Genomic DNA, 142,760 nt, shown 5'->3' with positions numbered 1-142,760 from the left:
TAGGGTGTGGCTGTGACTGGCAGCTGCTGCCAATTAGAAAGTCCCTTCTTCACCAAGCCATTGCAGATGGGTGTGTTAATGAATTTCACCAGTGAATGGGTGTCAGCCATATGACATCTCCAGTTAAAACCACACCTCTGACAAGAGCTGGGGAGAGGGTTAGTGATATAGAATGCTCCGGCAACTGGACATTCAGCCCAGGGTGGGGATTGTTTTGTTTCCTGGTACAAGTTATTTTATTTGTGTCCCACTGTGTACAAACAAATCTGGTTTCTCACACTGCCCTGTAGGGATCAGAAGACACAGAAAATGGGGTGGGGGGTGATAGATAGGTACCAAATGTATCATGTCCAAATGTCACTTACTCTAATCCAGGGGTTCTCAGACTGGGGGTTGTGACCCCTCAGGGGGTAGTGAGGTTATTACATGGGAAAGGGAGGGTCTCCTGAGCTGTCAGCCTCCATCCCAATCCCCACTTCACCTCCAGCATTTTATAATAGCGTTAAATATAAAAAAAGTGTTTTTAATTTATAAGGGGGAATCACACTCAGAGGCTTGCTGTGCGAAAGGGGTCACCAGTACAAAAGTTTGAGAACCATTGCTCTAATCCCTACTGAGGTATTTCAGAGGTCTTTACATACTAGAAGGTTGGCCTGCTGTAGGAGTTCTCCCCCAAAGCATTCATCTCTCTCTATTGAATCCCACCATCTGCCATAGCAGAGGCTGGAGCATGGATAATCAGATTAACAGTGACAGAGACAAAGACATTAAACAAGACAGCTGATTCATTGCACTTATAGTCAGTGAAAACAGGGTGTCAATAGGTACATGTCCATTTCTGCTTGTGGTTCTCCCCATTTACCTGGGAGATTCCCACACACCCAGCTCTCTTATTTATTCACCAATGGGGCAAAATATACTCTGTTCCGAATAGGAAGAAATGTTAGAGTCTATGCCTCCCTTCCTCCAGCTGATCTTGTAACGCACACACATACACAACCCTTATTAAAATGTATTTATTGCTTTGGGGAAAGGACCCAGCTCTGTCAATAATCAGTAATTGATGTACACAGCTCATTTAAAGCCACACTCTCCACTCAGGTATTTGTCTCTTGTTAGCAGAGCAGGGCTGTCTCATAGGAAACAGCTGAAAATATTGACTGGCCAGAAATCCAAAGGGTCCACTTTCCCTCAAACCTTTCTCAGTTTTGCAGAATGTGGCTTGTTCCAGCAACGGAGATGTATTATCACTGTAATCCATGCAGGCACCTTGTCCAGAGTGCACATGCACATAAACCACAAGCGTAAACCAAGTCATTGTTATACCTGGTCTTCTTATCAAAACTTTTCAATTCTAGGAGACAAGCTCTGGCAGGTAGGAAACTGGCCATGTGCGCACACTCCACAGAGAAGAAGCTCATTGAAAGAATGTTTAGGTACCAGTACAACCTGAGCCCGTACAGAAGGAGGAAAGTATATGAAATTGCTCAGGTGGGAACGTTATGCATTATAGCAAAGACATTAACTGGCTTGTCCCTGCTGCTTGTACCCAAAGAGTTGTCTGTTTATAATTGCACACAATTTTCAACCTTGTGTAACTAGCACCATATTTAATACCATACAAAAAGCTAAAAGGAACCTCCTGTGTTGTCATTCATTTATTCAGATTTATTGCCTAAAGTGCATATTAAAACTGAATCTCCCTCACCCTACTACTGTAGCAATGTCATACAAAAAGTTGGCCTCCTATGCCATCTTCCCACCTAAAAATATAGCTGCAGATCCAACAAAATGACAGGGAGAAGAAAAATAAGATCAATATGATGATATTTTCCACCACAGCAAGCAGATGTGCCATACTTCCATTCTTAGAGTCATGCTTAGGTTGAGTCTCAGCCAGGTAGCCTTCGTCTTCCATGCCCCATTCATTCACACCCTGTCATAGCTTCTCCATTGCTGTTTCAGAGGCAGAAGAGCTCAATGTCACCTAGGTTAATTGACTATTAGCCACTTTATATCTCTAACAGACCCATATGCACGCTGAACATGAGCTAGGAGCCCTCTAAGCTAGGGAATTACTATACCCATTTCACCAAAGGGGAGCTAAGGCACATGGCAGGTTAAATAACTTGACCAAGGTCGTAAGGGAATTCTACAGCTGAACCAAGCCCTGAACAAATCTTTCCCCAAGTCCCAGTCCTGTGTCTTTTCAACTAGATCATCCCTCCTACCCAAGGTGCTCACTAATACCTGATGTTGAGCTATGTCAGTGATAACAATACCCCTCTCAGAATGAGCACAGGCTTCTGTTAGAAGCCAAATCATCCACCTGCTTGATGGCTATTGTCTGTTAAGTTGCCCACATGCAGACTGCTGGAAGCATTTGAATGGCCTACAGAGAACAGGTTGAGTTTCAGCTGTGGGACATAGCACACAGAGTAGACTAAGAGATGGAGTCAATATGGGGTGGATGGGAGAAGCCCATGACACATACACTAGGCCCAAGGTGGGGGGTGTGGGTGTATTACCTGTTCCCCAATCTCTGGCTAGGTTATGCCTTGTTCTAGCAATCTTATTGTAGGATTGTAGTGTTTATTCCCTGCTTCCAGAATGTACGCAGTGAGTAATTCAAAGAGAATGGCTTCCATAGAAAGCTTAGACTACCCACATGTCTGAGCCTACAAGCTTCCAGAAGAGTGAGGTTTAACTTGCTCATGTCCACACTAAAGAACAAAGGATATTTTAATGACATTTCCCCCACCCCCAATTCTGTTGCTGAATGAGCCTGGCTCAATTCCAGTTTCTTGTTACATGGCTTTGGTCATCTTCAGTGTTGCAGAAGCCAACTAACTGGGATGTAGGCAAAAAACCACCAAATAGTTAACAATTCTGTTCTCTAGCTTGTCTTAAGTTGGTACCATATTTGTGTGTTTGCTTTTCACTCTAGACTTGCAGTGAAAAGTGAAGCCCCTCATTGAAGATGCTACGAAAAGCACCCTGGGGCAGGGGGTGTGTAGCAGGGCAAAACAAGACAAATAGGAAGCTATCTCAATACGGTTTAATGATTTAGTTCTGTAATTGATTCAGTGCAGTATGCCACCTATGTGTGCTTTAGACAGGAAAATGTAAGCCTGTCTTATGGCTATTTCCATAAGAAACTGTACCTGAAGTCTTAGTGATGCATCATCTCAGTTTGTTTTGATGCCTGGCTCTTGTGTGGCAAGGATGAGACAATGTTTCCTTCTTCTCCAAGCTTTTTAGCAAGTCTACCCAGCAACCATGACACTATCTTGTAGGGAGTCATACTCCATGAGTCCTGAAATGCTCCCTGTTAATGAGAACAATCTTTCTACAGGAATGAGACTAAAACAAATAAAAGTAGAAACCAAGTTGCTGGACAAATAGCACATTTTTATTTTGAGGCCATGCAGATATTGCAACTCACAAGCAGCTGTAATAGACAAGAGATCAGGGCTGCACTCTTGACAGCTTCAGAGTTTGGAGCTCAGCTGCTCTCCCCCAGGGTGAGCTTGTCGAACAGGTACTCTCCCATGCCGTTCTGGGGCACTTCCAGGCGCTTCAGGTTGGTGATGTGGTCTCCCAGCTGCTTGATGGTCTTCACCTGCTCCTCCAGGTACTCAGACTCCAGGAAGTCACAGAGCTGCAGGAAACAGGGAGGGCTAGAATGGACTTCCTGCTCAGATATACAGCACAGCATGGTTTTATGGAGTTGCCAGCTATGCACCAAGCTGCAATGCCAGCCAGGGAGTGACAGCTAGTTGTAGTCAAACTTTCTCAGTCCCCCAGCTGCTCTTCTCATGCTAGTCCCTGAGAGTCTGGGGAGGGAGGCTCAAGAGGGCATTCTGCGGGCATTCAGTGCCTACTTACTGAGACAAACAAGTAGGCACTCATGCTACAGTGGTGGCTCACTCAAGTACCTGGATAGATTATAGTAGCTTGATTAGACCATAGAAGAGGGAGTAACCTTGATCTATAGCTTCCCCCACCCCATATTAGGTCTTTTGTATGGCAAATAGCTATACAAGACAGCTTTGTCACCCCTCCATTTGTAGCTATAGGGACCAGTCATTTCCTGACTTGGTCTTGTGACCCTGCCCTCCCAAAACATTGTCTGGCTTATTCTTTTACAGTAGGTTGGGATAGTTGCTTTCTATTTGTTTATTTGTACCCATAAGAACCAGACGGTGTAGAGGGAGACTTTCTATCCATGGGTATGTTAGACCAATTCACTTTTGATGCTCTGACCGCAGAAGTCAGACACTCCCTAGTTTTAGAGAGGTCTTGGATCTGCAGAGGCCAGCTAATAAGGATTCTAGACCATGTCAATATAGTATCCAAACCACAACCACTCATTAAGAGCAATTCACTTCTCCTCTTTACTCACATGAGGGTCATTCTGCTCTGTAGCCAGCTTGTGCAGGTCCAGCAGGGCCTGGTTCACAGTTTTCTCCAGCTGCAGGGCACACTGCAGGGCCTCCAGGCTGTTCCCCCACTCATCCCGCTCTGGCTTCTGTGCAAGAAAGTAATATTCAGTCTGGTCCTGCCTCTCCAATTGCATTCTCATTTATCCAAAATGCTATTATCTGCACCTCTACATTATCCAGATTCCTTCCTTGTTCCCCCATCTGTCTTATGCTGGGGAATAGAAAGGAGATTTGGATAATGCACAGGTTCAGACAAGAGAGCAGAGACCCTTAACCAGGACTGCGAGAACCACAACTAGTCCCCAGCTGCATGCAAGGCCACCCTGCTGCTGAATGGCTCATGCCCCCTTGATTATCTGAACTCCCAATGATCCAAATAGTCCTCAATGCTATTAGATAATCAGTATATAGCTAAAGTCTTAATTTACTGGAATATGTTGTATTAAAAAAAGGTTTCCCCTCCCTACCCTCAAGTGTAGGGAAAGCAAATTGTAGCTAAAACACAGGGGAAGGGGAAGAGATTGTGTGGAAGCAGGAAAGGGAAGGGAATGGAGAAAGTTCTGTGAATTATCATACCAGCTAGAGTGCTCACAGAAATCTCTAGTACAAGGCGTGGTGTAGACCACAGTAGAATGTAATTCTAGCCCTAGCCTTCAAAAGAGTTTTACAGATATGTGGACAAAAAGATATTCATCTTGTGCTGATCCATAGGCCTCAGAAAGAACACCCTCAATAGATATGAGAATACCTAACTTATGCAGTACTTAACAGATCTCAAAGCACATTACAAGGAAGTTATCCCCATTTCACAGATGGGGAAATTGAGGCACAAAAAAGTAGTGACTTGCTCAAGGTCACCCACCCTGGGAATAACAAAACCAGGAATAGAATTCAGGTCGCCCGAGTCCCATTCCAGAGCTCCATTCATTAAGCCCTACTACTCTATGTTTTATTCTTGAAGGGCCAGTGAGTCATGTTTATGCTATGGAAAAGTTACTTGGCAGCAGAATTTAGGGCAGCAGTGTGATCCCTCAGAACCTCCCCTTGGATTTGTTTCTCACCTTGATGTCCTGCAGGACAATGCGCCCCCCTCGCTTGTTCTGGTATATCAGAAACTTCTCTGCATGCTCCATCTCCTCCTGGGACTGCTCTGTCAGGAACTGGACCACATGCCTCAAGGCCACATCATCACGGTCAAAGTAATAAGACTAAGGAAAGTATAAAATATTAAAAAAAGACATCTGTCATGTGATAACAGAAAAACAGTTCCTTCTAATGTGCAATAGAGAACCTCACTCTAAGGAAAGTTATCCCCTCTCACTCTTCCTCTGTGAAGAAGGCTATACACAGAAACTCAAGCATCTCTTACCTATTGACAGTGGAGTACATACATATGCAAATGAAGGCCTCCCCACTTACCCTACCAAGAAGCATTACTATCATACTCCTGATAGTGTTGACATAGGGACCTCAGATTGTGAGTGAGTGTTTGTAGCTCTTCCTTTGTCTGTAATAGATTTGCTGCATGGGCAATGGCCTGTTCTTGCTGCCTTATACCCATGACTGTAACACTAATGGGTACCTCACAGTTCTCAGGAGCGGCCATAGGGAAAAAGTGACTATTACATAGTTTTGCTAGTTTTTTTTTTTTTAAATTCACCATGGTTCATTTACTCAGTTACAAACAGTTACCTTAATAGGTCTATAAAGGACATTTCTGTCTGCTTTCTAACAGCCTTAGCCTCTGAAGAACAGAGGAAACACTCACCATGGACAGATAGACATAGCTGGCATACAGCTCCAGGTTCACCAGGTGGTTCACAGCAGCCTCACAGTCAGCATGGAAGTTTTGGCGCACCTGGGACTCCATTCCTCTGCTTGAAAAGTTTTTGCAGTATAGTGTGATCAATAAGCTAACACTTAGGGCAACTTCTCTTCAGGCACTACTGCACAAAACCCACAACTCCTCACCCACACAAAACCTGTTCCCCTCTAGCTGCTATTAATAGTGTTCAAAGCCAGGTATGGGTATCAATGACAGCTGTGGCTGCCCAATGGAAACACCCTTCCTCACCAAGGAACCAGGTGGGGCTGTGGGTGAGGCTGTTTCTCAGTTTCCACAGGTAACGTGACCTGGCCAATTAGCAGAATGACCCTGCAGCCTAGGCTGGCCAGATAGGGAAGACAAATGAGGAAAGTTCAACAGACACATCCAGTTTCCCAATAGCTCTGTAAGGAAGGGAAAGAGGAGTAGTGGGGGTGTTTGGAGGACAGACACTGATGATGATAGTGGCCAGATAAGTACCTAGATACTTAGCTTAGGGATATACCTTAAATTAGACAAAATGCTCTGTGGAGTGCACATCTTTCCTATGACATCTCCAAAGGGGGGCTGTCATAAATATAAAGGGAAGGGTAAACCCCTTTAAAATCCCTCCTGACCAGAGGAAAAATCCTCTCACCTGTAAAGGGTTAAGAAGCTAAAGGTAACCTCGCTGGCACCTGACCAAAATGACCAATGAGGAGACAAGATACTTTCAAAAGCTGGGAGGAGGGAGAGAAACAAAGGGTCTGTGTGTCTGTTGGTATGCTGCTTTTGCCAGGGATAGAACAGGAATGGAATCTTAGAACTTTTAGTAAGTAATCTAGCTAGGTATGTGTTAGATTATGATTTCTTTAAATGGCTGAGAAAAGAATTGTGCTGAATAGAATGACTATTTCTGTCTGTGTGTCTTTTCTGTAACTTAAGGTTTTGCCTAGAGGGATTCTCTATGTTTTGAATCTAATTACCCTGTAAGGTATCTACCATTCTGATTGTACAGGGGTGATTCCTTTACTTCTATCTACTTCTATTTCTATTAAAAGACTTCTGGTAAGAAAACTGAATGCTTTTTCATTGTTCTCAAATCCAAGGGTTTGGGTCTGTGGTCACCTATGCAAATTGGTGAGGATTTTTACCAAACCTTTCCCAGGAAGTGGGGTGCAAGGGTTGGGAGGATTTTGGGGGGAAAGATGTGTCCAAACTGCGTTTCCCAGTAAACCCAGTTAAAGTTTAGTAGTGGCAGTGGATATTCTAAGGACAAAGGATAAAATTAATTTGTACCTTGGGGAAGTTTTAACCTAAGCTGGTAAAAGTAAGCTTAGGAGGTTTTCATGCAGGTCCCCACATCTGTACCCTAGAGTTCAGAGTGGGGGAGGAACCTTGACAGGGGCATGAGCCCTTCTGCTATCTGAAATGTTACCTAGCACAGCTGGTGTTATATGGAGAACATGGAAAGGACCTTGAGGTTTATCATAAGATAGGGCATGGGAGGAAAAGTCAAGATCAGGAAGGTCACAGCAGCAGGGACTGTGCTTTTCTTTATGTTTTTACAGAACCTAGCACATTGAGGGTATTACCAGAAATGAATAAACAACAAAAAATATAACCTGGACAAATGGGAAAACCTGGAGCTCCAGAGACTCCAGGAGAGAGTGAGGTGCTGGGGGGGAGCCAGCAGCCACATGGTACATAGCAGCTGGGGCATCTGAGATTTGGCAGCAATGGTCACAGAAACAGAAAGCCAAAGGTAAAGCTGAACACAATTCATAATATGGTATTACACTGGAAGGTGTCAATGACAATCAAGGGTTTGTAGTGGCCAACCGCAGCATGTTGTTTCATGATTACATTTCCGGTTGATGGGGTGAGCAGCACAAATATGCAAGCATTTTGAAGAAACAGGCAAACCTGGGCTAAAGGACTCCTGTGACCCACCTGCAATGATTTGACAGCCAATATTTTTCCTTCAGTAAAAGATTACAGTATTTTCAACCTTCCTTTGCTGCCTTTTATTCCAAATGGTTTCTGGCTGCATATTCACTACATAATACAGCCTCCTTCCCCCCCAACACGCACCCCTTATGCCAGCATTTGGCTATATAGCAGGTCTGTCTGCAAATGGCTAAATTTAAAGAGAGCCAGTGGTAGGAGCTACTGTCTCTCTAAGTTGTTCCACAGATTTTGATTCTCTGCCTTTCACTTCTAATAAATGGATCTTAGCAAGCAGGGGGAAGAAGCTGATCCTGGCTCTGCTCACCACCTCAGAGGGTAAAATGAGAGGAGACCCCTTTGAATTGTTATGCACAGTAGAAGTAGGAAAATCAAATCATGAATTTTCTGATTAGCTTGTAATATCAAATAGTCACCCTGTTGACATTCAGCCAGCTTGACAAGCTACTTATTATGGACAGTGCCTATTTACAGAGCTAACATGTGCAGGATGTTGCACAAAGACAGCCTAATACACTGCAGATGCAGAACTTGAGGCAGGTGCAGCTCAGGTGCTGAAACAGATTTCCAGGCAGACCAAGTTATCTCAACAGGTCTCTCCTGTAAAGGGCAGCAAGAAACAGAACAAAACTGGAAACAACTCATCCCTGCCATTTTTTCCTGTTTATTACCTATCTGAAGCTAACATCTGAATAGAGCCCAACCTTCAGCACCTAAGTATTAGGCCTCCCTAAGTAACCAAGGTGGCATAAACTCTTGTGAGGTGGCATAAGAGAGGGGAGAAAGAATGGCTTCCTATTAATAAGTGGAGAAAAGTGTTGAACTCTGTTCCTTACTAAAGAAGAGGGGAGCCCATGGCATTTGACAGGTTTCAGAGTAGCAGCTGTGTTAGTCTGTATTTGCAAAAAGAACAGGAGGACTTGTGGCATCTTAGAGACTAACCAATTTATTTGAGTTTAAGCTTTCATGAGCTACTGCATTTTCCACTTTTATGCATCCAAAGAAGTGAGCTGTAGCTCACAAAAGCTAATGCTCAAATAAATTGGTTAGTCTCTAAGGTGCCACAAGTCCTTCTTTTCTCATGGCATTTGGTTTACTGCTATAGTGTCTAGCATGCACTCTCTCACACACCTACAGATAGCAATGAAAGCTAAGCAACTAATGGGCTGTCTTCCCCACCTACCTACACTTGCCTTTGCCCAGCAATATGGTGCCTGGTTCTAGGTTGCAGGGAAGAGGTGACATCTGAAAAATATTAAGCCTTGCTGTGTACTTGAGCTCCTCTGGCAGGAAGCTCTCTCACTGCAGTTCTCATAAAGCTAGCACCAGATCCCAGTACATGTGCAGATTATGTCTGTTTTAGACCAAAGAAGGGTTGTTGTTTTTTTTTTAAAAAAAACAAACTGTTGTATATAGCCATGTCAGAAGACCTCGTGAGACAGTACTAGCTGAATGCTTTTTAGCTGCTTGCCTGGGCACGTTATGTTACATGGCATTATTTTGCCTAAGCAGAATCCTGGAATAGAACTTTTCACTCAGTACCTGCAGCAATGCTTTGAGTGTACCTCACTGATGTAGGGATACTAGCTGGAGAGTCAACACTATAACAGCCTTGAGTGGTAGGCATAAATCCAGCTTCTCTCTTAAGTGACTTTACGAAGATGCAGAAACTACTGCACCTGAAAATAAGCTGTATCTGTTAAGCTGACCACTCATGAGTTAAGACAGCAAAGGATGGGAATGAACCTCAGCTGGGATGGAGAGCATTACCTTCCAGATGTATACTATAGTGGGCACAACCAAGAAGCATGTTATTTTATCCACAGTAATTGCTAAGGCACTCACTGGATGTGCAGCTCCTGTTAGTGTGTGTAGTGTAATTAGTGACACCCATTGAAGCCAATTTAACACACTAAGAAAGGGCAAAGTCAGGTTACAACTGACAGCTATGTTTTATTCATAGTAAATAGCTCAATTCTTATTTCCTCTGCATACAGATGAGTCACCAAATAAGCAATATCCCTAGAGTCCCGTTCAACTGCTGTCCTCCAGGGTTAGCTTGTCAAACAGGTACTCTCCCAAGCCATTCTGGGGCACTCCCAGGCGCTTCAGGTTGGTGAGGTGGTCTCCCAGCTGCTTGATGGTCTTCACCTGCTCCTCCAGGTACTCAGACTCCAGGAAGTCACAGAGCTGCAAGAGAAAAGCAGAGGGTTAGGAGGACTATGCTGGGTTACAGATTTTTGTAGCCAAGTAGTGTCAGTCACACTTCAGACTTTTCATGGCATAATCTCAAAGTGAGACCTCCCATTTTCAGGGATGATTCTACAAAAAGAACCACTGACCTCAAGCCTGGATGAGGTTTCCAATAAGGAATCCTAGGAGGTGGTAGCAAGGAACATGCAGAGTCATTGTATAAACCTCATGCAGAGCAAAAAAAATTCCCAATCCCATCTAAGATTAGAGATCAAGGAAGAGCAGGCCATAATCCAAGGCATAATACAGCAGATTAGAGCCTTAAGTGTAGGGAGAGGCAAAACATAAGCAGTGGTGAAGGGCAAAGAATAATGAGAGGCAGTCCAGGAAGGGGTCTCTCCAGCTCTTGATTTATGGCATGTTTCCTCTTTACCCCTTCCCACCACAGACCCTGTAATTTCTCCTCAAGTGAATCACAACGTTCAAATTCTGAACCTCTCCTACTCTTCTCTCTGTGCGAAAGGAAATAGTAATTGCTATTTCCTTTACTATCCAGTCACTCACATGGGGGTCATTCCTCTCAGTAGCCAGCTTGTGCAGGTCCAGCAGGGCCTGGTTCACAGTTTTCTCCAGCTGCAGGGCGCATTGCAAGGCCTCCAGGCTGTTTCCCCACTCATCGCGCTCCGGCCTCTGTAGGAGACCAGCAACAGAATGGAAACATTTGCACTATTAGAAGTGGATCCCTACTTCCTTCGTCTAGGAGTTACCACATTTGCTTAGCTCCTTGCTATACTCTTGTCATTCAGCAATTTTATTCTCATTCTTTTGCTTAGAATAAAAGCATTTTTTCCTGACACAAACACTTTAGAATTATCAAAGGGCCACTAGCTGTGCAGTCTTCTCACACACATAAAGGACACTTCAGTCATTGGAAAACAGTAAGTTAGAACAAAACAAAAATAGCGTCCATTTGAAAACAGAGCCCAATACATGCTAGGTAAGAAGCAGGAAGTAAAAGTTTATTATTCTTCAAATGAGCACCAGGACAATGGGCTGATCAGGTAGCCGATTAGGTCTCTTTTACAGAGGAGAAATGCCACTACCAGCCTATGCATCAGGTTCACGCAGCAAGAAATGCTGAGTTACTGTCCTAGAATCTTCATTCTACTCTCCTATTTGGGGGATTACTGACTGTCTCACCTTGATGTCCTGCAGGACAATGCGTCCCCCTCGTTTGTTCTGGTATTTCAGGAACTTCTCTGCATGCTCCTGCTCCTCATGGGACTGCTCCTTCAGGAACTGGGCCATGTGCTTCAGGGCCACATCATCACGGTCAAAGTAGTAGGACTGGGGAGGAGGACAGGAAATGAATGACATTTGACAGTAATAAAGCTTCATGCCACAGGAAGTTCCTTGCTGTGAAGGGACTATTCATGTGGCTTTCATTATTCTAGGTAGCAGCTCTTCAGCTGTAGCGACAGATCCTTCCCCATACCTTCACTGTGCTTACCTACTACAGGAAGAACCAAGCTATACACCTTCAGATGAAGCCAGACAAAGAATTATGACCATAGTTCTTTGATACCCACATCAGCCTCACAAAGAGAAGGGCTTCGGAAAGCCCTCCCTATACTCCAGAACATACAGGGAGCCTAAATCCTTTCTACTTCATCCACATAGCTCACTGCCTCACGTGCCTGCTGGACATTCTCAAGGCAAAACACGACATACGGTGTTTCAGGGCTATACAGGTGAAGTATTGATTACTGGGTTTACAAGTAGGAAAGCTACATAGAAAAAGAGGACTAGAAGAGCATGACCCTTTTTCTGCCAGATCCCAGCTGTATAAAGTTTGCCAGTCAGCTAACTCTAGGGTGTAACTCTACTCAGATGTTTTAATTTCGAGCTTTCTGTGGGAGGCAAAGAGTCTTTAAGCAACACCATTAGACAAAAGAATCTAGATGCTAGTTTTCCCTCATTCACTTAACAGGTCTGAGAGTTGTTTGTGCTGTTATAGATAAGGATCTCTCCCCACCTCTCACATGGAATCATTTTCCAGCTCTCTCTGATGGTTATAAAGAAGAGGCAAACCATTACTTAACTATGGCTCAGGAGCAAGCAGTTGTCCAACATGAAGATATTTCACTAGCCACAGAGTTAATAAAGGGACAGGATTAGTGGTTCAAGAATCAAAGATGAATATAATGAACCTTCTAGATCTTGAAGATGAAGACTCCATCTCCAAGGTTACTAGCTGATCTATAGACCCCTATAAGGGAAATTTTTACTTTGGCCTAAAATTGCTTCAGGATCAGCTACTTGGAAAAGGTACTCAACCCAGATAATAAGAGAAACCTCTAAAACTTATTTTAGTATGAGAATGTGAATCCCCCAATGCAAAAAAAAAAGTCACACCAAGTCCTGCATTTGCAGAAACACCAAGAAACACTCACCAGGGACAGATAGACATAGCTAGCATACAGCTCCAGGTTCACCATGCTGTTCACAGCAGCCTCACACTCAGCATGGAAGTTCTGACGCACTTGAGACTCCATTCCTCTCTTTGGAAGTTTAGCTATCCACAGACTCTAGGACCAAGCTCTAGACAACCCCTGCCAAGACAAGACCACAGCCTAGGCCTTCACAGTTGCTATTAATTCCCTTCAGAGTCACATGTGGGTGTGATTGCCAGCTGCTGCTGCCCAATGGAAATCTCAGTTGCATCAAGGAACCAATGAGCAGCAGGGTGGGGTTGTTCCTGACTTCCCACAGATGAAGGGATGATTCAGTAATATGACTTGACCTGTTACCATGACAACCCATTTGGGGTATGGCAGCCTGACCCGGAGCGACAAGTTCAGCAAATAAATCCAATAACACCCTGTGAGGAAGGAAAGGACAGAGGTGTTAGGGGGTGTCTGGAGGAATGTTTATATAGCTGCTGAGTCACTATGATAATATAGGCTATATAAATGCCCACACAGAATAGATACACAAGAGATTAGATACATGTTCCTTGGCCTGCACATGGCTTTCCATTTCTTGTGACATTTCCCAAGGAACGCCAAAGCCTTTCAGATGTCTGAAATGCTGCTTAATGCAACTCCCTGTTCTGTTCTATGGAGAACTCTGAAATCCCCTCTCTTGTTCAGATCTGTCTCTAATAGGCTGGGGTTTCTCCCAAGAGAGACTGTGGTAGGAAAGTGCAAAGGCTGGAGCATCACAATAGAGTGTAAACGGGGATTGTGCCTTCCCTCATATTTCTGTAGCACCCAGCTCGTTATGGGCACTACAAAGGAAAAAATAATAACAGCAAAAGTACAACCGGAAGAGGACAGCTCAAGCAGAGCAGTGGAGACCTAAGGGAACTGGAGGGACACAAGAGGAGCCCCGGGGACATGGACAGGAGCAGCCAACATATGTGAAAATGACAATGATTCCAACAAGAACAGCCATCTAACTATTCTTGTGGCAATGCAAAAACAGAATATCCTGCATCCCACTTCTTTTACAGAGGTCTGTTCCTCCCAGCTAATGTCAATGCAGCAAGTCTGTCTGACAGAGCATTGCAAGGAGTGACTGAATTCTCAGAAACCCAGCTGCAGGCAAAGGTCCTGGAACTAAGGGTGCTCCCGCACCCTCTGGCTTGATGTGGGTTCCATTATACACCAGGTTTACAGTTTGGTTCAATGGCTCTCAGCACCCCCACTGTGAAAATTGTTCCAGTATCCCTGGCTGCAGGATCCAGTTTTTCCTCAAAGGGTCACAAGTTCAGGGACACTGGGAAATCCCTCTCTCTGCCATCCATATTTCTTAACCACAAAATTTAAAAACAAAATTTGAAGCACACACTGATAGGTCTTCTCTTCCATTCATTCCTAGGAAGCAGCTCTTAGCATGTGGAATGGATCCTGCTGCATACCAGAGCCGCATCAGAGAAGAAAGCGACAGATGACCCTTTGGATAATGCATGCAGCGGTGGGATGTGGGAGTCAAAGAATGGAGTTCCTGAATAGTCTGTAAGGGCAATACTCCATTTACATAGAATATCTCACATATTAAGCCATCTTGGAAATCTGTTCCTCCCAAATTAAACATAGACTTAAAGCAGGATTCCCTTTGTAAAGCAACTTCAAAGAGACTGGGAGTCACAAAATGTACCTTGACACTGAGCAATGAGTTGTAGAAAATCAGTGACCCTGAACAAGGCTGCTGGTACCAGATCTCATGGGGCGGGGCAGCAGAAAAGGAAAAGAGCAACACTGACAGCCACTTGGCCCTGCTACTCTTCTAGTTATCACTATGCTAGAATATGAGACTACACAGAGCCCAGCTTTCAATAACCATGTGTTTATTAACAGCCTCTGCGTAGATGTAGCTCTCTGGTGCTGTATTACTCCATGCAGGATATTTGAGGACAAACAGGTTTCAAGCTGTCACTTTCTTTAAATCTTCAGTTGCATCTTCTATAAACCAAATGGCATCAGCCCCATCTCTAACTTCTCAACAGAGATAATTTAATGTCATATTCAAAATTCAGCTCTTTTTGGGTAGAAAGACGCTATTCAAAAGGCACCTATCACCATAGTATCGACTAAGCCAAGAAAAAAAACCCTAAAAAAATGGAAACAAGGTTTTCTTTTTCTCTCTCTCTCTCTTGCTCCTCCCCCTATTTTGGAGGACAGATGCCCTGAGTGTTTGTCCGTTCCCCCCCCCCCCCCCCGTCCGTTTTTTTTTTTCAAAGTACTATTTTATCTCATTTACCCCGGCAAGGAGTTCTGTAGCTGTGATCCTGCCACAGAACAAAGGAGCAAGATTGCACCTTTGCCTCCTGACATGTATATACAATACTAGCCTGAAGCAGGTGAGTAGGTTCCAGCTATAGCCAATATATGTATCTAGTATCCAGTGAGAGGATGGTCTATGCAGGAGAGATCTCAGAGACCCACTCACATGCACAGAGATTTCCTGATTCAGGCTGAGTAGCAAGCATATGCAACAGCAAGTGGGTCTAGCCTCAAGTAAGTGAGGGGAGGGATAGCTCAGTGGTTTGAGCAATGGCCTGCTAAACCCAGGGTTGTGAGCTCAATCCTTGAGGGGGCCATTTAGGGATATGGGGCAAAAATCTGTTGGATGATTTAATTGGGGATTGGTCCGACTTTGAGCAGGAGGTTGGACTAGATGATCTCCTGAGGTCCCTTCCAGCCCTGATATTCTATGATTCTATCGTGGTCACATGTGCACCCACAACCAGGGGATTTCTAAACCTAGTCATACTAATGGCACAATTCCTCAGCTATCAGGAAGCTCAGTCCACTACTCACACAATTACAGTTTGACATCAGATGATTGATGGCAACGTTCTTGTATTATTTACTCTTGCCTTGAATGTCTACCCCACTCATTCACAGTGCAGCTCCTCAGCAGAAGAGGGGGTGTTCTGCTTTTCCTTTATCATACACACACCCAGAGCAGTATCCAGTTATCCCACTCCACTATCCCAAATAGCTAGTGATGCACTATGACTAGTAGTCATCCTCACAGAGACTTATCATTCAAATGCATTGACTTTAGAGCACCAGGCTTATAGCTACAAAGGACATGGGTAGAGGAGACACTTGTATGGCAGCAGGTGAATATCCTGCTTATCCCTCTTTGTGGGGCAATAAGGGCCTCAAACTACACGTTTAAATGGCACATGTGCCTGGTGTGGGATGCAGCTGCCATTTATGCACATAGGGTCACTTCAGGAGGATTTGATATTATACACTGGCAGCTGCACAAGAAAGTGGATTTTAGAGTTTAAGTATAGTTTGGGCTTGTAATGAACCAGGCATGGCCAACAGCCATCCATACATTATGTAGCATACAGTCATTTCTATGTCAGCCCCTGTTGGCAGGGGCTCACAACACTGACAAATTTAATTAGAGCACCCTGTAAGTCAAGTCAGACGAGCCACAGGTGAACACCCTGTTTTATTTTCATACATTGCAAATAAGGCAATACATCCATGCACTGGTGAGCCAGCACCGTGGACTGGTTCTACACCATGAAGTTCAGCTGCTCTCCCCCAGAGTGTGCTTGTCAAACAGGTACTCTCCCATGCCATTCTGGGGCATTCCCAAGAGCTTCAGGTTGGTGAGGTGGTCTCCCAGCTGCTTGATGGCCTTCACCTGCTCCTCCAGGTAGTCAGACTCCAGGAAGTCACAAAGCTGCAGGAGGATTACAAATAGGAGTTAGAAGTGCAGATTTTTAGCTATCGCAGTTACTCATTAAATGGCATTATCTTGTGAAAAGAAAAGGAGTACTTGTGGCACCTTAGAGACAAACAAATTTATTTGAGCATAAGCTTTCGTGAGCTACCGCTCACTTCATCGGATGCCTTAAATACAGTTACTCGACCATTTCTCACTCTTCTTTTCACCAGCTCTATGGTGCCCTTTTAGAAAGGAGAGCTCAGTGCTAAGAGAACATTGAAGAGATGGCCTTTGAACACATTCAGCCTTGTGTGGTACCTGGCTTCATTCTCAAGGAGCTCTGGAACCATGGTTCTCAGAAATCCAATGCCAGAGCCCTGTAAACAGGAAGGATACCACTGTGCTTAGGAAGGGTTCCTCCCTCCCCTCAACTACAGCTTTCCAGGTAGCTTCTGACAAAATAACATCTCTGCCAATTGCAAACTGCTGCCTATAGAAGTCAGGGGGCAGAAGAACAGTCCTCTTGTGAGAGGTTACCTGGAAAGCTCTGTTTGAGAGGCACTAGACTGCTTGCTTGGGCAAGCTAGTACATGGCATCATTCTGCTTAATCAGAATCTTAGAGCACAGGGTGCTGACTTCTACTGGTGCCAGTGGGTGCTCCCACCCCCATTCTAACCCCTTCCCCAAATCCCCACCCTGCCTCTTCCCCACCTCCTCCCCTGACCATTCCAGGTTCCCGCTTCTCCCCCTCCCTCCCGGAGCTTGCTACAGCTGTTTGGCAGCAGCAAGTGCTGGGAGGTAGGCTGAGGAGCGGGGATGCGGCACGCTCAGGGAAAGGAGGAGGTGAGGTGGGGTGGGGCGCGTGGCTGCCAGTGGGTGCAGAGCACCCACTAATTTTTCCCGGTGGGTGCTCCAGCCCCGGAGCATCCACGGCGTCGGCGCCTATGTCTTAGAGGTAAGAGATTTTCACCCACTACCTACAGTGATGGGGGAGACGGAAGCTCACTGGTGTGGAAATACTGCCTGGAGAGCCAACAGTATGGCAGACTTGAGTGGAAGATAGAGATAGTTGGTTATTAAGTGACTATAAGAAAATAAGCTCATTTGTACGAACAGTAGTTTCTGAATCTGTTTAGGGTAGTGGTTGAGGGATAAGACAAGAAGTGACTGAGCCTTCAACTATAACTGAGTGTTACGTTTCAGATTCCTGCTGAAGTGGGCATAGTCAAGAAGCATACGCATGTTATTAATGTGTAGTAGTTAGAGCACTGACAGTATTTTGCGTTCTATTGCCTGTAAGTACAGCAAAACTATACATGTAAGCCAGTTCACAAAATAAGGCCAAAAACATATCAAGTTCAACTCAAAGCCATGTTTTATTCACAGTGTTTAGCGTTCAGTCAATTTATCTTCTCTGTGCACACAGATGTCACCAAGCTAGGTAGTATCTTGGAGTGAAGTTCAGCTGCTCTCCCCCAGGGTGTGCTTGTCGAACAGGTACTCTCCGGTGCCGTTCTGGGACACTCCCAAGAGCTTCAGGTTGGTGACATGGTCTCCCAGCTGCTTGATGGCCTTCACCTGCTCCTCCAGGTACTCGGACTTCAGAAAGTCACACAGCTAAAGAGAGAGTTTATGAAGAATAGATATTACCTGTTCTGTTGTACTGTCACTTGATGTTTAAGTGATTTGTGTAGAGAGGACTAAAAATTGGAATTTCAGTCCTATAAAGTTTTGCTACTTCCACATTTCATCCCAACTCAACCGGTAGGGGCAAGGTCCCAAGGGAATAAAATATATGAAGGGGGGAGTGGGGAAAGAAGGAATTCAGGAGAGCTGCAAGTTTCTGAAAGAAACAATATTAATGGCATAACAGTAAACTATCCCAATGTGGAGAAAAGATAGGAAGAGGCCAGTATGGCTCCATCATCAGCTCTTTAACGACCTTTAAAAAAAATGGAACCATGGACAAATAACTAAGGAGGAGTATATAAAAGAATATCATACATGGATGAACACAAATCAAAAAAGCTAAGGCAGAAAATGAATTACACCTAACAAAGGACATAAGAAACAATAAGAAGAGGTTTTAAAACGCATGGGCAGCAAGAGAAAGAAAGGAAGGTATAGGTCCTCTGCTTAGCAGGGAAGGAGAGATAACGATGATGACCGCTAGAAAGTTGAGGTGTTTAATGCCTATTTTGCTTCAGTCTTCATTGAACAGGTTAATTGTTTTAAACATCTGGTCACAATAGGAAAAGAACATTTTGATAAGTTAGATATATTCGTCAGCAAGGCCTAATGAAATTCATCTAGGGTACTTAAGGAACTAGCTGAATCAATCCAAACAGGTAAAGGACTTGAGGAATTATAGATCAGTCAGCCTAACTTAGATACCTGGAAAGATACTGGAACAAGTTATTAATCAGTTTGTAAACACAGAAGATAATAGGGTAATAAGTAATAACCAACATGGATTTGTCAAGAACAAGCCATGCCAAACCAATTTAATTTCCCCTCTGACAAGGTTACTGGACATGTTATTCCTTGACTTTAGCAAAGCTTTTGATACAGTCTCCCACAGTATTCTTGCCAGCAAGTTAAAGAAGTATGGGCTGGATGAATGGACTATAAGGCGGATAGAAAGCTGGCTAGATCGTCGGGCTCAACAGATAATGATCAATGTCTCCATCTCTTGTTGGCAGCTGGTATCAAGCGGAGTGCCCCAAGGGTCAGTCTTAGGGCCGGTTTTGTTCAGTATCTTCATTAATGATCTGGAGGATGACATGGATTGCATCCTCAGCAAGTTTGCAGATGACACTAAACGGGGAGGAGTGGTAGATACGCGGGAGGGTAGGGATAGGATACAGAGGGGTCCTCCAATTTGTCTAGGATTGGGCCAAAAAGAAATCTGATGTGGTTCAACAAGGACAAGAGCAGAGTCCTGCACTTAGGACGGAAGGATCCCATGCACCGCTACAGACTAGGGACCAAGTGGCTAGGCAGCAGTTCTGCAGAAGAGGACCTAGGGGTTATAGTGGACGAGAAGCTGGATATGAGTCAACAGTGTGCCCTTGTCGCCAAGAAGGCTAACAGCATTTTGGGCTGTATAAGTGGGAACATTGCCAGCAGATCGAGGGACGTGATCATTCCCCACTATTTGGCGTTGGTGAGGCCCCATCTGGAGTAGTGTGTCCAGTTTTGGGCCCCACACTACAAAAAGGATGTGGAAAAAATGGGAAAGAGTCTAGCAAAGGGCAACAAAAATGAGGAGGGGCTGAGGGAACTGGGATTATTTAGTCTGCAGAAGAGAAGAATGAGGGGGGATTTGATAACAGCCTTCAACTACCTGAAAGGGGGTTCCAAAGAGGATGGATCTAGACTGTTCAATGGTAGCAGATGACAGAAAGAGGAGTAATGGTCTCAAGTTGCAGTGAGGGAAGTTTAGGTTGAATATTAGGAAAAACTTTTTCACTAGGAGGGTGGTGAAGCACTGCAATGTGTTACCTACGGAGGTGGTGGAATCTCCTTCCTTTGAGGTTTTCAAGGTCAGGCTTGACAAAGCCCTGGCTGGGATGATTTAGTTGGGGGATTGGTCCTGCTTTGAGCAGGGGGTTGGACTAGATGACCTCCTGAGGTCCCTTCCAACCCTGATATTCTGTGATTCTACTGACCCAGAGGATGGGGGAAGCAGTGTAAAATTTTAGTAAGGCTTTTGACAGTCCCACATGACATTCTCAGAAGCAAGGAAAATGTGGTCTAGATTAAAATTACTATAATATGGGTACAAAATTAGTTGAAAGAACATACTCAAGGGGTACATTTCAAAGGTTAGCCCTCAAACTGGAAAAGTTTATCTGGTAGGATACCACAGGGGTCTGTCCTGATCAGGTACTAGTCAGGATTTTCATCAATGACTTGGATCATGGAATAGAGAACATCCATTTAAAAATCTGTAGAGGACACCAAGCTGAGAGGGGTTTCTAACTCCTTGAAGGACAATTTTAGAATGTAATACAACCTTGCCAAATTGGAGAATTGGTCTGAAATCAAAAAGATGAAATTCAATAGAAACCAATGAAGTACTTTGGACTTAGGAAGGGGGGAAAAATATGGCTACATTGGAGAGAGTCCAGGGGAGAGCAACAAATATGATAAGAGGTTTAGAATACCTGACCTCTGAAGCATGGTTAAAAACTGAGCCTGTGTAATCTTTAGAAAAAGAGCACAAGCAAGGATCCATAAGAGTCTTCAAATAGGTTAAGGGCAGTTATAAAGAGGATGGAGATCAACTGTCATTTGTGTCTGCTGAAGGTAGGACAAATAGAAACAGGCTTAATCTGCAGCAAGGCAGATTTAGGTTCGGTATTTGGAAGAGCTTTCTAACTGTAAAGATAGTTAAGCCTGGGAAAAGGTTTTCAACGAGGCTGTGGAATCCCTACCATTAGAGGTTTTAAGAACAAAGTTGCGCAAACATTTGTCAGGGATGGTCTAGGTTTACTTGGTCCTGCCTCTGCAGAGAGAGCTGAACTAAGGGACCTCTTGAGGTCCCTTCCAGCCCTACATTTCTATGATTCTAGCTCTGGATGGAAACCTCAAAAAATTGGAGTTTCCTAATCAGGACAAGATTCCACACCCACACCCCCAATTCAGAAACATTCAACATCACATTTTGGCTAAGCTTGACATGGAAACTGTCTGCCTGAGCTGCTGTGGTGTCTCCCAGGAGTTGGAATTTGGGTGCCACATGCCCCCATTCTCCTCCATAAGCCTGAATACCCAATCAGACAACATTCCATGAATGATCCACCACTGTGATTCAGCCAGAGAGGAAATTGGTGTACCATGTGAGTTGTAGCATATACAGTGCACCCAGCCAACAGAAGAGAAGGGGGACATAAGTCACCTGAAACCCCATGAAAGCACCATGGCATCTCAGGAAGATGAGAGATGGTGTTAAAATGACCCAAAAGTTAAATGGTTCAGATTTTCTCCAACAGAAATCTGAAAGATATTGGCAGAAAGAAGTTTCTCCAATGGAAACTTTTCAGTTTTGTAGATGTAACCCTTCTGCCTCTCAGAGTTGGCAGCAACAAGGGCCGAGTTCAATATCTAGGGGATCCATTCCAATAACACAATGCAAACCAGCTCGAGCCCCCACCCAGTGATCTAGGACAAATATATACCACCCCCGCTGGGCACCTCCAAGAGGCAATACTTCCCCTCTCGCAAGCACATAGTCTGAGTGTAGCAAAAAGCCTTTTAATAACAGAGAAACAATGTGGCATTATGTTGGGGAAACAGCACCAACAGGATTCATAACACAACCCATGAGCAAAAAACCCACCCCAAGCAAATTGGGGCATGCCTTTTCCCTTTGGTTCTTGAGTCCAGCAACCCCAAATCACCCAAAGTCCCAAAAGTCCAATGACCCAAAAGTCTCTGTCCCTGGTCAGGGTAGCCCCAGAGTTCAACCTGGGTGAAGATGGGGGAGGGGGGTAAGAGGCACCTTACAGGATCTGAAGCTGACCGCCCCACAGCTCCATAGGCCTTCGCTCCGCTCCACTCCACCAGCTGCCCAACGAACTGCTTCGCTCGGCTCCGCTCTGCGGCCCACAAGCCCCAATAACAGAGACACTGGGGATCCCACAGCAGCCAAAGTGATCATTTGGGCAGCTATGGCCTCATTCTAGGCGGGGTGGGTGTGCCTATGCAAATGAAATCGGCCCCTGAAGTTCTTTTCCACAACTTGCCACCACCAGATGTCAGGGTGGAGCTCATCCTGACACTGCTTACATAGAAACCACATTTTCCATCAAAAATCATTGACAGAAGATTCCATTGTGGACCAGATCCTCATTTAGTAGAGGTCACTTTTGACGCCACTTGTCAAACCAGCATAGCTCCATTGAGGACTTGGGCCTGCTTCTCAGTGCAGGGTTGAGTGCCACGCAGCCTGTTCATGGCCAACTACATAGGGAGAGATATTGTGTCAATAGTATGTCATTGAGCGCTTGCAGTTAAAACTCCCTCCATTTTGTGAGATTACCATTACATAGTGAAACTGGTAAGTTAGGGAATCTCAAAGAGATAAATGTCTTCTAGTTTGAAAGATTCTAAACAGGCCAACAGCTACTGTGGTCATATTAGAAATCTCCCATTCCCCTCCCAGAAAAGGTATATGGGAACATACGCTACATCTCCGCTTCAGTCTCAACTCGCATACATACTCACATGAGGGTCATTCTGCTCTGTAGCCAGCTTGTGCAAGTCCAGCAGGGCCTGGTTCAGAGTCTTCTCCAGCTGGAGGGCACATTGCAGAGCCTCCAGGCTGTTCCCCCACTCATCCCGCTCTGGCTTCTGCACAAGCCCAAACAGAAAATTATGTGCCCTTTCACAAATGGCCTTCTAGCTTCACTTACTGAAGTCTGTGCCTTCTGTAGTATGCAATACCGCTGTTTGGCCAAGCCCCCTGCTTCACTTTCTATCACCCATGTGCTTCACTGGCACAGGGAGTTCACTCCCCACACTGGGCTTTTGTTTAACTTGTTTTCTTAGTTATTCCTATTTAAAGATATATCCTCAATGCTGTATCAGACTGTGGTAACACCAGTTAGAGCTAAAATTTACTCAGGCTGGTGTGCTGCAAGCATCTTGCACTGGTAGACCTGGATGACTATCAACTTGGCAGGACATTTACCTTGGTTTTCTCATCCAAACGCTTTCCTCAAAACACCGCCTCTTTACCACAAAGATTAGCGGATGCCAGCCACCCCTCTCCTCCAAGAAGAGACACAAATACATCTATTTCTGAAGCCCATACCTCTTGTCAGAGAGCTAGGCAAATGGGTCAGACAGCTCTCTAAATATTTGGCTGTTACTTTAGCTCATCGGTCACATTCATGTAGGAGTCCATCAATTACAGCCAAAAAGTATACCTAAAACAAATATTTAGACTCCTTAGTTCCAGAGATCCTTCTCTTACATCCTGATTTGTTTCTCACCTTTATGTCCTGCAGGATAATACGTCCTCCTTGTCTGTTCTGGTATTTCAGGAACTTCTCTGCATGTTCCCTTTCCTTGTGGGACTGCTTCCTCTGGAACTGGGCCATGTGCCTCAAGGCCACGTCATCACGGTCAAAGTAACAGGACTGGGGAGAGGGACAGGAGATCAGTGGAGGAAATTAGACCTAAAGAGAGAGACTATATATTCAGATCTGTCATTAGACATGGATCCAGGTGAGGCACGAGTTGTCAGTTAAATGTTCAGCTACCTATTGAATGCCATGTGTAATAAGGTGTGTACGCAATGGACATTGTCTGAACACTAGTGTAGGAACTGCCTGACTCTATAGCCCATCTAATCCAGTATCTTGTCTCTGACAGTAGCTAGCATCAGTTACTACAAAGGAAGGTCCAGGGACCCCACATTAGGCACAGGTGATGCAATCTGCCGCCCCATGGATGTCTCATCCTAAAACTAATAAGGAGAGATTAGTTTAAATGCTGAAATATGAGGTTTTTATCCATTCCAAAACTTCTGTATTAACTGTTTTAAACTCTAGGTATTCTTGTTGTCCATATAACCATCCAATCCCTCTATGAATAATAATAAATTCTTGGCCTTGACAACATCTGTGGTAATGCATCCCACAGTCTAATTACACATTCAGTGAACAAATACAGCCTTTTAATTCAGTTCTGAATTTGCTACCATTTGCTTTTGTTGAATTATGTCCCCCATCTCCATATAAGAACACACTGAGCTGCTCATTGAGCCGATAGCTTCATTGAGTTATCCACAATGCACGCAGCCACATCATTTTAAAAGCAATTGAAACATTAAAGTGCAAGAGGCACATATATTCTTAAGTGATTATACAATGGGAATTACAGTGACAGCCCCTTCCCTGCTACTGCCTCAGCCACCTCAGATTTAGAGCTCTCTTTTCCCTACTTCCTCCTCCACACTCTGGCCAACCACTTGCTTGGAAGTGCTGAATGGCCACAGTGTAACATGGGAGATGTAGTTCTCTATTCCAGACTCCCAGGGTGGACTACAACTCCCATGAGGCAGCTCAGACAGATGCAGGTCATTGTCAAACCAACCTGAAACAAAACATTTTCAGCGTCCAGGCAAAATGTTACAGTGTTTCCTAATTGAGGCTTTTTGTTCTACAAAAATCTCACAGTTTCATCCTAATTCAAGACAAAAAACAAATGTTGAAATATCAGTTTCTCCTCAGAAGAATAAAATTCTCATTTTCAAAAAGGCGTGCTACCTGGTAACTGCATACTGCTACATAGTAACAATATACAGTTCAAATCTAAACTACACTTGTAACTGGATAGTATTTCCCCTCTATAGATGTGTGAGCGCCCCATGCCAGAAAGGGGTGCTCAGTTTTGAGCTGCATATTTTTCAGAAGTTGTAGGAAAACTAGCCTGAGTGGAGTGTAAAGCAATAAGTATATTGGGGGGACTAGATTAATTAAATTAGAAATATTAGAAGGGCTGAATATCTACAGTTTGCTTTAGAGAGGACCAAGCTAGGGCAGACAGACATAGCAAGTCTATAGATATTTGACAAGTATAGACATCAAGTACGACAAGACATTTAGGCTGGTGCCTTGGAGGATAGCTAGGAATTATGTACAGACATAGACTGAATATCACAAAAGACTTTTGATAAGATTTATTAGCCTGTGGAAACTATGATTTAGGGCTTTGAAAGCTGTACAAACTAGCCACCAAATTTAAAAAGATAGAAGTATGATGAGAAACCATCCTGATTTAGCAGAGAGATCTAACAGGTCTTCTCCCCCGCAGTACTTTTTAAAAATTAAAAAAAAAATAAAACAAAAAAACAGCTTCTAAATTTTGCCCCAGACAGCTGCAGTTCAGAGCATTGCTCAGGAAAAGAACTTTTAGAAGTGCTTCTGTTTTAAATCATTAAGCATACAGCCAGCACTCACCATAGAGAGATATACATAGCTAGCATACAGTTCCAAGTTCACCATCTGATTGATGGCAGCCATGCATTCACAATGAAAGTTTTGACGCAACTGGGACTCCATTACCCTACTACTCATAGCTAGATATAAATTTCAGTATAAACTAACAATTTAAACACCACTGAACCCAGAGTTTGGGTTACTTTCCACATCTGGCACTAATACTCTTCAGAGTAGGATGGGTGTGCTTGTCATGGGCTCCCCAACCAATTGAAATTTCTCCCCACATCCAAAAACCAGTCAGTGTTCTGGGGATGGTTTGTAACAGCATTGCCCCAGCTGAGCGGATGATTCAGGAATACAGAGCACCTGTTGTCCTGTAACTTTAGGGGTTTACTGATACTTTCTTAGAACAGCATAGTCACTAAAGGAAAATCTCTGGTTTTCTTGCACTGAGTCCAAAGAAAGGGAGTTAGTAGTTACACCCAATTTCCCAGGGAAGAAGTGCTAAAATGGGAAGTTTGAAGGAATTATGCCTGTAATGGCATGTCTTATTGTTTCCAATACTATCTTTTGAAATGGTGTCTAGGTTACTTACCTACCAGAAAAGCTGTTTGATAATCTGCCTATTATATAGAAAGCTCTGAAATCATGCTTCCCCTGAACCACTTAGTTCAGGGGTCTAGATCTGGAATTTTGGATTGACCCATTCTAGAGTGGAGCTAGCTGCAACATCCAGACCCAGATCTGAACATCCTCAGAGTTCAGGTATTTTTGGATGTGGGGTTTTGGTTCAGACTCACCTCTAGTTTCTGTAGGTTCAGATCAGCTGATGTCTGTCACAGAACACAGAGCAGTGATAGCGGGCATATCAGAGAGTAGTGATGTGAAATCTGTGGTAGGGACAAAGGAAAGCAGCAAAAACAAGAGGAAGTGGCAGAAACAATCAGGAACTGCTGAAACACTAGTAAGAATCTGATGTAGCTGACAGGAGCATCTTCAGAACACAGAGGAGTAAGAACAGTCAAGACACAGAAGGACAGGGAAAAAAATCAAACTGAAGTGGGAATAAGAAGAACGTGCCATGATGTGACATGTGCTAATGCATTTGTAAATATCAGTAGCTTAAGTAAAGTAGAAGTGTAGTGGCCACAATGGTTCACACACTGGGGATTGAATTGGAGAACCTCCAGAACTTAAAAATTGATCGACTACAGTTGGAGTTTAAAAGCTAAAGCTTTCTCAGTGCGGCTGTAACAGACTCATATCCTCTATGAAAGGGACACTGTGCAGACCTATAACACACACTAACCTGGGGGTTACATGGCTGTGTTTGTAGTTCTTGATATTACAGATGAGTTCTTCAGAGGGTACGCTCTCTTTCTGGATTTTCTGATGGTCGCTGCAGAAACAGAAACATCCATGGCCAATTTTCTAAGAACACCAGAAAATGGAGCTAATGGATCTATTGGAGAAAATGCACTCCAATATATTTTTGCAAAAAAGGCACCAACTCAAGGAACCCTCATTTCATTTATAAAAACATTTTTATTTATGTGTATTATGCATTTGCTGGAGAAATTGTTCACCGGGCACATGGTGCCATTGGATTCGTTCTGCACTGTAATTTCCTCAGCTCCCCACTATTTGATTTCCTTTCTCAGGAAACATCCGTTCACCCAATAAATCCAGGCCTAGTTTTCAGGAACAAACTCTTCAGAATTCACTTAAACAATACAATTCAGACTTCTATTTAAATAGATTATAGACCGTGTGAAGTAAACAGCTGGGTGGAAAAACTCAGCTGCCTACACAACCCTCATTTCTCCCCCAACTCTTACATATGCTTTGGGGTTGTATGATTACATAAACCTTGAGTTTATGCCATCAGAGCCTCAGAACTTCCATGTCCCTGGAGTTAATCATGGATTTCCCAGAATTCCATCATGTAAGGAATTGTCCCATATGGAGTTAACAGTACTTGTCTTTCTATTAAGAGACCTGGATGTACAAGTTACTGTAATACTGTGTTTGTTGATGTATGACTTTGATACAAGCCATTAGCAGAGGAGTTTTTTAGTCAGTGTAGTTCTCCTCAACAGCCTAAAAGTGTCCTTAAATAGCGATTGAAAATGAGCTGAGTTTGTTTTGTATCCTGAAAGATCTAACCCAACAACCTCAATGTTCTTACTAAAGAGAGCACACCTGTATTCACTTACATGCTTACACCATTAAGAGCTACTAATCAGAGAGTACTAGCCCTAACAAAACTTGTTATCCTCAACCAAACATCTTTACAAGAATTTTCTTTTTGTCACATGTCTACAATGCATTGTACTCTCTATTTTAGAATACTAGAAGAAATAAGGCCTTACCACTGACAAGTAGATATAGCTAGCATATAGCTCTAGGTTCACTATGTGATTAACAACAGCCTCACACTCAGAATGAAAGTTCTGACACACCTGGGAGTCCATATCTCTGTCTAAAAAAATATAGGTATAAAATACAAACTTAGAACCTGTTCTAACACTACTGAATGAAGAACACATCCCCAGAACAAATGTAGATGCCTCTACCCTAGCACAGCTGGTACTAACGCCATCCCCAACAAGGTGGGAGTGTGACTGGCAGCAACTGCCACCCAATGGAAATATCCTTCTTCATCAATGCCACTCAGCATTGTGGGTGGGGCTATGACAGGATTTCCATTGAGGAAAAAAGGACTCCACTGTATAGTTAGCTTGTTACAATGACACTGCTGAGGAGAGAAGGACCGTATCAAACACAATGCTCTCTGGTTTCTTGGTTCTTTTTTAATGCATTATGCAGGTAATGATTACAAGTCACCTAATAAATGTATCTGCCCACAGTGGTCTGCAATGAGATAACTAAAATGTAGAGCGTGGGAGCGTGCATGGCGTTTTTTGTGATATTTCCTAGGCATCCATACAGTTCCTCTACATGGTTGTTAGTTCTCTGAAACTTTGCTTCCCTGTTGCAGTGGAAGCTCTGGAGGGTCTTCACTGTTAATTTAGCTCTCCCTACAGTAAGGCCCCTTACACACTCATGCCCTGGGGTCATGGACGGTCCACAACCTGATGACAAAAGGGACAGTCGGCTGCTAGCATGCCAGAAAACTAGAGCAGAGATAAGTACTGGCAAGACTCCTTAAATTCTCTAGTAACTAGGATGATGGTGGAGGAGACAGTTAGCAAGTGGGTTTAATCTTACCCTACTACTTGCAGGAGAGGGACATCTGATATGGCTGTGATGTTAGATGTGACATTGGGGATGGACCATATGAGTATTTAAGGTAAGTAGGAGATGAGAGAAAGGTGTCATATTAATAGCCATGACAGAAACATTTATATATAGTTTTAATAGATACCACCCATCTGGGATAGCAGGATTTTGCTGGCACTAGCACCCAAAGACAGTGTGGAAGGAACGGGCCTGGTATTTCCAAATCTGAAAGTTCAGATCCCCATAACTGAGCACAAGCAACAACATGCATTTACTCCAGTCTGTGTCAATCACTAGAGCAAAAACCTTTTGAGAATGTTTTCCTGGTTCCATCCATTTGTAATGTGTCTTGGTTTCTGTTGGTTTACTGATTCTGTAGAATATGAGGTTAGGCAGGCACAGGATAGTAGACTAGCAGGAGCTAGTGGGAATTATTTACATATATTGGCTGTATTTTTTTAACCATTTCTGAAATAAGTATCTGCTTCATGAAGTGAGTAACCTGAAGAACTAAAAAGACAGAAAGCTACAATATATATAATTTAGCATAGCAGAGAACAGTACAGTTTGATATTAGCATACACTAGGCAAGGTTTGGCACTCTAGCACCTTGTTCTCTGTAAGGTCCGAGAGCAGCAACCACATTGAACTTTACTAACCTAAGCAGTGCCAGTGAAAGCAATAGAAGTAGTCCTGGTAGTAAAGTTAAGCACATATGTACGTGTTTGCAGATTGGGGCCTTCATCATAACTCACTGGGGGGAAAAAAAAATCTGTGCTTTGGAACTGAAAGTCTCCATCTTTAGTCTTAGCCCAAAAAGTGAGTTTCCATTTCCATGGAGGGAAGAAGAGTGGGGAGTTCAAGGAAAATGCCCATTTCCTTTGTATTATGGGACATGGAATAAAAATTTAAAAATTATACACAAAATGTTAAAAGAGACCCAACTTTCAGACTTGGGTGCCTAAATCTGTACTTTGGCCTCAATCTTGCAACAAGCTCCCCTATCTCCACACACAACCTCACGGACCTCCATGGTGTTCTACATGGGTAAAAGGATTCACCAATGCAGGAGTGGGAACTTAAATACATAAGATGCCTGATATTCCGGGGTGCTGGCCATCTACAACTCTCTTTGGCATCAAACATGAGCCATGTACAATTGAAAATTACACCCCCATGTTTTATAGATACTCATGGACCCAAGAAGAATTTTTCACTGTGCACACACATCCTCTTGAAACAGTTTAAACAACCTTCTGTCACCATAGTCAGCATTGTGCTGGCTGTGGGTATACATTTAACCCAGGAAGACAACACACACAACTGGGATTTGATTGAAGTTCTACTTTGAAGATTTCTTTTGAAGAGACAGAATATTAACTGAACAAAGTAAATGAAACCAGAACAGCCACAAAGTGTGATCTAAAGGTTAATAGCAATAAATCATATTATCAAGAGATCAAACACTTTAAGAAATAGAAGACAGCATTCTATAAAAGTCCGTAAGGGATAGGATAGAAATTCTATATATAAGTGAAGGGAGTATGAACAGCTAGTATAATTTTACAGCCCAGTTAAGTTTATTCGTTAAATTAACCCAATAGTGATTTTAAGTGGAATGGGGACTTATGGATTATCTTCCAGCTTCTTCAATCCATGTCCCTTCTTCACTCCACCCTAGTAACCTTGTACATGGAACTACAAAAAATGGATTCACTTCTACCACTAAGAAGTCTATTTGCACTTATTGCAATAATTGCACTACAGCACACTGAGTGGGGAAACAAGAAAGTAGTAACAATGAACCAGGTTTGAGAGAATGAAACTACAGTAGGGTTACTACATGCCCACCAAAAGCATGGTCCCAAGGACAATCCATGCAGCTATTGACTTCCCCAGGGTTATACTGAGCAAGAAGGCACTTCTTGTAGCTATACCCTGTAGAACATTCTCACTGCAAAAAAAAAAAAAAAAAAAAAAAAACAACCCACACAAAACACTTGCTTTATTTCATGAAAGCAAATGACCCCATCCCTTAACCTACAGAAACCACAGGAAATTGTTCTTTCAGAAAGGCTCCTGATCTGATCCTCAGTGCACAGCAGAAGATAGGCCTCACATGTGTTACTGTTAATTAACAAACTTTTATTAACAAGAAGAAAGTATGGGTCATTTAGATGAGTGGAAATAGGTCTCATCCAACCCAGGAGTTCATTTAAGGATGATGGCCTAGTGTGGAAGGAAAGTGAGGGGGTAGAGCCCAGGAGCAAGAGAGAGACAGACTGCCCCACGGCAAGAATTGTAGTTCCTACTACCACAAGCCTATGCTGCAGTTAGATGAGAGTCTCTCCCTTCTCTTAGGGAGACAGTCTCTCAGTGAAGATGAGCCCCAGCCAGTGCTGGACTTCAACAAGATAAGGCCCCATCCTGCTGTGGGTTCCAGAACAATTATCTGATGAGGCTCAGCACCTCCCTTTGCTGCTATGCCTGTCAGGTTTCCTTCTGGGGGGGAGAAGGGGTTAGAACTCCTTTGGAGGCAATGAGTCTCAGCCCACCCCTCCACTGAGTCAGATTCCAAGACTATAAGGAACCATTGTGATCATCTACTGTAGAAGACAAGCCCAGGAACTTCCCCAAATTCCTGGTGCATCTCTTTTTTTCAAATCAAGACCCAATATCTTCTAGAAGTTGTCAGTGATGGAGAACCTACCACAACCCTTGTTAGGTTGTTCAAGGATTAATTATGGTCACCATTAAAAGTGTACACCTTATTTCCTGTTTGAGTTTGTCTAGCTTCAACTTTCAGCCATTGCTGTGCCTTCTAGAGGTATTGTGCCAGCACCCACCCCTTCCTGCATTTGTCTTTTAGGGTAGGAGTGGACTTGACAAGTGGCTTCACTTTGCAACAGGTGCCCAGGAGGTGAGGTGGTCCTACACCAGAATACACCCTTTTAATGCATAGTTAGGGCAGGGAACATAGGTTTCCACTGGCCTACCCTGGTCAGAAAACTGGAGGCTGTTGGTTTGTTCCATCTAAAAATCAGAAGGGGCAGGTGTCCCTTCTTGTTATATAACCAGCTGTGCTATTCCAATGCAGCCCTGATACAAGGCCTCTCAAACACTGAGTGACCTGCCAAATTCTGGTTTTATATTGAGGACACTAGCTAAAGTGCTACAAGACTCTGCAAGGAATGTGGAATCTTCCCTCCATCATCCCCCGTTGGGGTTGGGTTTTTTCCTGATATGATACCTTAAAGAGTGTAAGGGACAAACCCTGTATGTTAGGTCATTTCCTGGAATTAGTTTGCTTTGTACTAGTTCCTAGGGAAACTCTTCCCCTTCAACACTGCTCTCCCAAATGAATGTTGCTATTTGTAATCTGAGCGCTATCATTCAAACCCACTTAGGAGCATTAAGTCTCCACCCCATTTTCTGCTGCCACCACTACCCATAGCCAGTCCCACTCCTGGATTTACATTTCTATTGCTGGCTGATCCAATTAATACTACATTCACAGGGATTCCTCCTGATCTTCTGAAAGAGAAGATATATACACACACACTGGCTAAAATCTGTGTGGAGGAAGACTGCATGAATAAATGCCTCACAGGGTCACATCTGTTGCTGTATAGAATGTTAGTTGAATTTCTTGGTCCCTCATTGTTGTCACCTTATGCCCTCCCTTGCTTTGTTCCAATACAATTTAGAGCATCCTATATATGCCAGTGAATGCCATGTTACAGACAAAACAGCTTGTATTCCTCTTTATTTTGAGCTCAGGTAATACATATTCCTTCTAAACACAAGAACCTGCACTGCATTCAGCTGCTCTCCCCCAGGGTGTGCTTGTCAAACAGGTACTCTCCCATGCCATTCTGGGGCACTCCCAGGCGCTTCAGGTTGGTGACATGGTCTCCCAGCTGCTTGATGGCCTTCACCTGCTCCTCCAGGTACTCAGACTCCAGGAAGTCACAGAGCTAGGGGAAAAAAAAAGACAAAAGTGGAGGTGGATTGTTCCAACCCTATAAAAATGGAGATAACACATTCGTCTCAACAAGTCAATATTGCAAGACTCCATAGTCCACTGGGGGCCTGGAAAGGAAGATAGCATGGAGCCCCCATTGCCAACTTCAGCTTTGAGGAAGGTCGCTAAAGTATGGGCAAAAGAAATCTATTCCCACCATAGTGGAGAGGGTAGAAGAATGTGAAATTAGCTTACTCAGCTGCACCTGATCTGCAATGGTCAAGCACCAAAAAATGAGGGACCCACACCAGAGTTTTAACAAGCTTTATGCTACTAAAAGTTAGCATGGAAGAGTATTGTAAGCAAGACAAGGAATAATTCCTCTGCTCTACTCTGCGCTTATTAGGCCTCAACTGGTGTATTGTGTCCAGTTCTGGCTGCCACATTTCAGGAAGTGGACAAGTTGGAGAAAATCCAGAGGAGAGCAACAAAAATGATTAAAGGTCTAGAAAATTTGACCTCTGAGGGAAAGTTAAACAAACCCAGTTTTTTCCAGTCTGGAGAAGAGACCACCAAGAGGGGACAACAGTTTTATGTACTTGAAAACTGCTGTTACAAGGAGGAGGGAGAAGAATTCTTAACCTCTGAGGATAGGACAAGAAGCGATGGGCTTAAATTGCAGCAAGGGAGGTTTAGGATGAACATTAGGAAAAACTTCCTAATGCTCAGGGTGGTTAAGCACTGGAATAAATGGCCCTAGGGAGGTTGTGGAATCTCCATCATTGGCGATTAAGATCAGGTTGGACAAACCTGTCAAGGATGGTCTAGATACTTAGTCCTGCCTTGAGTGCATGGGACTGGACGAGATGACCTCTCAAGGTACCTTCCAGTTCTATGATTAGTAAAGAAATTCCCATCAGTACTGCAAGGCAGGAAAGATACTGTAAAGTTGTCTCATGCACATGGCATGAGACTGCACAAGCCTTTCCCACCCAAACATCCAGGTAAGGTAAGAGGGAGAGAGAAGAGCCGGTAGTTCAAATCTGTCTCCTCTGAGTCATACACCTGCATTTTCTTGTGCTTTATTTCTATTGTGGCAACACTGAATGACACCAACCAGGGAGCAGATGCCCACTGTACAAAGAATCTGCTCTGATGCTCTCTTAATTTACAATTAACCTAGTACTCACATGGGGGTCACTCTTCTCAGTAGCCAGCTTGTGCAGGTCCAGTAGCGCCTGGTTCACAGTCTTCTCCAGCTGCAGGGCACATTGCAGGGCCTCCAGGCTGTTTCCCCACTCATCCCGCTCTGGTTTCTGTCAAGGCAACCAGCCATAGAAGACAAGACATCCCACCGGTCTCATTTCTGACTCACAGATAGCAGGCTCCTTTTACAAGAAACTCAAGCTATGTTGTCCTTTTTATTTCTATGAGTTACTCCATTACTTAGCAGGTCATGTAGGGGGAAAGTAAGCCAAACTCAGGGCCAATTAAGCCTACTGTAGGATGCTCTGCCAGAGCTGCTTACTCCTGATCCACCACCTCCCTAACTGTACTAGTTACGGCATTCCCTACCTCTGCCTTCATCACCAGAGTGTGCACTGCAAGAGGTTTTACTGCAGGAGATTGGGAGCCTCAAGAGGCCTTAGAATGCAGCTCCACTCAGATGTTTTTGAAGAAACATGATTGCACAAATAAAGGTTAGTAGTCTTGTAGAGGAGCAAATAGACTACAAATCCATTTGCCACTAGTAACATGCAGAATAACCCCCACCTCTAGAGTTTAAGAGATCAGCTGCTTTCTGGGTACTCACTGAAATATTTATTCACCTTGATATCCTGAAAGATAACTTGTCCCCCTCGCTTGTTCTGGTAGGTCAGGAACTTCTCTGCATGCTCCCTCTCCTCATGGGACTGCTCCTTCAGGAACTGGGCCATGTGCCTCAGGGCTACATCATCACGGTCAAAGTAGTAGGACTAGGGAGAAAGTAATGCAGAGGATATTTTCCTTGCAGTATCTCAACTCCTTGTGAGTAGTTATAAAGGGGAGGAATCTTGTCTGCATCCCTATATCACCACCTTCTGCCCCAGAAACAGTTACAGGATTCCAAATCAGTCTGTAATAGCAATCAATCACCCCCACAACCTATAGAAAGAGGTTAGGCCTTTGAATTTTAACAGTTATGCTACATGAAAGATGGGTGTAACACCTGCACATGATACACTTCTCATACAGCACTTCACTCTGAGTGAAAAATTCTGCAACATGCTCAGGTGACAACAAAAATGTCTGTTTGTTATTGAGATGGTTTACAGCATCAATGGATTTGTCCCATTCCACCTCCTCTTTCATTTTTCCACTACTTCCACCAAAGTGTCTTTACTGTTGATTTCAGCATTCTAGAGTTATCCAAAACTTGATGGAGAAAAAGGAAGTAGCTGCCCAGAATTCTAGAAGAGGGACAATTAGAGCCCTCACCACTCATGAAAGAGTAAGGTTGCTTGCAATAAGATAAATACCTTGCTATGTTTTGCTCCCTTTGGCAATCAGAAGTTAGTAACCTTGACATTTCAATTGCCATTAAGTTTGAAGGAACCACATTGAGAAAGATACCCTCTTTTGAAAACCACCAGCACATTAGGAAACACACTTCTCCAATGAATTACGGCTACAAGATTAGAGCCCTATTCAAGACAAAATTTTATATGATTTTAAGACAAAGCTACTCACCATAGATAGGTAGACATAGCTGGCATACAGCTCCATATTCACCATGCGGTTCACAGCAGCCTCACAGTCAGCATGGAAGTTCTGACACACCTGGGACTCCATTTCCCTACCTCTAAGGTGTAAAATACTCACAGAAAGATACTCTACACAACCACTATTGAAGCAAGAGCTCAACCACACAAGGATATAAAAGCCTGTCTCAGAGCACCTGGTATTAATACTGTTCTGAGAAAGACAAAAGTATGACTGACAAGCTGCTGCCATCCAATGGGAATTTCCTTTCTCACCAAGGACCCAATCAGCATTGCGGGTGGGACTATTACTGAATTTCTACAGGTGAAAGAGGTTATTAGCCATAAGACACACCTCAACAGTTGTTATGAAAGCCTTGAAAAGCAGGGAGCAATGGATACACTCCGAGAACAGCCCAATTGACCCGTTTCTTTATTGAGAAAAATGTGGCTCGCTAAGGATCACTTTTATAGGACTCAACAATGCCCATTTTGCCCTAAATGGGAAGATGGTACAGAATGGAGAATTTGAGAGACTAATACCTGCGATCCACCTAGCTTAACGTTGTGTGCAATATTTTCTTAGGTATATCAGGGCCTATACAGAAGCTCCTTGAGCTCAGGAAGTACAGGTTACTATGGCTTGTTATATCAAGAGCTCTGGAATTCCCGCCGTGGCATCATGATCTGTCCCCATATCCCAAAGTCGTGGCATAGTAAATACTGCTGCAAGGACAGAAAAGGGGCATCTGAGCGAAAGAAAAAAAGATTTGCAGAGACCAGGGGAATACAAAAGGGAATCACAAGATACAGACACAAGAAGCATGTCCTGGAAAATGATAACATCATGAAGGCAGGATGGGACCAATATGTAGAGAGGGATGTGGTTTGGGGCATTTGGCTCATGTCAGCACATCCTGTAGGGTTCCTGACAGGTCCATGTTGGCACTAACAGTCCAAGAGAAGGACCCACTGCCCAGATGTACATCTTGACTGACCTAGCTTCAAGCAATCTCATCTCCTTTTGAGTGATGTATGCATGAACGTTTTGGAAACACTCAAATGGCACAACAGAACTGGCCCTCTATTTGCTTTACGATACGGAGTTTCAAATTTCTTTACCATAACTACAGTAAAGCAACATTATAGTTAACATCCTGCAGTCCACGGTCAGCATAGTTATGTGTTTTTCTGCATAGCAACAAGGCAACTTTTTGTCCATTTATCACAAAGGCAGCACTAGGATGGCTTTACATCCTACTGCATTTGGCCTTCATGTGAAAGGTGGCACACACAGACCAACTGCTTGGAGAAAATAAGTTTATATTGTGACAAGCAGATTTAAATCTTTACCATTGTTTGATCTGGGTTTTTTTTATATCTATACACACACACACACACACGTCAATTAAGAGAACAGAGAACAAACACTTTGTATTAACCACCTGGGTTGAGTTTTTCAGTGCAGTACTGCTTACAGGGCAGCAGGCTGCATGCATATCACTAGATCCTGCTTCACCATGAGGTGTTTTTGAGTCTCAGCGTGGTGGAAACTCTGCTTGGCTGGAAGGCAGTTCTGCAGTTTGCCCAAGCTGTACAGTATTGTTAGCATCTTTGAATGGGTTGGTAATAAGGAAGTCCTCTCTTCCTGAGGGTGGATTAAACCCTCCCAGAAGTGGATAGAAATGAAAAGCTAGAAGATGTGTCTTGTCTTTAATCTGGCTTGAGAAGAAGTCTTGAACACAAGGATGGATCCCTTGTCAGATATGGGCAAGTGGAACCTAGCATGGGTGCTAAGCAGAGTGCTGTTGTCTAGCAAGCCAAGGAACAATGGGAGAAGCCTGTGTACTGCAGAGCCTGCTCACATGATATTTACACTAAAGCTTCTAATTCATGTTTTGGCCATCACCTAGAGTGAGCGCCACAAAAATGAGACAGTTTCATGAAGCAGGGACAGCGAGATGTTGTACATTTTAAAAAGCAAGCGTTGTGTTGCGTTGCAAGAGGTAAGGAAAGATAGCTCAAAAATAGGTTTCACTCACCAATTCTAAATGTGGGCTTTTGTCATTCCCACAGCAGATGCAATTATTGTTACAGGTGAGTTGGGAGTTCCTCTAACAGCCCATGAAGGGATCTTTTTTAATAGTGATGGTAAGCAGCTCAGTGTTTCGGCTATCCAACCAACTTTGATCACTGCAAAGAGGTCTGAGTTTGAGAAAGCGTGAGCACCTACCTTTTGAAAGTCAGGCCTTTTTAAGGCCTCATACTTAGCAGAAAACAGACAAATTACTCTGCCAATGTTTAGCCCTATAATCTGAGGAAATGGACATCAGTAATGTAGCGTGCTTTATTCAGCTCAATTTCACATTCATTGTCTGATTAAGCAGCTATTAGACTACTGAGAGGACCAAGTGATGAGTAAGGTTAACTGATTAAGGGCAGAGTAGAGCCTTATAATTATGTAGTCCCAATATCCTGTCTGCCACTGATGAGCACTGTTTCCCAAACGCAGCCACCAGGGAATTTTTCTGCAGCCACAACAGCCCCCAGGTGGAAATGAGCATGAGCAAAGCAGCAGCCCCTCCCTGCAGCACCCAGCTGTTGCTCCTGACTGCCTTGCTGTTTGTTGTCACCACCAGCAGGGGGCCAGCAGCCTGCATCACACAGCCTCTGGGGGGACTCTAGGCAGCACCTCTGCAGACACACAGGGCCAGTGTGTGTGCTTAGTGGTTTTGGGCCATGACAGCAGGGGGTCAGGTTTAGAAAAATATTCAGAGCAGCCACTAGTGAGAGTTAGTGGCCACACTCTGAGGCCACCAAAAAAATAGTTCCAAGAACCCCTGCACTAGAGAACCTCGCTTCATAAGGTTAACCAGAGACCAATAAATTTACTACCCACTGGTTAGTGAGAGTTTTGCATTAACTTTGACAGATATTTCTGTGCTGTAGAAACTACTGCAGCATATTTACATGCTAGTTTAAAGCAGCTTTGTGGTTCTTACCCAGGGGTCTGGTTTTAGAGATTATCCATATGTCCTAAAAATAGGAAGGGCCTTATAGCTTCCCTCTCACTCTAGTACAAGATCACACACAGAGAGAAGATTTTGCAGACAAATTGCAGCAGCTGTGCCAGTGAAACTATTTCCCTCACCTACCAGTCTTCCCCCAGCTGATTTTTTGAACCTATTTATCTCCTACTGAGAACCTTTCTTGCCTTCAGCTACTCAGCTTGAGCCCCAGACAGAAGACAGCATAGCTACAGTAGAGTGAGGAAAAAAAAATACCCACATGCCCCAGGTTTTATTCTCAGACAATAAAAAAAAAAAAAAAAGTCAAGCAACAAATTTCAGCTCCGCTATGGGTGTCAGTCTTCAGGACCAGCATGCAGCTGCTCCTGTCCAGGCTGTGCTTGTCAAACCGGGACTCTCCTGTACCATTCTGGGGCACTCCCAGGTTGGTGAGGTGGTCTCCCAGCTGCTTGGTAGCCTTCACTTGCTCCTCCATTAGTGGGACTCCTGGAGTCACAGCTGCAGTAAAAGGAGAAACCCAGTCCAGCCCTTTTGCACTTCACAGTCATGATTAGACCAGGTCAATATTTTGCCATCTCGTTACTACAGAAGATAAAATGCAGAGGTTGGTTCTGCCTCAAGGTCTGGCTGCAGTAGCTAGTTTGAGGACTAATGAAAAAAGCCACTGCAAGTGATAAACAGCCGATAGCCTACTGCTCAGGCACCCTTGACCCAAGTCCATGCAAAAATGGAGACAACTGGTACAGCAGTTGCTTTGTAAGTAGGTTGCCACATCTTGGAGGGACCTGGGCTCCTAGATGGAGAGTAGAACCTGGGCCACTGTGGTGAGGGTTGGGAGAGAGAGAAAGAAGAACTACATAACACGCAAAAACTGCAGCCCATGTATAACTGGAGCCAGAAAAAAAAAAAAAAAAAAACCACACACTGGAACCTCAGCTCTAGAAATAGGACTGCGTGGGGTGGGAGGGAAGATCAGATCCTCCACACTGCAAACCTCTATGTTAGTAGCAGATTGAGACTGGACCCAGTCTCCCCAGAAAGCAACGTGTCTTCCTTTTGTTTCTCCCTCCCCTCCCAATATCAGGGTCTCACACACACACACACACCCCCAACCCCCTGCTGGTAAGTCAGAGGTTTCCTCACACAACGCTAGAGGCTCACAAGACTCCTCCCCACTGGGATGGATCAAAGAGGACTAGGAGTTCCCTTACACAGCACAGATAACAGTAGGGAACTTTAACTGCATAACCTTGCTTCTAGCTGCAAACACATCCAAGGCAATGGTTCTCAAACTTACATCTCCCCCCACCCAAAAAACCATACCTTATGGCCACCCAGCTCTGAAAGCAGTGCTGAGCCAGCCCAGGAGTAAAGGAGGTACTCTTTCACAGCAGGCTTGGCACCCTATTGCCACCCTTACTTCTGCACTGGTTCTGCCAGCCCAAGCCTTGCCGCCTCCTGGTGAAGGATTGGGGTGGAAGAGCTGTAGCCCAGGTGGCAGGGCTCTGGCTGTCCCCTTTATCCCTACTTCCCAGGTGTGTGCAGCCCCTCCGCATGAGCCCCAGCCATCCAGGGTGGCCAGCCAGAGCTCTTAGAACCATTGAGCTAAGGGGAACTCATGCTGTGATTTCACACCACCACCCCAAAGTCACTTCCTGGCAGACAGTTCCCTGCACCATTGCCCCATGGAGACACTGACCCATCATAGCTCTTCTACCACCAGTTCTTTAGTCTCAAAACACAAGACACACTACTACTCAGGAACATGCTTCAGTCATTTCCCCTCTCACCTCACAAGAGGCCTGCTCTTCTTAGTGAGTCACTACACATTAGCATTCATCCACTACAGCGTGTGTGGAGAAGCCAGCCTGCATCCCCAGTTTGAGTAATATCACATGAGCCAGGTTACACCAGAAAGCAGAGATTTTATTCTTGGTATTTAGGTAAGACAAGGCATCTATTTTCTGATCTATATCCAGAGTAATGCAGCTATGACATCATGATCTACACTATGGGTCAGGTCCCTAGTAGGGAGCTCAGCTGCTCTCCCGCAGGGTGTGCTTGTCGAACAGGTACTCTCCCATGCCATTCTGGGGCACTTCCAGGCGCTTCAGGTTGGTGACATGGTCTCCCAGCTGCTTGATGGCCTTCACCTGCTCCTCCAGGTACTCAGACTCCAAGAAGTCACATAACTGCAAAAGGAAAGAGGGACTCACTCCTGCTCCTATAGGCACAGCTGCCAAACTTAGAAGCTACAACAGTCTTCTAGTGACCAGTATAGGCAGGCCTGAGAACCATGTGTTTAACTCAAGACTTCACCCATTGGTTAACTGGCCCTCATTTCATAAGTTTCTATTTCACCGATTTGACTTTTGAGGATGCTCAGTGGCTCAGTCACTGAGCAAGCAGACTTCTACATCAGAAGAAAGTATTAGGGCCAGCTCTTGTAGCAGTTCCAACTCTATAAGACTCAAAAGGTGCATGCTGAGTCCAGCAGAAGGGTAAAAATATTCCTTGTCAGGGATGTATACCTGAAGGGTCAGAATGAGCATTTGTGCAAATGCAAGTTCCTTCTTGCCTACCCGTGCACACTCGTCCATGGCCAGGTCTGAAACCTCAGGGTAGGTCTCTCCCCCTCCCTGACAGCAATCTAACTAAAAGCAAAGCTTTCGCAGGGGCAACTTAGCCTACTGATACACCCCGGTCAGTGGCCACACACCACATAGTTCCCATGTGGAAGCAGCCTGTTCTGGTGCCAACACAGCACGCAACACAGGGATTGCTCCCAGGGAAGAGGCGGCTGCTAACCAGACAGCTGTAGAAGAGTTAGCTGCAAAATAATCCTTACCTTCTCCTGCCCTCCCACATTAGGATTTTTCAGTCTGCAATTAGGGGGGAGGGATAGGTCAGTGGTTTGAGCAGAGGCCTGCTAAACCCAGGGTTGCGAGTTCAATCCTTGAGGGGGCTATTTAGGGATCTGGGGCAAAAACTGGGGACAGGTCCTGCTTTGAGCAGGGGGTTAGACTAGATGACCTCCTGAGACCCCTTCCAACCCTGATATTCTATGATCTATCTTCTAAAATGCTGGTCCAGACAAACCTTCTCTTCTGATACCATCAACCCACGTAAAACAATTAACTCACATGGGGGTCATTCCTCTCCATAGCCAGCTTGTGCAGGTCCAGTAGCGCCTGGTTCAGAGTCTTCTCCAGCTGCAGGGCACACTGCAAGGCCTCCAGGCTGTTCCCCCACTCATCCCGCTCTGGCTTCTGTAAAGGAGGCGGCCACGGAAGAGAACCAGACATCACTCTCCTGGTTACCAAATTGTAATTTTGCATCCAAAATAGCTTTCCACCCCCACCAAAAACAGCACTATTCATCCTTTTATTTAAAGTTCTATAATTATGAACTAAAGCCATTGCTTATGAAGTGATGGAGCAGATGGCCTGGTCACAGCTAAGCAAACCTAGTCTGTGCTTTTAGCACTATCAGAGGCCCACCCATGCCTTCAGATACCCTTTACTAGAGGGTCAAAGGCTGATGCTTTTGAGACATGCAGCTCTAATTTACCACAGGAATAACTCCATTTGGGATAATCAGAGATCTCCCAAGGAAGGCCCATTGCTTTCCCCTTAGAAAAAGCAAGTTCTACCTCTACCCCCACTCATGGTGATTAACCTCAGTCTAGAGTCCACTCCCCCACCCTCCCAGGGAGGCACATTGATTTGTTACATACCTTGATGTCCTGTAGGACAATGCGGCCCCCTCGCTTGTTCTGGTATTTCAGGAACTTCTCTGTATGCTCCCGCTCCTCATGGGACTGCTCCTTCAGGAACTGGGCCACATGCTTCAGGGCCACATCATCACGGTCGAAGTAGTAGGACTGAGGAAGAGTCCAGGAGATCAGTGAAGGTACTACAGCCTCAAGCTGACAACAGCATATAATCAATCCTTAAACTTAACAAGGAACATGTCTGCTCATATTAACAAGTTTTCCCACAAAGAAGCCTCAGAAATGGCTTGTAGGAGTCAGACTCAGAGGCTTCTCCACTAACAAGTCACAAAACCACAAGTGTCAGAAATAGTCTTATCCCCGCACTGCTCTCCTGTATTGTCCACTCATACAGGATAAAAGGTACAGCATACAGCTAGAGTACTTTAAAAAAAAACATACAGTAGCAGACAAGCTAGCTCTCATATGAACTAAAACAAATTGATTTGAAAAAGCCTAACAGCACAGCTCTTGTACTACACTCACCATGGACAAGTAAACATAGCCGGCATACAGCTCCAGGTTTACCATGCTGTTGACAGCAGCTTCACATTCAGGATGGAAGTTCTGGCGCACCTGGGACTCCATTCTTCTATCTGGAAGATTTAGCTGGAAAGGATCTCAAGAAATTTCTAGGGATACTAAACACTACTAAGAACAGAGCCTAGTAAAATACCAGAAATGTTCTTTGTCACAGATGGTATTAATACTGACCAGAGCAGGGAGTGGGTGTGATTAACAGCTGCTGCTGTCCAATAGAAATGTCCTTCTTCCCTACAGCACCAGTCACCTTTGAGGGCTGGATCCTAACACAGTATCCACAGGTGAGGGCGTGACTCAGCAGTAGGACCACCCTTGTTGCCACATTACCCCTGGAGCAATGGGGGAGATTGACAGTTTGTTATTAGATGAAAATTAGGAGTATTCACCAAATTAATCCAGTTTCCTACAAACCCTTCGGATACAGAGAAGGTAGCAAATGGAAGGCTTTATTGCTTACCCCTTCCCAAAGTGTCCCTAGGTCAGTGTTTCTCTAACATATTACACCTGGGGAACCCTGGTCATTTTCTTCCAGTATTCAGAAGGCTCTCAGACAACCGATGAAAATGTTATTAAAGACACGGAGGCCCTGTCATCTGAAGACATATTGAAACTATTTAGTCTGGAGAAGAGATGAAAAAAGAGGGGACCTGAGTGAGACATAAAATAAAGAAGGTATGGAGACTTTAAATTGGGTGCTCTTTCATCATTAGAAGAGAACAATGAGATATCCAATAAAATGAAAGAGATTTAGAATGGATGAAAGGAAATGCTTCTAGGCACAGTACATATATATCCTGTGGATCTCACTGCCGGAAGATACAGGATTGAGGGCAAAAGCTTAAAAGGATTTTTATAAGATATTAAATATGTATATGACTGAGAACATGCAGTTTCTTTAGATCAGATAAAACATGGTTAAATGGGGGAGATGGCCCCTCATGCTTTAGGGCATGTACCAGCTGCCAGCGTCAAAAGTTACAGAGTTGATTGGCTCATGCCTTTTTCTTTAAAGAAACAGAAAACTGCAGAGTTAACCCCCTTGTTCCACCCAGAACTCTGAGCAGAACCTATTTTTGGTCCAATAAAAGGCAGCAGCTTATTTCCCCCTGTTAAGTGTAATCTAAGCATTTTGTATTGCTGTACACTTCTCTCATGCTGGAAGAGAGATTGTTGGGGGTCAAATTTTACAGGCACCCATGCAACCTAATGCAGAACAGGTTTTAATTCCTGTTAGCTATGCAATAGACCTTGGCCCTTTCAGAAGCTGTTTAGCAAATAAGGAAGAATCACCCCCTGGGCAGGGTATTAACTTGGGACCTCAAAGACCTGGGTTCAATTCCCTGCTCTCCTACAGGCATCCATAGGTAAGTCATTTAGTCTTCCTGTGCCTTCTGTAAAATGGGGATAATGTACTTTCTTGCCAGGGTAGGTGTGGGGTGTTCTGAGGATTAAAACATTGTGAATTGCTCAGATACGACAGTAATAGGAGCCAGATGAGTGTCTTAGATAGGGGAGCTGGATTATATGACTTTGGTTATTTCAGCAGTGTTCTATGGCTTCCTTTCTGTTTTCCTCACCTTGGTAACCTTGAAATATTGCAAGAGTTAGGGCAGAATGCATAGTCCATGGGAGAAGTTGAAGGCAAAGTTGAAGCTCACTTTATTTGACCGACTGGTTACAAATATATAATCTCAACTATATGGTGTCCATCATTGCATGGTTTGAAAAATCTAATACTGACGTTTCAGTGCTCATTGGACACATCACTTCATCTCTTTCTGCCTCCGCTAATGCTCAGTACAATTTCTATATTATCTCCCGGAGAGTGGAAGTTAGAGAAATAATTATTGTTTGTAAAGCACTTTGGGAGCTATAGTGAATATATGCTAGAGAAGAGCAAAGCGCTAGCTATTAATCTGTGATCATGTTTACACAGCAGTACTCAGCTTTTCTATATTCTGCTTGTGACTGAGATGTCTCAGCCATTTTGTTTCTGGATTCTTTTATCTCCGCTCCATTGTCTAGAATATAAGCAATGAACACAAAGATTAGTCAATTATTAGCTGCTGCATCACCTAAAATATGGGCTGCAAGATCCTTTGGTCTTTTTATTGCCGAAGCAGTTTTTTCCAGAGAGAAGCATTAAGGGACAGCACCTCAGATGGTGCTCAACTGAATATCACTGGCTCCTGTCTTAGATCTCTCACAGGGGCACTCCATTCCTGTATCCAGAGCTGCTCCTTGTGCGACAATTTGAAGACCCATTTTTCAGAACCCTTTACTACGCTGCTTTCAGATGTAGTCTTTTCGGGACCTATTCGACGCTCCTTACTCACGTAACACTTCCATTAAAGGCTACACGGGCAAAACGCAGCACTGGCCTACAAGCAGGCACAATTCCCAGTGCCGTTAATGGACGTTGTGCCCATTCATACCCATGCTGAATTTGGTCCTGCAAAGTTTATCTTTATAGAGTGCTGGATGAGGCTTGTGTCTGGTTCTTCTCATTGCTGAACTGCCATAGAAACGGGTTTTCTCCTTTTATTACAATGTGGTTGTGCTTTTCCCCCACCATTTTATTCATGCACTGGGGGTGACGATTGCAGCATTTATGCTGGGTTGTAAGCGAGTTGCCTTTTTTTAAGTGCCACTGATAGGAATACCAGCTTTTTATTAGGGGTAGACCATGTCTATGGGGCAGAACTGGAGATGTTTTCTATCCTGTATGTCTCTGCTAAAGCAGCAATAACTCAATTAAACCTGGCAGGGTCCTTCTGCCCTTTGGAGCATAATGACTATGGGAACATTAGCAAACCATGTCTGACACATTGCTACTAACTGAAACAGGAGCTGGACATTTCTACTGTCATCATGTGTTTGCTTCTCTACAGTAAACCAGGAAACATGAAGAACCAGGAATTTGTACCACTGCACTGAGGTTTCAAATATCCATGTGTAATTCTGGGAGCAGGGGGGTTGGACACAGCAGCTTCTTTAGCAGTAATGATGCAGGAAAGCTGCTCAAATGGATTTGTACTCCCCTTTTTTCTGGTTTCATGTCATCTCTATTTGTACTCCCTGAGTTACCTGTAGAGCTGGTCTTACACACTACAACGTGCATCCAGGTCCACATTTCAGCCATTAGACCCCCCCCCCCCCCGCCCCCAATTTGCTTGATACACAGCTCAGGTTTGCTGAAAGCGCCACCAGTCTGCAAGGTCCTCGCTAAATCTCAGGGCTGTAAAGAAACTTGAAGCCACAAGCACTGCTTTAGCGGGTTTGGAATCTTATTAAAACTATTTTATTCAGGTCTCTTTGGTGGTGCCAATAAATCAGTCAACTGAATAGGCTTGTACCAGGGACTAAAGAAAGCCCAAAGGATCAGTTACAAAGTTCAAAAAACACATTTCCTTCGCCAGTTTCATCACCCTGATACTGTGACAATCTCTTTATCTTAACACATAAGGGGATTTCAAACTTATAAAAGAATATTTTAGAGGCTTCAATCTGTCAAGTGTGCAAATTTCTTGTTTTTCCTTTCCTCTCCATCTATCCATTATGTTGGCAGGACTGTCATCGCCACATGTTTTTTGTTTTAGAAAACTTTCACAGGTCCCCCAGTTTGGAGACACTACTGAATTTCACTCAAATACGAGGTCAAGCAAGAGGTATTAGGCAGGATTCCATTGTGGAAATATGGTTAGTAATGAGACTAATTAGATTTTGATACTTCAGACTGGTATGGGCAGGGTCAGTCCTCTGATCTTGTTAGGTTTTAAAGGGATTATGGGAATGACACTTCCCCACCACCCCTGCAGTATTTCTGCACTATAGGCCACCTCAAGCTCCTCTTTAAATACAGTGTAACTACAAACAGATGTAGCTAAAGTTTGGGTACATTATGCTGTTTTCTAAAGTACAGAATCACCAATCATTTTTAATTTTAGGGAAGTAACTGTACTGACTTGCAATATCAAAAGAGCAGCTGAGGCTGTTGGATTGTGTCTCCTCCTCCCAATACAATTAGAATAAACTCATAATTGCCCAATTCTTGGTGTTCTCAGAATTGTCCAATTAAACAAGCACTCTCAAGTCTAACTGGATTGTGTTCTCTGGCTTTAGACCTCCGCTGTAGCGCTGAGTGGGTAAAGAAATAATGAGTATTTTCAACATAAGCTTATTTCTGAGATTTCTATGACTTTCTGCTCTTGGTTAGCCCAGAGGTAACAGGTAAAGAGCCTCTCTCTCACTATGGCAGCACTTTTGCTTTCAGCCCCATTAAAAGCAGAGTGGTCGGGAAACAAACGAGAATGGTGCTCTGAACATGTCATACCATGGCTCTGAGGACATGTCATCTTTTCTGACCACATGGCACTGCCCCTCGGCACCTTCCCAGAGAAGAGGCACTAACTCTGACTGTCCTGGCCAGATTTTGGTAGTAACATTATCTGTCCTCTGCAGTTTGAGCAGCATAAATTGTTATGACAGCTCCTAACCCTTAAACAATTGTCCTGTGTCACCCAAGCAGATGCAGATGGATGAAGTATTCTGTGGCTATAGCTGAATCTCTGTCGTGTTACTGTTAGGGACCCTTGCAGATGAAAGATACTATGTAGAACTAAGATATTAGAAAGAGGATAAACCCACTGCCCCGCAATTAACTCCCTGCAAGGCCTTCATTCCATACAATCGTTTTGCCAAGCCTTACATTCTTTTTGTGATGACCCAACAACTAATGTGTGTTACATAGCAGAAGATACAGACACTGTAAATGGAGTTTTCATACAGCCCCAAGGCAGTTTTCACATTTCTATTATGCCTCCTAAAGATCTATGGCCTGAGTTTCAGAGATGCTGAGCGCATGTAGCTCCCATTGCCGGCAAAGGCAGCTGGAGTTTCTCAGCACGGTCTGAAAGTCAGACTTATGGTTTTACCCAGTTATGGCTGTTTTAAACCTACTTCCTTCCATGCAAATACTGACTATAGGCCTGCAGGAAGAAAACCTGGGTAAAGGGAATACTAGGCACAAGGAGAAACACACAGCCTTTAAAATCTAATATTGCATTTTAGATGGACAAAACCAGAATGGATAAGTGGCCATGAGCAACTGAGAACTCTTGAGCTGTAGCCACAGCAGTGTCCTTACAGACTGAAAGACTCGGGCCCAGGGGGAATTTAGGTTCCTAAATTAAAATCAATTAAAATCCTGTATTAATGGAAGTTAGGAGCCTGAATACCTTTGAGGATCTGGCCCTCAGCATAGAGAAGAACAAACGCATGGGAGTTACACAGCTAAATCTGCCTATTGTATTAATTTAGATGGAATATATGGGCTCAGAGAGTCAAAGGTGTTAACATAAGCCAGTCACTGTCCAACATTAAATAGTTTTCAACCAGGTTTGGGTTTGGTATACAGAGACTTCAGCCTGCTTAGTACCATGGCAAACGTCTGCTAAACCTTTTACTAAAGATGCAGAAAAGAAGAAAAAACGGTTCAAGCATTTGAAATGTAAAGTATTAAATAAGTCTTTTATTTTATCAACACCCTTTATTCCCTTTCTCTCCAGCTAGAGGGTGAGGGAGTTTATACGGCAAAATCCCATGTTTGACAGTCTTTTAGATGGTATTTTACAACAGTTTTACAGCAATGTTGTAAAACTATACAGTTTTGATCAGCTAAGCCAGACACAGAAGGAAAAAAAGAGAGAGATGGGAAAGAGGAGAAATAAGGGGGGAGTAGGTCTCACATCCCAGGTGGTCCCACGAGTCAGCCAGAGCCAGTGGAGGTGGCAATATCATCTGGGTCCCTCTTTCTGGCCCGGCTAGAACAGCTCTCAGGATCCGATGACAAAGATCCAGCAGTGTTACAGTGGATCCCAGCTTCTTTCATTCAGTAATTGTTGCACTCATGCTTCTCCCCCTGATTTTTCAAGTATTTTGAGGACCCCCAAAGGAAGAGATGGGCAGAACAGTCCATCCTCTCATTATTTTATTCACCAATTAAGCCTAATTTCTGATACATCGATTTTGATGCATTGATTTCCAGTCCCACACTCCCTCTTGTTTACCAGGCATGACACATTCCTTGAATTACATCAGTAGGCTTTTCTATTTAGACTAATTCAGTCGGTCTCTCCTTTGCACCTTTTCCCATCAACATTTACTGTTACAGGTTATTGTGACACTTCATAAACTTTCTCAAAGTTGAGCTAACAATTAAGGTAAATATGAAGATCGAATTGCAGCAACATACCATAGGGACAAAGGAAGGGTAGAAGAAAGTGCTCATTTGATTTGTATTTTAAATATTCATTTTGGTTTGCTAGCTCAGCTGTCCACTCCTTTACGCTGGGAATGACCTTCATTAATGCAGACAAGTTGTCAAGAATGGTAATGAATGGAACAGCACCTAACACACCTTTTATGAAAGGTAGTGGTTAAGCCATTCTGGCAAGACAAGAGTTGTGCTGGTTTAAAGTCTCCAGACAATAAACAGGGCCATGCTTTACCCCTGGTACAGCTGGCCTCTGAGGAAGTACATTGTGCTTGTCCTTGAAAGAGAAAAGCAGCCTGGCCCACAAAGCATTTTATTATGGGAAATGCTTATGTGGATTCTCAGGTGAAAGCAGATGAAAGGGACCCATGGAAAAATACATTCAGCCTTGAATATTGCCAGCTTATTATGAGGCAGTGTAGTTACATATTTTATTTAGCTCTTTAATGTTTCTCTGCCCTCTCCCCCACCCCTTTTTTTTTTTGAGCTCTGGTAACTGCTGTTTTCCATCTGAGAACCAAATTGAGGGTTTAACTAGTAAAATATGAAACTGAAAGCAGAGCATGCATTTGTTATAAATTCAGAAAATTGTTTCAAATAAGGAGACATTTGACAGATACCCTGCGTATTCAGTTACATAAAGAGGGCTGTGTCATTTTTGCAAAGTGCTACATTTAAGTCACTTATTATTCTCATTAAGTCTTTAAATTAACGTTTGTATAACTGTTTCCAGGCCCAATAGTTCTTGCGACCCAGCAGTATATTCTGACGCTGTCTGTCAAACCTTCAGGGAAAAGCTGATCTGTAGCCTGCCTTAAGGCAGTCATCCAATAGCATTTTGAAGTCCTGCCAGATGATGGCCCATTTCTGTTCTCAGTCATACAAAAATAACTTATAAGTAGGCAAACCAGCTGAGAATATACACATCAAGACATCCTCACGCAAAGCTACTTTTGGGTGTTCAAAGCTTTATTTGTTTAAAGTTTTTCATTTCCACACTCCTGGGTGTAGTGTCTGCTGGTGGCTGACACTGAAAAGAAATACCTAAAGGTGGATACTGAGAGAGCCCATTCCTGAAGCCCAGTTGGCCCAGCTGAAAAGCAAGAAATTTTATGAGGGGGCATGGTTTTGTGAGATTTCCTGCATGAAGTCTGGATTTTTATCTAAGCCTCTAGACTCTGCAACATGAAGGAATTGATCTAAGCTCCCAGAGCATCAGTTTGCCCATCCTATTCCAATTAATCAAATCTCTATCATATAAAATGTCAGGGGCTCCCTAGCGTACTTGCTCAACATGCCCTCCTAACTATATTTAAGCCACATACTTGACCAAGTCGTTAACATGCCATCATTCCACCGGCAATGGGATGGACAGCTTGCAGCACTAATACGACTATGCAATACCGCCAGATTAATGATAACGGTGGGACCCACCCTTGGCTGCTACCCTCTGACCCATTGCTTCCAGGGTGTGCCAGACTTTGACTTCCATCTGTCCTACAAAAAAAGGGAGGCACGAAATGGATGATGTCAGAGAACAGCCTAACCCCAAAAGTAAATGGGCCAGCTCTCTTTGCACTTTGTGTTGAGCAAATGGAACGCAACACCCCAGTTGTTAGAGCAGAGGTGGGCAAACTACGGCCCACGGGCCACATCCGGCCCGTGGGACTGTCCTGCCCGGCCCTTGAGCTCCTGGCCGGGAGGCTAGTCCCCGTCCCGCCCCCTCTGTTCCCCCACCCCCGCAGCCTCAGCTTGCCAGGCCGCCAGCGCGGGAGGGGGCTGCACGGTGGGGGCAGGGGAGAGCAGAGAGGGAGGCTCACCTGCAGCCCCAGGGGAGCAGACGGGCAATGCCGGTGGTGGGGGCGCGGCAAACGCGGGCAGAGGGCTCAGGAGGAGCACTGGGCAGCCGCACAGCCGGCCGGAGAGAAGCGGCACTTTGAAGGGGAAACCGTCGCTTCTCTCCGGCTGCCCCTGCTCCTCCGCCCATGTTGCAGGGCCGCATTCCAAAAGGGGCTGGGGGGGGGGAGGGGGGTGGATAGGGGTTGGAGGCCCGTGGGGCCCGTCAAGGGGCGGGGGTGTGGATGGGGTCGGGGCAGTCAGGGAGCGGGGCGGTTGGGGGTTGGAGAGGGGGTGGGGGCCTGTCAGGAAGCAGGGGTGTGGATTGGGGTCAGGGCGGTTAGGGGCGGGGGTCCCAGGAGGGGGCGGTCAGGGGACAAGGAGTGGGGGGGTTGGCGGTTCTGAGGGGGGGCAATCAAGGGGCGGGAAGTGGGACAGGGTGGATAGGGTTAGGGTTTGGAGCAGCACAGCCTTCCCTACCCGGCCCTCCGTACAGTTTTGGAACCCTGATGTGGCCCTCAGGCCGAAAAGTTTGCCCACCCCTGTGTTAGAGGCTGGAGCCTGGGATGTGAGAGGCTATAGGGAGAGATTGTCTTCAGACCTGTCACCTGCCATGTTGTGTTGTAACAACTGCTGCGGCCTGCCATGACCGAAACTCACTGTAGGGGAGCACCTGGTATTTGGAGTAAGGCAGCCGGCATTGTTTCCTCTAAAATTACTGAGCTTTGAATGACATCTTCTTAGCTACTTCCTAGGCCTGCTGTAAGTTTGTGCCCAGTTTTTACAAGAGGATTGTCTTGGAGATTGTTATGCCTTCAGCAAGTGCTGTGCTTGTTGAATACAGAAAACCAACCACTCCCCTGGTTTGAAAGTACAGCTCTGAATTTAACCAAGCATCTAGCCTTGGCTGTATCTTCCGATAAAACAGTGGCTAAATGATGAGGGTATAATTGCTCCAGAGTAATTTTAATCTGTTGACCTTCAGAGCACACCACAAGGCACTCCTAAACAAACAAATATTGTTAGGATGATGCATGGGGAAATGGGGAACTTGATTTATTTTTGTCTGAATGAGTGGGAGTTTTGTTTCTTTATCTAATTACATGCCAGGTACCTACAGTAAATAACATGAAAAATTCAATAAGAATGGAGCCTCAGCAGTGGTTTATAAACAATCTGAAAAACTGCCTGTTTCTTCAAGTGAACAAAACTCCCAAATGACTGGCACTCTAGTTCCCTCTTGTGGATTTGAGTGTCTAAACTTCAACATGTTTTGCAGCATCTCTCCGGCTATAAAAGCTAAGTTTCAATAGCAGAGTCCTACAGTGGTCTTCAAGGAAAATACTGCTCCATTGTGAGTTTCGTAAAAAATGGTGTCTACGAGTGACAGCAGAGATTCTGATGCTTGTAGTGCATTAACATCTCTGTTGTCCCAGGCAGGGGGAGGACGTGCAAATATTGGTATCTTTTCTTTCAAGTGACAGTAAAGATTGCCATTTGCAATTTAAAATGCCATCTCGGCCTACAATATTTACATTTTTGATAAACAATAGTTTGCCCAAAGAAGAAATTTCACCTGTGAGCTTAGTCTTAGCCCCAGACTTATGCTAAATGTTTGTCAGCTCGTTATAAACTGGATCGTTGCCAGCGTGAACAAGTTTTGTGCATCTCCCCCATTACTGATGGGCTTGTAAACATGATCTGATGTGAACCCATTACATTAAAGTTAAAACACAACACACAGGGGAAACATGAATAAGTGCAAGCTCTCTGCTTGAAAGAGAAATCTGGGTAGCTTAGGAAGGGAATGGAAATACCCATTCAGTTCCTCAACAAGCAGCAGCTAAGATGATTCAACTAGATTATATCTTTTTGCTTTGAATGTTTTCCTGTTCTGCATGTTCCACTCCATCTCTCCCACGAGTTTGCACTGGACTTCTGCCGCCCCCCCCCCCCTTACATCCAATAGGAGAGGCTGAGAGATTGGGGAGGCGGGACTAAAAAAAATTAGAGTAAACACTTTTGAACCCCCTATAGTAATGGTTCTCAATTATCCATAACATTTACTAAATAGTAATGACCAGACCCAATTTTGTGTTTGCTGTCTGTATATTCCTTAGAAGTCTTTTTTTTTGGGGGGGGGGGGGCCACAACCCACATTGCACGCTTCCTTCATACATTCTAACTCGGCTAACACGAGGTGTTCGAGAGCACAAGCAAGAGACTTTAGCAGTTAAGGATAAAGTCCCACAGTTTACTTGAACATGCAGTAGATGGCACTAAAACCCTTTAATAAAGTGGAGGCCAAATGCCACAGGACCACGATTTTCCACGATGAACAAACATGGTCATCTGATTCTTCAGTGTGGTGTAGCTGGGAAAAGTTTAAATATGGTGTGCTGAGATGGGGACAAAAAAGGGTAATTCCTCAGAGCTGTTCCAATAAATCCTAAGGAATAAACCAACAAAAATAATACTCTTCTATTACAGTGCATGCAAATGAGTGATTGTGATCAGCTTAAATTTATAGAATGCTTTGCTCTTCCACAACATCATTCATGGGAGGATTCCTTTACAAACATTACTGTGCACTTCACACGCTCTACCTTTTCAACTTGTTCTAAAACAAAGAGTAAAAATGATTCATGCTGCCAGAGCCTGGGCTCCAGTAGAGTTAGCTGTTTAAGCAAAAAATCAGTTCTCCAGTACAGAGCAAGCCCCAGGGTCCTTAATTGTGCCAGTGCTCTTCAAAACTCCATCCCACCCCAGACATATTTCACTGGGAGGGACCCGTGTCCTTTTCCTGAAAGGGAGCACTTCCTTAGACTAGGGTGTGAATTGTCTTAGTGGACATTGCTCCTTGGAGGGTTGAGAAGGGGGAGAGAACAAGCATGGAAATGTGAAGAGCAGTTCAATGTAGTACCCACCCGTCAGTGACTTGACATGCTGGATTGTTTTGCCAGAGTTCTGGCATACACACACCGATTACATCCGGGATACACTGATAACAGTGGAAAGAGCAGGAGTGCTTGCAACAGGAAGAGGAGATCAGACAACCAGAATATTTGATATAATTCCATAATGATACCTCTGTGCCCACACTGGGTAAGACATCTCTATCCACCCCAGGTTACACAATTCTCACTGTGCTCCACATCATGGCAACCCCAATATACACAGGGATAGAGATCAGCATCTCCTAATTAAAAAAAAAAAAAAAAAATCACAGCCCCTGCCATTTCACTAAAGGATACTTTTGTACAGCATTAATTGTAACCATCCAGTAAAAACACCTCGGTGTCATTATGACCAAGTCAAAGAAATATTTGCATAATGTGAAGTGGCACATTATCTTTCTACAATAGAAGAAGAGGGGAAGGAAAGAAGTTAGAGGGTCACACATTTGGAAACTAGTAAGTGTTTAATACAATGTATCATCAGTCTGTGGAACTCACTGCGACTAGAAATCAAAACATTTATATGATTATATCAACTGCTATCCTAAACAGAATTAAAAAATGTATCAAGTGTATCAACCTTAATGCTTCAGTATATGCCAACCACTAACAGTTAAGGTGAAGAGAAAGTCCCTCCTGTTCCTCCCATAAATATGTTAGCGCACAGTTATCTATTATGGGGTATTATATACCAGGCAATGTCAGACAAGACTTCGGCTGGGGTGTCAGTTCTTATGTTCCTTTAACAGTTAGCAGTCTATACAGCTGTAGTTGAACAATCCCAATTCCATACAATAGAGAGAGTGGGGTGTGCATACTAGCTATTGCATTACAGCATATAGAACTCCACATTGTTTAGTAATTAAGTGTATGCAACATTTTATTGAAAAAATATGATCCTTCTGTACAGTAAGTATAATTTAATGGGCTTGGTAAAAGCCAAGCCTACAAAAAAGCAGCTCCTGCACTTGTGCAAGTGCAATCCATCGCTGTGTGCAATGCAGCACCTCTATTTCCATGTACTGGACTCTCAATATACTCAGAATCATACAATGATGGGCCGGAGGAATTTAAAATGGGGAAGAACTGCACAGGACTTCTCTTCAATCCGCTGATGGTTTGAAATTGATTTAAGAAACCTCTCTGTGAAACTCCTAGACTATTTGCATCTCTGTTTCCAATGTTTCTAACAAATAAATATAAAAATAAATAGGGACCTGCCTCCTCCACAGAACCATAAGTCTCAGAAGCTACACACTGTTTGTAGCAATCTACATACATAATCAACTATATCAACATAATTTATTTAAATCTATAAATGTATTAAAGTATAAATTCTTATCCAATACTCAAACTGTAGTTCTGGAAACGAACCCACAAAACTGTAGCTTTGTCAGTCAGTTCTTACAACTTCGTGTTTTGTTTAGAAAATGCATTATAGCTGAACTTCAAAAGAAACTAGCTGCTATATAATGTAGTCCTATCCCCATAAACAAATATAAAAGCTTTTAAAATCTTGTTACAGTAACTGACTTTCGAGCCTTAACTTTATACACAGTTTCTAAAAACACTGCATGTTAGCACTGTTTTCTAAAAATAGGTTTAGTGTTAAAACTACATTCACAAATGCCAGAGTATCAAAGCAGAAGCCGAGTAATATTGTAGATTCATGATTCACTTGTGTTGCCAGTTGGATGCTGTAGTACGGGAATACAAAAGATATGTATGTAGCAACTGGAGTGTCACTTGACAGAAAACCAATGGAATCAGTACTAAGATCTACGGTATAGTGTAAAGGTTGGTGAGAAAAGTCTAGTAGTCATTCAGGAGACTGGATGGATGATGGAAAGTCTGTGTTTGTTTGAGGGAAGGAGGAGAGAGAGAACCTATTTTCTTCTCCATTTACAACTGGAATGTCCTTTGTCATCAAGAAGGTAAATGTGCGATGGGGCAGAAAGCCGTATTAAATCAAGAGTAAATGGTGATGACTTCACGACCACCTCCTCTAACAAGTAATACTCTCTCCAAGCCCTCTGTCAAAACCTCCAGGAATTCCATATCTGTATCAGTGAAGTCAAGGACAAAAGATATTTTATAACTTAAATGCAGACACTGAGTCACTAGCATCCTTTTTACTGAACAGTAATACAATAGCAATAAGCCTAATATATTGAGTGCAACTAAAAATCTTGAGCAATTTCTTCAAACAATCCTCCTAGATTTCTTAAAAATAAATTTATTTGTATGTCAGCTGCAACCTTGGGAGATTGAGTTCTTCTAAATAGTATGGGCAAACTTTTTAAAGAACTAGTAGAGTTAAACTTTTGAAGAACTGGTAGAGTTTAAGTTTCTTAAATTGATATAAACATTTCATATTCATGGCTCAATATACCTTGTAAATGTTTATGCTTTGAAATGAAAGGCCAAATTACATTTTAGCAGTAAATTAATTTATTGCAATTTGACTAAATCTGACAGATCTGCGTTGTTTGTGGACCAATATAGCATCAAGCACAAGATGTATGGGATGCCTCAGCCATATTTTGAGTCATGTTTCATCCACATCCTAAATGTTTTTCAAACACTGCTCCCTTCAGAGTGTAAACTGGGTCTATAACAGGGCAGGAGTGGACAGTTGTCCACCATGAGATTTTAATCTAAGCCAAACAGTAGGGGGAGCTAGGGAAAGCAGAGGGACAGCTGATTCATGGACAGTATCCTACCGAGAAATTTCTCCCAAGCTGCATCTATTCCTTAAGCTGTGAGCAATAGGAAGCTATTTTAGTGTCTCACAAAAACTCAACATTTTCCCTGCTTTAGAAACATACCTGAAGCCACAAAATGTCATATATTACCCAAGCCACTTCCTGGGGATGATGTCCATACTGACTCCTAGGAACACGCTCTCAACCTCTCTGAAAATGTGAACCTCCCTGGAAGTGCATCTTAGGCCTTGTCTACACTGCCACTTTACAGCACTGCAACTTTCTCACTCAGGGGTGTGAAAAAACACCCCCTGAGCACTGCAAGTTTCAGCGCTGTAAAGTGGTAGTGGAGACAGTGCACCAGTGCTGGGAGCCGCGCTCCTACTGCTGGTAGCTACTCCCCTCGTGGGGGTGGGGTTTTTATAGAGCTCTCTCCCAAGGCTGGTGCCTCGACTACACAGACACGTTAAAGCACTGCCATAGCAACGCTTTAACGTTGCTAGTGAAGACATACTTTTACTCACCCCTACAGATTCACAGTTGTAAATGTCAGACTGGCTAGATTTCAGTTGTTATGAAATTACAAACCTAGGGCCAAATAGATGATAGATTGGAAGTTACCATGTCAGAAGTAGATCATTTGTTAGTTTAATTATACTAAATGCTTCTTTAGAATCCATTCAGGAAGCGTTAACCCTTTTCCCCCACTCTCCTTGTTGATTTTTGTGTAAAGGAATTCATTCTTATTAACTGCTTCAGCGTACAATAAGAAAAAGGTAGCTACTATTCCTTGAAAGAGCAAAACATCATTTCCATGTGAAGTAATGTCAGATTGTTTAGCCTTATTCTGCAGGAGGCAAAACTCCTGCTACTGAATTTCCTTACCGTTGACAAAGCTTATGAAGGCAAGCCCATCAGAGAAAATGAAACTAATAAAGGAGTGTAGACAAGACAGGTCAGGCCCTATGACAGGTGACGTTAGCAAAGCATCCTGGGTACAAAACAGGAGAGTGGCAAGAGCAGACGTGACTTTCCCTTAAAAGTATTTACTGTATCTCAACAACCATGATTTACTACTTTCATACACAAATGGAACACTAAGTTACACTTATTTTGGTTTAAATAAATATCTTTGATAGGCAAAGTATAAGAACCTGGTTAGATAGAGAGATGCATATTTTGAGTATCGCCTTGCCTTTCCTTCAAAGGATACAGTTTTCATCACCATCTATGTTCTTTGGAGGGCCAGGCATGTTGAGAAGAACAAGTCTGGCATCATGAGATCTATTTACAATTACTTCATTTAACTTCACTGCTGTGTGCATTCTTCTGACATTTGACTGGTTCCTGTTGAAGAATCACATGTTTACTATTAGAAAAAAACTTGTAAAACTGAACTGGAAAAAAAATCACTAGAAAAATACCTTATCATGATCATATCTACGAAATGCTATTTAAAATGTCACCTAATCAAACATGCACATTTTTTCCAGATTTTATTTTAAAGGTACAGAGTTATTTGTACCTCTACACGTTTAGAGTTAATACTATTCCACTAGTTTTTGTGATCTGTGTTCTGAAGGCATCATTTAACTTATTTCCCATTCCACTGCTGTCCTTGGTCTCTCCTAAGCAGCTATTGCCAGACTGCATGAGATAAGAAATTCACCTTAAGATCACCAATACAAATATAAACTCTATTGCACTGAGGGCCTCATCTACTTACTCATTGATGGCAATGGTAAGAGTCTCATTGACTTCAAGGGGCTTGGGATCAGGCCCAAACTGAGTAAGACATGGGCTGGAGTGGATGGTTATTGACTATTAGAAGTGGAAAATACCACGGTCATCCACTGTGACCTCAGATTAGAGTTGAGCTGGAATTCTTGAAGTGAGTGTCACAGTCAACGACTTGTAACAACCTAAGGAGCATTCCACCAAACCAGCAGGGCTTTCAAGCAGGGCATTATGCTCCTACACCAAGGGATGAATCACTAGCCCTATGCATCCGCCCAAGGGGAATAAGGCACCGCCCCCTTCCTCTCTTGCATGGGCCACCCATGACTTGAGTTTCAGTGCAGAAACGAAAGCAGGCTCTACAGAGCCATTACTGCTCCCTTGCACAGATGTGTCTGCTCCTGCCAATGGGCCAGTCAGCAAAGCCAGCAGGGCAGGTGTGGTACATTGTGCTGAGTGTAAGCCTGGCAGAGTTTACTTCTGGTCCTTAGGCAGCATAACTACATGCGGCATCTTTCTCAGGGCACATTGCAAAACAATAGCCCAGGTCACGCTGACCAAAAATCCCCCACTCAACACAGTAAAGTACAGAAAAAATCCTCAACTCTGAGAATTCCATGTCTCACAGATAACTCCAGAATAGGGTGACAGCAACACCAGCCCACATTTCTAAGAAGTGCACCTGTGTTTTTTGAGCTGCAAAACATTCATATCCTCACAAAAAGCGTCCAGGCTTTATTACACTGAAAATATGATCACATCAGACCTATCCACGCTGAATAAGAACTGGAGAGTCAGGGAGTCATTTTTAGGCAGAAGATCTCTCCTTCCAGTAGGAAATTAACTACTAGTGTGGTTAATAAGGGCTAAAAAGGGAGAACAAAACAAAAGACAGACAGACAGATGCAGACCTAAAGGAAAAATCAATTATCCTTTGCAACTTGGAAAATGATTTCTTTATTACTATTGATGCTTTTCAGTCAAAACCAGATATTTTAGGGAAAGGGGTTAGATAAGAACCCATTTTACATGCTACAAATTATGGTAACAGGCCTTACTGAACTCATTTATTTTCTGGAGACTTTTTTGTTTTTGAAGTCAGTTTACTTTTAGCTTTTGTCTTGTGATGATTTATGGGGTTGCATGTTCATTGACATTTCGTAAAGGAATAAACTTCCCAAAACATTCAGGAAGTGGCAGATACACTGAGATGACTCATTTGCACCACCTTACCAAGAGACAGTACTGCTGCACAGAACTATTTAGGGGCAAGATTTACAACAGGGTTCAACTTGCCCCATTTGGAATACTTTCCTTGTGATGTCATGCTATGGGTGCAGGTTTTATTGAAAAAGTGAGCACAGCCTCTGCCTCTTCCATGTCAGAAACAGAAAGGTCACCGACAAGGGAGGCAGGACATCATTGTACTACAACAATGGGAGATGACGAAGGAATTGTTATTTTTGTAATCAACTTTTGGAAGAGATCCAAAGAGACAAAAATAAAATTTCAAGGTGACCCTTAAAACTGGCATCTATCCAGAGAGCTGAGAAAATGCCATTAACTGTGGTGTAGGCAGGTAAGGAATGGTTCACCCAGCCTCCAGGAGAGACTATGAACAGTGTGATTCCTCTGTTATATGAGCAGCCAATGAGAGTTTGGTCTGAGGATGTACAGCTTCTGATTGTGTTGACACCCTGCCCTCTAACTGATGTGTAGACATTTGGGCTGGGGCTGGAGCCCTAGTTCTGGGACCCTGCAAGGGTGGAGGGACACAGAGAGCTTGGGCTCTAGCCCAAGCCCGAACATCTATAGAGCAATTTTTAGCCCCGCAGCCCAACCCCTGCAAGCCCAAGTCAGCTGACCCAGTCCAGCCACAGCCATGCCGCAGGGCTTTTACTCCTGTGTTGATGTACCCTTAGGGACAACTATTCTCCTCAGCTGGGCACTAACAATCTGTGAGAGGTTGGGAGGGGAAAGGCAAGAAAGAGGAATCGCCCCACTCCCACAAGTTACTGAGCCAGCCCAGAGCCTGCTGCTGCAGCCTATGACCTTAGTGTTCTCTCAGCAGTTGGGGAATAAAGGACTTGGAGGATCCAATGAGCTGCAGTTCTTCCAGACCAGCACAGCCTGCTACAATCCCCATTTGTGCCCCGTTGTGCAGGAAGCCATGGTGGACCTGATGTTCCTTTGGGGACAGGATTGGGGGCACGTGTAGACAGAACTGGACCTGAAAAGAATCTCATTTCAAGCTGCTATGCAAGCTATTGCAAACAATGGAGAGTAAAAACATTCAAACGATGGTAAAAGCACTCTGACTGTGTCTTTTGCATATCATATTTAAGCTTGTGAGAAAACTACAAAGAGCTAGAGAAGTTCAAGTCAGCACTGTCCTGAATTTCTGTTCTGTATGACAGGCTGAACTTTGGATTTCCCACCATCTGATATTGTGCCCCAACACACACACCCTTTGATCACCCACACGGTGGTATGCCATTCTTGAAAACACAATTAAATGCTCAAACCTGAAGTTGTTTTTCCCTGAGTCAGTCCTGGTTAGACAGAGTAACTCTTGCAGACCTTGCTTTATGCTATTTCTAAGATACCTATCGCCTTAAGAATTAAGGACCCAATCTTGCACCCTTTAAAGACAATGGCAAGTTTCCCCTCAACTTCAGACATGCAGGATCAGGCCCATTGTACAGCATCACATGTAGGCTAATAATGTCATTCCTTTTCATCTAGGGAGAATTCTTGACCTTCTCATTCCCATCCACAGAAAAGCATTTTTAAACAATTAGCAAAAAAACTTACAGGTTTTCCCACTCTCTGAAAGCATGAAAGGGAGGTAAGAGTACATTAGTTTAAATTTAAACACAAACACAGAATTTCTATGGCTTTTTAACAGTAAAATATACTAGAATTACCTATACCAATGAATAGGAATTTCAAACACTCAGGAATTCTCACTGAGTTACTTAGCAGTAAGTGATATGATCATCTGCCAATAAACTAGTTCTGGATGGTCTCAGATACACATATATTACAGAAGGGATTACAGACAATTCTTCCATCTTATATGAAGCCACAACTTAAGGGCCAATTCTAAAACTTTGGGGATACTTTTTAGTATTCATAACCACATCCCACCTTTAATCTTAGGGTGACTAACTCTGCTGACTTTCCACTATTAAAGCCTCTAACGTTTAAATGCAAGAGAGACCTGAGCAGTACTAAATCATTTTTTTTTTAAAAGGAAGTCAAGATGTTTTGTCATTAGGGATGGCATACGGTGGACAGCAGCACAACCGGACTTTAACCCAAAGTGGTCTGAGATATCGGCCCCAATGAGACTCACGGTTTAATACTGATCAGTTCTCTGAAGTTTTCCACTGCAGTGTTCCGGTTCCGTTTTTCAGAGTCACATTTCTCTTTTGTCCATGTCATCTGAATTTTATCAGGTACTGTCTCCCCCTCATCTTCTTCATCTGAGTACAGGCTTTCCAGCCGTATTATAGAGTGTCTGTCCTTTACCAGCTGGGCCTGAGAAGTGTTTAAATGGCAAGTTGAGTTCTACTTTCACAGGTTAATTTTATCTCTTCTGGATCCCTTTCACCAATTAAATAGCTCTCATTTCATTGTACTCTTCACCTGTGTTCAGGAGAGGAGCCAGAGCAGTTCACTAACACAAAGAGCAAATAGGGTTATGGTGAATATGAGTCAACCAAAATTTGGACCAGTGGGGGTGTCTCTATACAGAGAAAGAGAGAACTTGACATCGTAAGATAGTATGGAACCTGGCAGCCCAGACTGACCCCAAGCTGATGAAAACTGTTCTGCTCAGATGGAACAGGATGATACAAATTGAACAGCTTTGGTGGCCAAGTGAACTAGTTGCCTTGTTCTACCAGAATCCAAGACACGACATAAACCCACACTAGCAAAACAGGACGTGTCATGAAATGGGACAAACCCAGGATATCGCATGTACCGGAAACTCTTGAGACTTTCAAGAAACCTCCTGAGACTTACATTCTGAACTAACTGGACACCACATAATCATACAGGGAAATGCACAAAAGGCTTTTTACAGCTTACGTGACCGCCATGCATTCTTTCCTAGGACAAAGCATTTCTAGCATGGCTCCATGAGTGCAGGCAAGATGTTAACCAATAGGAATAAACCTAGTTTTCAGACATAGCAACTGAAAAGGCTACACTGAATGTTCGTTTTCTTCAAGATGTGGGAGATGTCTGTATTAATTCATGGAAGTTTTACTGTGCTATATGAAGGATATGAAATGGTGCTAGGAACAGCGCTTGGATTCATCCACCTTAGCTTTTTCTATAGTGAATGACATACCTCCCTTTCCCTTTCTGTTTTGGTCAGTCTCATTTGCCTCAGCATCTGAGATCTCTGCTCCATCATTAGGGTCCGCTCATAGGTATAAGCTGAAATATCACTGTTTTGCTGCAGAAACAAGAAAAATATTCCTCTTTGTAATCAAATAACTTACTAGCATTCAAACCTTAAGGAGAAATAGGATCAATCCCTTACCATTTCTACAACTTCCACCTCCGCCTCTATTCGTAGGTGATAAAGGAAAGTAGCCAGGTCCTTCTTCATCTGAATGCTGTTGTCATCCATCTGAGCTACTGTGAAAATTCTCATTTTACACTTTCTCCAGACCTATGGAGGAAAATACAAGTTCTCAAAACATGTGAACCAGCAACTTCTTTTCTACACAAAACAGAACTGTAATAAATATAGCATCCTTGTTTTTCAACAGAGTTACTGTACTGGGCTCTGTGGATTTTTTTTTTAAACACATCCATACTATTGACTTTCCCATCAGAGCAATCAAGCATAGTTTAGGAGCACTGCTGATGCATTGTGTTGACAAACTGAGATGATTATCAAGCATGACTTTAACAAACAGGGTTAATGAGCCATTAATGCAAGGCAGGCCCTAAATTTGTATCCAGCCTCTCTTTTGGCTTAAAGATAACAAAGAAAAGCCATATGAGGCCAGCCCAATGGTCCTATGAACTACAAAATAAGAAAAATCCCAGTTAGGTTTCTCACTAGTGAGTCTGCACGTTTTTCACTGCTATGTTTCCCTTGACAAAACCCATGACCTGTTTTTTTTGTTTGTTTTTTTGAGGGGGGAGGGGATACCTCAATAAAACATTATTCATTCACCCTGGTCTGCTCGCTGGTGAGACTGCCACAAAATCTTGAAATATTTCATTCTTCTGGGGTGTTTTATGATCTTTATATTCTTTTAAACTTTAAAAGAAACTAAACTTAACACTGATATATTATATGCCAAGGGTTGTGAGATTAATTTTTTTCTTGTATTCTTGTCATGACAAAACCAATCATAGCCATTACATTGGCTGATAAGTGACCCGGCCACATCAAGTGATCCCACTGGCCAAAGGTGAAGTGGCTCCAGCAGGCCTAATATTTTCCCATCCAGCCTAAAGCCATGATGTAGGGGCCAGCAAGTTACCTGCAGAGGACAAACTGGGAAAAAGTCACCAAAAAACCCAAGGTCAGTGTATTTTAAAATCACAACATTTTGGACACAATGCGCATAAATACTGTCTTATTTTTAAAAGATACTGTACTATTTAAAGACCTTTTCAATCTCCTTATTTTAACCGTCTCTCCTCATGACAGAGAGGTTAGTGAACTCCTTTCACTTAAGGAGACCTAGGTTCCTCCTCTTTGTCTTTAAGAAATAACCACCACACTCTGAGTGCTCAAAATTTCTCAAAATAATCAAATTTGATGAAGAAGTCTATAGTTTTCATAATTTGGGGTCATTTCTCAACTAGCTGTACTACCAACACTATTGTGGTCTCTCATCTTCATGATCATATTGACTTTGTTAAATTCAGTTTAATTTCTGGTACTACACCTACTTAATCCAAATGAATTCTTTCTTTGCTTAAATAGTACACCATCTTCCGAATTAACACTTGCTTCATAACTTGACAGTGTTCCTCTTTTGCATGCATATAATCCAATTATATTGCAATGAAATACATCTAGTGTCTAAAACTAAGACACTCATTAGGTCCTATAGCCCTTGTGAACATGGTATCCATAAGCAGTCTGCTGAGTCCTTTATGGTACACATCTTATTAAATTTACATAGCTATCAACAGAAGACTGAGCAAGTCTCAAACACAGCTCCAGGAACTCTGCCTTTTCAATGTAGTACCTTTCATTTTTTTTAAAGGTAAAGATTTGTGTGTTTGTATGACCATTCCTGCTATGATCATGTAGGAAATATACATTCTGCTAATATAAGAATGTATTGTACATGAGCAGAATGTACACGTGGGTCAAAAACCATTTTTTATAAATATATAATACAAGAAAAAACTTATTGGGAGAACAGTATGAGGATCTTCACTTATTCTTGGCTCACTGTTCCACACCATACACTGATGCATACAAAGCAGTCGGCAGACAAATTTGTTCTCTAGCTCTTTTCATCCTTACTTTATGCTGTTTCAGTAGAAAAGGAAGCAACATCAACATGCCTCCATCATGCACAATCCACCACACATCAATGTTGCCTTCGTTGTAACGCTCATGGTTGCTGGGATAGAAAGACACGTTTTTGGGCACCAACAGAGCCAGATGGGCAGCAGTTGTACAACGCACAGTGTCTGCGGGGAAGGGGAAGAAAGCAAACAGTCACTTTTCTATGGTACTGCAAGAGAAAACGATAGTGGAAAAGGCTATTCAGTGAGCAAGTGCCACTTACCTATAAAATCGCCGCTCACATTAAATATATGTATTTACTCCTTTTGTGTAACTGTGCAACTGTAAAGGCTTTTTATTTGAAAAAATTATAGTGTTTATTAAAAACCATTTGAAATGGCCTATAGACACATATACCTGTCAATGAGTGCCACTATTTTACATTTTACTTTTTTTGTTAATATTCATGCAAATAGTGGGAAAGTGATGCTGAACTTGCAGAATAAATCTGTTCAATCAAAAGTATAGTGTGTGTAGAGTAGTACCCAGAACTTGTCACAACTAACCTATAAATGTTTTCCAGGCTCTTGCATCTTCACTTTGTCTCCAGCCATACGGCCATCCCAAAACCACAGTGTTGTGTTTCATGCCACCTAGTCCACAGGACTGTATCAAGTGGGCAATTCCTTCTCGAACCTTGGTGGCTACAACTACTTGACAAAATCCTTTCACTTTCTCAATTTCAATCATGTTCTTAATAGTCTGGAAGATAGGCAAGGGGAAAAAGTTCTCCATTAAAATGAACTCAGGTCTTCTATATCAACTGATTATACTTCTTACGCATGTTCATATTGTAATCTACATATACTCATCGGGGCAAAAGTTTACTGCCCTATTTTGAGTAATGAAGGACAGGAGAATCATATGTAGTATAAGGCTTCATATGCTATAAGCCTTTATAACAAGGCTGCAAGATATAAAGAGAACAATAATTTCATCCTTAGCAAAGATGTTATCCCAGAGATATATGAATTAGCTTTCCATTTTTAAAGTACTGTCTCCCACCTCTTCAAGAGCTGCTGGGGGGGCAGGGGTGCTGGGAACGTCATGGTATGCTGTGACTACGCAGATGTAAATGATTAAGCATTAGGAAGGGTGCAAAGGACTTTATAAGTCTTCTACCACTACATCGAATAAGCAAAATACAGCAAATGTGGTGGGTTCAGAATAGCTACTGTGATGTTCAGAAAATTACAGAACACATCATCCTTTACATGAATCAGTCAACATCATGAAACATTAGTTCTCTCAGTTTGGTGACAATGTGTCCTGTTAAATGAGTTAGAGATGTATACACATAAGATCTAGAACATAATCCAGCAGCCATGACTGCACTTAGGCATGTCTTTAAGCACTTTGGGCAACAGGCATATAGTACGCTTGTGTTTAAGAGCTTTGTTTTACTGGGGCCTGCTTTATTTTCCACAAAGTTTAATAAAAATTCACTACAGTTGTGTAAAATCATTATTATATGTCAATATTTAAAGCACGCACCTGTTCAGCAGCTTGGGCCTCTCCATAACTCTCCAGGAAATTCCCTTGGATCACTGTCCCTATGATAGTCAAACCTTTGCCAGCTTTCAGCTGAGAAGCAAATGTTAACAGCCTTGGATACTTGACGTGCAAATCTTCATCTAATTTCAGAAGCACCAGCAATTGAGGCCTAGAGGAAAAGAAAAAGCAGTCTGGGTTATTCTTATAAAACTTTTTAAAAAATGTTTGCCTCACTAGTTATCTTAATTATGCTTTAACATTAACACTGATATCCACAACAGTGAAGTACTGTCTCTGTACCATATGTCCAGAAGTGCACTACTTGATATTTTATTTCTTTAGACAAAGCAGATTTGGAATACTGTCTGGAGAGTCTTCTTCCATGTGGTTTTGAAGAAAGGATTTTACTAGTCTGAGAGGTCTGCATTAGCATTTTACTGACAGAAACTGATTTTCAAGAATCTGCCCAACACAAAATATATTGCATACTCCATTTATGCAATAACGCTACCTTCTAGGTCTATATGGATATTATGTACCAAACACGTGGGATTAAGATTACATTCCAAATAGACAAATGAATTTTACCTTCTTCTGACATGTGAGATACATGCAACTTCAGTCTGACATCATCAACATTTGCAAAAAGAAAAGGAGTACTTGTGGCACTTTAGAGACTAACCAATTTATTTGAGCATAAGCTTTCGTGAGCTACAGCTCACTTCATCTTTATGCATCAGATGAAGAGAGCTGTAGCTCACGAAAGCTTATGCTCAAATAAATTGGTTAGTCTCTAAAGTGCCACAAGTACTCCTTTTCTTTTTGCAAATACAGACTAACATGGCTGCTACTCTGAAACCCATCAACATTTGGATTTTCTTTCCCAACATTCAGCTATGAGTAACGGAATACCATGATGTATAGGATTTTGTTTGCATTATTTAAGGTAGACTTCTACTCCTCTCAATAGCTGGAGGAGTGCTCAATATCCCTATACAGTAGTGCTAGTTAGCAACATAACAGAAGCTAGATTGAGCTATGCACTTCAGAGGTGAAAGTAATGGAGAAGTACAAGCTTACCTTTCAGTTAATGAGGATTTCTCAGCCCCCTAAGCCTTACTATTTTCCAGCTGCTGCATGTAGAACTCAGCTCTCTCAGAGCAAAATGCATGTTGCCCATGTAATCTGGCTTCATGCAGCTGAAGTGCAGAGGCTAGAGGGAGAAATCCTTGGCCACTATTCCAGTTTTAAAGATGGAGCCACAGCAGCAACCTCTGTGCACTACTGCAGGATATTAGGCCACTGCATCCCTGGAATCACACATCTTGTGTGTCATTCCCCAACTCCACTTTCTGAACTAGCCTACACAGGGCCTGAATCGAGACTCCATCCACATCCCAGACAAGACAGGCTGCTGCTCTGTCTCTGCCGGGCACCCCCAGTGTAGTTAATGTAGCATGGAATATCTTACGTGGGCTGCATGCATTTCACACTAAGTGTGCGGGACTTACTCACGTGCTTTGACTCCCATTAAAAGAGTTCTTAAACTTCTTTTGTATTTTAAGATAGCAAAGCTCCTGTCCAGTGTCAAGCTAGATTACTTACATGTAAATTGTGGGCGTTGTTTTGAACCCTGCACATGCAACCTGAAGCTCAGCAAAATCTGCATTTTGCACATCCAAAATGCCTACCTCCAGTTCTTGGTGTGGGGAGGACCTTCTTCCAGTCTTAGCAAGGCATATCTGGCAGCACTGAGTGACAGACCCCGAATACCATCGCCCCATTCCTTCTCTGCACTGCAAAGAAATCACATATTTTAGTGAATTCATGGTTTGAGATCTGCTGATGAAAAGCGATATATATGAGCTAGGTAGTATTATTTCAGCAGTGTTTATCTTCCTTGCTCTTGCATGGAAGTCACAATTACTTTACAACAAATTTACGGATGTGCTTCACAACCTAATGTACTCACAGGGATGAACTGCAAGATGTATTTCAAGCAAACACATCAGGCAGAGAATCATAGAACTGGAAGGGACCTCAAGAGGTCATCTAGTCCAGGCCCCTGCACTTAAGGCAGGACTAAGTATTATCTAGACCATCCCTGACAAGTGTTTGTCCAACCTGCTCTTAAAAATCCTCAATGATGGAGATTCATTCCACAACCTCCCTAGGTAATTTATTCCAGTGGTTAACCACTCTGACAGTTAGGAAGTTTTTCCTAATGTCCAACCTAAACTGCCCTTGCTGCAATTTAAGCCTATTGCTTCTTGTCCTATCCTCAAAGGTTAAGAAGAACAATTTTTCTCCCTCCTCCTTGTAACAACTTTTTATGTACTTGAAAACTGTTATCATGTCCCCTCTCAGTCTTCTCTTCTCCAGACTAAACAAACGCAATTTTTTCAATCTTCCCTCATAGGTCATGTTTTCTAGACCTTTAATCATTTTTGCTGCTCTTCTCTGGACTTTCTCCAATTTGTCCACATCTTTCCTGAAATGTGGCGCCCAGAACTGGACACAATACTCCAGTTGAGGCCTAATCAGCACGGAGTAGAGTGGAAGAATTACTTCTCGTATCTTGCTTACAATTCTGCTAATACATCCCAGAATGATGTTTGCTTTTTTTGCAACAGCATTACACTGTTGACTCATATTTAGCTTGTGATCCACTATGTCCCCCAGATCCCTTTCCACAGTACTCCTTCCTAGGCAGTCGTTTCCCATTTTGTATGTGTGAAACTGATTGCTCCTTCCTAAATGGAGTACTTTGCAAATTATAAATCACTCCTGTCTGTGGTTGAGATTTCCTTGGAACATCATCATGCATGAACCACACCATGTGCTTCACCATCTGATTTGTGAAGATGAAGTTATGCGGCCAAACTACCAGTCTAAGAGACTGAGAATAGTAATCTAATGCATCCCAAGCAAGGCTGAGTTTGGGTGCTGGTTATCTCCCCCAAGACTCTCTAAAAACCCTTACCGCGTGACCAATTTATGAGCCACGTGGAATGGCTCTAGAGAGGGCTGCATTCAGGCCTCCTTGGCTAGAAGTAGTCAAAGGTCAAAGAGGGTAAAGTGGAGCAGGGAACTAGATGCCCAAAATAGACCTCCAGTTCCCGCTATCACACAGATTTCAAGAAACATCTTGCAGATGCTTACCCAAGATGCTTACATCCTGATCTAATAAATTCTTTTTGGAATCATCACCGCAAAGCAGTTGCAAAAATACTCCCATGTAGAAAATGAATACCATAGACACAAGGCAATACCCATTCATGTGCCGAACCAATAAATGGTAAGTAAGTCCAAGTCTCCTCTTACCCTGCTCCTTCTGAAAATACTTACCCTTGATATTCAATGTACTTGTAAATCATGCCTGCAATGAGCATAGCCACCAGAGCATAATACCAGGATGAAATGAACATCAACGCAAGACAAATACTCATGCCTAAAAATGATAAAGCCCTGGGAGGGGAAAAAATAGGTATTAGCAAGTATCTGGGGAAAAAGAGCTAAAATCTTGAAGTATCTGCTACAAACCCATTGGTTATTTTAATTGCTTTCCCCCTTAAAGTTTTTCATCTTCTGTATCCTCTCTCCTGAAGAGATGGCAATAAAAAGCAACCAATAACTCCCATCACCACTGTTGTAATATACTATATTGTGGGGATGATGCTATTACTACATTAATCACCACAATTCTGGTCCACACTAAACAGAGGAGTTTCTTCCTGCATCCCTGACTACTACCAGAGGGATGGAAGAAATCCAGCAGCCTTAACCAAGTCCCTCCTGACAGCCCCAGGGCACTGCAGAATCTTTCCATCTTCTCAGCCACCCAAAGGTGGCCCAAGGCACAATTTCAGAAACGAGGTGCCTGAGTAAGGCCCTTCAAGACTAGCTGCAAAAGCCACCTACAGAAACACTCCATGCCCATGATCAGCAGAAACACACACTAACATCCCCTCTATTAGGAAGCTCTTCACCTCATACGAAGGGTTAACAATAGTCTTCCAAATCCCCTCAGTAGACCACAGAATACGGACTAGAGTAGACCAAAGTCTACACTGAGTCATTTTCTTACCAATGATAGTATTTAAATCGGGGCCGCCAATTTGGAGTTCTTAAAAGTGTTTGTACTGCACATGCCAGATTGACAAAGAGGTAACACATCAAGAAAAACCTGTAGAGAAGGAACAATTTAGCACACGTTAGTTTTTGACACAAACTGTAAAAATGGAAAGGTCTGAATGTCACTCACATAACACCAAAACCAATATCTGTTTTGCCACAAGAGGCTATACCTCCAATTTGTTACTAAAGACAGGCCTAAACTGTTAATACAAATTAGGTGTAAAGGTTAGAGACTCTTTACGAATGAATCTAACCACATTCCTCCTGTCCAGTTGCTGAGCACCAAACATGATATTGTTTTCTAAAGGGAGGCCCAATTCAGCTTTGTCAGAAAAAGTGTTCACTCATGATATATTTCAGAGGCATGACAATTGACATGTTAATTAAGATGGACGTCAGGTCATTTGTAGTCCTTAAATAAATGGAACTTCTGTTCCAGTACCTATTGTATTCATCTAAAATTGAGGTTCTAAAAGGAAATCACATTAACAGAATTCACAGTGACTTCTGTTAATCTTGTAACAGTGACTCTGTTCCTTACATAGAGAGAATTGGAGCCACCATGTCAAGGGAAGCTATAAGAATTCCGAGTTCAGCAATTAATGCTGTTAGCAGAAGCGCCCATGTTGGTTCACCATTTGCTTTCCCATGACCGAAAACCTAAACAAAAAAAAGAAAAGGAACATTATTTATTTGTACTATCACACTTGACTCATAGCTTAACTTGACACTGCTTACAAATATGTTCAGTAACATTCTAAAACAGAATCTATTTCCCACTTCAAAGATAGCATGCAGCGGGTGATTTTCGTATCTTTCATTGAAGGACAAGGACAGGAGTCCAGCTAGCCTCTAAACCCAATCTCTACTCCATTGAGTTTGATGTCAGACTCCTTAATGATACAAAAAATACTCATCTAAATCCTCCCTTCAACGCACACCTGCCTTTTATTTTAAGCACAGACCCTCACTTTGAAAAGGGGCAACGTGCGAAAAATCTAGTTTTAGAGTGGGGAATCCTTGTCCGATCTCCCTTTCTTCCCGTTTCTAGGAAGAGCCTTCCCCTGCTTTTGACAAGATTAAGCAAGAAGCTAGTCGGAGAAGAGGCAATAGTGGTCTGGGGCCCTACTCTAGGAGAAACACTGAAGAAGGGTGAGAGATGACCACTGACTCTCAAGGTCCAAATATCCCATAGCGAGAGGGGCTGGAGGAATCTCAGCAGTCCCACTCCTCCTAGCACTAGATCAAAGTGTAGGCAGGGTTAGTAGTGGGGCTGGTAGGCTTGCGAACAGGGACTGGGAGTTTGAAGCTTAGTGGCCTGATTTCTGTATAACCAGCCTGCAACTTGGCGATCAGGTTTCTGATATCTGCCAACTACATCTACATATTCCAATTTCCTTCTGTCAGTCTCAAGGAAAATAACCTTACCCCACTGGCTAGGCCATGGGGTTCGTGTATGCTGCGTGCAGCACAATGAATGTTCTTTAATATTTACAAACCCATAGGAAAGGAATAATGTTGTCCTTGGCTATAGCTTGCAGTAGCCGTGGGGCTCCAGTGAGGCTCTGTAAGCCTGCTCCGCAGGTAGAGAAGAATGAGCCTATCACAATGACCCATGGTGAAGGCCAAGAAAGTGTGCCCACCACTAAGTTCTTGTTCACCGCATCACCATACCTGTAGGATAAAGAAAGGTTAGCCAGTCCTATATTTCACTTGGACAGAGTCTGTCTTATCCAAATGTAAGCCAACAAGAAGTAGGTTAGATTTTATTTAACAAAAATTTCCAGCAACTTCTTGAACAGAAAACTGCAATATAGGAAAAAATCTGAATCAGTAGCCCAAGCGATCCCCTACAGCAAGATAACCACGACTGGAAAGAAGGTTGCACCCATTTTCCAAGGACAACCATCTGAAAAGTCGCTTCTGTCTTTAAGTTATTGATAACACTTCTATTGCCTTGTTAACCGAGCACTCCTTTCTGTTCATCTGGTGAGAAGCCGTCCTTATTACATTGAAACCGAGCTCTCCTGTTTATTTAAACAACCAGTGACACCTACGTTTTTCTGCCCTAAGTCTTTTAGCATGCAATAACCACCATTAAGTACGGACACTGGTTGTACAATCCCCAATATCAGACTCATACAAAAAGCTTCAGTGACTTTAGACCTTTCCAACCAGATCATAGTCTCATGCCAAACTTTATGAACAAGCAGTTCCCTGCTTGTCCCCTGACAGATGATCCTCCTGGGAGCTTTCAGAAATGCTGTGTGCAGATTCCAGCATTAGGATAACTATCATTACTCGATTTACAGGGTTAAGAACCTGAGGGTAAGAAACATGATCGTCAAACATGGCAACATTTTCCTAATTATAAATGGCTGCTTGGATTTGACCATGTTCATGTCCCCTTTTTATTCTTAATTCACAAGCAGGATTTTAGTCACAAGCATTTAAGAGAAACAGAATCCCTCATATAAATACCCGTATGTGAGCAAGACCACATATGAGGAGACATGATCATGCACTATCTTAATGAGCAGTCACTCTGGATTAAAAAGTTTCAGCCATTCAATCAAAGCAAAAAAACATTATCCTCCAACTTGTGCCCACACTCCCCACGAGTAACAGAGAGCAAACTATTAATTTTAACAACTATCTGCTAAGATCACATTGGCCCAAGACTGTCTATACTATTAGAAAGAACAGGAGTACTTGTGGCCCCTTAGAGACTAACAAATTTATTTGAGCATAAGCTTTCGTGGGCTACAGCCCACTTCATCGGATGCATAGAATGGAACATATAATAAGAAGACATATATATACACATCTATATATACAGAGAACATGAAAAAGTGGAGTAAGAGGCTAATTAATTAAGATGAGCTATTATCAGCAGGAGAAAAACACTTTTGTAGTGATAATCAAGATGGCCCATTTGGACAGTTGGCAAGAAGGTGTGAGGATACTTAACGTGGGGAAATAGATTCAATATGTGTAATGACCCAGCCACTCCCAACCTCTATTCAAATCCAAGTTAATGGTATCTAGTTTGCATATTAATTCAAGCTCAGAAGTTTCTCGTTGGAGTCTGTTTTTGAAGCTTTTCTGTTGCAAAACTGCCACCTTTAAATCTGTTACTGAGTGGCCAGAGAGGTTGAAGTTTTCTCCTACCAGTTTTTGAATGTTATGATTCCTGATGTCAGATTTGTGTCCATTTATTCTTTATAGAGACTGTCCGGTTTGGCCAATGTACATGGCAGAGGGGTATTGCTGGCACATGATGGCATATATCACATTGGTAGATGTGCAGGTGAACGAGCCCCTGATGGCGTGGCTAATGTGATTAGGTCCTATGATGGTGTCACTTGAATAAATATGTGGAGAGAGCTGGCATCGGGCTTTGTTGCAAGGATAGGTTCCTGGGTTAGTGTTTTTGTTGTGTGGTGTGTGGTTGCTGCAGAGTATTTGCTTCAGGTTGGGGGTCTGTCTGTAAGCAAGGACTGGTCTGTCTCCCAAGATCTGTGAGAGTGAGGGATCATTTTTCAAGATAGGTTGTAGATCTTTGATGATGCGCTGGAGAGGTTTTAACTGGGGGCTGAAGGTGACGGCTAGTGGTGTTCTGTTATTTTCTTTGTTGGGCCTATCCTGTAGTAGGTGACTTCTGGGTACTCTTCTGGCTCTGTCCATCTGTTTCTTCACTTCAGCAGGTGGGTATTGTAGTTTTAAGAATGCTTTATAGAGATCCTGTAGGTGTTTGTCTCTGTCTGAGGGGTTGAAGCAAATGCGGTTGTATCTTAGAGCTTGTCTGTAGACAACGTGTGGTGTGTCCTGGATGGAAGCTGGAGCCATGTAGGTAAGTATAGCGGTCAGTAGGTTTCCGGTAGAGGGTGGTGTTTATGTGACCGTTGCTTATTAGCACAGTAGTTTCCAGGAAATGGACCGCTTGTATGGATTGGTCTAGGCTGAGGTTGATGGTGGGATGGAAATTGTTGAAATCATGGTGGAATTCCTCAAGGGCTTCTTTTCCATGGGTCCAGACGATGAAGATGTCATCAATGTAGCGCAAGTAGAGTAGGGGCATTAGGGGACGAGAACTAAGGAAGCGTTGTTCTAAGTCAGCCATAAAAATGTTGGCATACTGTGGGGCCATGCGGGTACCCATAGCAGTGCCGCTGACTTGAAGGTATATATTGTCCCCAAATGTGAAATAGTTGTGAGTGAGGACAAAGTCACAAAGGTCAGCCACCATGTTCTCTGTATGTGTGTGTATATATATCTTCTTACTATATGTTCCATTCTATGCATCCGATGAAGTGGGCTGTAGCCCACGAAAGCTTATGCTCAAATAAATTTGCTAGTCTCTAAGGTGCCACAAGTACTCCTGTTCTTTTTGCAGATACAGACTAACATGGCTGCTACTCTGAAACCTACACTATTAGACAAATTCTAACAAATAGTCAATACATTTGGAGAAATCAAAAATTAGTTTCTCAGAAGGAAAAAGGGCTGAATTCATCAGATAATTTATTTGCAAGGAAAAATTTCACCAGGTCTAGTAAGGCGGCAGAGAGGGAGAACAAGGGAGCAAAGGGGAAGTTCAGTGTTCAGATAACATCAGTGGGTTTTGATTTTCTAGGAAGTCAACTGTAATGGCAAGAAATTGATCTTTGAACCTAGTACCTCTTGGAACTCAAAAGGCAACATGTCATGCAAGGCAAAATGGGTAAAATGTGCTTCTGAAGACCCTACACTGCTAGAGATTGGGGGGAGCAGTCACACAAAGCAGAGGGAAGTGCAGAACCCATTCGTCCAAAGTATCCTTTACATTTTGAATGCAGATATGCCTAAGAGGCAGTTCTAGTCAGGTGTGAAGATGAAGGCAAAGACTAAAAGATTCACTGGCCAAAGCCAGGGCACAACCTCCCCTACCATGTGATAGGTAAAATATTTTCATCTTACTTACTTATCTCTAAGAACAACACCCTCTATGCAGGCTCCAAATAGTAATACACTGCTGAAATCTTGAGTACAGAGTACATTAAGGAAGGTAATTTTATTTAGACCTTTATTTATTTAAATCAATGCAATTATATTGAACATCATTAAAGCTCTATGTTTGCCCCTGTGCAAATGATTATGATACAGCGGTATCCTCTACATAATCAGATATCATGATCACTTGAGGTATGCGGGGCAGTGAGTTGTTAATATCACCCAACGTACATATGTATCTTTAATAGTAAAGAGACAAATATGATTAAATTGTTGTTCCAAAATTCAAACTTAAGAAAGACTGGATTAAAGAGACATGGTTAATGTTTTTAATAAAATTAGTTTTACACTTCAAAACTCCCCAGTGGGAGCTGAAAGCCCTAAAGGAGACTGCTTTGAACAGGACATTAACAGACCAAGGGAAGCGTAAGCCAGCAACCATGCCCCAAACAGAAGAGCTCCAGTCTGGTAGGAAGTGACCCAGCGAAAGTGTAACTTGGAGTAGATCAATTACTGATATAGACACTTTGACAAACCCCGAGGGTCCTGGATGGGGACCAGGTGGAGTGGGCCTGGGTCGCCCTACCGTGCCTGCATGCTCCCTTGTAAAAGCAGAACTAAGGAGGGATTGAGGCCCGCTGCATACAATTTGGCCGGGACGCCCTCTAAATGACTACGCCGTCAGAAACTGTAAGGCCACTGCCTGACCAGTAAGCCAGCTGGTCACCAGACTGTCCCATTACATCAACATACAAACAACAACTTCTGGAACAAAAAGGTCCACTCCAGAAGTGCCACATGGGAGCTCTCTGGAAGACAGCAGGAGTATGCCATGGAGTACATTGTCCCTTTGACAATCCCCTGATCTGCAGCTTGGCAGATGTGCCAGAAGACACTTGCAAGCTACAGTTCATGTGCCATCCTGGTTCACATTTAGTTTTCAGAAGAGCTTATTAGCAGAATATCAGCAGCTAATTTTAGAGTTGTCTGGTCTACACTGATTCCTTTTATTCCAACTTTCCGTCCCCACCCCAATTCCATTTCTTATTTAACAACCTTGCTACTACATCTTGCCATCTCTGGCTACTTTGATGATCCTTATGTGCCCTTTTACACAGACATTCGCTTACAAATTATTAGACAGCACACATTGCCCTCCCTTTACTCAAAATTAAAAACCTATTTGTTTACAAAGGTACTGTGATCTAGAACTTCCTGCATTTAAGGTTTTTCCCCATCTTACCAGCTGGCAATGGTAATGCATCTCTGCATTCTGCCAGCCCAAGATACCACTGACTGCTAGTCAGCTTTATTAAAGGAGCAAATAACAGCAGCTAGAAAGCAAAGAGATAGAAAGGGGAGGAAGTTACATGCTCTCAATTGAACCAGTGTTTATGTTCTTTCACTGACATATGACAATCATAGGGGTATTTATAATCAACTGAAAACAGTGCAATGAACCAGGAACACAAATAATAATAAAAGTTCAATTGAGTCACAATGTGCTAGAATTCCATTCTACTTTTAAAGGATACAGACGAGTGATGTGGTGACAATCGCCAGAATTGTTCCAACAGGAATAGATTTTTGTGCATCTTTGAGGTCTCCTGATCTGTTTGAACCAGCCATGATACCTAAACATAGATTTCAGTTTAAGAAAATGTTTTTGGAAACACCACAAGAGACCAAAGAAAGTTAATTAAAAATCGCACAAAACCCTTTCCCAGTATTCACCAGTCACTGAAGGGAAGAAGATGCCAACTAGTACTGTGAAGGAAGTGGCTATATCCGCAAACACATAAAGGTGAAGGTTGCTTTTCAGCCCTGGTACATCAACTGACGGATGATCAGCTTTTTCCAATATCTCTCCTTTCTCCATATAATTGCTCCACAGATTATCTGGGGGGCAGGAGAAGGGCAGGAAAGGGGAGTTACCACCACAAAAAGAGAGCAGTAAATACAGGTTAACCCAAACCTAACTTACTGAACTCTTAATTATCTACTCAAAGCAATAACAGACTGGAGTGAAACTTAGTGGGTTACTACAGTTACAAATCTAGACACACAAAACGTCCAAAACAGAAAACGTTTCCATCGTATTTTCATGCAAACTTTTCACAAGAGCAATGAACATGTTTGGATTATCACCACACAAACCAACTGCCTAGAAAGGTTTATGCAACATTTATTTTTTGATTCTATACAGTTAACGAACTGATGTTATATCATTCTAACATACCACTTAAATAGACTTGCTCTAACCAAAGCAACATAAGTTTAGCATTGTCACATAAATTAGGCATATTAAATGAAAGAGTGTACATAACTGAAGAAACCTAGGTAACCCGGACCAGATATCTGGATGGAAGTTATTTTATTTTTTAGGAAGTGGAAGTATTATGACACTGTATGGATTTGCATTTAACTAATGCTTCGACAATGCATGGAATAAGCAGTGAGTATGTCTGCTAATTTTCATTGTTAAATAGGAACTTTATGAACATATAGACATCACCTGCACACAGCAAACGTTCCCTTTAATTCTTGTTTGGTGAACATTTTGTAGTATTATATACTGTAGCTTTGCAGTAGGTTTGTAGAGAGCAAGGACACATGAATCACGCTCATGCACACACTTCTATGCTTCTTCCAGCTAGAATCTACTATGTTATAAATCTGAATATGTAACATCCTACCACTACTCTCCAACCCAGACATTTTAGCCTGGTTTTGAAGAGTTATACAGTATGCCCAGGTTAATTCGCCCTACAATATTAATATAGTTGAGTTTCTATTGCAAATATCAGTCTCATTCAGTCAATTTAGTAGAACTGAAACTAAGCCTCTTATCTAGAAAAGTGATTAACAGCATCTACTCTTTACAGTATTCTAACAGTTTTCTTCAAAAGGGTTTTCTTAACTGTAATTACATTTCTTTGGTGCTTTTTCTCTACAAGCATAGAACAGCTCAATCCACCTCAACGGCTATACATGCCTCTTAACAAGAGGATATCCTTTGATCCAACCGTGTTTTGTATCATACCTTTTAAAATGCCACTTGCAGCTCCAGGAATACCTGCTATCTCTGTAACGTTGTTGAGCAGAAAATATTCATCACAATTATCAGTTGTTAAGTTAGAACTATGGCAGAAGAGTTCCCAGAGCTTGGTGGCCACAGTCATATTGCCCACAATTGTTGTTTTGGCACAAACATCAAAATGATCTCTCGTCAGGGTCCTGTTGCCGAGCATGCAAATCCTGGAAGGGAAATGAGAGAGTCATTTAGAACCACATACTAAGCAAAGATGGTTACTCACATCAGATGTTACTTGGAAAGTATAGCTTTTCCCTTTTCATACACTGCGATTTTAAAGTGGTTCTCCTCCCCAACAACATGTTCCAGATTTGAGACTCTCCTGGGCAGCAGAACCAGGAGTGTATATGTTGATGTTGTTTTGTTTTAATATTCAAAATGAAAATATATTTATTTCTCTCTCCATTTCCCCTCAGTGTCCCACTTCCAGGCTGCAGCTCGGGATATTTGCCTACAAGTAGGCTGGCAGTTCTGAAGATCAGCAGCATCTGAAGGGTATGTGCCACCTAATGCCCCTTCCCCCATGAGGGGGATGCAGAACAGATGGAGGGAAAGGATTATAAGGCACAAGCCTTGGATTTGTGAGACCAGGGGGTCAATTTCCTCCTCTGCCACAGACTCCCTTTGTGTCCTTGGGCAAGTCTCTTAGGCTCTCTCTCTCTCTATCTCTCCCTCAGTTCTCTATAAAATGGGGACAATAGCACTTCCCTATGTCACTGGGGTGCTCGAAGGATAAATACATGAAAGATTGTGAAGTGCTCAGATACTAAACTAATGGGGCCATATGAGGTACAGTCTGACCAAGCCTAGATCACCAGTGTGAATATCGGGTCACTGCTACGTTTCTCCAGCTGGTTTGTCGGGAGTGGAGAGAAGAGAAATTCAGGAAGTTTCATTGTGGCTGTAATCCATGATAAAAAAGATATTAGCCAACATTTTTGCTCTACTTTTATGCATGAGTGACTGAAAGACCGTACTTAGAGTAGTTACCAATGGTTCACTGTCAAACTGGCAGGCGGGAAAAATGGGGAGTGTGTATACAATAGGGACCCACAGGGGTTCGTCCTGGATCAAGTACTATTCAATATATTCATTAATTACTAGAACAACAGAGTGGAAAGTATGCTTATAAAATTTGCAGATGACACCAAGCTAGAAAGGGTTGCAAGCACTTTGGAGGACAGGACTAGAATTCAGAATGACCTTAACAAATTGGAGAATTGGTCTGAAATCAACAAGTTGAAATTCAATAAAGAGAAGTGTGAAGTACTATACCTAGCAAAGAAAAATCAAATACACGAGTACAAAAGGGGGAATAACTGGCTAGGCAACAGTACTGCTGAAAAGGACCTGGTGGATCACAAATTGAATATGACCAACAATCCAATACAGTTTCTAAAAAGGCTAATATAATTCCGGGGCGTATTAACAGGAGTGTCATATGTAAGACACGGAGGTAACTGTCCCACTCTACTTGGCACTGGTGAAATTTCAGCTGGGGTACCGTGTCCAGTTTTGGGTGCCATACTTTAGGAAAGATGTGAACAAATTGGAGAGAGTCCAGAGAAGAGCAACAAAAATGATAAAAGGTTTAGAAAGCATGATCTATTAGACAAGGATTTTTAAAATGGCCATGTTTAATCTCGGGAAAAGAAGGCTTCGGGGGGACACCTGATAACAGTCTTCAAATATGATATGGGCTGTTATAAAGAGGACTTTCATTAATTATTCTCCATGTCCATTGACAGTAGGACAAAAAGTAATCGTTTCCAACAAGGAAGATTTAGGTTAAATGTTAGGAGAAACTTTCTAACTATAAAGATAGTTTAGTACTGGAAGAGGCTTCTAAAGAAGATTGTAGTATCCCCTAACTGAAGGTATTTAATAATAGATTGGAAAAAAATCTGTCAGGGGATGGTCCTGCCTCTTGACTCAAGATCCTTTCCAGCCCCACATAAGTGCCAGCATGAGTAGACAAGCAAAGGGAAGCATTCGCTAAATAAGAGAAAGCCGCAGGGAGAGAGAAACACTGTATTTTAATTTATTCCTGATCATTTGTATGTGAGTTTGTTTTTTATCCACTTCCTTTGAAAGTCAATGGTAAAACTCCCACTCTTCACTGCAATGGTGCAGACTGGGCTCTACATGCAAAGTGGGGGCCAGCAGAGGGTTGTGGCTACTCATTTAGCATGACACTACTTTTGTCAAGTGAAAAATTTGTCTGACACCCTAACTGCACTGCATAATCCCCTGCTACCATTGCCGGTGCTGTGCATTCCCTGGTACAGCGTAAGCCTGCATTGAACTTACAACAAAAAGGACTAAGTCAACTGTACTCTGGCTCAGAACTAAAGCAACTTTGCAACACAAAATGAACTGATGCCATGTGAGGAAAGTTTATGTTGTATCTTGAGTATCTGCTTCTCTCTTTCTGTATGTGGGGGAACAGGTTAAAAAGTGTCAACATCCATCCATCTTCCTCTACCTGTGCAGAAGACACTATCCTAGTGGAACTGGCTGAAGATGGTAAAGGTTAACGATGTGTTTATTTTAGGCTAAGGAGCTTTGTTTCATGGGTTTATCGAACTATGCTCACTGCAACATAAAATTTATCATTCCTAAAGTAAATAATTTTTATAGCACATAAGTGCTGCCATATTTGCTGGGTAACTTTAATATAACTTCCATTGAATCAGGGCTTCCAAATGGCAACCAAAGATATTTCTGACTTGCAGGTTGACATACCCAGCCAGCACGATTACTTACGGAAATGCAGGGGGATCGAAGATGGACTTGATAGCTCCAGCATAAATGGACAATATGGATATTATTACACAGGCCAAGAAGAGAGAAGCAAATTTGTTAACATATTTCACTCCTACAAAAACTACCACAGCCATAAAGGTGAGGAATATGGTTCCATAAACTCTCATGTTGTTCAGCGTAGCACTTGATGTATCATGGGCACCAGTGGAATGAAAAATTGCTGCTTGCGGTGCAATGTATGTCTGAAATAGAAAACAAAAAGTTAACTAAAGGCTGCAGTAAGACAACAAGAGTTTCAAATATACTTTCACTTATTGCATGTTTCAATTTTAAATAAGCATTACATACCCCGAAAATTTATTTCCATGTGAATCAATTCTCTATTTGCAAAATACATTGAGCTAGGATTCTTCACTTTGTAGAATAGTCAATCAATATGGGCAGTTTTGTAGTTTTACTTCCATAATACAATTAACTAACCTTAGCTATGTCACTGACTCACTGGGTGGCTTGGAATGAGTCACACTTCAACCTACATTTTCAAAAGTGAATAGTGATTTTGGGGAGTCTCTGTTTTTTGATACCCAAAATGAGACACCTTCAAGGGCCCTGGCTTCCAGAGGGTGGACACTGCACTTTCTGAAAGTCAGGCCCCTAGAAAAGAATAAAAGTGGCACCCAATAATCACTTCTGAAAATGTAAGCCATCATCCTCTATGCCCCTTCAAAATGAGAATAACTCTATCCCTATGAGGCAGGAATTCTGCAGTAGTATCTACATGTGAATTGCCACATAAGCATTTCTACTCACCAATAAAATCTCAATGGCACCAAGTATGTACATAGCTCCTGCAAACGTTGTTCCCAAGTAAAAGCACAGTCCCACAGCTCCACCAAACTCTGGACCTAAGGACCTTGAGATCATGAAATAGGAGCCACCAGCTACAAGACAGGAAAGGGAGGTGGTATTTTCCAGAATATTTTTATATCACAAACTTCACATTTTAAAAAATCCAGAACATTCATACAAAGTAATAAATTGCATATCTAGCTTTTTATAGATCTTTACCAGAAATAACTTTGTTTACACAATAGCAAACTAAACAAAGATAGCTCTCATTTGCCTAGGCAGCATTCAGCAGAAATACAGGATATTAAATCAAGCCTTGTATCTTGGCTCAATCCAGGTTTCCTCCTCAGAAATGTATTTAATAGTTTCTGTCAACTAATGCTTCAAGAGATTAAAGTTTTAAATCTTTTACAGTTGGGGACAACTGCACAGGTGGGTGTGAGTAATTTGCAGTGACCGAAATCCTGAGCGTGCTTATGGTATTTAATCTTATTCTATTTTGCAATTTCCCATTCTATTCAAATTTGTTAGACTCAAAAACAAATCATATTTTCACCATCTTCAGATAAGAGAAACAGTCATATGGACAGACAAACTGGGTAAATGAAGGGTGTCATAAATATAAAGGGAAGGGTAAACCCCTTTAAAATCCCTCCTGGCCAGTGGAAAAATCCTCTCACCTGTAAAGGGTTAAGAAGCTAAACGTAACCTCGCTGGCACCTGACCAAAATGACCAATGAGGAGACAAGATACTTTCAGAAGCTGGGAGGAGGGAGAAAAACAAAGGGTCTGTGTCTGTCTGTGTGACGCTTTTGCCGGAGACAGAACAGGAATGGAGTCTTAGAATTTAGTAAGTAATCTAGCTAGGTATGTGTTAGATTATGATTTCTTTAAATGGCTGAGAAAATAGCTGTGCTGAATAGAATGAATATTCCTGTCTGTGTGTGTTTTTTGTAACTTAAGGTTTTGCCTAGAGGGATTCTCTATGTTTTGAATCTAATTACCCTGTAAGGTATTCACCATCCTGATTTTACAGAGGTGATTCTTTTCTTTTTACTTCTATTAAAAGTCTTCTTGTAAGGAAACTGAATGTTTTTTCATTGTTCTAAGATCCAAGGGTTTGGGTCTGTGGTCACCTATGCAAATTGGTGAGGATTTTTACCAAACCTTCCCCAGGAAGTGGGGTGCAAGGGTTGGGAGGATTTTGGGGGGGAAAGACGTGTCCAAACTCCGTTTTTTCAGGAACCCAGATAAAGTTTGGTGGTGGCAGTGGAAATCCAAGGGCAAAGGGTAAAATTAATCTGTACCTTGGGGAAGTTTTAACCTAAGCTGGTAAAAGTAAGCTTAGGAGGTTTTCATGCAGGTCCCCACATCTGTACCCTAGAGTTCAGAGTGAGGAAGGAACCTTAACAAAGGGCTACAACACAGATGAACTAAGTTACATGTAGTGCAAATCTGTTTAGTGTCCAATGAAAGGTTAGCTAGTATCACCATTCTGAAGAGTGAGCTACATTTTAAATTCCTGGATTTCACATTTTGTATACACTAAACTACTTTTCTTCCTCATTAAATAATAATAGTCCCTCAATCTGCTGTGAAGTTCAACTTGATGGGATCTGAAGCAAAAAAACCTTAGAAAAATAGCAGTGAGACCATAGCAATGATGGATATGTCAGTACAGAACATGTTTCAGAGTTGTAGCCATGTTAGTCTGTATCAGCAAAAACAACGAGGAGTACTTGTGGCACCTAAGAGACTAACAAATTTATTTGGGCATAAACTTTCGTGGGCTAAGACCAACTTCATCAGATGCATGGAGTGGAAAATATAGTAGGAAGATATATATACGTAGTACATGAAAAGATGGGAGTTGCCCTACCAGTTCTAACAAGACAATTCAATTAAAGTGGGCTATTATCAGCAAGAGAAAAAATCACTTTTGTTTTGGTAATCAGGCCCATTTCAAACAGTTGAGAAGAAGGTATGAGTAACAGTAGGGGGGAAATTAGCATGGGGAAATTAGTTTTTAGTTCTTGTAGTGACCCATCCACTCCCAGTCTTTATTCAGGCCTAATTTGATGGTGTCCAGTTTGCAAATTAATTCCAGTTCTGCAGTTTCTTGTTGTTTTTGAAGTTTTTTTGTTGAATAATTGCCACTTTTAAGTCTGTTATTGAGTGTCCAGGGAGGTTGAAGTGCTCTGGAGTAGACAAGTACTCCTCATGGTTAGTACAGGACAGGTTTCTCAAATAGGTGAGAAGCTGTGTTGCCAACTCATGATTTTAGCAAGTCACTGTGTTACTTAAAAACCTGAATCTGGGAGGCATGTGAGATGGGGAGAATCTCAGCTTTTGTTTAAAATAGTTATTAGCCCTTATGGTAGCAGATCAAAGTTTGAAAATGTGACCCACCCGTACCTTAAAGAAAGAAAAAAAACAGGTACTTTAAAAACAAAAAGTCATGATTTTGAAGCCAATCTGATAGGTTCGGGGAGGCGCCTGGCTCATGATATTTTAACACTTAGGGTTGGCAATTCTGGAGAAGGTACAATACAGTTCTTCACTTGACATTTCAGGATATTAGTTTGCCTTCTCATCTAATTTCAATGGAAAGCAACAACAAATCTACATTTATTAAACCACAATCTTCTAGTTAGCATACAGATTTGCACATGTTTACAGTTGTACTTACAGAGAGGAAATGTGAGTCAAAATAGATTACAGATACGCTATTCTGACTGAAGTGAGGAATTTGCTAATTACAATTACCTGGAACAACACCATTTGTTGCTATTGCACTCATTGATATGGCTGTCAGCATAGTCTGTGGAGAACAAGACAATGGATATATTTACATAAGTAACAGTCTCAAAAATACAATTCTTTCCCTGTACAGTAAAATAAGCAAAACAGAAAAAGTTGTCATGCTTAAGTATGAATTTACAGCATTCTGTTCTACCCCACAGAGACAGAACGTACCCCTGTATTCACACCATTTACACTACTTACTCCTGAGGGCATTCTGCACCAAAAAATTAAATATTCTGCGCGCATTTTAAAATTCTGCAAGTTTTATTTCTTAATTAATAAATTCAGAGACTCCAGCATGGCATGGGTGGCACAGGCCACTGGTTCTATGAAGGTAGGAGATCATCCGGGACACGGGCTCTGTGTGGGGGGATCCAGGTGTGGGGTGAGAGGATTCTGTATGGGACAATCTGGGTGCAGGCAGCTCAGTAAGGGGTCTATGTGTGGGGGGATCTAGATGCACAGAGGCTTGTTGCAGGAAGATTCCAGGTGCAAGGGCAATGGGACTCTGCAGGGGCTTCCAGGTGAAGGTTGTTGGGGCTCAGGGGAGGGGTCTGGGTGTGGGGGTCTCAGCAGGGAGGTCTGGGTGCTGGGGGAATGGGACTTGGTGAGGTGGGGATCTGGGTGCAGCTATTTGGGGATCAGTGGCGTGGGGGTCTCGATATGGGGGCTCAGGGCGGTACAGTGGGATGAGGCTCGTTAGGGTGGACGTTTGAGGGAGCAGGGAGCTCAGTGGGGGGTGGTCTGGGTGCAGTGGTGTGGGTCTGGAGGCAGGGCGGCTCCAGATGCAGGGGTTGAGGTTCAGTGGGGTGGGGTTTGGGTATGGAGGGCTGGGGGGTTCTGGGTATATGGGGTGAGGCTTCGTGGGGGTGTCTGGGTATGGGAGGTCCAGATGCAAGGGGGTTGGGCGGATGGGGGAGCAGCTCCCCGTACAGTGACCCCTCCCCCCACAGCTAAGGAGTGATGGGGGCTGGAAGCAGGGGAGGATGCTGAGCTTCCTGGAGCTGGGGGAGGTTTCTGGGGCCACTCTTTGCAGGGGAAGAGGAAATCTCATCCTCCCCTTCCTCCAGCCCAGCCGGGACTAGCAGCTGATCCTGGCACAGAGTAGGAGCCACTGGCTGGGGTGTCCCCAGCCCTGCAGTGATTTACCTCTCCGCCGGCTGCTCTGTGTGCCTGAAACGATGCACCTGTGCAGCTAGGGAGTGGTGTGCAACTGGTTTTGCAGCTTCCCTTTGCATCCCTGTCAAAAAGTCATTTTTCTGCAGGGAAGCAAAGAAATCTGCACGCACAGTGGCGCAGAATTCCCCCAGGAGTAACTACTGCAATAATCTTTGTACAAAGTATGCCTTGTAAGTTATCATTTGAAAACTCAATGTGTTGATCAGTATTGTTCTGATAAAATATGTGTGGCAACACTGAAGTTATAAGATTCTATTGTATGGTGTTATTACCAGATGGACCAAACTGAGGTTGGCAAACAGGTATATCTTAAACAAACGAATATATGCTCTGATTAATTTGCATTTAAGCAGTAAACAGAGTCATCAAGCAGGAAGGGAAACAAAGGAAGCTCAAATAAGTGAGGGAAAAGCAGCAGGGAACTCCTTTCCTACAGACTTTTTGTCTCTAGTACACAGCTGGAAATGTTTTTCAAGAGGGGGACTGAAACTATAAAAAGGAGGGACAAACACCCCAAAGTACAAGCGTGCGCGCGCATGTGCACGCACACACACATACATCCTGAAGCAACAAAGAAAGCATTCACTGGATTCTGGGAGAAGCGGTCCTGGCCTAGGGGATTTGGTCAATAAGAGAGCTGAAAGCATATGGTGAGAAACTTTGCTTGACTCTAATATAATTTGTCAAGTTAGGCACAAGTAGCATTTTAATTTTATTTTCTTATAACCATTTCTGACTTTTATGCCTCATTACTTGTTCTTTAAATCTCTCTCTTTGTGGCTCTTTTGTTGTTTTACCTAATCCGGTGTGTTTAAATTTAAGTGTCTGGGAAACTCCATTTGGGGTGGCAAGTTGTGTGCATATTATTTCTACTAAAGAAATAACACACACTATATAATTTGTATTGTCCAGAAGAGGGCTGGGAAGTACAGGACATACAATTCTGGGGGGGAAAATCTAAGACTGGGGGTGTGTTGGGGTCACCCTGAAGTATAACCCAGGCTGGTGACAGCTGGCGTGTAACCCAAATGTAGCTGTCCAGCTGCAGTTACACACAGACACATAGGGTGTGGCTTGCATGCTGAACGGCTGTTTGTGAGTGGCCCAGGTGGGAACTGTTTCAACCAAAGCATTGTAAGGCACAGAAGGTTGCAGGCTAGGGTTGCAGAACACAGCTGCTCATTAGTGTGTATTGTACCCTGGTATGTCACACCCTCCAAAGGTCATTTTCTCGATGCAGAAAACTCAATGATTTCACAACTCTTCAGCCTTTCATGTGGGAGATGAGTGTGGCTTGCATGTACAGCGTAACAGATGTGCCGAAGAGCTGAACAACAGCCAAGGAGAAGAGCTCTGTAAGACTTCACACATTTACCGTCACATTTACTTGGACAGTATTGCGGGATCTGAATTTCCAAACCCCTCCTACAAGAGCATGGCTGCGTAACTGCTTAGATTGCACATGCAATCTGAACAATTTATATTAGCACCGCAGGGTCGATTCTCCCATAGATCATGGCAGGGCTTCCTTCACCACTCTTCACTACCCAATGAACTTAGGCCTGGCCTACACAAGAACAGCTATCTGGCATAGCTATCCCAGCAAACCTCCTAGTTTAGTCGCAGCTTATACCAGCAAAAAAGTGCTTTTGCTGATAGAGGTTACACCATTTCCCTGAGTGAAATAAGGCTGCATCTGAAGTGCTTTACCATCATAGGAGTGCCAATATGCTATACTGGCAAAAAGTTCCTTCTGTGGACACAGGTATACCAGCAAAGCTGCACTTTGTAAGTCCCCCACTCCCACAAGCAAAATAAACATAGCTGTAAAGCACCGACTCACTGATACAGCTGGAGATTCTGCCAGCCACAGACCTCTTCGCATCCTGACCAACAGAGCTATACCAGCAGAAGTCTAGTGTAGACATAGCCTAAGCTACACTGGCAAAAACACTTGTTCGCCATTAAAACTGCATCTACATTAGGACTTTTACCATTATAGTAATGTTTACCATCCCCTCCCACACCCACCCAAAAAAAAATCACACTCCTAATTGACATTGCTTTGCTGCAAAATGTTTCTGGTGTAGTCCTGGTCTTAATCCTACACACATGTATAGTAAACCCCCTTAGAGGGGCATAGTAAAAGCTTTGCAAGAGGTGCACACGTGGTATGAGAAGTGTCTTAATTTGATCATGTACTCACACAACAGCAGCAGATTAAGACTATCAGGAAGGACTGTAGAACTCCTGCTGTTCCTACCATCCATGTCAAGCGAAGGAAGAGAATAACCCCAAAGATATTCTGCATACATGGAAGGTACACTCCCATCAGGGTGCCCATGCTGGGTGACTGAAAATAAACACATACATCAACTTTCATTCACTGAGTAACTCAAAATAAGGGTTTAGAACACAGAGGAGGAAAATAGATTTCAGCTATTTAAATGACATCATGTTGTGGCAGATTATAATAAAAAGATGCACAAATGTTACAGTGCTGTGCTTACAAAAAACCTCAAGAGAATGGTTTAAACCAAAACCATTGGTTGACTGGCAACAAAATTTGGACTAGGATGCTAACTCTTCATTTCAGCCCCGCCTCTCCAGCAGTTACCAACTGAACATATTTATATTATGTATTATTAGTACTGAGGTAGTACCTACGAGCAAGGCGCTGGACTCTGTTGCGTTAGATGCTGTCCACAACACAGAACAAGAACCCAGCCCCTGTCCAAGAAACTTACAATCTAAATAAAGAACAGGTTTATCCCAACAAGTTCAGTGTGTTTCCAGTTACAACTACCAAAAGATTTGGAAAAAGCTTTGAGAAATGTGCCATACATTTTCCATATCTTTAAATATTCTGTTTGTACAGTAAAAGCTGTGTTATCCAGCACTTTACCAACCGGAAAGCTCTATAAACCGCCATTTCTGATCTTCATTGAAAGTCCAGTTTATAGTCCGGTTGGCTCGGGGCCGGCAGGCTCCCTACCTGGCTCCGCGTGACTCCCCAAAAGTGGTGACATGTCCCTACCGCTCCTAGGCGGAGGAATGGCCATGAGGGATTCGGAGTGCAGGAGCGAGTGCAGGGCATGGGCTCTGGGAGGGAGTTTGTCTGTAGGAGAGGGCTTGGGGCAGGGAACTGGGGCATAGGGGGGGTTTCAAGGTGCCGGATCCGGGCGCTGCTCACCTCAGGCAGCTCCCCGCAAGCAGCAACATGTCCCTGCTGCTCCTAGGCAGAAGCGCGGATAGGCAGCTCTGCACGCTGCCCCCGCCCCTCCCCGAACACTGAAACTACCAACTGCCTTGTTTTCAATAGGATTTTGCATCACGTTGCTAATGTGAGGTAGCTCCACACTTCTAGCGAAGACCAGGCCTTAGGGCGTGGGCTGAGCAATTCTCAAGGAGACATTTGGGAGGCAGGAGGGGGAGAGACCAAGTCTAAAGAGTCTTAGACTGGATTTTGTGATGTTTATTTTGAGCTGCTTCTGTAACTCAAGCCAACCCAAGTAATTTTTTAGCCATTGCAATTTGTGTGGACTGTTTGGAGCAGGGGGTGGGAGGGAGTGGGAAGGGGTAGTTACTTGTTCTGTTCTATTAGGCTGCCAGAATGTGGCTGATTAATGATGCAGTCAATAACTGTTACTTTGCTGCACCCAGGTCCATCAGACAAAAAAGCTATCATTTGTGTAGCAAATAGTTATTGTACTACAACACTAACAGAATCAATGTGGCCCACTATGAAAATATGTTTTGGCTTTTTCCTTAGTGTGTATGAAGAAGCAAGAGATCATTGTCCCATGATGCTAATGGAAGCTGTGCTTGTGCACAGACATCCTAATTAGAAGTGCCCTAATTCAAATTTCAAAAAAGCTGAACGCTCATTGGAAGAGCTGTTCAAATTATTTGTTACAAGGCTCTCGGAAAAAAAATTATGAGAATATTCTTAGACTCTTCCTTCCTTCACTGTTTTATCTTAAATTGTGTAGATATTAAATCTAGGAGGGTGCTATGTAAGGTTGTCTCTATTCATTGGACTGAATGTGCAAAGATCCAAAGACTTCCAGATATCATACTAATGTCTCTGATTTGAAATGAACTGCCCTTGCATGCTCTGAAGCACAGTCTGGTACATTACACTCACATTTTAATATCCCCACTCAGTCTGACAATCTGGATAAAAAAATGTATGTCTATTCAGATACTTTATTTTAAAGGTCTTCCGCTCACTAACAAGAGAAATGTCTTAGAAAGCATCTAATTAGAATGTCCAGAAAGGTTGTCATGCTGTATGTAAATTACACAAAACATTTAGTCTTTGACATGAAACCAAGAGATCTAACTTTCCGTGAATTTGCACTGTACTAATTCCCTAGCATACTACTTTTGTTTACTTGCCCCAAGGCCTGCATCATTTCCTCTGCTAATTCTGGCTTTTGTTTTAAATACTCACTCCTTTTTCCCCTCCAGAAAACAGGATGGTATGAGGCGCTTGATATTGTTCAAGGTTTTTAAAACTTCAACCAAATCTGTGTGCATATAATTTGCATTTGAACGTGTTTGAAATTTAGTGTATAACTCAAGGATTGATTTGCAAACTAGACTGCCTGGCTGTGGCAGCAGGAGCTAAGTTTACAACTGCAAGGTTTTAACAGAGCATATTGAAGCTTTCAGTCCATATTGAAGCTTTCAGTCCAAATCACCCCTAACAGTGTTGTCAACTCCCAGCCTTTGAGGTGTTTTTCTTGTAGCCCAGCAAATAACGACTGAAAAATTATCATTTTAGAAAATCTCATGTTCTGGAGTGCCTGGGTCACAATTTTTCAGCGCTTGGGATTGCAATACTATAAAAAAAAAAATAACTTGTAGCAGCTGCCATTAAATTTGCAGAGCTCAAAGCTGCAACGCAGTCTACTCTCCTTTGGCTAGAAAATTAAACTTCACAATGACAGAACAGTGAGTAAAACTGCCTTTGGTTTACTTGACTATCTCCCCCTCCCCATTCATTCAGAGCACTAACACAATCCAATTGAGGCTCAGTCCTGCACTTCTCCCTGGTCCCAACCCCTTCACCCCCGCATTGTTTGTGTGCTTTACAGCAGCTTGGGCCACCCCTTTTCCCCTGACTGGCAATTTCCTGCTTCCACCTCCTCTTCTCTGATTGGCATCTCAACTCTCTTGCTCTGGTCCCTCTTCCCCCTCCCTCTGCAGCCTCTGCTACGCCAGGTTACAATCTCAGTCGTAAAGGGAAAACATTGTGCATTTATTTTATGCTTTGAGAATGGCAAAGCAGTACAGCTTAAGAGATGCCCAGATCACAGCATTACTAAGTGCACCTCAGACATAAGTCGTCACTGGGTTGTTGGTTTCTTTACCCAAATAAAAATACCGCAAACAAAGACATGAAGCAGGAGAAGAGCTTGCACCAGCAAAACATTTCTATCAGTGATTTGCAGTGACTGAGCCCTTTTCTACATCCTCTTATATCAGCAGATGCCACTATTGTAAATGGTTATATGAAACTAGTCAATAGAAGGCAATCAGAAATAGCAAGGGCAATATTATACCAAAAACAGACTTGTCAGTACCAAAAGAGAAAATTGAAATACTACTCTAAAGATTGCACGGAGCTAATAAGATATTTCAAGCAGATATACTGACAATCGGCAAATGGTAAAAAAACCCCTCGTATCTTCTATGAAAATTATCTGTTTTCAGCCAGGCAGCCCATGCTTCTACATGTGTGGTATCCACTTTGATCAGCTTCAAACACGTAACTGACGCAAGTTATTGATTTGAGTTAAAGGACACCACTCCCCTTGTGCTAGCCTGATTGGTTTTCCAAACAACTGGCTGCAGGGCCCAAAGAAATTGACAACTGCCATTACCAGCCACCCAATATAAGTAACTGATGATGCCACAGAGCAGCTCCAAAAGCCATAACAGATATTTGCATAAAGCTGAACTGCACAGTTACAATGTAGAAGCTGAAGTAGTTAATCTGATCTCCAATATGGGAAGTAGGAGTTTTATTATTCATGAATCATCGGTCTGGAAGGGATCTCAAGGGGTCTTCTAAGTCCAGTCCCCTGCACTCATGGCAGGACTAAGTATTATCCAGACCATCCCTGACAGATGTTTGTCTAACCTGGTGTTTGAAGCACCATAACTGTGTCATAACTGTGTCAGTACTTTACTACAGACAGTATTCATACTAACCTAAAAAGCAAAACAAAACCCCTGCTGCCCTCTTAAACAGAGAGAGGGTAATTGGTAATGTATCTTAACACGGGGTATGTCTACACTGGAAACTTCAAAGCACTGCCACGAGGGGATTAGCTCCGAGCGCTGGGAGGCCAGCTCCCAGAGCTCGGAGCCTGTCTACACTAGCGCTTTAAAGCGCTCAGACTTGCTGCGCTCAGGAGGGTGATTTTTCACACCCCCGAGCCAGCAAGTTAGAGCGCGACAAAATGTAAGTGTAGACAAGCCCACAAAGCGAGGAGCTACAAAACAACGTAACACTGAATACTAAAAACTTATGGCAATACTGAAGCAAGGTGAAATAGTTACAGTGAGCCATACTCCATTTAAGTTTGTCTGTTCTTGACACTTTCACAACTGAGCAGGTTTTCTATAGGGGATTTTCTTTTCTTTTTTCTGGACAGAAATTCCATATAATGTATTTTCCACACTGCAAGTGTTTGTGAAAAATTTTCAAGTCTCCTTCAATCTTGTAATTTCAGTAAGACCAGTAGGACGCAAAATTGTCTTCAAAGCCAAAAGCACCGCATGATCTAGCAGCTTAAGCATACGATTATCTTTCCATGTCTGCCATTCACAGGTCTTTAATACTTTGCATTTGCATACAAGTGGGTTTTTTGATTTTAAGTGGCAGTGATTTTGGAAAGGAGAGTCTGCCTGTGCTAATATGGCTCTGGTGAAACCAGTTGATACCGACAGGCATAGCAGGAAGCAGAATTCACTGAGAGATTTGTCCTCTGTCGGCAGTTTGTGGAGATATAATTTTTATTTATAGAAAAGACTGCATTATTCATGCAGCTTGGCATGGCACATCCAATTATCAATTTAGGCATATTAGATGAGGAGGTGGAAAAGCCAGACCATTAAAAATTCACACCTGCAACATGCATCTAACAACACATATTGAGATTTTAAGGAGCTGGGCAACAGAGATTCACAAAGTCCAAACCAAAAGAAAGCTCATATTCCTGTTCCAGCATTTCCCTATGGAATGTCAATTCAAATGACTGAAGAGACAGGGTGGGTGAGATAATATCTTTTATTGGACAAATAAGTTCTCTCTCTAATATCCTGGGACTAACATAGCTACAACAACATTGCATAATTCAAATGACTGACATGTCAGCACATGCAACTTACTTTCAGCCATACTAGGTAAGTACATTTGCTGGATGTATCTGGTGTATCATCCAGCAACAAATCAGTTAACAATGCTAATATTTAATAGCAGAGTGTCAAAGTTTAACTCCCAATCAAGATAAGTGGGGATTTCATGCCTCGGTGCTACTGTTTCCTTGTGTCAGTATTTACACTTCAAAAGGAGAACTAGAAACTTTTTAAAATAAAAACCGGAAGCCTGTAGGAAAATCCCATTTCCACAGTTTCTGGAGGCTCTCTCAATGCAGGGGACCTCCATTGTCTCTGCCCATGATTTTGCATTCCTTTTTGGTGACTTGAATTAGAATTTCATGTCTGTATTTCAACCCCCTAGTTTTAAATTCCAAATGACATCTGACATCCTCACAGCTTTAATGTTATTTGAATTCCTCCCCCCATGCCAACTACAATTAATTTAGATTACACACAGTGGGACCTTTACTGTAGTGTCCTTCACAAAAGACAGACACTCTAGGCAGAAATTCACTAACTGGAGTTCCAGCATACACAGTGTACTGAAACACTAGTTCAGGATAATGTTTTCAAAAGATTTGAGTTACCCAGAGACTACAATACAAAAATTTAACACTGTGAAAACAGATGTGCCAGAGGCTAATGCAGGAACAGTGGGTTTTTTTGTTTGTTTTTAAAAAGTTCAGTCCTACCCATACAATGAGAACAAAATGTGCTGTAACCATGTCAAGTTCTACCATGGCAGGACCACAAACCACAACAGTATAGCTTAAAATGGGACAACTGAGACTTAGGGCTTGGCTACACTTACGAAAAATCACCCCGAGCTCAGCAAGTCAGAGCACTTTAAAGCGCTAGTGTAGACAGGCTCCGAGCGCTGGGAGCTAATCCCCTCGTGGAGGTGGATTACCAGGAGCGCTGGGAGAGCTTCCCTCCCGGCGCTCGCGCACGACCACACTCGCACTTCGAAGCGCTGCCGCGGGAGCGCTTTGAAGTTTCCAGTGTAGCCATACCCTTATTGTTATCGCCCAGATGGAGTTTCAATATATACAAGTTCACTTTAAGGGCTTGTCTACACTTACTGCACTGCAGCTGCGCCGCTGGAGCACTTAGCAAAGTCACTACCTGTGTGGACAGGAGACCTTCTCCCATCAGCATAGGTACTACACCTCACTAAGAGGCGGTAGCTACATCAACGGGAGAAGCCCTCCCGTCACATAGCGCTGTCTACACCAGCGGTTAGGTCAGTATAACTGCATCCTTCAGGGGATTTTCCACACCCCAAGTGACGTAATTATACTGACATGAATTGGTAGTGTAGACCAAGCCTAAGTGGGTTACACTATATATGCAGTGTCTAAATACAGAATATTTGACACCACCATGAATTACTCTGCTAGGGACTAATAATACCTTCTCGGCTTCCTATCATTGCCTAATCTCTTCCCCATCGAGGCTGGAACCAGCTATCAAATTCTCTGAAGTCTTTTCCAAAGGGTAAAGAAATGGCTGGCTTCCAGATGGCCAGTGTAGAATACCAGTGTGAGGTGTCATTTAATCATAAACCATCTTTAAATAACGCTAACAATGGCCAAAAAAGGTGTCATTTCAAAAAGTTAAGGATTTACCCTTTCCTACTTCCCTACATTCTTTATTAGAGTAATTTCTCCCAATTTTTTAGGAAGAACAGACTGAATAATCAGTTGAGATTAGGCAATCCCATAAATTAACAGGAAAAGACAACAGCTCATGCTTGATTTTAGTATTATGCCCAGACAAACAAACTGATATATATTCCCTTTTAGGCATATCCTTAACTTATATATATATTAGTTAAGGTTATGCCTAAAAGGGAATCCATATATGTTAAGGTATTAAAATGCACAAACACCAAAATAACCTAACTCTGTCCTTTAGCGATACCATAATAACCACAACATTGAGACATTTTAATACTTGTGGTCCCAGATTAGAGTAAACTAATGTTTTTAACACCTGTTGGGTTTGGTGACTCTGTTGAAATCAGAAGGGACTACATGTGGAGTGAGGGTGCTGGAATCAGACTTTTGGCATGGATTAATGTGCATTCCTTTTGAAAGTGAATTGGCAATCTTCAGTGTTACTGCCTCTGTCTTTCAGAGTAACAGCCGTGTTAGTCTGTATTCGCAAAAAGAAAAGGAGTACTTTTGGCACCTTAGAGACTAACCAATTTATCTGAGCATAAGCTTTCGTGAGCTACAGCTCACTTCATCGGATGCATACTGTGGAAAGTGTAGAAGATCTTTTTATATACACACAAAGCATGAAAAAGTGGGGGGAGGTATTTTTTCATGCTTTGTGTGTATAAAAAGATCTTCTACACTTTCCACAGTATGCATCTATGAAGTGAGCTGTAGCTCACGAAAGCTTATGCTCAAATAAATTGGTTAGTCTCTAAGGTGCCACAAGTCCTCCTGGTCTTTTTGCCTCTGTCTTGTTTCAGTGGGTCAAGACTTCTGTATATATGGCAACACAGGATGACAATAAATCTGCACTGTTCAAGTTTCACAGCAGTTTACTTGAAAACCTTTTGCTGAATCTTTGCTTGAAAACCAGCAAGCAAAGCAGCAAGACCTTTAAATAGGAAGTTTAGCCTTAATGTGTTGATTTTTAGTACCCTGTTGAGGCATATGGCTTCATTTTCAGAGACACTGGACAACTGCAGCCCCTACAAAAAATAATGGGAGCTGCTGGTGCACAGCACCCTCAGATCAGGCCACTAAATCTCATCTGCTAGAGTGTTATTAGAAATGGGGCTCAAACAGGAAGCCTAAACACACACGCTTCTGCCTCTAAAAATGGTTTTGAAATCAGTGTGACAACTCACAGACTATGTTTCTATTTAAGGTGAATAAGGGTGGCAGAAACAGGTTGTAAGACTTAAATGCATGATTTTTGTGACATTGTGACCTACTTAATCAAACTTCCTGAGAATAATACATACTAAGACTATCCAAGTGCACTGGAGTGGCTAGATTGCTTAAGCATTACTTCACCTCTGATCTTCTGAGGAAAACAGCTTCAGTCTAGAAACAAGAAATTACAAGCAACTCACTGCATTCATTTGGGGCCCAGTCCTGCTCCCAATGAAGCAATGTCATGTCATGGCTTCCATGGCAGGGGTGGGGGGAAGAGGATTAGATCCGTATTCAGAAATGGTGACGAAGCACAAGGAATTTCAGAACTCTCCAACTGCACACACAAGCAATCTCAGTTACAAGCTGGCCATTGAGAGAAGTTCTACTTACTTTTGATACTTTCCTCTTTGAACCTTCAGCACTTTCTGCCTCCTCATGTTCTTTGGCTCCCTGAGTGAGATTTGTGTAGTTGACCAACTTACCAAGTAGAGAAGATACCTTTGGTCGTATATCCAGTTCCTCCTGTGGACGAAAACAACTTATGTAAGCCAAAGCAGTCAGAAGAACGGGGTGGATCATATACCTTCTTGGCAGGGCTGGAGCTGCTGATAAACTCACTGAAAGAGGCTGCAGTAGAATAAATGAAATATTAATTTTGTCTGATTTGGCTAGCGGACGTCTGGGTTTTGAAAGCTGTCTTAGAAAAAAAGAGCTCTGAACTCCATGATTGCAGGAAAGTGAATGATTTGCAGTTGGCTAATATGCATACCTTGGGTTAACATTAAAAAAACATTTTCAGGGACAATTCTTCAAATAAACCAGAGATCTGGTACCCAGAGTCCCAGCCATTGCAGTGTTATGGGCACACTCTGGTAGATTTAATATCAATATCCTAATCCAGGGCCTCCGAGAGGTTTGAGGTTAGATAAGCCTCCCAAAATCTGTATGTTTTGTTTGACTGTATGAAGGTCTCACGATCCCCTCTCCCTAAATTCCCCACATCCAGCAGGATCCCTCTTACCCTGTGCTTGTCTTTGAGGGTGGGGAAAGCCCGTGTGTTGGTACTTTGCACCAATGCGCTCGAGGAGCGGCAAGCAGGCACATTCCCGTATTGCAGCTTCATCCTGTCTTCTGGAGCAGTATGGCAGGAGTGAGCCACTTGTCTCATTTTTATACCAGCTGGGATCTTTTGCAAAGTGTTTAGACAGTGCTCTGATTATTCTTACAGCTTCTCTTCTCTGCCTTCGCTCCATATTCTTTCCTGCATTATCTCCTAAAGATCCTTAAAATAGTTCTGTTGTTCTGAACTTTCTGTTTTGCGCCTCCCCTTGTGCTTGCCCCACACGCAGAGCACGCCTGTCAGGTTTAAATTTTCTCAAGCGCCTACCCTACTACTGCAATAACTAAAAATTAGGGAAGTCACCAGTGAAGCCAATATTCTCACCAACACCAATCTCAGCAATCATAATTTACCAGCCACATAGACCCACAGGCCCTGCAAATATACAAAGTCCCTTCGTTCTAACACAGCCATCCACAACACACCTGATCCTGCTCAAAAGCAAAACTCCAGCCTCAGACAGATTATGATATCTTTCCTGGAAGACATGCATTTGAGAGAAGCAAACATCTGTTATCTGTCCATGAACTAGCATGAAGTCTCAGTGAAGGTTCTGCTCAGAGCGAGAGTGGCAGGAATTGGAGGCGGGCATTGTGACTGGTTCTATCTTACTGGCACTAGACTTCCTTAGCACAAGCCCCTACATGATGGGTTGTCACTGTGGAAACAGGGTGTGCTAAAATGGAGCTTTTGTGACCTGATGGAGCAGCTGCTCAGCAGCAGCTAATCTAAATGGCCTGTTGGGAAAGCGAATGCTTAAGAAAGCTTGGAACATGCTTTCTCATGAACTGAAGCATCTGGATGGAGGGCTGAGAATTCTCCCTTCAAGAAAAAGTCAAGGATTCTTGCTTCTTTGGATTCTATGGGAGTGGCACAAATAACATGCAGTGACAGGAGAAAACTGGAAGCAAATGGGAAGATTAATGGGTTCTTACAATTATATTAGGGCCCTGGAATTACTGTCTTCTTTAAACAAAATACACACACACACTCAAAGATGACTACCTAAAGTTAGCCACCTGTGTAGCCTGATTCAGAGGCACTGAACAGCCACACTTATAATTGGAGTTGATAGGAACTGGAGGTGCTCAGGACCACTGAAAATTAGAACTCCTAAATAACCAACTTTTGGCACTTAATTCTGGCCTTCATTTATAGAGCTTTCCATTACAAAAATATGGCCTTCCCCATGTAAATCAATGCCCTGCTAACCCAGCCATGCAAAACAAAAACAAAAACAAAAAAAACCAAGCCAGAGCAACCAATCTGCAGACAAAAAAGTGGTACTGGTATGAAGTTACTCCTCCTCCGTTCTGTGTGAACCTTAGAACATACTCTCAGCATGTCAAACTTGCTAAAGGGTGAAGAGGCACACTATCATACACTGCCAAGAAAAGGAGTTGGGCATGGGAGAAGCCACAATCCAGCTAGCTGGCAAAAGTGAATAATGGCAGATGCTGGTAGACTGGCTCAGTGTGGTGCAGCTGTATTGAACCTGATCTTCTGGGCTCTTTAGAGCCTCCTGGGCATCAGAGCCCAAACATGCTATTTTTTCCCACCCTTCCCTAATCAGTAGCTCCTGTCATTCCTTGTTCCCAATTTCTGGAACCCATGTTCCCAATCTTCAGCCTTCTGGCACTAGGTCCTGACAGCAGAGAGGCTGCGATAGAGACAGTTACACGTGAGTGCATGGTACCTGGGATGCCAGCTGTTCCCTCCGCTCTCTATTCCACACATTACCGGCCGAACAACCGCTGGGACAGTGGCATTATAAGTGTATGTTAATGGGCCTGACCTACCAAAGGCCACTCAACACTTTAAAAAGATTTTTAAAAGGTACGAATGGCATGTAGGTGTCTGACTGCTTGACTTTAGATGGGAATTAGGCATCTACCTGCCAGTTATAGCTTTGAAAGTCTCCATCCCCTCCCTCCACAGAAAAGAGAGAAAGACCTCATCTCCTATTCTCCATAACCCAAGATCAAGGATGCTCATGCCCAGTGGTCTGGAAAGCAAAATTAAAGTTTACCTCAAACAAGGCCAAGTTTCGATCATAATAATCACTTCCCTTGCCAGCTTCAGAACTGTTGAGAAAAGGACTGTTTTCTTTATGGTTGCCATGACCTGCAGAGAGAATAAAGAAGTAGTTTTTGGTAAGTTTGGAATGGAGGTAAAATCTGAGGAGCATCTCAACTCCCCAAGGAAGATTGCTCTATACAACAGCTGTTCTATTCAATTTTTAAAATCCCAATTTTTGTTCAGCATATAATTTTAAAATGGCATAACTGTGTTAGTTGTTTGATTTACCATGACACAGAGAAATTGAAACCATCATTGATATTGCTTTCAGAGTTGAAAGTAATCTTTTTTTTTAAAAGACAAGGAGTAACACAAAACTGCCTCAAGGGGCAGTTTACAGGTAGGACCACTGCCAAGATGATGTCTTGGGCCTAATAACCTTGACAGTTTCCTTTTTAAGTTTTTTTAGTAGAGTATTGTGATTAATCAGAAAAGACAGTTCCTGAGACCACTCACAGTTAGAGATTATTGCTAATTTGTAACACAATTTTCTGTTTAAGCAATAAGTAAACAAATCAGATAGATCTAATTGGCCTGATTCAAAAAATATTTAGTAAGAATTGTTGCAGGCTAGTTAAGATAATACCACGTCAACTAAAGAGTATTTTCCTTCTATTTTATTGCAAACTCTAAATTCTGTAAGTAAATATGCACTTTCTCAGTTGCACTAAACCAGTGGTGAGCAACCTGTGGCCCATCAGGGTAATCCACTAGCAGGCCGCGGGACAGTTTGTTTACATTGACCGTCCACAGGCACGGCCACCTGCAGCTCCCAGTGGCCGCAGTTCGCTGTTCCTGGCCAATGGGAGCTGCGGGAAGTGGCTCAGGCTGCAGGAACATGCTGGCCGCCACTTCCCACAGCTCTCATTGGCTGGGAACAGCGAACCGCGACCACTAGGAGCTGCGGGCAGCCATGCCTGCAGACGGTCAATGTAAACAAATTGTCTCGCGGCCCGCTAGTGGATTATCCTGATGGGCCACAGGTTGCCCATCACTGCACTAAACCCTTCCTCATCATGTTGTTTTTGTTCATATAAAATTACAGGCTTTGGGGGATAAAGACTCTTCTTAAGAGTCTAAACGGGCATCTAGCACATTTGGATAATGTACAAACAAATAATTCATAGCTTTTATATACAGTACAATGTGAAAGAAAATTTAGCATAGCACAGAGGACCTAAAGAAAGTTTTAAAATAGTTTCAGTATTAAAACTTCTTAAGTGCAGTGCAGCATAAAATTATGTGATATTCTGCACAACTGAGCAATGGTTCAGGTTTTCAGAAATTCTCAGCATCTGCAACTACCATTGGAGCTGTAAATGACCAGCATTTCTTAAATTCACATCTTTTCTTTAGCACTCTGAATTGCATTCCCTGTGTTTCCCAGGTCCAATACACAAGGCACAGGTGTTTACAGGTTCATGTCCCAAAAAGAAAACAAATATAACCTAAAAGATATCCTAGTCACTAATTTAAAAAAACTAAATTACCAAAGAAAGTGAAAGAATATCAAAGACCATCTTAACAGGAACATATCCCTACACGTTAAAAGACGGAATTGTATGTTGAATTTGTAAGAAAAAGCAGAAGATTGAGAAGTTGAAAACATTTCTTCAAAATTAGATCTTACAACTAATTCAACTATGGTTAAACCAATTTAAATCAACTGGGTTAGCCTCTGTTGAATTAGCACTACATAAGTGAAGGTATCTGCTTTGATATTATGAAACCTGGACATGTCTCACAAAATTACAAAAATAAACCCAACTGGATAAGTAGTTGGCAAGCTAAATAGAAGGCTCCTATCTGTGTGCAGCACCACATGCTTTCAAGTGTATTTAAACATTCAACATGTTTAGTTGGATAATTGTTATAGTGAAAAGAATCTGTTCATATCTTGTTATTTCAGCACCATTCTCATCAGGGGAAGAGTTTGGAAAAAAGCACAGCTGGTTTGCTGGAAAGTAGAGACACACTGTGTGTCCACTTGTTTTGGTTAGTAAAAGCTAAACAACTAGCAAAAAGATATTCAGATACAGGCAAAGCAGTTTGTTTTATCCACCAAAAAAAACGGATTGGGTGGCCCTTTTCTGCTGGAATTAAGTTTAGACTTCAACAGGTGCCATCACATCAACAGACACATATCATCAGGAAGACTTGAACCTTCAGATCCAGCATACAGACCTCTGCCACTTGAACTAATGGAGTAGCAGCAGTATGTTGCCATTCTCTGTGTGGACCAGCACTAAAAGTTGATAAACTTTGCCAGCTGGTTTCACAGATTTGCTGGCAGGCATCTTGAGTTCCATTCCAGGATCTGGAGGTGAGTGTGCTCTAGTAGACACAAATTCTTCCACCCATTCCACACCTCTATGACCACCTTCTGCCTTGAGCCCTCCAACCTGTGCCTATCCCAGTCCCATCTCTTCCATACTGTGGCTTCTTATCACAGTCCCCTTGCCCAGCTATTTCTAATTTCACCACCATCACTCCCAACTCCTCATACTATCCATCTCTCCCCACAACTCTGGCCTTCAGTTGAAACATAAACATGTCCACACTGGCTCCGAGTCCTAATCTCCCGTCATCCTCAGCTCCTTATCCCACTCTTTACCCAGCCAGTCCCAGTTCTCCCTTTCTACCCCAACTTCTAGTCAGAGCTGTCTTCCCTCCCACCTCACTGGTTCTCAGTCCGTCTCCCCGCATCTCCACTCCCCATCCAATATTCCCTCTCCTAACCTACCATCCTCCAGCCACAGTTTCCATTCCAATCTACTCCCACCCACCTTCGATCTAACTTGTCTCCTTTGCATTCAGGTTGAGAGCACAGGAGAGAGCCTCTCTGCTGTCAGTTCAGGTTCCCAGATCCAGCAGAGCCTGCAACAGCTCAATTGCAGGGAAAGTCCTGTTTAGCTCAAGGTATGCCCAATGCAGACGGAATCTTCAGGGAATGCGGCTGCTAAAAATCTAAGAAGTGCAGGTGTAAAATCTGAGCATGTGTAAAAAAAAAAAAAGATTTTCTAAAGGTTTAAAAAAAAATTGGGCAGATTTTCAAGGAGCTAGCACAAGACACATTCATGGCACAAAAGTCACAGTCACACACACACACACACTCAACAAGTTCAAATCCCTGCTCGAAAACTTTGGGGGCACTAGAGGCTTTTCAAAGAAAATGTCATCTGAACTTTTTAATATGAACACAACGTTTTGTCACTAGCCTCATTCTCACAAACAGCTCAACTGTTTTGTCTGAAACTTTCAGAAAAATCCCAACTGAGGCAGTCACTCAGCCTGGAAAATTTCAGCCCAAATTGTTGAAATTTGGCAGAGATATAAACAACTGAACACAGGGATTTATGAGAAGTGTTGAGCAACTTTAAGACGCAGTACTACCAGAGCTGTCTACAATCCACACATAGTACATAAGACTTTTTGGAACTCTTCAAGTAAAGAGACCCTACATTAACAACACGTCTATTACCATTATATCCCAAGTCCTGCAGAGATCGTTAACTAGCATTTCTGAAAAGGTGGGTTCCAGAGGAACAGCCGTGTTAGTCTGTATCCGCAAAAAGAACAGGAGGACTTGTGGCACCTCAGAGACTAACCAATTTATTTGAGCATAAGCTTTCGTGAGCTACAGCTCACTTCATCGGATGCATGCAGTGGAAAATACAGTGGGGAGATTTATACGCACAGAGAGCATGAAACAATGGGTGTTACCGTACAGACTGTCACCAGGGTGATCAGGTAAGGTGAGTTTCTCCTGCTGGTAGTAACTTTTCTTTTTTCATAGAAAGGTTGCAGTTCATTTTGGGGTGGAGAATGCGGGCTACAAAACTAGATTCCCATCCCTCTATATGGAACTATTTACTTAGGGCCCCACACCACAGTGGTTTTACATGGTTACTTGGCTACAGGGCTCGATCATTTGAAGTGTTTTAAAAACAAAGCAAGTATTCTCTGTTTAGAACGGTTTGAATGGCAACATTTTAACTGGTAGGTATCCATGAAGGAGCAGCACCCTGCTTGCTGCCACCCAAAGTGCAAAAGATTCAGACTGTGATGACTATTGAGCCTGCATGAGTTTAAATAGGCTTTGGATAAAAACGGTAAAGGGCTAGGGTCTTTGAAGCCCCCAGATTTCTGGAGGTAAAATAATTTAGTTCTGACGTAACTGAAGTATAGCCTGTTCTCCAGAGGCGTAAATTCAAAGCTGTACTTTAACTATTAGTTGTCAGAAGTTCATTAAATTGGAACTTCTGTTTCGAGACCCCAGGGTTCTCAGAACCCGAGAACTTGGCGTAGTCAATGGAGCTAGCCCATTTAACAGGGCCTCCTAATTTCTAAGATGTACACAATCAAAACCACAAGTAAATCACCACCTGAAGGGAGCAGGGAGAATGTAATAATTTAAGTCAGAATGGTTGAATAAGTCATCTTAGAGTTCTCCTAAATGGAGATGGTAATGCCAGGTAGGTTTTCTGTAATTTGTTAGCATTACAAGTTCCCCAAATCATCTTTTAAATGGGCTAGTTTAATTATAGTGATTTTGAAGCAAGCCCAGGAGCTGTGCATGTTCCTTTTTATGGTTCTGCCAATGTACTGAAATCTTAACCAGTAACAGCTTCTGGACTCCTTTCACTAGGCTCTCCTGAGCGGACTACATTATTGCAAACCCCAACCATTCAAAACTCATGGATCATGCCTGTAAAAATGGTATGAGATTGTTTAAAATCTCTGGCTTCAAAATCAGTTTTATTTGCCTCTGGGTTTTGAGCTTCCAAGGATCTACATTTACAAGATTTCTACCACCACCTAGAGGACTAGAAATGTTCATTTTTTAAAAATGTGAAAGATTCTCACATAATCACACCTCTCCAGGAGCTAAGCTTTACGAGAAGACAAAATATCCCAAGATTCCATAAGAACACTCGGTTTGGCAACAGAGTGTCAAGCTGAAATGAGATGTTTCTTGACTATTTCAACAGAGGAAAGTGTCTACTGGAGACTAAACTCAAAGAACCACCCACTCATTGCACTTGTTATTTAAGCCAGTTTTCAGACAGTCTGCACTGGTGAATGATAATTGTAATAAAAATACTGCCCCACCTAGTTCCTCAAAATTTTGGACCACGCTGTAAGAGGTTATTTTTCTCTCAGACAGTTATTATAGCTTTGTCTCATGCAGTACTTAAATTGTCTTGATTATTTATCTTCTAGGGTTGCTCTGGTAGATTGGAAGTTTTAAAAATGAGCTAGTAGGTCATTTCTTAAACTGTACCTTTGCTGCTTGAAGCCTCAGGAAACCCTCCTCTGCAACAAACAGTTAGATTTTGTGTTTCCCTTGTAGCTGCAACATGCTACTGTCAGAAATATCTGCTGAATGGGATATGGGTTCATTTTTAATATCTCTGGGAATATTTTTAATGCTTTCTGTAGAAATGCCTGTGCACTTTTTATCTATAAAAGTCATGTGATTGATCCTTTTACTCTTATGTAAATTAGATTAAGTATGAACCCAACAAGCCCGTTTGCCCTCTTCAGTCCTTCGGGCCTCTCATCACTTTTCCAACACTCTTACCCCAACCAGGGTTTCTCCAAACAAAAGTGGAAAAACCATTCCCCCACTTCTCCCTGGACCTTGCTCAGATGATTAGTGTATCAATAATGGGCTGAAAATTTATGTTTCATCGCAGTATTAGCGTTTAGGGGTGGCTACACTTCCGACATCTTCAGAAATAACTAGCACAATCAGAAATAGCACGTGATGCCCGCCTTCCGCAAAATTATAAGGGTAAAGCAAAACCACATCTGGATCACTTTCTTCCTCATGTATACAGCATTTGCTCCATCCGCTTGAAAGAGCATGCAGAAGTCATGAATTACTGATCGTGTAAATTATAAATGGGCCTCTGAACTGTATTCTTCCACTCGTCCAATGGTTAGCCACACTTTTGGTCTCACTTCTGTCCCCTCTCAAATACTGCAGACTTCACCAATAGTAACCAAAAGCTTAGAGGTTTACAGTCAAGATCATTGCAAGGACATCCTATTTTAACCTCCATCAATAGTTAGATTTGGCTGCTGCAGAGAGGCAGTTTGATGTATTTGTTATACTCTCACTGGGAGTACTGAATTGCTCTATTAGATACATCAGTGGACCAAAATCACTTTCAGCATAACAACTCTTCCTGAGCAATCTGCACATTTTAGATGTGTTCTAAACCACAACACCAAAATGATCTCATTTTATCTGGTTTTTGCTTGCTTCCAATGCCCTGAGTAAGACCATGTAAACTGACCCCATTTCCTTTATGAAACAAGAATCAAACACATTTGTAGTGTAATTTTCTAATGTACAATGCAAAGTAATTTTCACAGGATTTGCCATACTGGAATAGAGCATTAGTCCACTACCTTGCCTCTGTTAATGGGAAATACCTAATACATTAAACAAAAAACAAAAAAAGCCCTCTGTACATGTGGGATAGGAAAGGGGTTAGGAGAAATTCCTTTCTCAGCCCCACATGTGATCAGCTGACATTCTGAAGCATGAAATATATCTTAGCATTAGGACAGGCATCACCACATGGTACTTTTTTTTTTTTTTTGCTAAGGGTATGAGCAAGTGTTCAGTCTTAGGTAGATATATTAGGTGATAACAGTTTGTTATGGAAGGCTCTATGCAGAGGTTTGCCAATTTCGGCCTGTGTAAGTCCCTAAAAAGTCCTATGATTTGGACATGACCAGCTGACCCAGGCACTCACCCAATTCCCATCAAAAGGAACCGACATTGTCAGGCTCTCTCTAAACTACAAAGTTTTGCGAGCATAGCTATGTCAGTTAGAGGGGGAGGGGGAAATCACACTATCACGCTTCCCAGGGTACCCAGGACTGAGAGGCACCTCAGTGCCACCTGTCCTTAGCATGAGGAAGCCTGCCAGGGGATCAGCTCCCCAACTCCACTGTCCACAGACAACACAAATACTCCCCTCTAGGCCTGAGCAGGCCCACTCTCTTTCTACAGGTTAGCGATAAGCACACTCCTACCCATGAGCATCTCCCTGGAGTGTCCAGCTTCTGGTCCACTGAACACTCACAGTATTCACAGATCCGCTGATCCCAAAGGAGCAGTATGTGCCAGCTTACCAGTTACACCTCAGATCACCACTTCGCTTAACACACAGTGCTTAGAGATGTTCATTGTTAAATAATTTTTTACTCATCTTCACTAAGTATAGGGATGCAAGTAAAAATATTGGAAATAAATGGTTACATATAAAATAAAATCATAACACGCATTCTAGAACCTAGACTTACTTAACTAGATGCTTCCTCATCTTACAGAATAATGCTCACCGAAAGTCCTTTCAGCATTTTACAGCCAGGCTTGTCTGTGATCTTCTGTTCATGAGACAAATCGCCCTGTCAGTGGAAGATGCAGGATGTCTGTTGGTACCCTCAGATATATCAGCACAGTCCTTTGTCCAACTGGACACCTGTTGCTGATTGTTTTTGTTTTGTTTTTTTCCCCCTGTGGCCTCCCTCTTTTGTCAATTTCACAACCTTTTGATAAGCATTAGGCTCAATATGCAAATAAGACCACCACTGTGAAGTTGACAATACACAATGACTAGACAGGGAAATAAGCATCTGTTACCCCCTGCCTGAAAGGAATCAGTCCAAGGCACCGGTGATCTGCCCTACTTAAGAACAGAGTTTGCAGTATATATACATAGCTTCTTAAATATTAGCCTTACGTACACATCACAATTATGACAACCAGTGGGCTACTGGCTCTCAGTACAGACCTCACCCTTTGGTGAATTACTATGCATATATCTGAGCCAGGGGATCCCTGTAAAACTCTATACACTCCCTGTGCTCTCTGCCAATTGGCATCAAGAGGTCCCTGGGTGTCACAAACTCCCATACCAGAGTATCCTATCTGACACAGCTATACCCCCGGTGTAGACACAACTGTGCTCACAACAGAGTGCTTCTGTCATCTTAGCTAATGTCATTTGTGGAGGTTGAGTAGCTATGCTGGCAGAACTACTCCTGTCAGCTTCTGCAGCATCTTCATTCAGGGCCTCTGCTGGCATAGACATACCAGCAAAGGCTCTGTAGTGTAGACATGTCCAGACACATGCTTCTCAGGCTAAGACAAGCTCAGCAAAGCTTCTAATGTCATAATTACAGGGAGTCCCTTCCAAACTCACCTGATAAGGCAACTTCCTACAGTCTACAATGTGAGATGACTGCATATGTAGATTCCAGGCACAAGATGGGGAACTCATGTCTGCACTAGTGACTGACAGCTGTCAGCTAGGAGCATGTGGCATACTTGTCCTAGCCAGCAGCAATAGCTACCTCTAGTTTCAGTAAGAAGGGACAATTTAGAAGCTAACTTCCACCAATTTTAGGCCTTGTTTTAGCCTTCTCCTGCCCAACAATTCTACCTCAAATTTCACATACCCTGTCTTAGTCCAGAGTAGAATTAATTTTAAAAGTTTGGGGTAAACTGAAGAGTTTTGGAGATAATGACATTTTTGCAACACAAGAGGCTCTCTTGTATAAAGTTTTAACAATCTTTGTATTTAGGTCTTGCTGATTGTCAAGGAGACAACTTACTAGACCGTCAGAAATTCAGTGGTAGTCTATCCATCCATCAAATACAAATTTATCTCTCCAGAAACACAAAACCAAATCCCTTATTTGTGATCATGCTTTGCTTGTGCGGACCCCATTACAAACGTGCACTGTCTGCTGAAAGACACCTTCATAAGACAGACTGCACACCAGGGACCATCATGCTCTATTGTTCAGAGTTATACTAGTTATACTAGTCCAGAGGCTCTCAAACTGTGGGTCAGGACCCCAAAGTGGGTCGCCACCCCGTTTTAATGGGGTCACCAGGGCTGGCGTTAGACTTGCCGGGATCTGAGGCCGAAGCTTGAGCCCCATCGCCCAGGGCCAAAGCCCAAGCCCAACAGCTCCAGCCCTGGGTGGAGGGCTCAGGTTACAGGCCCCCTGCCTGGGGCTGAAGCCCTTGGGCTTTGGCCTTGGCGTCCTTGCCTGGGGCAGCAGGGCTCAGGCTTTGGTTTGGCCCCCCCACCCAGGGTGCCTGGGCTTGGGCGGGCCCAGGCTTCGGTCCCCCCTTGTGTAGTCCTTTAGTAATTTTTGTTGTCAGAAGGGAGTCACAGTGCAATGAAGTTTGAGATCCCTTGTACTAGTCATTAGACACAGAGCTGGAGTGTCTACATATACAAACCTAGACAGGAGTATCACTTAGACTCAAACATATGCATGTGTGAAAGCAATTATAAAACCAAACCTTTGTGGTTTCAATATTCTGCCTGCAGAGGTACAAGTACATTGCCTGCAAATTTAAGATTGGAATAGCAAACCCTTGGCAAAAGAGTTAATTTTGGTTGGGTGATCTAATCTCCAGAATTCTGTATTTTCTGATACAAAGTGGAAACTTAGTAGCAAACTCCCAAGTTGCTATTTGTTTTTGAGAAAACTACAAAACTCTCCAAAAACTTTGTTTGAAGTGATAGTGTGTAAATGAATTTTTAAAAATCTATTTTGTCTGGGAAATACAGAAAAAGATACTGGACGCCACCTTATACCCTCCTATACACATTTATAAAAGAGACAGGGATCAAACAAATGCAATCCAGTTAGATATTGTTCAGATGCAAAAATTAAAGCAGTGTTCAGAGTCACAAACAGAGTTCAGCAAGTTAGCTTTAACAGACAGTTATGGTTTCCTTCTACCCATCTCAAAAAAATATTGCTGATCTTTACTTGATTTTTTTCCAAGTTTGGTTTAAAAGTAAAAGGATAAAGGCATAGAACTTATTATCTCCATTTTCTCCGTCCCCCTCCAGTTACCAGAGGATCTTGGTATTTATGATTACTTTAGCCTCAATCCTGTATCAGGCACTTTGCAGACATGAAGGAAGATACAGACACTCTCCCAAAAATCTTTATCTGCGGACCAGATTCTGCTCCCATATTCACAGGAAGTATGTGCTCAACAAACAGCTTCACTGACTTCAGTGGAGCTACTTGATGAGTACAGTACTGCTTAATACTATTAAGATAGCAGAATCTGACCCTGAATCTTTGCCAGTATGTATGCCAAAAGTCTTGGTCTTCATACTGTGGAATATTTTGACACTACAAAACTATTCAAGCCTATTGTTTAAAAATACCAGTGCACCTCAATGTTATGCTAACCTCATGCCTACGTAGAGAGACACAGTAATTCACAGATTCAAAGTGTGATGACCTACTCTATTTGAAGAATATACTTACAATAGTCACACATCGTGGTACTGTAAGGTATAACTGGAATTGCAACTGTCCTTTAACTGTTTGCTCTTGTTTACCAAACTTCTTCTGGTTCCATTACTACAGAGAATAGCATGAGGACTTCTACTGATTAAAGATATTTCCCAAAGCCTTGGTAAAATTCCATGGCAAACTATTCAATTAGCAATTGTTCTATTTTCTTCAGAGATTTCCAAATGTAAACTGCACAACTGAAAATCACATTATAGTTATTTTTGAAGTTATTGGCTTTAAACTGCTTTAAAAGGCAAAAGAAATCATAATCCAATTATTTAAATAAGATTCCAAGGTGACTAAACTATAAGTGAATAGAATTTAGAATCTATTAGAAAAACACGGTTGGTTCTCTCTAGACAACAGTGAATAGTGTTTGCATTAAAATGTTTTACATAATGCAAGTTTCTGTCTATAACACATTTACACTATCTCTATAAACAGCTTACATCACAAATCTGATGAGGAATATTGATTTATTTTTGCTTCAACTGCATTTTGATCAATAATTAAATTGTCAGAGGCATTTTTCTTTAAAAATGTAAAAACAGTTACCATGGCTGTACGATTAGATTTTTAACCTGTTTATATTTTTTCAGAATTGAAAAATATAAATTGTTACATCTTAAGGCAATCAACCTTTTGGTGATTCATCTCTGTAGGCTCCACAGATCAAAGACTCCTGTTGAAGTCTAGCATACTAAAGGGAATGAAGGGTTTAATGCTTTATTTTTTAAAATCATTACATTAAACACATCTCAAATTGTGAACAGCAGGAAATAAAAATGGGACTTTATTTTATGGAATACAACTTTATTTGATATACATACTGAGATAAGTACTGACAGTGAAGTGACTGCAGGGGGGAAAAGAAGCCATTCTGAGTTCAGCAGCAGCTCACCATCCTGGACTTCAGAACCCATTTCACTGGAGAAGGTTGAGGGAGGAGCTGTTGAGGAATTGTTGACTGCTACTCCAGGTTTATCCTCTATTTTAAGACATGGTCACCGGGAAAAGCCAAATCTGTTCTGGATTATACCCCATGCACCAAGGGCAGCTGTATAGGGTATAGGATAGGGTAGACTTCGGCCTGGGATCTCTGATCTCTACCTGGGCTGCTTTTAAGCATGCAAAAGGAATCACATTGTACTTTAAACACAGAATTGAATTCCAGAGGTTACAGATACATTTACTCTTGTACATCATTATCACAGATGTGTCTCCATGAACCGCAACAGCTTAAAGCCCAGTAGGAAAAACAAGCTATTAACATTTATAGATATTTTAAACAGACAAAATTGTTCACCACATCTTTTAGCCTACAATATAACGTTATCCATCTCAATGCTGGGTTACCACTATAACCAAGACTTTGTACTTAATGGATGTTACCTGGCAAAATAAAAGTTGATTAAGAACAGCTCAATTTGCACATGACACTGCATATAAAACATGTAAGAATAATTTATGGCCAATAACAACAGCTTTTGCATCTGAAAAGGATTTAGTACAAGCAAACCAGAAATTTACAAATGAAATACTGTTTAAAAATGAGCCACTAATACGTTTTGAAATATATAAACTGCAATTTCCATTTCAATATTCCTTAAGATTTTTTTTATGGTTTGTTTAGCATGCAGGTATAACACCAGCCCTATGAAATCACAGAATCCGCCTTTCCCAGTATTTTGAAAGACTGTGATAATACCTTCACAGCCATAGCAACAACGAGAACTGCACAACTCAAGTGATTTAGCCATTGAAATGTTTGCGATTAGTGATTCAACAAGTCTCTCTATTTTACTCCTCATAAATAAGCCACACCGATGCCTTCAGAGCACTGCACCCCTTCATCGTATTAATATCACATGCTATACTTACGTCTTAGCAGTAATTCTTTGCCATTTTCTGTAATTTGGTTGATCATTCTTCTCTATTCTTCAGATGACATTTAGTCAGCACATGCTTTTTTAGGTAGCCCTGAAGGACCAGAACAACTAAAACAAGTAATACTGTACTTCCAAAGGAACTGTTCACTATTTCCAGGGACACACTGACTGCTGGCTGCTGCACTGCACAGAATTGATTTGGTTCATAAAGCAATATGCTTTCTCACAGGAAGACTAAGCACACATTGATATAGTCCTGAAACTATAATCCTTTCAACAGAGACGAACTATATAAATGTCACTAACATACTGAAAATGCTGTTGCTAAAATCCCAAGCTACTTATAGTCAGAAGACACATTGCCTACCATCTTCCTGTGGCAAAAATGAACTCTGGAGTTCATCGTGACCTTACAAATATTGGAGAAGTCTCTTTTCTTGGGAAATCCTAGTGGAGAACCATTAAAGACAAGACAAAATTCAAGCCTTAAGTGAGAGAAACAGTGCCTATGCATAATTCAAGCTTTAGTCAGTATGCATAAGGAAGAGGTAAGTTTTAAGTACCAGGTCTGTTTCATCACATAAATCCCTCCCCACACTTGAGTCACAGGTTTTCCTCTCCAGCCTCGCACCTTGTAATACGGATGGCCCTGAAGTCATTAGCACTATCAGTTATGCCCCAATGTATTATATTCCCCTATTTTTCAGGGATGGTTCAGCAGAGTAGTTTATAACATCCAGTGCCTAGAAGCTGAAAGTAGAAATATTTAACAGATAGGGAATGAAGGAAACAAAAATGATTAAAGGTCCAGAAAACATGACCTCTGAGGGAAGATTGAAAAAAATTGGGTTTGTTTAGTCTGGAAAAGAGAAGACTGAGAGGGGACATGATAACAGTTTTCAAGTATGTAAAAGGTTGTTACAAGGAGGAGGAAGAAAAATTGTTTTTTTTAACCTCTGAGGATACGACAAGAAGCAATGGGCTTAAATTGCAGCAAAGGAGGTTTAGGTTGGATATTAGGAAAAATTTCCTAACGGTCAGGGTGGTTAAGCACTGGAATAAATTGCCTACTGGGGTTGTGGAATCTCCATCACTGGAGATTTTTAAGAGCAGGTTACACAAACATCTATCAGAAGTGGTCTAAATCAAGGGAGGGCAAACTATGGCCCGCGGGCCAGATCCGGCCCGTCAGGGCTTTCAACCCGGCCCATGGGATTGCCAGCCCCATGGCATAGTGGGGCTAAGGCAGGCTCCCTGCCTGCCCCGGCCCCACGCTGCTCCCAGAAGCGGTCAGCACCACATCGCTGCAGCCCCTGAGGGAGGGGGAGGCAGAGAGCTCCATGCGCTGCCCTCATGTGCAGGCACCGTCCCCCGCAGCTCCCAGTTGTCACGAACGGGGAACCGCGGCCAATGGGAGCTTTGGGGGTGGTACCCACAGGCAAGGGCAGCGCGCAGCAAAGCCGCCTCCCCCACCCCACCCCATCCCCAGGAGCCACTTCCAGACATGCTAGCCACTTCCGGGAGCGGCGCGGGGCCAGGGCAGGCAGGGAACCTGCCTTAGCTCTGCTGTGTGCCACTGCCACCCTGGAGCCGCTCGAGGTAAGCAGTGCCAGGCTGAAGCCCAGATGCAGAACCCCTCCGGCACCCCGCACTCCAATCCCCTGCCCTGAGCCCTTACCCCCCTGCCTTGAGCTCCCTGCCACATCCCTTCTGCACCCCAACTCCCTGCCCTGAGCCCCCTGCCGCACCCTAACCTCTTGCCCTGAGCCCCTTCCTGCATACCATACCCCCTCCCAGACCCCACACTTCCTCCTGCACCCCAACCCGCTGCCCAGCCCTACATTCATGGCCCTGCATACAATTTCTCCACCCATATGTGGCCCTCGGGCCAAAAAGTTTGCCCACCCTAGTCTACATAATTAGTCCTGCCATGAGTGCAGGGGCCTGGATTAGATGACCTCTCGAGGTCCCTTCCAGTCCTATGATTTCCAATCAGAAAAATGTATTTTCCATCATAGTAGACTCAGATATTGGAATTTTTTTAATAAAATTGTTTCAGTCTTTCCCCATGCTGTCTGTATTTTCCCTCTTATATGACCAAAAGAAAAAAAAAACCCATCAGTAACCTCAGATTCGCAATCCAGTTATATAAATTGGACAATGGAGTAGCTGCTCACTACTATTCCTCCAAAGGGGAAAACATTGTTTTAGCTAATCCTTGTTACATCTTGTGCCAATTAACATCTAGAAGAGATTGTTCACTGTAGCCAGCCAAGCTAACGGGAAACTGCAGGGAGCACTTCATAATTAGCAAAGATGTTCTGAGGGAAGAACACCATATTCCATATGCACTACAGAAAGCAGGTCCAGCTCACCAAGTTCAGATTATAAATTCTTTGGGGCAGGGATCATGTCTTCCTCTGTGTTCTGTGCAGTCTTAAGCACTCAAATAACAGTTCACGTTTACGTAGTGGCTCTAATCCTAAACCATTCCACATAAACCACCAGGGAAGCATCCCCACCACAGGATAAATTAATAATAATTTGTTTTGAATAAGATTCATCCAGCCAGGACCATCAAGGGAAGTTTTTTTTTTAATTAAGCTACCAGATTGACTGCTAAATATATGAGCCTTACAGAGGACAAGTGGAATGGATACTGCTCCAACTGATGCTCACCCATAATTTATTACTATTAGCTTTCTCTCTCTGCATATGTTAAGTACCCGTTTAAACGCTGAGGTTTCTACCACTAGGCTGGTCATTTTAGGTCCTTGCCAGCTCTTCCATCTTCAGAGGAGCGCCTGATTCTCAAGAGAAAGCTGCAGCCCTCTGGCAATGGATGCTTGTGGCTCGGGTAGCATAACTTTATAATTGGGCTTTTTGTCACGGGAGCAGTATTCATCCCGAAGTTCTTTTCAAATTTAAACTTGTATACAAGCTATACAGAGATGATTTCACACACCATTTTAAATGAAGGCCACAGCTGGAGTTAAACAGCAGCTATTTAGCACACAGCAACACTAAGTGACAATCTAGGCCAGAAAGTTAATAGACTAGAAGCCGAAGAAGGCATTTGAAAGACAGAATTACCAGACTGGAATTTGACAGGGCTTGTGGAGTGCCTTATGAAAGACAAAAGGTAGACTGCATAAGCAGTGGGTCTCTCTGAAAGATGGTACCAGCAGCAGAAGAGCACACTATCTTGAGGTCTGGTTTAATAATGATCCACTGATTACCTGGGCAACACCCTGAGTTTCCATGGAGATGGTCTTTGCATACACTGCCCAAGTTCAAGGCTGTTTAGCTTGGAAGCACAGACAGGCTCTCAGCACAAGGTGGGGCTGCTATAAAAGTGTGTGGCTCCTAGGTATAAAATTTGTTTCTTACTGCAATCAGCAATTTAAAGTATGCAATAGCAAGCCTCAACAAGTCTGCCTTCTCGGAAAGTTACCGTAGCTCAGCAAAATAAACTACTTCAAATGGCATGTAATAATGGCATTTTGTCTTTGAAATGGAGATGAAAGGCAAAATTACAATGGTCTGACTCCCCTAAAGATATATTTTTTCGGACAACATCTGATGCCCTAAGTAACTTCTCATACACAGGAGTAACTTCTCATACACTGCTTAATAAAAAATGAATAAGAAAAAGCACTGGGCTGTAAGTAGGGATCTCAAAAAGATGGAGAGTGGCAGCTGGTTTGTAGGGGGAAAGTGTGACCTCTTTCATCTGTGATAAAAGAGAAGCTAAAGTCGTCAGTAGAACGAATATGCTGTATTATTTAAACACGTATCTGCTTCATCTATTTATCAGAGGTATTTACATGGCCCCCACTGCTATTGACTCTCTCCCAGTCAACTTCAGTCCTAGTTTTCAAAGCAATTAATGGATCGAGCCCCAGTTATACTGATGACCAAATTTTGATCTGTGAACCAACACAACAGCTGCACTCCTCTGGGACAATGCACATCGCCAGGACAAAGTATGTGAGATCTGGGAACAAAGCATTCTCGATGGAGGGGACCCAACTATAGAACAAATTTCTAGAGGAGATCAGGCAAATCCAGAGTGTTTAGGAAACACTGCAAAACTATCATCTCCAAAAAATCCTTTCCACCATAAGAATGGCACTCAGCACTGACACCCCCTTTTACCCAATAAACCCCCACCAAAAGAAAAAAAGGAATAAGACCCAAAATACAAACTCTAAGCCTGCCCCCACCCCCAACCGAGATTTCTTCCCCCCCTTAAAATCACAGAAGTGATGGAGATGCCGTAAAATCCACTTCACTATGACTACTGAATTTATATTGAAGCTGCTCTGATACTATGGTGATGGGCAGCAGTATGAAACCATAAGACTGAGATGTCTGGATTCTATCTTTTTCTAACGGATTTATCTTCAATACCTCTTAAGTGTTAGAAAAGCTCTATTATCCCCATTTCAGAGATGAGGCACTGAAATCCAAGGGCCCTGTCTTCATTGGGAAAAAAGTTATATTTTAAACACATGTTGATAAGTTGTGTTAACATCTGAGGCCATGTCAACAACACAAAGTTCTGTCAACGCGAGTTACTTCGGTGTTCAGCTGCTGACCTTTGTATATCACTTCGGCATGTGCATACTTGGGCGCTTGCACCGACACTGCACTTACTCACCATGAGTGCTTGCATCGAGGTAAAATGCAATGCATCAGGGGAAGGTATCCCAGTGTGAACCACACTGCCATCCGGCTCAATGCCTTGCATTTTTGCAGTGCTTTGTGGGATACCAGTGGTTTGCCCAGGGATTTCTGAGAGCTATGATCAAGTTCCCACCACTCCACTTTCTCCATCCCATAATGCTTTCCACATCCCATAATTTCCGCACCTTTTTAAAATTCCACACACTGCTTTTTGGTCTCCACCATCTCTTTTGGTGGTGGCATGGACCTTGCATAGCGCAGCACAACTGTGGTAGAGCAAGGACTCTGGAGTCCAAAATTAGTGCCCTAATCACCAGACCATCCTTCTTGTCATGTCCATCTTAGTACAGCGATCACTGGTAAAAATTCAGCATTTGTCAAATAGCTACAACACTATTTCTCCTCATTCCTATAATAGTACATAATAGTATATTAGTGTGACAATGGTGACAAATGCTCACCACTGGTTCAGACATCATGCAGTAATGAGCCTTGAGGTGCGTGTACAATTTAGCATGGTTATCAATCAAAGCAACTTTGGAACAAGCTGGAGACAAATGCAACTGTAGCAATAGCTTTTAAGTCAAGCAAAGACCTCAGAATCCTGCAAGTGGTACCAAAAAGAAAATCCTTTCCCATACATCCATGCAAAAACTAATAATTTAGCCTTTCACTCTTAAGGCTGCTACCACTTAATTTTGCACTCTGCCGGCCAAGCAAATGTATGCCTGTGGGCATACAGAGCAGAACAATGATTAAAAGATCATCCAAAACTCATCATGACATTTTGTAGTGACAAATATTTCCACGGAAATGGATTCCTCACACTGTTCTAGGCAGCTGACCTTCAAGGAAGGCATATACTGACAAACAGGGGTGCAGGGAAAAGGTTGGTTGGCACTTCCAAGCCCCACACTGGTCATGATTATAAAAGTTAAACCACTACCACACAGCAGGGGCCAGAATCCACTGAATTAGGTGGCAGTTACTAAAAAAAAAAAAACCCTACAAATATAGACCAATATCAATATACAAAAAATATAAAGACAAACTTCCAGTAAGGAGATCAAGGTAGATAACTTGAAGTCCATAAGAGAACAGATTATCATTCTGCCGCTTACGGAATTATATTGATAAGCAGTAGGTGTAACAGTCTCCTGCAACATCCTGAATGAACTTAATTCAATAAAGTTAAACCTTATTGAATCAAGGGGTCCGTTGTATTAAAATTGTATGTGTTATTGTGGAATTATATGTCCCTTCTCTAGGAGGAGGGGGATGCTAATATACTTCCTCTGTTATCAGTGTGCGCGTGGGAACACACACACACACACACACACACACACCCCCCTCCAGAGAGCAGGACAGTTCAAACTGGATTCTCCAGTGACCAAGAGCCTAAAAGGATTTTTGGATAAATAGCCTGGTTTTAAACTGGCTCAGTGCCTTCTTCCTGACCTAGCAATGGACATTATCCCTGGTCCACGGAGCGCCCCAATCCTTAGAGTAGGGTTGGAAAGACTGGGTCTACTGAGGCCCCATAGACTGGGTACTAGTTCTGAGCTGAAGCTGTGATGAACTTTTGACTACAAAAGAAACCCTGTAGCTAGGGTGCTGAAGGATTGCTCCTTCCAGAGCCTATGCTGAGATGGTGTCTAGTAAGCTGATTAACATGCATGTAGCTTTGTAGTGCTTTTATCTTAAGAATAAAAGAGGCTTGCACAGAAAGAACTGCGTGCTAACTTATAACTGGAGCACTTACACCTGTTAATTATCTCTGAAAAGAAAGTAAGCAGCCTGTCTCTGCAGGGAATAACACAGTAAAGGCAGGGAACTGTGCAGCCAGGAAGTAGCCCAGTCAGAAGGGAGTAAGACGAGGTCTCCACCCAAGAAAGCCAACAGCTGGGGAGCTGAAATCGAGTGGCCTTGCTGAACCAATGAGGGGAAATACAGGTGCAGCTGCCCTGAACTGTGACAGTAGTATCCACAAACTCCACTAACATGTACCAAACCTGCTAAAGAACAAAGTCTGTGGGAACAGACTGGGAGCAGAAATACTTAAAGTAATACATATTCACTCTGTAGGATCTACAGAATCATCGTTTCATGCATGGGGGAGGAGAAATGCATTATATAACAACATTTTTTCCCCAAGGTACACCTACCATTAGCAACAACATTGCAGCAAAGAGCTCTAGGGCTATGTGTACACTACAGCTTTTATCGGCATAAATTATGTTGCTCAGGGGGGTGAATAAAATCATCAGTCCAGTTTAGACAGTGCTATGTGGATGGGAGAGCTTCTCCCACCGACATAGCTTCTGCCGCTCACGGGGGCTGGAGTGGAGAGAGCTCTCTTAGAGCAGCTATATTAGACAGTTTACAGCAGTGCAGCTGCGCCGCTGTAAACTCTCTAGTGTATCCGTGCTCTAGATGCTGTAGACTTCTCTTTTGGTAATTGGCTTGAAAGGAGCCAAAACCACAGTCCATCTGAGCGACTACCGCAAAGTGCAAAGTTTGGTACTTGGATGTTAAAGAGCAGCCCATCTCTAAGAAACTGAAGCTTTTGTTGTTCCTGCTGTTGGTCTTTTGTGATTTTGTTCCATAACAACTGGGATTAATTGTGAGGCAGAAAGATTAGCACATGTATAAAAGATTCTGAAGTATGCAAGATAAAAACTATATCAAAAAAAATCTTATGCCCAATTTAACATATTTTACATACATTTATAAAGTGTAGTCTGATAGATTCATGTAAATGGGCTAGTGACTGGAAGCAGTTTCACACACCTGGCAAGAGATTCCCTTACTTATGATATTCTGTAGAACAAACCCCTCCCCACAGCATGATGCCTTTGTAGTGTTGCTGCTATTTTGCATACAAAAATCACTTGAGGACTCCTCTATACAGCCAATAAAGCATTTGTAGAATAAGCAAATATGGCTGTTTGGACTACTATGAAGATTCCTTATTCTCTTCAACAGGGTCGTTGAATCTAGTCCTCAACAGTTACCAGTAGTGCTTAAATTATAATGAAAAAATGTATTAACCAGAAAACATACAGAAATAAGATTATGATAGGCAATTTACAGGTGATGTTGTAACAGTCATGGGAATATCTTTAAAAAGTTTCCCCAATTTTTTTTTTATACTGAGGACAAGTCCATACTCTTAAGGAGTTAGGGATGTAGAATTTAGAAATTATAAATTAAGACATCAATTGAGAGGATTTTTTTTGCTTCCTACAGTTAATCTGATAGCTAAAGAAAAGCCTCATACACCAAGACCTCTATACTGTAAATATTTGCAAAGGCAAGTTATTTCATAGAGAAAACTTGACATTGCAATCTAGAAGGTTAAAATACATTCTTGTCTGAAACTGAGCCATAGTGTTTTAATTGAACATTAGAAAACTCCTACACATTAAAAAGAGGACGGAGAAAAGACATTCACAGATTAATTAAGTTACAAGACTTAGAATACTCACATACAGCATTCTGTCTTGCTGCCTGCTTCAAAAGCATTAGTTCTGGAAGAATTTACTTGACTGCATATACCATAAACAGACCTAAAGAAGAGCTCTGTGTAGCTCAAAAGCTTGTCACTGTCACCCTCAGAAGTTGGTCCGATAGAGGATATTACCTCACCCATCCTGTCTCTCTTAATATGCCATCAACACTTCAAATAATGTCTACCACAGCTGGCAGAACTAATTGTACGCAGTTCTCTACAAACATGGCAAAATACATGTTTCCTGAGGAATAACAAGAGGGGAAAACTATAATACAACAATAGCATTGATACCTTTCACTAGTCTGTCATGAGGAAGACAGAGAACAAACGAATTGTATCCATCACTATTCATGTTCAGCTCACTATTAAAGAGGAACAATTAAGAAATAAAGATGTTGCCAGCCAAATCAAACAGAAATACAAAAAAAAAAAAAAAAAACCCATTGATCAAATAAGTCTGTTGCACTAACAGAAACAGTGGTATTTGCTTTACTGCATTACAAAAAAAAAATCTGCTTATTAAATTTGGGAAAGCTATCTTGAATGACTTTGTCAAGATAAATTTAAGTTTTTAGCTTGTTCCTGGAGTTTTATATTTAAAAAGAACTTACCACAAAGTGTCTTTATCTCTCTGTGACACTGAGTGTCCCCCATTCCGTTACACACACTAAAAAAGAAAATAATGAGCAGTAGGGGTTTTTTTTAAACTTGAGTGAATGGTGTTTATGCCTGGCTGCATTTGCTGGCCAATAGGGCTGCAAAGTGTCTTAATCTCCACTTAGCATGGGGCTTCACTGCGAAAGCCAAGTTTTAAAAGATCAATAAAACCATAATCATGAAACGTAGTTGTTGGAGTGGGGAAAAGGAGAAAGGATGCTACTGTTTACTTTTAATGAAGCCAAACACTGGTAAGCAAGCTGGGGGAGAGAGGAAAGACAGAATAAAGTTTTATATGAAGCAGAGATTAAGTGGGAAAAGACAAGTTGGGGATACCAGTAGCTGAGTTAGGATCCCTGAACAAGTATTCTGTTCGATGTAAATTTCCCACTGCTTCAGCATTTAAAGAACTCTCTGAGTCTGACCTCTCTTGTTTGAAACATTCATTAGTCAGCAAATCACTGACAGTCGTCATTTGTGGATAAAAATCAACTAGAAAATCCATTTCTCTGCATATCCTTGCTAAGCTTTCTAATCACAGTTATAAACACGGAGCAGTGAAGTTTTTGTTTTACACTGCACACATCCCAACAGACATATGAGAGGGTTGTTTTTAACTAATGTTGACGCATCAGAACAATCGTTCCTAGACACTTCCAAATTACTTAAATTCCAGAGAATCCAGAAAAAGGCATAGGTTCTTCTAAATTTAGCTAAGGATTCTGCTGGCAGCCGGCAAAGGGAGTCCTTCAGTGTACCACAGCTGCAGCTGCCTCAGCTACTGTGCCACAGAAATCAGAAGCCATATGTGAGAGGCGTATAAAACAGGCTAAACAGGGCATGGTTTTTTAAAGTAAGCAGCTATATAGAGAGAGTAAGCATGACAAAGTGCAAACTACTGAAAAGCTTCAGAAACCTGACAAGTCTTCTGGGGCAACCCTACATGGGGTTCCCCTGAGAATCTCAGGGCAGTATCTTTGCGTTCAGATTGTCTGAACCAGAAGAAGAACGAATACGCCTTCTCCTCCACCATATTCAGTTGTGTTCAATTTTTGGGTAAGTCCTGAAGCCCTTCTCCAATCTTTCCGTTTTCCACATATCACAATCCTATCTTTATCAGCATAAGTCTGCAGACCTATGCACCTGAATGTTGCATCCTGAGTTTGGTACCATTGCTATAGTAACTGCCATCTGCCCATAAGCCGGACCATACACTTGACTTCATAAAGAGCGGAGAGATTTTTAGTTCAACCTCATACAATCTAGTCTCAGACTCTCAGTTTCCATTACAGGTTATTTTATATCCTGGATGGATGTTTACAAGGTGGTTCTACAGTATTTATCACTCTGGCACCTAAACACAGCGTGGCTCTGCATCACATTCATATTGTATTTGTAGCTGGAGGAGGTGAGCCAGATCAAAGCATCAGGTTGGAAATATCTCAACTTCCTTGATCCAAGGGTTTACATAATAAACATTTCGTAGAACTCACATTATATTTGTCATCTGAGACTTTTAAAGCACCTTACATGGCATCATTATCCCCACTTAACAAATGGAGACACCAAGAAAGTGAGTTGAAGTGATTTCCTTGGCAGAGTTATTCAGCCCTTTATCTCTGAAAAGTAGGTAAATTTGGACAAAGGCCCTGTAGCATTTATCACTGGACAGTGGTAAAGAAATCACATAGGAGTCAGTTCCACCATTACTAGAAGTAACACTGTGCTCCACATTCCAAAGTTATTTCACTCTGCTTCCCTGTAGAGCTGCTTCCTAGAATCTTCCCCAACGCCCTCCTGTTTGGCTTCATTCTATATTTTTCGAGTAACATGAAGAATGACAAGAGTAAGTGTGTAAAAATAGGGTTGCCTCTTCATTTAGCCAAAAACCACATTTGTCTGGGGACTGGGCTCTGTTTATCCATATGGCTGCTACCTTCAGCCCCTGAAATACCTGAATTTCAGTCATGCTCTTTTATGTATGTACATAAGAAAGGCTCTGTGGGTACACACTAGTTAAGATGTCTAATTTCATTACAAAGGCCAATTTTTCCCCTGTCTCCAGACTTTGCCAAAGGGTCAAGTCTTTGGAATCTTCTGGAATGAAAAAAATGCTACATACACTATAAGAATGTTCATACACATTTTACATGAGCTGCGTTCCAAGTTTTAAGAGCTGTTACTTCAATAATTTAACCTCTATTTAAAAGCAAATATTGTCATCAGATATTTAAAAAATACCTGTTTGGGGGAAAGATAAAAGTGAAAATATATGGTCTTGGTATCATCATTTCACTCTCCCGTTCCCCCAACCATTAAAAAAAAACAGCTTGCAACAAAGTTCTTTCTATTGTATCAGGCCACCATAACCTATTACTACAAAAAAACCAACCAGCCCACACATCAATACAACATGTAAGATTACTACTAGCCTGCCATCTCTGGAGGAGAGGGCTCCAGGCTGGTTACAGGACTGTTTCACTGAGTTCCATGGATTTAACAAAAGCTGTAATACAACTGGCAAATAATCATGAAAGTGCATTGGCAAAACCAGAGTTGGTCACTGCCCAAACTAGGTCAGCGACACAAAGCTTATTAGTCTCGATTCCACACACATCACTGAAAGATAAACAGCTTCCTACAGAGCACATATCTGAGGTTGTCAGACTTGTGTTGGCAGAAGTCAAGCACGTCACAGAGGTGAACAGCTCAGCCTTCTGAGGACCGGGAAGAGTAATAATCTTTATGAAAGATCAGCTTTAAGATAGAAGTTTTATCATCTTTCAAACCATTTCTTTGCCCCTTTTTAAATGAGCCCCCTACCAAGCCACCAGCTTTATCTCAAATGTTGAAAGGATACCAAGTGTGCATTCTTACTGTTGCTGACACACAAAGCAGGGCTCACACATTTACATCCCTCCTCCAAATGAAGGAAGGTGTCATGGTTAGTCACAAACAATGAGAGGGATTTATTTTATTTACAAGTGAGCAATTTAACCAACTGATAGGATTAAATAATCACATGTTAAATATTTTTGTTAAAATGCATTACTTGTGTTGCACTTTGTTTATTTGCTTATAACTAGTGTTGCCAAGAAATTGTAATGTTGAAATGGTATACCACCATAAGATGGCAACAAATCCCATGAAAAACAAAATAAAACATTCAAAAGCAAAAAAAACCCATGAAGCAAACAGACAGGGTCTGAGGGAGGGAAGGTATCAAATTAAGTTCCCCCAGACTCACAAAGTCTCACAGCTGTATTATAGCATGAGACAGGTGTTCAAGGAACATTCTGAAAGCCAAAGCCAGTGTTTTTTCTCCGTTATTTCAATATTACTACAGTTGAGAGTCAGCATTACCCTGATAAAGTCATACCATAACTTGCATTTTAGGCCATCCACGTGATCAAACTGAGCTACCTGGAGCAGCATTTAAATATGGCTCTTACAAGCAAGCTGCCAAAGCAAGAGGTTCACAAAAATAACTGTACTTAGTTTTCACCACTCTAGCTCTGGTGGCAGGGATCATTCCGCTGGGCCACATGGAGGAAATGGACAACGTGCCAGCACACTTATTGCCAGACAACCCCTCCACGTACTCATGGATTGCCCATATAACAACACACACACTTTGGGGACAATCACCAACTAAAATTGTAAAGTGACGCATTCCAATTACACAAAAGTATAACATCCTGTCTGGCATCACGGCTCCCACCAACTGTTAGCATCGTACTCACAATCCATACTCACAACTGCCACGGAACACCCTGGAACATTCCTTGCGGGCCCAATTCTCCCCTCAGTTCCAATCAGCTCCCTTTCACAGGTTTCCTGCTGGAACTGCCAGCCTTTCACGGGAGCTTCCCTCACTCAGCATGTGCCTTGTTACTTGGCACTCCCCATCCACTGGATGCTCCCCTACACCTCTACATTAAGCTGGAGGGAGGCACTTGGAAGCAGAAAAGAGACAAAGGGAGTTGTTGTCTCTTCTGCGCAACCACAAAAGGATGGAACCCAGCAGGAGCAAAAAGGGCCAGGTGACTTCTCCCCAGACCTGGAGTTTCCCTTTGCTGGGCCCAGAAAACAGTAGTAGTAAGTGGGTCTTTACTTCCCAGGCCCTAACTACAAGATTGGAGATCACTGGGAGATGGGAAGTGAAGCCTTTCCCCCTTCCTCAAGCCTCCAAGCTGTGGGTCCTGAGGAAAGGCGCTAGCATGTCAGTAGAGGTAGCAAGGCCATTCAGCATCTTTATGCCCTGCTGATGTGACCCAGCCCATATAAATACTATAAGGGGGATACAGAAATGGAAAACGTTACAGCTAAAAACAAAACAAAAAAATATTGCTGAAGCACAACACATATTAACACAGAACCTTCGCCGGACATTTGTCACCTTCAGAGTATATGTAAGTCAGCTGTAGCCCTTTTGGCACATTTTTGTGTAACAGTCTAAAAAGCAACACACCCGGGGCCACAATGTGTCAGCCTGCCAGTATGCAGGACAGACAGCTGGGTTTTTTTTTCAAATGGGAAATGAAGTTGCCTTCAGGATTTCAGCAGTGGCTAAGTGCAGCAAGATGGACACAGCCAAAAGCCTGGGCTCTCTTCCCTTCTCTACCCAAATGGAGCAGTAACTCCTAGTAGTCCTAGAGGTTATTCCTACTCAGCCCCAACACGGGGGCAGGAAGTGATCAATTGCTCCATCCTGTGGAGAAGGTACAAGCAAGGCTCCACTCCCCCATAGCGGGCTGAGGTAAAGACTAACTCATGCTAAAACTACAAACTGCCTTGTCTTCACTTGGATTTTACCTCATGTTAGTTACCACACATTCATTAACATGAGGTAAGAACACACTTTTTTGCCCAGTGAAGACAAGGCCTAAAGGACTAATACATTTTATGGGTTAATTCCTTAAATATATTTTTGCGGGAGAAGGATAATCCCTAAAATGCACATAGGGCCTTTAGGAGTGAAGGTTTTCAGGATTAAGAACTAGTCCAGCAGACACCGACCCACCTGTCTAACAAGCTGTTCAACAAGAGAAACAAGTTTTTGAATGGAGATCCCCCTGCTATACTTGTGAAAGAATTTTTACTTCTGAAGGCATTTTACAATGGCACACTAATTAAGCATCTCAGAAGTGTGCACAGATATTACAACACACCGTGGTCTGGCACACTGGAATGCAAAGGTCACTTGCATCTGGAGCCTCACGGTTTTGATCACTTATAGAGCTAGATTATTATTTGTTTTGCCTGTCTAAAATTCCATTGTTGCTTGCAGGGTTGTTGTAGCCACTTTGGTCATGCACCTTGGGTCTTTTAAATTCCATTTCCTTTTAAAAGTCACAGTGAAACATCCACAAAGGCTAAACAGTGACATCAGCAACCAGTTAACAGTAGCCTAATTAAAATTCTATTTCCCCACCATCAGCCCCCAGGGTAGGCCCCTCCTCCTTAAGAGATCGCCTTCTTTAAATAAATTAACTGTTAATGAGATGCAGTTATGCCTAACAGAAGCAGCTGTAAAAGTAGCCCAGAGACAATGCACAGAGTATTTGCTACATTATTTGAGCACTGATTTTACATTAAAAAATAGCTGTCAGACCAAAGGAATGAGAGTACATAACCACAATAGGAAAAGCTAACAGTAACATGAGATTAGATTATTTAGCTATAGTTTCTATCGTGAGTTTATTTAGTTGAGAGCATCTAAATACTTACTCATGTCAGCTTTTAACACTCCCATCACAAATCATGAAAAATCCTTCCATGTGCAGGATTAGGCCATAAAATAAATTCTACAATCTCCCTCATTAAGAAACTTACTTTTTGTTTTGAAAATTATCAACAAGTGACTGAGAGCAAAAGTTGTTTTGAGGGGGAGGGAATGGGGCCAGGAGCCGGAGGACGGGTTAGCTTTTTAATTGCAGGGCCATACAGTCTTTTTGCGTCAGAGAAAAACCACTGTAACTAAAATTATTTCTTCTCTCTCGCTGAATGTCAGTGCAACACAGACAGGCTAGCCATAACTACTATTTGGTGGTAAGCCACAGCATATTATTTAATTTTAAAAACCATTTCTAGATAATAGCCCATTACACAATTACATCAGGTCATGTCTAAGAAAACAGAACAAAAATAACTTTGATCACCAGTCATTTTAAAAACAAAAACATGACATCTGAATTGATCTTCACATTCTGTACTAACATTGCATTGACTCCATGCATCTGAAGAAGTGGGTTTTTTACCCACGAAAGCTTATGCCCAAATAAATCTGCTAGTCTTTAAGGTGCCACCAGACTCCTCCTAGTTTTTTTTATTGCATCCTTAGGCTACATACAAAAGGCTAGAATGTTTAGTCACTGTTCCTAGGCAAGATTTTTCACCCAGTAAATCTTTACAGTGTCGTATAACATCACAAGCCTCACTATTACAGACAGATTTGCCAACAGTGGTAAGGAAAGATTTGAAAATCCAGATTCAAATATTCCGTCCACATAGCTTTTTAGTTAGCAACAATAAATAAGCATGTTCAAGTCTGTGAACCATTTCCATTACTGTATGGCTCTTTTACTGTTGTCTTAGCTTCCTTAAAATATTTTGCATTACTATAGTGGCCAAAAGGCCCAACGCCTAATCAGGGTCCTATTATACTAGACACAGCAGGAAGACTGAAAGAGAGCAGACAATGATCCTGCCCACACTCAAGCAATGAGTAACTTTACTCACAGGAAGAAAAGGAGGACTTGTGGCACCTTAGAGACCAACAAATTTATTTGAGCATAAGCTTTCGTGAGCTACAGCTCACTTCATCGGATGCATGTAGTGGAAAATACAGTGGGGAGTTTTTATATACGCAGAGAACATGAAACAATGGGTGTTACCATACAGACTGTAACAGGAGCAGTCCCATTCACTTTTCTTTTAAAGTAACGAAACGAGATTTTAAAGAGCTGCTAACAGGCCACCCGCTGGCTAGTGGAGGTGAGTCGTGAGGGGTTGCAGTTTTTAACTGTTTCACTCTCTCAATATCAGGACAGGAGAATTGGAGCGTCCAGCGTCAGCTGATGTAACTAGACATAGTCCCAGGCGAGCAGCTGGGCTTTGCAGGCGCACAGCCTCTCCCCTAAGGCGACACCACCCTCTGTCTGCCGGGGACAGGAATCGCCTGTCCCCGGCACACGGTGCTCATCCTGACAACAGTCCCCTCCGTTCATAGCGGCACTGGCAGGGGGGGAGCCCTGGACCCCCGTACAGACACAGCGCAAGGGAGTGGGATAGCTCCGTGGTTTGAGCATTGGCCTGCTAAACCCAGGGTTGTGAGTTCAATCCTGGAGGGGGCCATTTAGGGATCTGGGGCAAAAATAGGGGATTGGTCCTGCTTTGAGCAGGGGGTTGGACACGTTGGCCTCCTGAGGTCCCTTCCAACCCTGATATTCTATGAGACGCCCCAGCCCGCGCCCCGGCACCGGGAGGCGCGAGGCCGGCCGGGGAAGTTGGGGGAACTTTGCCCCACTCACCCTCGGAGCTGGCGGTGTCGTAGGGGTCGGCGGGGCCCCGCGCCCCGCCCGGCTCGCTGTAGTCCACCCAGCTCAGCCCTTCCAGGCTGTCGTAGTCCCCGCGCGCCTGGTCCGCCACCGGCACCACGGTGAAGTGCGGCATCTCGCCGGGGCCCCGCTCGCAGCTCCGGCGCCGCGGGTCGCTGCCAGCCGGGCGGGACGCGCTCCCCAGCCAGCGGCGCATTCCAGCCCCGTGCGGTCACTTCCTCTCGGCAGCCCGAGCCCGCCACCCCACCCAGCCCCGCCGGCCGCCGCGCCAAGCGGGGGGGCTGCGCTCAGCGCCGGGGGGCTCCCTCCGCGGGGGGAGGGCTTGGGGGGACGCCAGTCTGCAGTGGGGGGCTCCACTCTGCGACTGCGAGGGGGCGGGGATTGGGGGGGGCTCCATGCTGTGAGGGGGGGCTCCGGGGGGCTCCAGGGGACTCCATTGTGTGAGGGGGACGGGGGATTTGGGGGGCTCCTCGCTGTGAGGGGGGACTCCAGGGGACTCCACTGTGTGAGGGGGAGGAGGGGATTTGGGGGGGCTCCTCGCTGAGAGAGGGGACTCCAGGGGACTCCACTGTGTGAGGGGGAGGAGGGGATTGGGGGGGGCTCCTCGCTGAGAGAGGGGACTCCAGGGGACTCCACTGTGTGAGGGGGAGGAGGGGATTTGAGGGGGCTCCTCGCTGTGAGGGGGGACTCCACTGTGTGAGGTGGAGGAGGGGATTTGGGGGCTTCTCGCTGTGAGGGGGGACTCCAGGGGACTCCACTGTGTGAGGGGGAGGAGGGGATTTGGGGGGCTCCACGCTGTGACCGGGAGGGGGAGGGGATTTGGGGGCTCCATACCGTGAGGGGTAGCAGGGGTTTGGGGGGATTCCACTCTGCGAGGTGGGTGGAAGAGGAGGAGGAGTGGCCTTTGGGACAGGACTCAACCCAGTAATAGAGGGAAGCGAAAGGGGAATTTGGAGGGGGGCCCTCCACTCAGTAATAGGGGGTGAAGGATTTGGGGGGGGGGGACTCCATTCCGCAAGAGGGCCGTTGGAGGAATTGCACTAAGCAGAGAAAGATTGAGAGCAATAGGGAGAGGGGAAGGGACTTGAGGGACCTCACTCAGCCATGCCAGGTTGGGAGTGGGGACGCCATTCAGCAATGCTAAAGTGGGAGGAAAGTGGAAAGAAAAGGGTCTAAAGGGAGACAAGCAGGGTTTTGGCAGGAGAAGGGAAGGGGCAGTAAAAGGGGTCAGGGCAGAGGTGGGGAGACAAAGAGAAGTCAAAGCCATAGGGCAGCAGGCGAAGTGACTCAACTATGGCAGGACTGATGAAGATGGGTCTTTTCCCTTCTCCATCCCCTTTTCAAGAGAGAGGCAAAGGGGCCCATTACCCCAGCAAAGCACAACAAAGCCAGATAAACCACTTAAAGCAGGGGAACACTTAGAAGCAATGTCTTCCCCTCTGCTCTGCCAGAGCACCCCCTCCACCCCAATGCCCACTGACAGGGTCAAAGAGCACCTGTTCACCACCTTGCTATATTGCATTACAGACTCTCTGTTTCCTGCAGGAAAGACATCCACGGGTATAGTTATAGCCAGGGGAAGCCTCGGCCTGGCAGTCCAATGGGGAGAAGGGGCACCCCTACAGCAGGCCCAGGCACCTCAGAAACTTAACATTTTCCTTTTCCTGCAGCTAGACCTGAGACAGTCAAAGAGAGGGAAAGGAATTAGTCTTCTCTGCTAAATAGAGGCTCCTGGGACAGAAAGGACAAGAATAACCCTTCTATTGGGCTGATCTTTCAGATCAGTAGAGTAATTGCCCTAGAACCTAAGGGGGCTGGTTTGGGGAAAGCAGGAGACAAGCAAGCTAAGCCAGTTTGCTTGCAAGTCTCACAGCTTCCCTGTCTAAATAGGGAACAGAACTCCTCTTGCTGTGGAGAACAGACTCTACTACTGTTGTGTCCCCTTGGAGCTTTGCTCTAGGGCCAAACCAGTGATAAAACCATGCCTGCGGCCCAACCCTCCCCAAATGGAACCTATCAGCAGGAGGCAAAAGCTAAACAGACCCAGCTGAGCTCCAGGGAGGCAGAGAGTGCTACAGCCAGTGGGAGTATCAGTGGTCCTACTCCCCAGGACTTTAACTGGGGGGAGAAACGGGGTCCTTAATTTGCGAGGGTTATTGGCAATAGCTGGGGAGGATGTTGCTGGACAGCCATGGAGCTGCTCAGTATTCTTTCCTCCAAATTCTGTATCAGGAACACTTTTAGTGCTGAACTGGTAAATATGGCTGAATCTGAACAGTGCAGCAGTATTGCCTACATTCAAATGTTCAAAAATTATGAGTCAGGCCACAAACAGAGATGATTAGCTTACAAATAATGAATTGGTTTTTTTTTTTAAATTGTGGATTCTTTGTATTTGCCTTCTGGGCTTGAGTCTTTCAAAGTTTTGCAGCTGGGATAAAAACTTCTTTAAAAAGGAAAGCTGAGATTCTCACATAATTGCATGACTCATGGCTTTAGAAAATACCAAATATTGCAAGACTGGTGATAAAACTGCAAGAGTTTGCAATCCTAAAATTGTGTCTGATAGGAAAACAGTGGTGGTTCTGTACCCAAACTCTGCTTCTAATCCCGAATTTCAATCAGATTATCAGCAGTGAGCTAATTAAAGGAACACTGTTGATTTAAAATCTGGTGTATTTTAAATTTTAAAAAGTTTTTTTTGTACTAGACCTGTCCCCATATTTTTCTGTCATTTGTGGTGGTTTCACATTCATGTTTTTATATTTCCTCTCCCATGTTGCAGTCTGAAAGACCCACACAAGCAAATAGAGAATTGAGAAACTCACTATATGGGGGAAACAGGGAAACTGACTGCCAGAAGTGCTGTCAGCAAACAAACAAAACAGAGAAAACTTTTTTTTTTTCTAATCTTTCACTTAAGTATTAGAGAACTTTTATATTTAAGTGATAGTGTCCCTTTAATGGCTTCGAGATTGAAAATTCTATGATAAGGCCTCTCTATTAACACCCTACTTAAGCATTCACACTTCTTTTGGGAAATTATCTTTGACGTTATAAGGGTTTGATCTTCTCTTATTGTTGTTAAATTAATGGTTAAAATTCTTTAAAATTCATAAAGTCACCAGAAAAGAATGGGGAAGAGATTATATGGTTGACTTTTCTCTATTGGCTCAATCCAACCTGATTTTAGATTTAGGGCTAAAAAGACTTCCTCAGTCAGGAATCTGACTCTGTAAACTCATTGCCCATTTAAGTTTTCTGTAATAATGCACTTTTTAGTTCCTGCCATTAGACAGCAAAAGAGTTCTCAGGCTACACAGGAGCCCATGGGAAACACTAGTCTTAGGGCAGGAAGAGCGGAAGAAGGTCTATTTTAGAGATTTCCTGATCTTAGATCAGAGGGGTAGCCATGTTAGTCTGGATCTGTAAAAGCGTTGCTGCCTTGATCTTAGAGGAACCCAACCTTTTGATGTTTTTTTTTTACCTCATCCTGCCTTCTGGAACAGGATTTTACATTATTAACAGAGCAATGTCCAGCTTGTCAAAAGATACTGGTAGTGAGCAGAAATGGGAGACAAACAAGAGGGAGAACTCTTTGTTCACAAGAGCTGAATAACTATTCTACTTTTAATTAGCTGGGTTTAAGGATCCGTGGCAACTGCTGCCAAGAGGGATGAAGGTTTCTCAGTTCACTTAATAAATGTATTGATGGGCCACCTCGGGGGAAAGCCAGAACAATTGCACCCCCTAGCAGCGATCAGACAGGCTTCTGAGAAAGGAAACAGTTTTCTATCATCTAAATTTTATTTATATCTTTTCACAGTGTTAACAAACAACAGAAGTGTGTCTGTGTTTGGTTTGGGGCATTTCATTTGTTTTGCTGTGAAGCATCTTCTCACTTCTCTAGTTCTGGCCAGATAAATGTATTTTCTCAATAATTTTAAAATATCTAGAATATTTAGAGTGGGATTTTCATTGACCCTGTTGAAGTCAATGGGAGTTTTACCAGCAACTTCACTGGGAGCAGAGTTAGTCTGAGCACTTCTGAAAATCCACTCCTACTGTAGATTTTAGAAACTCAGGTATTACCACTTCAGATCAGGCCCGTGACAGTGTTCCATATAGCAAGTATCCTGTGTATGCACATAGGTGCATCCGATGAAGTGAGCTGTAGCTCACGAAAGCTCATGCTCAAATAAACTGGTTAGTCTCTAAGGTGCCACAAGTACTCCTTTTCTTTTTACGAATACAGACTAACACGGCTGTTACTCTGAAACCTGTGTATGACAGTGGCAGGTATCAACTGCTCCACACGAAAGTGCAAGCATCCTAAAGTTGTCAATTATGGGATACCTGGCCTAAAGGAGAATTTTCTTCCCTAGCCCTTCAATTTGAGGTTGAATCATGTCTCACACAAAATTAAAGTAGTTATTAGAACTATAATCATATTTCATTGGATGCTGGATTAGCCCCAGAAGTTTGAAAGGAGGAAGAAAGGGTAATCTCTAGGGCACAAAAGCAGAATATTACAGAAAAGTAGGAAGATGATCAGAAGTGACTGTTCTATTCAAGTTCACATTTTTCTATTGTGTGGCTTCCATTTAATATCATTAGGCTTGAGGTGTTCCACACAACTGTGCTGTCCTAGAAAAAACAACAGGGATTGTAGCGACTCGACTCCTGGTGACAAAGTGAGGGGTACTGCAGGACAAGCTTTAATATCTGTGGCATCCCATGTAGCCAGAAGGGAGAGTCAGACAAGGAGTTTCCTTCTCCTCTCCCTTTTCTTCTGCAGAGGAATTGGGTCTGTGTAATGCTCCCCAGGAGTACCCCACCCCCTGCCATTAGTGTGATGTAGTTCTGGCTGTGCCTGCTGTGGTCTCTGCAACTAACAGCCTCTCCTCTGGCAGCAGAAGCACTGTCTTCCAGGCCTCTGCAAGCCTCACTCTCTGTACAGGTAGCAATAGGCACCTCCCACCACCCAGCCCTCAGAGCATTCCCTGCATCGTACAGCCCCCTTATCCACAGAACACTCACAGTATTACCAGGCCTGCTGTTCCCAAAGGAACAGTACACACACCACCTTGTACGCTTCAGCTCAAGAGCACCACTTTGCTTGACACACAACATTTACATATATTTACAGCAAACAGAAGAATATGTTTATTATCAAAGATGAGAGATTCAAGTGGTAAGGGGTAAGAATATTGGAAATTACATATAACAACAAAATCATAAAATGCTTTCCCAGGTTAACCTCTTATCTAAAGTTTATCTCGCCCAAAAGTTCCCTCCCATGTTTTCAACCATACCTGGTTAAGACCCCTTTTTCATGAAGCCAAGTTGCTGTCTGTTTACTTCCTCAGTGAAGGGGACCTGAGTATCTTCTCTGCCCTCCAAATATAGTCAAGCATATCTTTGATATAGGCCCCAAGATAAGGTTCTTTTCCCTGCTTTATTTCTCCCGTTAGTACCTTTCTAAAGTTCTTGCAATCTTTTGCATTCAGTTCAAACTGCTGATAAAAAGCCCATTGTGCATGAGGCAATAGTCAATTTACATGTAAACAGATACAAGGATAAACATCTCATTTGACAGAAAAACTGTTTTTCACCTTTGCTGGTGACCAAGCCCTGCCCTGCCCTGCCCCCCGCCTGCACACTTTTAAGAACATATTTTATAAGTAACTTGTCACATAGTATCTGTACATTAATTTCATAATGATATTGATGACCAGTGTGACACCAGCTTTCATGTAAGATCTCACATGGCATTCTTTGGTAAATGTAAATATGAGACCCAAAGGATCCCTGTAACCTTTCTGCACTCTCTTGCCAGTTGCCATTAAGAGGTTCTTGGGTCATAGCCTGGCTGGGAATTATTTCCCTTCTTCAGATACCAACCAGAGGCATCTAGGCTGCCTTAGAAAATGCAGGGCTTTGAAGAACCAGACTGCATGGTTTCCATTCATAGAATTTCAGTGCAACTGCTTCATTCAGCTAGGGAAAACTTCTGCTTTCACACTTATGCCCACAACTCCCATTTTCTTGTTGAAGGGGAATTGCACATGCATCTCTGAAGAGAGAATTTGCCTCTAGGAAACTATGCAAATTTGAGAGTGAGATATTACTTTTGTCTAAAGTCAATGGCTTTGTTTACTGGTCAGAGGCTGGTCCATAAGTAAAGATAAGAGCTTACTTGTCCATAACAACTTTGTTTTGCAGTATCTAGATTGAAAGGGAACTGGAATTTCAAACCAGGCTATTAGGGATCTAATAACAGACTGAGCATAGAGGAAAGGAACTGGACTTACTGTTATACTGGCTAATGCAGTTTATTGTTCATCTTAATTTCTTTTCTTCACTGAACATACTAATCCTTACTTATGAATGATAAAAGTGGAAATTACATAGCTAGTTAAAAGGGTTGTCAGAGATGGGCAGGATCCATCTGTGGGACCAGATGCTCAGTTTGTCTACAGTGGTGTCATTCCATTTACCTGAGAGAATATCACCCATTGTCTCTCATCACACCAAAGGGGTGAACAAGAAAATTGTAGGTTACCTGTCTGCTCATCTTAGGACCCATTACCAGCAGCGAGAAGCGGCCTTGATGTTATTTTAATCTATATGGGTCTGAGAACTGATGGGACAGAGAAAGCAGGAATGATAACAGAGGAAAGGACCTGCAGACACCTTTGTTTTCCTGTTTTTTCAAAGGAGGAGAAAAAGTCTGCAGTTCTCAAACACACAATACCCATTGATTACAGCAGGAGTCACATGCAGGTCAGATTAGCAGAAGCAGATCTTAATCGACCTGATCTTGCAGATTTTACATGTTAGAAAACTCCAATGAAGTCAGTGAGTAGCACACATCTCTACAGGATAGGGACAAGAAAATTGATTGGGACAAAATAATTTGCCTGAAATTTTGCTCATTCCCCTTATCCAAACTGAAATTTAAAGCACAAACATGGTCAGAAGAGTGACTGTAAAGGTACACACTTCCTCCTTCACAGATCTGCTTCTTCTGTGAAGTCATGATCCGAAGGAGCAGGATTCTACATTGGCTCCTGCATCATCTACAAACTGAATAAGTAAGGGCATGGATCCAACTCTCATTTTACATCACCAGGTGTCTCATTAGGTTCAATGAGCAGTAGTTTGGGCCTGAACTTCCTATTGCAGGGCCAATATTTTCCCTCAATTTCACCCATGCAAGCGGGATTCAATTCAAAACAATGGGTTACACAAACACCACAGAGCCTCTTGGAAAGTTCAGTAAATTAATGTTGTAAGATGTTCTGATGAGCCCTGTCTAAATGCTTAGACAAAGAGGTATAATCAACGGCAAAGTTTATCCTGCACAATCTTTATTACGGGTAATAACATGCAAACAAAAAAAGCTAGCATGACATTCAGAGCCCACCATGAGAGGGTGGCACAGAGCCTGCTGGCAGTTATAAAACATGTTTTTACTTACAAACTGATGGAATTGTATACAGTCATTGAAAGACAATCATTAATTTATAGATTTTCCACTGAATGCATCCGACGAAGTGAGCTGTAGCTCACAAAAGCTTATGCTCAAATAAATTGGTTAGTCTCTAAGGTGCCACAAGTCCTCCTTTTCTTTTTATTAATATATAGGCATTTCTAAGGTGTTAATATCAGCATTCTTGCCAAGCCCCTGAGACAAACCAGATTTCAAGTGAATCTGTGTAATATCTGGGGCTATTTTACTTGTTTAAACGTGTTGCAATGAACACACAACTAAGCTTCTGACGTTAATCTCAGTTGAACAACAGCCAGCACCTCAGGTCCTATTTTCCTTTCAATAAAAAATTATTACTGTAGGTTTGGGATTATGCATGCCCAGTATCTGAGATTAGATTTGGCCATAGCTTTTTACTTTTACATGCCCACAGAATTTAATGGGGAAAATCACAGCTGTAGATACATGTTTCAGTTTTTATAGAAGGGACAATTAAATGATGGTGTGTCAAAGATTATCATTAGAAGCAGGAGGTTGAGAAATTTTACTGAGAGCTCATATTATAAGGAATGAATTTTAAGATTCACAGAGTGCACATTTGTCAAACTGAGCTAGCTCTGACATTCTGTTTGGGCTGCTTTTTGATGAGAACAATATGAGATGTTGATTAATACAGAAAACTTTGTACATGATTCAAATGAGATTTGCATTGACTGATTTGAAATATACAAGGATACAACTATACAGAACTGCAGCACCTACACAGCCTACAGCCACTGACAGTCAGCAGTACTGTATATATCCCAAGGGATCTGGTTAAAGCAAAATATATTTAGCGTGGTTGAAGGCACGTCTGCTGGAAATATTGGCCCAGGATAATGAAACATGCTACATTTATGCCAAGTACAAAGCTCTAAATTGCATAGGATACATATATTTCAAATGCCTTAGATGCACATATTGGGATTGTTATCCATTAAAATAAGCTGTAGATTTAAGACTTCCATCTAATCTCTTTGCCTTATGCCAAGGCACCTCCTTTGCCTCACTGGCCGCAGTGTTTCTCCCTCTCCTACTCCAGAGGTTTTTTAATGCTTCACTCTGGTTTATTTTTCAATATTTACAAGATAGGCCCAAGTAGTGCTCTTAAGTAAAAAATAAATAAATAAATAAAAATAAAAACCTTCACACTCTTGAGAAGGCATGCCTGGAACCCGCTGAGATGCCTGGGCGCTGCAAATCCCCACATGCCGCTAGGCGGCGGGTGCCATCTCTGCTAAACTTTTACAGACATCAAAACAGCAAATGGACAAACAGTATCACAGACAAATCCAGCAGCAGATCCCTCCAACAGATGATATCCACATGCGCTTCATTGTCCCAGTGGTCTGGGCCATTCACCGCTAATGAGATCACTGCAGCCATGAAAATGGGAAAAGCAGCAGGAAGAGATAGTATCTATCCTGACAGGTTTCAGAGTAGCAGCCGTGTTAGTCTGTATTCGCCTATCCTGAGTTCCTATATAAACTTGATCCACTGGCATGGAAATGGATGATGTAGCTTTTCACCAACATGCTGGAGATTGGAGCAATCCCCGTGTGTGGAGAGAAGCCAAGGTCATTGCACTTCTAAAGCCTGGAAATCCTGCAGATCACCATTCCAGTTATAGGCCAGTCTCCCTCTTGAGCACCACCAATATGATGATGGAACATATGATTCTGAACCAAATCAGGCCCACTGGGGATGCCAGTATACCCAAGGAGCAAGCTGGTTTTTGCCTCCACAGAAGTTGCAGTGACCAGGTCCTGGCCCTCACTACAGACACTGAGGCTGGATTCCAATGAAAACTCAAGATCAGAATTGCTTTCGTCGATCTGTCAGCAGCATATGACACAGTCTGGAAGGATGATCTGGTACTGAAACTGGCCAGTCTGGAGTATATATCCCCCGTGTTCAGATTCTCAGGTTGCTGAACACCATGCTTAGCAGCCAAAGGATGTGCATATATCTCAGAGGTCAAACCATCAACCCACACCCTTTGAATAAGTGGGCTACCAACTTCTTCTGTACTTGCTCCGACACTCTTCAGTGTCTACACTAGTGATATGCCTGAAACAATGGCACAGAAGTTTGCATATGCTGATGATCTGCTGATGATCTCAGGCCTGTAGCTTTAAAGAACTTGAAGTGTCCCTTACATCTGACCTTAAGATCACGGAGGTGTACTTCCAAAAGTAGCAACTAAGATTAAATTTGGGCAAAATTGGTAGTCTCTACTTTCCACCTTGACAACAGAATCACAGAAAACACTCTAACTGTACAGTTTTCTGGTGTAACTGAACATTATGACCCAAAGCCAACATATCCTGGTATCATTCTTGACCACACACTGACTTTCATGACTCAAAAAGAAGCCTCTAAATCAGAGACTCATACCAACATTCTTCAAGTTCGTCAGAACAAGCTGGGGGATCAACTTCCTTGGTGCTGCAAACACCATAGCATTAGCCCTGGTGTACTCAGTTGCAAAGTACTGTGCATCTGTGTGGACAAGAAGCTGCCATGACCATCTTGTGGATAGGCAGCTGAATCAGACCATGCAAATCACCACAGGAACTTTAAAATTAACGCCTCTGCTGTAGCATTCTGTATTAGCAAACATCAAACCTCCAGCTAGCCCTCAAGATCTAGCCAAAGCACGAGAACTTAAATGCTGCATAGACTTCCCATCTAGGAGGTTATGGATAATAAACCCCAACACCACCTGAAATTGTGAAAACCGCTATGGATCACACGTGACCATCTTGTGTCTCTGGATCCAGCCAGTGAATAGCAGAGTGTCTGCACCTCATCTACCATTCCAAACAAGCACATTATTACTGACGCAATAAGCCGCCTTTCCAGTTTTAACCTGCCACACAGACAATGAACTGTATCCAAACAAACCATGGAAGACGCAGCTGCTTGATGCAGAAATGGAAAAATCACAGACCACCACCCCCATTTGACTGCAGTGAGAACATCCAGACCAAACACATCATGGTGCAGTGCCCCAAATATGGATTCAAAAGTGAACTGGATGATAGCCACAATGTCACAGAGGAGGCCTTAAAATAGCTTGTGGACAGATGCCATATGCAAGAGAGAGAGTGCAAAACAAAGAAACAAACTCATAGCACAAAAAGAAATACCTTTCCCTTCCCCCTTTCCAGAGTGTTGCCGTATTACGCTAGCTTCTAGTTGCCAGTCCTTTCCCAAACAGCAGTTAACTGGGTTGTTTCCCTTATAGGGAGGACAGCAGCCTTCCAACCAGGAGAAGCCTTTTCTCCCTGCTGCCACTAGCTCTGCTACAGCTTGTTTCTCATCCCTCCTCCCTCTCTTACCAGAAGAGGGATTTTTAAAGGTCACAGGCAGCCCTTAATTGGACTCATATGTCCCTAGTTGATCTGAAGTAACCTCTTTTCAACTCCGGGGGGAAAGTGCCTTCACCATTCGAGGGCTGACAGACCTTCCTTCCACCACTCTGTTCTACTCCATTGGCACATTTGAGGAGCAGTGGGCGCTGGCCAGGATTCTCTGCTCAGTGTCCCCTTCAGGTTCCCTTTATTTGACCCTTTGACCTTCACACCTGCCCCTGTTATGTTTTTGGTTGTCCCCTGTAATTATTTGAGTTCCTGGACCTTGTGGATCCTCCCTTAAGGCTAGGGGTGGGTCCTTTAGCAATGGGTGGGCTTGCGCCCGCTCCCTTCCCAGAACCCAATAGGACCACTCCGTTTTCTACTCCCTTGGCACATTTAAGGAGCAGTGGGCACTGTCCAGGGTTCTCTGCGTGGTGTCCCCTTCCAATTTCCTATTTTTGACCCTCACACCTGTCCTTGTTATTTTTTCTGTTGTCCCCCATGCTTAATTACGTCCAGGGCTCAATGGATCCTCCCCATGGTTTGGGGGGGAGAGTTCTTTAGCCATGCACGGGCTTGTGCCCACACACTTCCTGGAACCCAATAAGCCCACTCTGTTCTAGCTGTCAGACTCAGGCCTGACTTTGTCACAGTCTGTAAAATGCAATACCAAACCAATCCTGAACTTACAGTTATGGGAACTCTGACAGATATGATACTGTAGCAATTTCAGTGATGTCCTGTGTCATCAACTTATATCTAAGGGCATCAGAATAGAAATACAGTTAGATGAGAAATTTGGAGGGTTTTTCACAAATGTCTGATCTGTATAAATCAGCCCAAATGGCAAATGTTTTTAAAATAACCAAGTGACTTGGGTGCATAAGTCTCATTTTCAAAAGCAACTTGGGATTTTAGGAAACAAAGTCACTTTTGAAAATGGGACTTAGGCATTTTTGAAAATTGCACCATTAGCCTTTTAAGGCCATGGCACTATATACTTCATTTCCATGGCTATGCCAAATACAGTATTCCAAATAGCATTGTAGGGTGTGTAATACATTTTTCCTGCCACTTTTTGCAACAATAATCTCCATATAGTGTATTATGGACAATATTAGGACAAATTTAAAAGTGCTAAACATGCGTGTGTTTTCAGCTACTAGTAGCTTTGTCATTCATTTGATATGATACCAACTTCTCTTCCAGGTAGGTGTGCAGACACCTGTACACTGCTGCAGAAAAAGTCATTGCTTATTTTTTTTAAGTACCATATGAGGCTGTGTTTCATTACAGAGGCCTAAAACCATGGCAGCATTAGCCAGAGCCCTGTTACCCATTTCTCACATAGATGCTCTTTGTTTCTGGGCAGAGGCTGGCAATCTGCAACTTGCAAAGCTGCATGAAGCTTTTAAGAAACACCGGTGAATTCCCACTTCTGTAGCAGCATTAAACCTTATCCTTTGAAGATGCTTGTGTAGCTTTCACAAAGTAAATCAAATTGCTCTTCACTTGCTTGGGAATTTTCCACAGTATATTTAAGTAACTGATTTGGCTTTCTCTTGAAGGGCTAGGGAGCAGGATCATAGATAGAGCAGCTGGAGTCTTAACTTTTGTTTATTTTTCCCTATTAACTGAGATGGCTTTCGGCTTTCTTCTTTCTCTTCCCATCTCCTACTGTCCCAAATCCCTTTCATTTGGGATTTTAATGAGCGGTTTCCGTTCTATAGTTCTGAGACACTCATGACAGTTCATAGCTTGCAGCACAGACCAATCTAAAATCAGATGGAAAAAATTCACAGTCCTCTGCTCTGAATTAATAGTTGCGGTAGAGTAAGTACCTGAAGATATGTAAACAAAATTCACCACTTCCTACATCATTTGCTGTCCCCAAAGCTGGGAGAACCTGGGAAAAGGATACTTAAAAAAAGTGAGGGGGGGGACACCTCCTGCTCACTTCCCTCCAACCATGAGCTGTCAACAGTAGACACATCTGCAGGAAATTCACATTACAATTCTGCAAAAGTTTGCATGTCAACTACAACTGTGGAAATTCTGCTTTTCTTTTGTGAGATGCACTGCGAAGCATGTGAAGGCTTAGATGCTATCAACCACAAGAGGGCATTATAGTAGCATCATGTAGGAGGGAGATTTTTCAAGAAACAGTTTTATCCCAAATTAACTTTTAAGAAAATATTTTTTTTTGAGTGATGGTCCCTATTGTATTCCACTGAGGGTTACGCATGCACATCACGTGCCCAGAGTAGGAGCATTTGAAAGAAGTATCCATTGGTCCATGCATTCGTCCTGATTCACCTTTTGCTTCCGTCCAAGGTGATAAAGGGCAGGGTAGACTGACTGCATCTCCAGTTCCTTCTCACTGCCGCATGGTCCAGATCGAAACTCCCAAGTGTCCTCATCTCTGACACACATCTTAAAAATGTACATAGTTTAGAAGTATTATTTTTCTCTTAGTTCTAATAGTTAATAGTTTTAGCATTTGTTTTAGAGAGACTTTGGGGTTTTCACACATACCGCCATACAGGTACCGGACTACGTGCAGGACTCCAGGCTGCAAACTCTGCATCTTCTGGCCATGATCCTTCTCGGTCAGCGACAACCACCAACACTGCCTCCACTGCCTGCAGGAAGCTCACATCATGGCTAGATGCAGTATTTGCCAGTCCTTCCTCCGCTGCACCCAAGAAAGCCGGGCTCTTCGCCCCTGAGCTCACCATGAGACCACACTCGGACCCAGGCCAGAGAACCCTGCTTGTATATTGGCCTGATTCAGCAAGGAGCGCGTCTCCCACTACTATATCCGACTGCAATGCTGGTGGAACCACCACCATGGCAGGGCCTACTCGGGAGGTAAGGAAGCACTCTGGGATCACACATCTTGAAGAATCTCCAGTTACAGGTAAATAACATCCTCTTAATGCAACTTGTCACATTCCACAGTTGTTTCTGAAGTTCAGATCCTGGACTCCTCCAGGAAGAAGCATTGGTGTGAAGTTTTGTTGGTTTTGAACTGAGTATCCATGGCACATACCATTGTCTTATTTAATTTTACAGAGGACACAGACCCTGAACTGAGGACATACCTAGACAAGGACCTTCAGACACCCAGGGCCAGATTTATCATTCCACTTACACCTGTCCTATGTTGGTATATGTACACTGACCTCAGTGGAATTCCTCCTCATTTTCCCCAGGTGTGAGAGGAGTTTCAAGCCCTTAAGGTGAAATTCACTTCATCCCCAAGTCTGGGGAACCAGGGTCTAGGAGATTAAAGTCCAGGCAGGTTGGGAAGGTGAAACACAGCGCCCACAACCCAGGGCCTGGGCACAGAGGTGCCCCCATAGGGCTGCTACTCCAGCCTATGGACTGGAGTAGTGAGTGCAGCCCTTCCACTTGGCTAAGGAAGTGCTGGAGCCATTGGAGCTGTGTCTATGTTCACCTCTTGC

General features: G+C 42.8%; 8 protein-coding genes and 1 long non-coding RNA gene across 15 annotated transcripts in view; 1 reads left to right on the top strand and 8 right to left on the bottom strand.

The window, feature by feature from the left end:
• The window catches only part of LOC102945154 (ferritin heavy chain A), a 19,630-nt gene extending 19,489 nt beyond the window's left edge, over positions 1-141 (bottom strand). The window contains exon 1 of the mRNA XM_007053992.3: positions 131-141. The gene's annotated coding sequence lies outside the window, so the exon portion shown is untranslated. The remainder of the gene's footprint in view (positions 1-130) is intronic.
• LOC102944720 (ferritin heavy chain A) overlaps positions 1-13,741 on the bottom strand; it is a 16,611-nt gene extending 2,870 nt beyond the window's left edge. The window contains exon 1 of the mRNA XM_007053990.3: positions 13,736-13,741. The gene's annotated coding sequence lies outside the window, so the exon portion shown is untranslated. The remainder of the gene's footprint in view (positions 1-13,735) is intronic.
• Positions 3,391-13,747, bottom strand: LOC102944489 (ferritin heavy chain A). The gene is made up of 6 exons (XM_007053989.3): positions 13,736-13,747; positions 9,461-9,462; positions 6,214-6,408; positions 5,507-5,653; positions 4,406-4,531; positions 3,391-3,661 (listed from the first exon to the last, which is right to left on the bottom strand). The coding sequence occupies exons 3-6, from the start codon at positions 6,313-6,315 to the stop codon at positions 3,506-3,508; spliced, it is 531 nt and encodes a 176-aa protein (XP_007054051.2). The 5' UTR covers positions 6,316-6,408; positions 9,461-9,462; positions 13,736-13,747; the 3' UTR covers positions 3,391-3,505.
• On the bottom strand, positions 10,146-13,043 carry LOC102944265 (ferritin heavy chain A). The gene is made up of 4 exons (XM_007053988.3): positions 12,864-13,043; positions 11,611-11,757; positions 10,975-11,100; positions 10,146-10,407 (listed from the first exon to the last, which is right to left on the bottom strand). The coding sequence occupies exons 1-4, from the start codon at positions 12,963-12,965 to the stop codon at positions 10,252-10,254; spliced, it is 531 nt and encodes a 176-aa protein (XP_007054050.2). The 5' UTR covers positions 12,966-13,043; the 3' UTR covers positions 10,146-10,251.
• Positions 13,748-16,350: 2,603 nt separating the features above from the next.
• On the bottom strand, positions 16,351-28,102 carry LOC102944042 (ferritin heavy chain A-like). 3 transcript variants are annotated; one of them, XM_043526221.1, is made up of 4 exons: positions 27,936-28,102; positions 23,611-23,757; positions 22,841-22,966; positions 16,351-16,623 (listed from the first exon to the last, which is right to left on the bottom strand). In XM_043526221.1, exons 1-4 carry the CDS (start codon positions 28,035-28,037, stop codon positions 16,468-16,470), a joined length of 531 nt encoding a protein of 176 aa, XP_043382156.1. In that variant the 5' UTR covers positions 28,038-28,102; the 3' UTR covers positions 16,351-16,467. The 3 variants fall into 3 exon arrangements, with proteins under 3 accessions (XP_043382156.1, XP_037733749.1, XP_043382155.1); XM_037877821.2 differs by lacking the exon at positions 27,936-28,102 and adding an exon at positions 25,582-25,836; XM_043526220.1 differs by lacking the exons at positions 16,351-16,623; positions 27,936-28,102 and adding exons at positions 17,959-18,226; positions 25,582-25,836.
• A 4,453-nt stretch (positions 28,103-32,555) lies between these two features.
• LOC102943826 (ferritin heavy chain A) lies at positions 32,556-35,701 on the bottom strand. Its single transcript, XM_007053987.3, has 4 exons — positions 35,501-35,701; positions 34,600-34,746; positions 33,961-34,086; positions 32,556-32,783 (listed from the first exon to the last, which is right to left on the bottom strand). The coding sequence occupies exons 1-4, from the start codon at positions 35,600-35,602 to the stop codon at positions 32,628-32,630; spliced, it is 531 nt and encodes a 176-aa protein (XP_007054049.1). The 5' UTR covers positions 35,603-35,701; the 3' UTR covers positions 32,556-32,627.
• Positions 35,702-40,445: 4,744 nt separating this feature from the next.
• LOC102943606 (ferritin heavy chain A-like) lies at positions 40,446-43,183 on the bottom strand. Of its 2 annotated transcripts, none has more exons than XM_007053986.3 (4): positions 42,799-43,183; positions 42,277-42,423; positions 41,684-41,809; positions 40,446-40,732 (listed from the first exon to the last, which is right to left on the bottom strand). In XM_007053986.3, the coding sequence occupies exons 1-4, from the start codon at positions 42,898-42,900 to the stop codon at positions 40,577-40,579; spliced, it is 531 nt and encodes a 176-aa protein (XP_007054048.2). In that variant the 5' UTR covers positions 42,901-43,183; the 3' UTR covers positions 40,446-40,576. The 2 variants fall into 2 exon arrangements, with proteins under 2 accessions (XP_007054048.2, XP_043382154.1); XM_043526219.1 differs by having other exon boundaries at positions 42,277-42,468; positions 42,799-42,998.
• An 11,184-nt stretch (positions 43,184-54,367) lies between these two features.
• On the bottom strand, positions 54,368-128,674 carry SLC12A4 (solute carrier family 12 member 4). Of its 4 annotated transcripts, none has more exons than XM_007053985.4 (24): positions 128,374-128,674; positions 99,684-99,778; positions 96,925-97,056; positions 88,449-88,595; positions 85,025-85,079; positions 82,220-82,350; positions 81,410-81,651; positions 78,593-78,807; positions 77,284-77,448; positions 77,085-77,183; positions 75,521-75,578; positions 72,057-72,231; positions 71,099-71,217; positions 70,508-70,606; positions 69,769-69,888; positions 68,112-68,216; positions 66,421-66,589; positions 65,433-65,628; positions 64,882-65,051; positions 62,923-63,054; positions 62,728-62,835; positions 61,723-61,907; positions 57,841-57,974; positions 54,368-55,982 (listed from the first exon to the last, which is right to left on the bottom strand). In XM_007053985.4, exons 1-24 carry the CDS (start codon positions 128,594-128,596, stop codon positions 55,891-55,893), a joined length of 3,366 nt encoding a protein of 1,121 aa, XP_007054047.3. In that variant the 5' UTR covers positions 128,597-128,674; the 3' UTR covers positions 54,368-55,890. The 4 variants fall into 4 exon arrangements, 3 of the variants coding, with proteins under 3 accessions (XP_007054047.3, XP_043382276.1, XP_043382277.1); XM_043526341.1 differs by lacking the exon at positions 128,374-128,674 and adding an exon at positions 111,974-112,865; XR_005222225.2 differs by lacking the exon at positions 54,368-55,982 and adding an exon at positions 60,417-60,594 and having other exon boundaries at positions 128,374-128,605.
• Positions 79,065-81,516, top strand: LOC122462577. Its single transcript, XR_006285238.1, has 2 exons — positions 79,065-79,138; positions 81,379-81,516. It is a non-coding gene; the product is annotated as an uncharacterized LOC122462577 (long non-coding RNA).
• Positions 128,675-142,760: the final 14,086 nt, after the last annotated feature.

This window comes from Chelonia mydas, chromosome 12 (assembly GCF_015237465.2).
Source record: "Chelonia mydas isolate rCheMyd1 chromosome 12, rCheMyd1.pri.v2, whole genome shotgun sequence".
NCBI lineage: Eukaryota > Metazoa > Chordata > Testudines > Cheloniidae > Chelonia > Chelonia mydas.
Note: the sequence above shows the minus strand (reverse complement) of the source record. Positions and strands in the feature narration are given on the sequence as shown.

Bases quoted from the DNA above. Each gene is read 5' to 3' on its own strand.
- SLC12A4 (XM_007053985.4), bottom strand. From the start codon at position 128,596: ATGCGCCGCTGGCTGGGGAGCGCGTCCCGCCCGGCTGGCAGCGACCCG. The intron at 99,779-128,373 runs GTGAGTGGGGCA...TTCTCTCTGCAG, and splicing joins CGACACCGCCAGCTCCGAGG to GTCATGGCAACCATAAAGAA. The intron at 97,057-99,683 runs GTAAACTTTAAT...TTTCGTCCACAG, and splicing joins GAAACTTGGCCTTGTTTGAG to GAGGAACTGGATATACGACC.
- LOC102944042 (XM_037877821.2), bottom strand. From the start codon at position 25,698: ATGAGTAGTAGGGTAATGGAGTCCCAGTTGCGTCAAAACTTTCATTGT. The intron at 23,758-25,581 runs GTGAGTGCTGGC...CCCTCTCCCCAG, and splicing joins GCTATGTATATCTCTCTATG to TCCTGTTACTTTGACCGTGA. The intron at 16,624-22,840 runs GTGAGTATGTAT...ATCCTCCTGCAG, and splicing joins CAGAGCAGAATGACCCTCAT to CTTTGTGACTTCCTGGAGTC.
- LOC102944265 (XM_007053988.3), bottom strand. From the start codon at position 12,965: ATGGAGTCTCAAGTGCGTCAGAACTTCCATGCTGAGTGTGAGGCTGCT. The intron at 11,758-12,863 runs GTGAGTGTTTCT...CCTCCTCCCCAG, and splicing joins GCTATGTCTATCTGTCCCTG to TCCTACTACTTTGACCGTGA. The intron at 11,101-11,610 runs GTGAGACAGTCA...GGTCTCCTACAG, and splicing joins TTGTCCTGCAGGACATCAAG to AGGCCGGAGCGCGATGAGTG.
- LOC102943826 (XM_007053987.3), bottom strand. From the start codon at position 35,602: ATGGAGTCCCAGGTGTGTCAGAACTTCCATGCTGACTGTGAGGCTGCT. The intron at 34,747-35,500 runs GTGAGTAGCTTT...CTTTCTCCCTAG, and splicing joins GCTATGTCTACCTATCTATG to TCCTACTACTTTGACCGTGA. The intron at 34,087-34,599 runs GTGAATAAATAT...TTGCCTTGACAG, and splicing joins TTATCTTTCAGGATATCAAG to AAACCAGAGCGGGATGAGTG.
- LOC102943606 (XM_043526219.1), bottom strand. From the start codon at position 42,900: ATGGAGTCCCAGGTGCGCCAGAACTTCCATCCTGAATGTGAAGCTGCT. The intron at 42,469-42,798 runs GTGAGTGTAGTA...TGCTGTTGTCAG, and splicing joins GCTATGTTTACTTGTCCATG to CTTGAGGCTGTAGTACCTTC. The intron at 40,733-41,683 runs GTGAGTTAATTG...TTCCTTTTGCAG, and splicing joins TGGAGAGGAATGACCCCCAT to TTATGTGACTTCTTGGAGTC.
- LOC102944489 (XM_007053989.3), bottom strand. From the start codon at position 6,315: ATGGAGTCCCAGGTGCGCCAAAACTTCCATGCTGACTGTGAGGCTGCT. The intron at 5,654-6,213 runs GTGAGTGTTTCC...TACTTTCCTTAG, and splicing joins GCTATGTCTATCTGTCCATG to TCTTATTACTTTGACCGTGA. The intron at 3,662-4,405 runs GTGAGTAAAGAG...TGTTTCCTGCAG, and splicing joins CAGAGCAGAATGACCCTCAT to CTCTGTGACTTCCTGGAGTC.